Here is a 129072-nt window from a genome sequence, read left to right on the forward strand (position 1 = left end):
TTGATGTGCCCAAGCAGTCAGGTTTTTGTAATCAGCTTCGGAGCGCATCACAGTGGTGTGTAGTTGTAAGGGCCAGGGTTAAGGAATCACGTTGACCCAGCGCCGCCGGGTTGCAGCCTCCCTGAGAGTCACCTAGAAAACTGTCACCAGCCCACTGCTGTGCTGACTGTGAATAAGCAGTGCTGTCGCTGGCTTTTCCCTTTCATGTTTTCCACCGTCATAATGTATGCGGGTATGCTACCTGCTTACGGAATGTGAGAATGAATTATCCATAAACTCTCCACTTTGGAAGTTACTAGGCAGGAGCTCTGGCATGTGTCTTTTTTCAATATTTGAAAGTTGTTTGGAGATTTCAAATATAATGGATTCAAAGTGATAGGGATTTTTTGAGTATAAATCATACCATGTGAGTAATGTGGGGGTTTTTTTTGTTCTGTTTGAGACTGGGTTTCACTCTGTCACCTGGGCTAGAGTGCAATGGCCTCGTCATAGCTCACCACAGCCTCAAACTCCTGAGCTCAAACGATCCTCCTGCTGCAGCCTCCAGAGTGGCTGGGACTACAGACGCTATGCCCAGTTAATTTTTCTATTTTTAGTACAGAGGGGGTCTGGCTCTCGCTCAAGCTGGTCTCGAACTCCTGAGCTCCAGCAATCCTCTCACCTTGGCCTCCCAGAGTGCTAGGATTACAGGCGTGAGCCACCGTGCCTGGCCTTGGTGATTATTTTCTATCAGGTATTTATCCATATTCATTTTAGCCTAATAATAATTTTGTTCAAATACATTCTCTACACTCTTAAGGCTGATTTCATTGATCCCAAGTGAATTTCTTTTCCTACAGGAAGGTAATTCCATGTTTTGCCAAAAGACTCAATGGAAAAATTCTACTTTATTCCACACAATTCTACCAGTCAGAAGTAATTTGGATATTATGTATATTACAATTCTGCTTGTCAGAATTCTGAAATTGAAATATTTCATATGTGCTAAATATTTGCCATTTCCCAGGGGCAGTGAGCTGTTTACGTACGTTCTGCTCTGTGCCCAGCAGTGCCGGGCTTCCTCCCCTGCTGGTGTCCAGGGCACAAGCCAGAGAAGCTCAGCTCCATCTCTCTGTGGGCTCAGGCAGCCAGTCCTCCTGCTTAATAAATAACTGAATTCAGTAGGGTAGAATTAGGAAACTACCTTTTTCTTCGCATTAAAAAGGTAATGTAAAATTTTAAGGAATGTTTCTGCAACTAACTTAAAATGGTATTCTTTTGGACTTTTCTTTCTCAAGTCTTGAAAAAAGCTTCAGCGGGGCCTTTTGGGGATATTATTGAAGAGTGGTGTTTTCAGGTATTAGAAAGCCCAGTTCAGTCTAAAGCCAACTTTCCATCCTGCATACAACTTAAAGGTTTCCTGTAAGCTCTCCACCCTCAGCCCAGCTCAACCCTGCCCCTAAACCTTGAGGTTCAGCGGTGGGAATCATGGGCAATATTTGTTCCTTTACTCTCTTCTTTCTTCCCCTGTTTCACCCGCCAAACTCCTAGACTGTGGCTCTTGGTATATATCCATTTGGAGAATAAGATACTAGCTCCCCCTTCTGCCAAGCACCGGCACTCTCTGAGTGAGTCACTTGAAAGTCTTCCTCAGTTGGCTCTGGGGGGGTGAGACCATCCCTGTCTCATCTCTACCTATAAATTCACCTCTGTAGAACTTTCTTTCTAATGAATCTCTATTTTTCTCTTTCACAGGATGCTGGGGAGATGAGCAATGGATGATTTTGGCTTCCTCTGAATAACTCCTGAGAGGGCATGTGTAGTTCCTCTGTGGGAGGACATTGTCACCTGTGTCAACAGATTTGAGGCTTTAGCTAAACTTGTGGGAGGTAGGGAAATGTCTAATTATACATCCTGTTATGTTTGCATATGTTAAAAGTCATATTGAGAGAAGAAAAACAGGATTATAAGTGGAAGGAAGGGGAAAACAGAAAAGATTATTGAGAAAATGGAGGGATAGAAAAATCGGGGGAATTGGGGAGAGAAGGTAAGACCGCCAACCTGGATATTCTGAAATTGTTGCTAATTTCTTGGCTTGCATTAATTCACTCTCAGCTACGCTTGCCTGTGGATGATAAAGCATGATATTTTATTTGGAAAGAGTCTAATGTAATAAAATAAGAGATAACTTTAAAATGAAGAAAAGGCAATGAGGAACACTGCACTAAATAGCTAAAAGTTATTTTTTTAATTGTAGCAAACATTGAAGTTGTTCTACCATCCATTTTCAGTTCCCTCGAGTGACAGCCATGGTGTTTAGAAGGGGAAACCTCATCTTCAGATCCAGAGGAGGGCTCTGGTTGCTCTAAACCACTTGGAATAATCCCATTTCCCTGTCATAGTGATTGATCCAGATGCAAGTCAATCAGGGAATGGCACTTTCCTAGTTACATAAATTGGATCAGGGTGTCCCAGTCAGAGTGAAGCTTGAGACCATATGGTTTTAGAACCACCGGTTCTAACAACGGGCCTTGGCCTTTGCTCTGCCGTTGGATGTGAAGGAGTAGCCAGCATGCGTGCTGCTGGCAGTCATTTTATGAGGCCAGCCTGACAACAAGCCATCATTTAGAGGCAGGCAACACTGCCTTTTACATCTTTTTGGCCAAAACTAGCCACATGATTATCTCTATCTTATGGAGAGTCTGAGGTAAATCATTTTTCAGCTGGGCAAATTGACCCTCCCAAGAAAATGAAGGTTCTATTCATAAGAAAGGTTCTACCAAATTGGCCTTTAGATGACCCCACAATGTAAGAAAAGCACGCCACCCTCATTTCTCTAGCATCATCTCTTGACACTTTTCCTGACAAATTCTATGCTGCCAAATGAACTTTAATTAATCCCCACTGCAAGCCAAACATCCACTCACATAACCCCGCTCACACGTAATTTCTTGCCCTATGTCTGCCTTTCTTCATAGGTTATAAACTCCATGGAAGTTCCCTAATAGTGTCCCATAACTGACCATTGTCTTGATACACACTGGGTTCATAGTAAGTCTTTCTTTACTTATGGATAGAAGCATGGGTAGATAGATGGGTAGAGAATGGGTGGGTGGGTGGCTAGATGGATATATGGGTAGATGGATGGTTCAGTTCATTTATGGAAGGTTAGATGAATGGATGGATGAACGAATGGGTGGACAAATGAATAGATGGACAAATAGATCAATGTTACCTATACTCTCTCATGCCTGTGTTTACCCAAATGCTGCTCCCTTTGCCTAAAATGCTCTTCTCCCACTCTCCACCCAGCTAACTCCTGTCCAACTTTTAATATTCAGCTGAGACATCGCCTCTTCCAAAAAGCTCTCCCTGATCATCCTCTCTGGACTAGGCGTCTTGCTTTTTGCTCCTCCAGAGCCTGGTGTATCTCTCTACAATTAGCTTTACTACTTTGCTGTGCTGGGCTGCAGGTCTGGCTCCCCTTGCCTTCAGATGCTCAGCTGTCCGAGAGCAGCACCTGACTCTGAGTCTGTGTGCCCTGCACTGACCCCGCTGTATATCATGGAGTAGGAGCACAAGAAATTTTCAATGAAATTAGAATACAAATGAAAGTAATAAAGACCACATGTTCCTTGTTTCTAGGGAAAGATACGGCATGTGGAAGACACTGTGCATGAGGTGAATGAGTTCTTCCAGCTCTCTTCTCCAGCCCTGGAGCTCCAGAAAGAGGAGGATGAGCCAGACCCACTGCCCCCAGGTGAATGCTGCACATTTGTGGTAAGCCCAGCAGACGAGCATCTCAGCTCCTAAGGTGTCCAGGGGGGTCGGACCCATGGAGTCACGGCCCCTTCCACAGAGAGGTGTTGGGACTGCAATAGCCAGCTCTGACCAGAATGTCCGCCAGTCAAAGTCAGGTTCTGTTTTGTTGGTTTCATGAATGGAAAGCTTAGAGCTGGGGCTGGAGACAGGGAAGCCCACACCGTCAGATTAGGTTGGAACTCTCTAAGTTAATTCACAGCCTGAAAATACTGAGGACGGGCATGGAAAAGGAGCACTAACAATGGCTGTTGTAGATGTAGCCTAATTAATAGTGCACACCTCTGGGACCAGGAGCTTTCTGCAAGATGCATCTTTCATCCAGGCTGCTCCCTGTCATAGCTGCAGACGCAGGAGAGGATGGAGAAGAAAGGAGGATGAAAGATAGAAGTGATCATACCATTGTGTCTGCACTGAGCTCAATATAACTTTATTTGCTTAAAAATATAGAAAAAATAAAGCAAAAAAGTCAACTTTATTTGCTGAAGCCGGCAGCCAGTCTCTGGGTGTTAGTTCACCAGTTTGATTGTTTTCATACTGTATAAGATACTATTCAACCAGACTTGAAGTTTCTGGCACCTTTTATGTCATTTATCTCTAACTGTGTGTCCTGTCCCCACTTTGCTATCGGGTCATGTTTAATCCTCTGTTCTGGGTCCCTGGACTTTCACACTGAAGCTCAGGGCCTCACTTTTCCCAGCCTCGTCCCTGCATGCTAAAATTAGCGAAGCACCCTGGGTGGCGGAGGGGCATGGATAGGCACCTTCTCACATCCGCCTTCCCAGTGTGGGCGTCTGGGCTGGGATACCTTGAAATACCACAGAATCCCCTCTTCCCCTGCCAGGGAACACCCTCTGCCACGGTGACCCCAGGAGTCAGGGCCAAGGGGCAGGTTTTCTTCTCATTCTTACTCAGCAGGGAAAGTCAGGTTGGTCCCTCAATATGGAGAGTTTCAGGAGAACATCGTGGGTATCTGGGTCTTGATGTCTGAAGATCTGGAATATCAACTCTTCTTGGTCAAACTGACCTCACAGTACAGAAATGATAAGAAAGGGCACCTGTGTCCACAAACAGCTGAGGGGACATTTCTCTTGTGAGCAGACAAGGCAGAGTGTGGCCCAAGGACTGGCCACGAGAGGCACAGATGCCCTTCCCAGTGAGGCTGCGGGAACTGTGTCTCTCACGGCCTTCCAGAGTCCCTGAGCCCCAGAGGTGGGTCCCCTCGGGAAACCCAAATGCAGATGCTGGCTTCCTGTCATCTCATCGCACCAATCATTCTTGCCCTGAGCTTTATCTGGACTTCCTCCACAGCGTTTGCTCTAAGCTGAGGGGTCAGTTCCTCTGTGAACCCGCCCTCCGTCCACCTCAGACGGGCAGCCGTGAAGGTAGCTCGACAGCAGAGGGACTAGGTAGCTGCAGCAGCCTGTCCTCACCTGCACTGAGGGGCCAGAAGAGCATGACTCGGTGAGGGTAAAGTAACAGGTGATCATCCTTAAAAATACATTCTATGCAAATATCCCTGGTTTTAAGGAAGGGAAAATTAGGATTAGATGAGGGATTATAAAATATGCTGAGATTTAATTATTCAATAATCGTTTTAAATTATTAAACATGACAATTGTATAATGATATAGTTGGCCACTGTTGTGCATTACTGTGGTGACAGAAACTTGTGAACACTGTGTCATCATTAGTTAATCATGAGATCAGTCCCTGGAGGGAGCTCACTGGCATCTTCCCATGTTTGGGGTGGATGTTGGTGCCTAGAGAGTGTCTAAATGACAAAAGTCAGGGCCAAGACCACAGAGAGGGCTCAGGGTAGAGTGAGCTGAGAGCGTTCAGGGGTCACCTGTCCGTGTTGTGCGTCTGTCATTCCCAGGTGGCTCCCAGCATCTCCCCTTGTGAGTGGCAGGAAGATAAACTTCACCCACTGGAGAAAAGTGGCCCAGATGGAGAAAAGCTGGGACCCTGGGCCCTGAAGAGCCACTGGGTCCTGGAGCTGCAGGTGAGGAGAGTCCACCTCGCTCAGAGGATTGAAGACCTGGAGTGGGAGCTGTCCCTGCTCCATGAGGCGGCCAACAGCAGTTCGAGCATGGGAGGGAGCTGGCCCAGCTGACACAGCAGCCTAAGGGGCACTGAGTCACATCAGATGCTGCATGGTGGCCACCTCCGGGAGGTGCCTTCTCACCGAGAACATGAACGGGTTCCCCTGGTAGGAAGGAGTGGGCATCTGGGGCCCGGAGTGTGTGCTGGTTTTATGACGTGCTCCTACAGGGAGACACCTGGATTTCTTTCAGAGCCTGGACCTCAGCTTGTGCTCAATTCTGCCTTGAACTTTCTGGGGTGAGGGAAAATAAACTGACATGGGTTGACAAAATCAGGGTGTGCTCCTATCAGAGTCTGTGCCTCAGTTTTCTCACTCAGCTGTGGGCCGTGGCTTCCCCCAAAAAACTTCAGTTGGGGCCCCTGGCTTGAGGGGTGAGAAGTGCTTGGGCGGGGCCTGAGAACATACGTGCAGCCAGAGCACATCCACGCCCCATCTTCCATCACACCTCACGGCTGAGTCTCCTGGGCCCCCAGTGTGGCTTGTAGGGAGTCCAAGTAGCCATGTCCCCTCCTGGCTCCAGCCAACCTCCTGGACACAGAGGAGGGTTCTGTCTGTGGCCTGGGCCTCGTGACCACATCAGATGTCCCAGTACCAAAGGAGACTCTCTGAGAAGAGCCAGAGCCACATCCAGTCGAACTGGAGTTCTCTGACCCTGGACATACACAACCCTGTTCTCCGAGCCTTGCTCCAGCAGTTCCCTCCTCAGAAGGTCCCTCCCGCTGCGCTGTGCCCAGGTGATATGTGCTTCATCTCTAAGACCCAGCCAAGAGGCCCCTCAGTCCACAGAGCTTTTTCCCACCCCTTCCCAGATTTCTACCCCGTCTCCACCACATGTCTGCTTCCCATGAGTCACCTGTGCCCTGGATGGCCCTATCTTCCAGTCGGAGCTCCTCAAAGCACGGTGTGTGTCTCATTCACTTTTGTGTCCCTCTCTCTCACACACACATGGACACACTCACACACGTTCATGTACGTACACACTACACACATGCACATATAGACACGAACCAACATTCAGACATGCACATAGACACAATCACCAACACGGACATGCACACGCTGACACATGCACATATACCCTGAAAACACTGCTTTGCACCCACAGGGTAGTAAGTGACCCATGAAGGCTTTAAGAATGTAATTGACTGTAAAGACATAGCTTCTAACCCAGAGATCACACAGTCATGTCAGGGTGCCACAAAGGCACATGGGAAATTGTGCAGAAAATGGTACAAAACTGAGTGCCAAACCCTGTCCCTTGGCACCTGACAGGTGCGAAAATGAACCTGTCCTGGTGGTCTCTGTCCCAGGTTAGGGGAAAGTATGAGGACCTGTCAGGGACCCAGAACACATTACAGTAACAAAGAGGCCAGATGGAAACATTTTCCCTGGGGACAGCTGTTTGGATTCCAGCATCAAGTTCCATCTTCTCAGTCCCACAGGCATCAGAAATTATCTTGAAGCATTTAGCCAAATTATGTTATGAAGAGAGCTGGACTTACAAAGATTAGGCAGACAATAAGAATAAACCTTAAAATCATAAGGGAATAATAAGCCCAGTTTGAATAATAGCTTTAAACCATGAAACTAATTTTAAAGGTAATCAACTGAACATATTGAAAAGTCCAGACGTATGTGGTGAGAATTATTATATGGAGTCTTGCTTCAACCACTTAGGAAAAGCTGTTTATAGCATGGGAAATTCAACTTGTTCTGGGTTACATTTCAGTGTCTCTGGCTATGGCATCAGATAGTTTGGTGAACTTTCTGTGTGGCCTGTACATTACCCACAGACTTGTTTCTTGAAATGTATCTAGTTTCAGCTTATAGGCCTTAAGGCACAGAGAAGTTTCCATTTTGTATTTTTTGTAAGAAAGTTGGATGAGAAGAACCCAGAAAAATTAAGAAAATAATATACAGAGCTACAGTCAAATAATGAATGTATTATAGCTGTTCTTTTTAGAAGTGTAACTTTTTTTTCTCTGTATTGATCACATAGAAACCTCAGGTTTAATAACTTCTTAAGGCTAGGAAGCCAAACCAAGGCAGACTTCAGGTTTTATTTACTGTTGTAAGGATGATGGCTCTGACAGAAAGTGAGTTTTTATTTAATTTTTTAAGCCTAGGGACCCTTGAAGTCAGACATTGTATGCATATTTTCAAATATGATATTTTAGTCAAAGCCTTGGTAATAAATAAATCTGGAAAACAAACATTTCAAGTAAAAAAAAATGTTTTAAATAAAGGTCATACAGACATGATTTTATCAGGTATTCAATGTCATGTAGTCAACATTTGTTCTGCTTAATCTCCGTTAGTAGTATCATGAATCCATCCATTTCTTTAGCAGAGTTCCAGAAATTTTTATTTAGTCCATTGTCCTTAAAGTTATCAGAGATGTGTATTTAAGAGTATTTGTTGGAATCTGTTTCATGAATCTGACTGTAAATGATTTTTAGAGATTTTAAAAATCTGATGAAAGTTTAAATAAGGAAACTGCACTATATCTATGACAGATAGTAACCAGAATTATGACTGATAATATATTAAACTTCTATAAACTTCAATGCTTATAGAAATGATATTTTTGAAACATTCATATCAACAACATACCAATAAATGAAACTAAGTAAGATCTAGTGTCACTTATCATTGGACCATGTTTCTTATACAATTTATCCAATGAGTCTAATCATTTAATATCCTTTTAAGATGAGAGATATATATTTTGAATCTTTCCAGGGACCCAACTGGAAATTTTCATAATTAATTCTAGGTTAAAGATGCTTAAGTTAGAATTCAATTTGGGGGAGGTTTGTCAAAGATGTTAAAGGGCTCAAAACATTTGACCAAAACAAAATCAGAGAACACTGTAAAATAGCAGTCATTCATTTAACCAAAGTGATAATCAAAAGACTTTGAAAGCAGTACAGAAAGTTACATGGATGCAAAAACCTTCACCAGTAAGCCGGTAAACCAGGCAAGAAAGTATGTTGACAACTTTAAAGACATTTCTGATTTTATGTTATCATTAATTTTTAAAACAATTTGCCAAACTTTTCTTGTCATATGAACTAAAAATAATTTGATTTAATTACTAAATATTTTATGAGTGTTCATTTATTTAAGCCAATCAAAATACAACTTTTGAAGGGATTTCTTGCTGACTACACAAGATTTTATTATGTAGACATTACATATGATATAATGCATGTGTATATGCACCAATACATCTAAATATATATATATATAGTGTGTATATATATATACATATACACATAAAAAAGGTCTTACAGTTTTCATTTTAGAATTTTAGTCATGGGATAGTAAAACATATAAACTCACCAGTTTATAAAAACCAGTTGGACCTAAATCATTTTTCTAACAAAATGGGATAAGGTTAAGATTTTCCTAAGTAGGCCGTCTTATAAAGGCTGTCAACCAAATTTTGGGTAAAGCAGTTTGACTCAGTTTTCAATATACTGGATTGTACAGAAAACACTTAACTGTGAAAATGTGACTGAAACATGTGAGAAGGCTGAAACCATAAGAGTTCTTCTAAGAACAAAAAGACCAGTGTTATTTTCCGAGGGGGTCAGTTTGGAACCTGTGACTCCCAGTGTGGAGTTTGCTGTACTTGCTCTTTCTCATTGGCACTTCTACATCTCCAGTATCTGTTACAGCCCGAGCAGGTTCACTGCCTGCTGCTCAACAGGAGATGAACACACTGAGCCAGCAGGGGTTACAGCAGAGAAACAGTTTTATTATCACAGGCACCATGCGAGGAGAGGGGAGTAATTTCTCAAATCCATCTTCCGGAAGAATTTGGGAGAAAGGGTTTTTAAGGACAGTTTGGTGAGCAAAGGGCTAGGGAATGGGGTCTGCTGATGGGTGAGGGATGAGCTCATAGGGTTGGAATGCAGAAATTATCTTCTCAGTTGGTAGGTTTCCTGGGTAGGGGCTTTCGAGGCTGTTGGATCCATTCCCACATCTGTCCACGGGTCTGGTTGGTGTCAGCAGGTCTCCAGGATGCAGAGTTTGAAAAACACCTTAAGGACCAGTCTTAAGATTTAAACTGCAATGGAGTCAAAAGTCTTGGGATTAACAATAGAAATTTTATCTACAGAAGTAGTGGGGGGAGTCACAAATCTTGTGCCTGTCAGGGAGGACAGTGAAATTAAGTAGTAACCGGTTGCAGCAGCAAGGAAGTTAGAAAACAATGGTTGGTTGATTTCTGGTTATATTTATACTTATATAAAAACCAAACTTGGATTACTATTTATTCTTTGTGGCTTCACAGTACTTTAATATGGACAGTTTCATCTCCATGTGTCCCTGCCAGTCTGTGAGAACAAAACAGGTTGTGAAATATTTGATACAGATGGCCTTTAGTGCAATTCTGGAAATTACAGGGCTTGGTTTTGTCACCAAACCAAGTCAGTACAGACTTTTGGTCTGTCCGTATGTAATCATTAGTGTCTGTCAACTTAACAATGGGAGCAAGTGAGCTACCCCAAGTTGCAGAGGCCTGGCTTGTGAGCCATCCAGAACATCTTATCATTTAGCAAGCATTGACATCATGAGGGGTAGTGTCAGCATCATCTAAGAGGTGCAAGAATGCCTCCTGTGGAATCAAACCATTGATCACAATATTGCCCTAGAATGTCACCCAGAAGAGATAAAAATTTTCTTTCTAGTGACTTTACCTGAGAAAAAGACACTTTTTCTGTGTTCAGTTACTCACCAACAGCAGCAGTACCATAACATGTTTTCTTTGGCTGTGGATGCCACTGCTTGTCATATCTCCATCTTCCAGACCAGTCCCACCAGGCACTCACTTTGGCAGAAACAAAAATGAGTTCAAGTTCCTTTGTATGATTTACATGGTGGCACAACTAGCAATTGGATTGATTAGTTAGTGTGGCCAGGGTTTGAAAAACTGGTGCAAAGGGATGCTGGGTCTGTGTCTGACCTGCTGGAAACACAGTAAGAGTTAGTAAGAGTGAGTCATAGTTTGAAAAAAAAGTCATAGTGGAAGATTAAAAGGGAAATTGGGATAGGTTGAGGCAATCGCCACTCAGTTCCCATGTGCAATCCTCAAACAGGGAGGCTTAAAAGAAAAAGGATTTATAAAGAACCCTTTTTGTGGGGAGGGGATAAAAAGAGAAAAAATAACACACACAAAAAGGAGTTTTTAGATAGAAAATGTGGTTTCTTGATCTAAGATCTTGGGAAAAACCTGGCTACTTTGTGAAGATGTCTGCTTCAGGGGCCTGGGAACTAGTCCTGGAAATCCTTACTTTCACATCACCTGTAGGGGTGATCTTCCAACTGTCTCAGTGCACTTTGCTGTAGCTCGCATGAATCTCGGAAAATGTTTCTTTTATTTTGATGGCGGTATAGGTGGTTAACAGTACTACAAAGGGGCCTGCCCAGAGAGATGACAGCACATGTCTTTCTCTAAAAATTTTGGTATATACAGACTCTCTTGGTCAAAAAGCATGGCAAAGCCTGTGAGTTGGTGGAAGCCATACTCTGATGGTATGCTTCAAGCCTATTAGTGTCTGCATATAGCTAGTCACGGTATCGACTTGTTCACTTAAATCCCAACAGTGTCCAGACACCCTGGCAATAGAAGACCACCTGCCTCCAGGGGCATCTTTGGAGTCTGTGTAAATAGTGGCAACATTTCCTTTTACCAATCTATAATCTTTAATGAGGGCTATAACAAAATTGACCCCGAAATTTTTGGGTGAGCTTTTGAGTGCCCTGAAATATTTTATGTTAAAAGTAAGTAACAGTTGCATGTACCCTGTGGAGTCTGGACCTAGAGGCTTTATGGCGTCACTCAGTTAGAGACTTTCAAAGAATGAGGATGTCCAAGAGGACACCCGGTTTATGGAGTGAAACATCGTCCATATGCTGAACAAGTAAGGAAAAAGAGTGGATCACTGGGTAAATGTTAAAGTATGAATCAGCTGTGACAAATTGAAAGAATATTGAAGGCCATTCACAGTATCTCTGAGTACTCAGGTCCATGTTGATAGTCTCACTGTGAAGGTGAATGTATCAGAAATTGTGAAGCAGAATGAAACGGAATTAGAAAGAAAAAGTTAAGCAGAGGTCAATTATTGTACCATTAAAGTCACATACACTAAAAAAGAATTTAAATTAGTTTCTACTTTCTTGAAAAATATTTGACATAACAATTATTTCTAAGATAATCAACTAAAATACCTTTGTATATATTGGTAGCAAAATATTATACACATAAAGTATATAGACACAAGGAAATATAGATATACAGACAGAGGCAGATCTAATAGGTCTTAGAAACAATTTTTCTTCAATGGATGAAAAATTATATTTTAATCTGACTACAAATCTTTGCATATTTTATAGCTTTAAGCAACTACTAGCTAGGCAACAATTAGCTGTTAGGAAATTTTTGCAATTTCTATACAGGTTTGCTTAGACAAACACCTAATACGTATACATGCATAGGTAGGTAAAGTAGAGGAGGTAATTAAGGATCCCATTTTAGCTGCAACTTGCCTGTGACTCTCAGATATTCATGAGCAATTAAAAAATTATTTCTGAATAAAAACCACACAAGAAAAAGAAAGGAATACAATAAAGAAATATCTGAATTTTTGAACACATGAGTAGCATGGATTGTAGCATAACAATTTACTGCTATATTCTTAATGACAAAGATAGAAATCTCAGTCCGCTAGTTATATTTAACCAAAATAATTCCCAGATATACTCCTTTTAAAAACTTTTCTTGCCTCAAATTTACACAATGCCCTTACAATTTTTCTTAACACAAAGGAACAAAACTGCAGTCTAGGGGTCAGTGTAGTGGATCAGAGTGTGCTGATTGTGGGTAGGACCACACAGACTTTCACCATTGAGTTGGTTCCCGCCTCTCACCCCTGTCTCAGGTTCTCTCTCCAGGGGTCTACCACCTCCTAGAGGGCTCTAAAACGCCCAGTGATCAGCTCTCATGTGCATTTCCCTGATGAGCCTTCTTTTAATTAATTTTGTTGGGGATTTCCTGCAGGGACACGTCACACCAGGGGCACTCACCCCAAGCACTCCCACTTGCACCCGCAGTCACCCAGGCGTGTCTTTGGCCGGGATGAGGAAAGTGCCCTTTCTCTTCAGAGCTGAGCAACTCAGTCTCTCATTTGTCTACCAACGGGACAGTTCGGTTGCCTCTTTCATTTCAGAGAGGCCCAGAAGAGCCAATTCCGAGAAATTTGGGGAGGAAGAGGCAATGAATGGAGAAGACCCTTTAGAGTGCACCTCCAAGTCAAAATTAGGAGCCCTCAAAACAACTTCCTAGTAAAAGAATCCACAGCTCAGAATCAACCGGGACCATCGACCCAGAGGGTGAGGGCCCCGGGCTCAGGAGGACTAACCAGTTCAGCCCGGGGGAAAGCTCAGAGCACCCAGGGCACCCGAGGGGGCCACGCTGGTACTCAGGAAATCTAGCCATCATCCTGAGACTGACCATATTACATTTCACTAACTTGTCAGAAATGATCTAATACAGACCCCTTTGCTTTTGGCTGGGTTTACAGTCGTATGACACTTGTGTCAAACACTGACACTTTAAGCACGTCAGAATGTCCTGGATCATAGGCACACGTGCATGCTGAGAATTCGAAAGCATTTCCACCTTCCCTTCGCCATTCACACTTTTCTTGTGTAAATAAGCCAACTTATTCACCAAGGTCTCCTAACTTCACCAGAAATAGACAGGACTTTGGCTTCCTTCCTGGATGCAATTGGCCCTGCAGTTAAAAGGTGTGCACAAGAATTGGCCCTAACCAGCTGCAGTCCTAGCATACCTGACATGCCTTTGAATCTTGCCATTTACACACATACTTGCGAGTCCAGCTGGCAGAACCCCACCGGGGTGCCCAGATGGGATCACTCTCCTTGCCTTTCCTAACTTGTAGAGGATTGGTTTCCCAGTTTTCTCACAAGAAGCAACCGAACTGCGGTCTAGGGGTCAGTGTAGTGGATCAGAGTGTGCTGATTGTGGGCAGGATCACACAGGGTTTCACCACTGAGTCGGTTCCCACCTCTCATCTGTGTCTCAGGTTCTCTCTCCAGGGGTCTACCGCCTCCTAGAGGGCTCTAAAAGGCCGAATGATCAGCTCTCGTGTCCGTTTCCCGGATGAGCCTTCTTTTAATTAATTTTGTTGGGGATTCCCTGCAGGGACATGTCACACCAGGGGCAGTCACCTCAAGCACTCCCACTTGCACTCGCAGTCACCTAGGCATGCCTTTGGCTGGGACTAGAAAAATACCATTTCTCCTCGGAGCTGAGCAACTCAGTCTCTCATTTGTCCACAAACGGAACAGTTCAGTTTCCTCCTTCATTTCACAAAGTCCCAGAAGACTCAATTCAGAGAAATTTGGGGAGGAAGAGGCAATGAATGGAGAAGACCCTTTAGAGTGCACCTCCAAGTCAAAATTAGGACCTCTCAAAACAGCTTCCTGGAAAAAGAAACCACAGCTCAGAATAAACCAGGACCATCAACCAAATCGTGAGGTCCAGGGACTCAGAAGGACTTACCAGTTGAGCTCAAGGGAAAGCTCAGAAGTAGGTGGCTGATGGGTGCCGTGCTGCCTGGTGCTGACATTGGGCTCCTCCTTCAGGGAATTCTGAGTCTTCTTTGAACCCCAGATGTGAGCACCATCTTGTTAAAAGAGAAGAACCCAAAATCCTTAGAATAATTAAAGAGTTTTATTGTGATTTGAACATGTGTGAGAGACTCACCTGGAGCACATGGCCCCGGGTGATCCTGAGAATATGTGCCTAGACTGCTGTGGTGCAGTCTGGTTGTATAGGTTCATGCAGGTAGGAACTACAAATAACTCCCTAAGTCAGTATGTGGAGGGCGTGTATTTGTTTTGCCTGAAATAGCAGGACATCTTAAAGTGTGTTCTTATGTGTTATATGTGCACTTAAAGTTTCTTTGACTTGTAACTGGTTAAAGAATGAAGCTTTGTTTTAAGTCTTGGAATTTTTTAACTTAAGAAATCTGTTAATCAGAGATAAACCATTGGATGTTTACGGAAACTCAAGTGATCTCTTATGTAAATTGAAGGCCTATAGATCGTTTTAGGTTTTTCCTTCTATAGCCTGATGTCTGTTCATGATTTGGCATCTCAGGGTTATAAAGTGTAATGTCTCCAAAAAGATAAAGGAGCACCTACCTTTTTATAGCCAGTATCTGAGCCTTAGGTTATTTCTGCAGTCCCCTTTGCCAAGAGGGAGTCCATTCCATCACAGCTGGGGGGATTAAGATTTTATTTTAGTTCATACAAACCTGATTGTAGAATGTTCTTCTTTTGGTCTTGATCCCCGCAATCATTGTGCAGCCTCTTCTGAAGCTGGTGTTCGGCAGAATTGTTTACATTCAGAACAAAAATATTATAACCTTGTTATGAATACCTGGTCTACCCCTAGCAACACCAAACCTTAACAGTGCTAGGTGAGTTTCCAAATATTAGAGGTTGCTTCTCTCTTCTTAGTGTCTCCTTTTGACCAAGCTAAAGTCAGGTTTCTGGATGTAAATCAATGACCTCTACCATTTCTGTGATTTGCTAATCAGCTGCTTGTCTAGGGAGCATGGCCTATAGAAATACTAGGGCTTTTAATGCACCATCTTATAATAGGACATTTTTTGTTTCTAAAACATTTCATAGTCATGAACTAACCTAAAATCATACCTACCATAATAAAAAAATATTTCTTTCTTTATCTTTTGGCAATTGATATATCTGGATGATGGCAATTAATGCAACCATCTGGAATTATTTTATTTCTGTGAGAAGCTTATATTTCAAGGCCTGATTTAAGTTTCTTATAGCATACTCAGCTTCATAATTTTTAGTTTTTTAAAATTATTAACTACATAAAACCACATTAAAATTATGATTGTTTTGTCTATAAGGTTTAAATTATTGTGAATAGTTCCCAAAATGCTGGCAAGTAATTGCTGGGTTCTTTCTTTAGGTGACGAACGAAGAGTGGCTGGGTTCAGAGTGAAGCAGCAATGGACAGAGACCTCTGAAGAGGAAAGCAGTAATATTTCTCAGGATGTCAGGTGACTGCCAATAAAATAGTCTATGTAGGATAGGAACCAGTAAGTGTAGTAGAAACTCTGGAATTAAATCAATGGAAATTTTCATACATTTTTCTATTGCTGTTATAGATCCCAAAAAAGGTGGATATGGCTTGGCCACTAGATCTAACAAAATACTGAAATAAGCAGTAGGTCTCTAATGATTCCCACATACTTGAGTCAGCACTTGGTCAGAGTTTTCATGAACAAAACATGAAAAAGGATTTGTGAGCCTAGAATCCTAGAGAAAAATCTGATAGTTTATATTTCAGTATTTATGTTTAAATAGCAGCATGCTTCTTTTAACTTGAAAAGTACACAGTTATTAAAACATACTTCTATTAATATGTTTTACTAATATATAATTAACCTAATATCAACTCTCTTTTGGATTTGCCAGGTTTGCAGCATTTTATTTTTTGCACAGAGGGAAGTAAAACTTACTTTTTTGTTGTTTTTAAATACCAAGGTTGAAGGACAATGGCTCTCATAACAGTTTTGATTTATTTAAAACTTAAAGAGTTTTAACAAACCTAATTATTCCTATTTGCCTTTGTTTTGTAGAGCAAAATTACTGTTCTGAATTTTGGAACGGTAAAACAAAAAATAGTAGTTACAGAAGACATGATATAAATCATAACTAATATCAGAAATAATTTCAGACATTATGAAAACACTGTAAATAACAATTGTAATTGAAAATAAATTATGAAAAGCAAACAAGACTTTTTTAAAAACTGACTTAAGAGTTTAAAAAACAAACAAAAAACAAGAGTGTAAAAAACAACCAAAATTTAACAGAATTACAAGAACTACCACATAAGCATAAAATAGCCCAGTCATTTTAAATAAAAATGTCACTCATTTTGTTTCCGCTTTATAAGTATTTATATAATAATTTGGAGGAAAAGATTTATAAATTTAGACATACACAGATATATAAATATAAAAATTGGTAATACTTAACATTCCCTATGGTTTTACCAAATAATTAACTAAGCAGTATATTAAATAATACATATATATCATATTAAATTTATTCTGTGGATAAACTATTAATTTCTCAAATAAGGAAATGATATCTAGTTTCTTGTATACATATATTTATTTCTCTAATTATCATACATTATATAATTATTTAAATCAAGTGTCTTCATATTAAATATAAATATATTATGTTATATATCATAAAACATAATGTATATATTATAAATGCAATTATATATTTATATCAAATATGATCTTTAATCAAAATAATTATTTTTCCAGAGAGAACAAAAGAACTAGAGAATAAAAACACAAGAATTGTTTTACTATTTTTTCTCCATCAGCACGTATTAACAATTGAAATAGATGAATAGACACATATTCACATACATATACACACACATACATATTTATTCCTATTGTATAATTTTGAATATATTGTGTGTGTGTATATGTGTGTGTGTATATATATATATATATATATATAAATCCTCTGAGGAAAACTGGAGGATATATATTTTGTCCTTAATCCATTGCCATTCAAAAATAACAATAGATATTATCATTATTTATAAGTGTTTTGTGTCTGTTTTTTACTAAGAAACTTTCCAGGCTTTCAAAACTTATTAACTAACTGAATGACTTATCTAATATCTTAAAGGTAGATAGGGATAGAGAAATTATAACTTAGCTAATACATTAAATCCTTATGATTTGCAGCTTGTAAACATATTATAAAATTAAAACGTTTAAACTGGCATCCATTATCATTTCATTTAGTTCAATATAAGTTCACACATATAATTTTGTGTTTTAAACAGTTATGATATAAGTGGTAATTTACTTATAAATCCAACATAGGAAACTTATAAAATTAAAGTCACGAGAAATTTTACCCTCTTATTAAACAAACAAAAATATTGTTCCTAACATGTTTCCATGGTAATCTGATTTTTTAACATGAAACCATACCATAAACTAAACTTTTTGATGTTGAACCCAAAGCCATTACTTCTTAGCTCCTAACTATAGTACCAGAAGCTTACTATGTAAATAAGCTTTTAAGTGTCTACCAAAAGAAACACCACTTAATAACTTTTTTCTTCTTCCTTTTTACGTTTATAGCTTAATTGATGTATCATTAGCATACCCTAAAATTTGCCCACTGGAAGTGTAAAACTCAAATTGTTTTGATAAATTTGTACTTATGCAAGCATCACCACAATCCAGTTTTAGAACATTTCCATCACCTGCAAAAAGTTCCTTCACAATCATTTGCAGTTAATCCCCTCTCCCACCCCCAACCTTAGACAAATGCTGACTTGCTTTGTCTCTATAAACTTACTTTCCTAGACATTGTATGTAAATGGAATCACACAATATGCAGACGTTTTTGGTCTGGCTCCTTTCACTCAGCATGTTTAAGTTTCATCCAGATTTTAGTACTTAGTAGTGTGCTTTTAATTACTGAATAGTATTCCATAGTATGTATATACCACATTTCTTTAATCATCTGCCAATTGATGCATATTTGGATTGCTTCTAATTTGAGCCATTATGAGCAACACTGCTAGAAACATCCACGTATGTGTCTCTGTGTGAACGCGTTTTCATTTCTCTTAAAGAGATTCCCAGAAGTGGACTTACCAGGCTGTGTGCTAAGTCTAAGAAATTGCCAAACTGATTTCCAAGGTAGCTGTACCTTTTTACACTCCCACCTACAACATGTGGGGATTCCAGTTTCTCTCCATGCTCATCACACTTGCTATTTTCTGTGTTACTGTAGTCATTTTAGTGGGTAATGTATATCATTATGGTATCAATCTGAACTTCTCTAATGGTCAATAATGTTGAGTATTATCACAATGTGCTCATCATTCATAGGCCCATTAGCCATTCTTTTATCTTCTTTGGTGAAATGTCTGTGCAAGTCTTTTGAACATTTTTTAGTTTTATTCTTATTGTTCAGTTTTACATGTTCCTTGTATATTCTGGATTCAAGTCTATCATCAGATATATTATTTGTGATTTCATCGTCCAGTGTGTGGCTTGTGTTTTAGTTTTCTTAATGGTGTCTTCTGAAGTGAAAAACTTTATAATTTTTATAAAATCCATTTTAATGTCTTCTTTTATTGACTATGCTTTTAATGTTGTCTCTAAGAACATTTTCCACAACACAAGGTAATGCATTTTTTCCCTCTTTTTTTCTTTTTTTTTTGAGACAGAGTCTCGCTTTGTTGCCCAGGCTAGAGTGAGTGCTGTGGCATCAGCCTAGCTCACAGCAACCTCAAACTCCTGGGCTTCAGCGATCCTACTGCCTCAGCCTCCCGGGTAGCTGGGACTACAGGCATGTGCCCCCATTCCCAGCTAATTTTTTCTATATATATTTTAGTTGGCCAGATAATTTCTATTTCTTTAGTAGAGATGGGGTCTCACTCTTGCTCAGGCTGGTCTCGAACTCCTGACCTTGAGCGATTCACCTGCCTCGGCATCCCAGCGTGCTAGGATTACAGGCGTGAGCCACCGTGCCCAGGCTTTTTCCCTATTTCTTATTGCAATTTTAAAGTGCTGACTCTTATATCCGGATTTATAATCCACTTTCAGTTAGCTTTTGTGTGCTGTGTGAAGTAATAATGGTTTTTTGACATATGGATATTCAATTGTATCAGCACCATTTGTTAAAACACTATATACCTTTGTCAAAAATCATCTGACCATAAATTTAAACATTTTTTAACCACGCTGAAATAACTTTCATTGATCTATATACCTGACCTTGTGTCAACACCATGATGTCTTGATTACTGGAGCTTTATAGTAATTTTTGAAAACAGGTACATAAGTCCTTCAACTTCATTCTTTTATGTAAAAAAATTGTCTTCATTATTTAAAGTTCTTTGCATTTCCATATAAATTTTCAAATCAACTTGTCTATTCCAATAAAAACGTCTACTGGGATATTTGTAGGACTTGCTTTGAATTTGGAGTTTAATTTGGAGAGAATTGTGATCTTGAAAATACTGAATCTCTAATCAATGAATACAAGATGTGTTTCCCACTTATTCCTATCTTCTAAATTTCTCTCCGTGATGTTTTATAATTTTCAGTATACAGGTTTACAAATTTTTTCCTAAATTTATTCCTATTTTATTCTTTTCCATACTATTTTAAAATAAATTTTTATTTTATTTTATTTATTGCTAGTATATAGAGACAGTTGATTTTTATAGTTTGATCTTGTATCCTACAGAGTTATTAAGCTCATTTATAACTGAAACATCTGACCATAAATTTAAGCAGAAACAGAAAAATAAATGCCGTATGCTCCCGTAAGTGTAAACTATGCCTACACAAGGGCACACAGAATGCTGTAATGGAAACTTAGAAGGAGGGAGGCGGGATGGGGTGAGGGATGAATATTACTTATGGGGTACAACACACAGTATTCAGGTGATGGGTACAAAAGCCCAGACTTCACTATATCATATATACATGTAACAGAATTCAACGTGTACCCAATTCTATCAAAATAAAATAAAAATAAACAAAATTTTAACCTTAAATAAACATATAAATAAACAAATGGGCTACATGGGGGTGGGAATCTTCTAGCAAGTGAGATCATGCTTGGCATTTTCAGGAAAAACTTGATGTCAGAGGCATCAATGTGAAAAACAACACTCCTCCCTCCAAAAGAATTCAGGCTGCTTGGACCTATAGATATGGCCAAAAGAGGGCCCAGCTCTGAGGTCATTAAGTTACTGAGCCCTTTTGATGACTCACTAGGACTAGATGTAGGCCTTACCTCAGATATAAGCCCAACCGCTCCATTTCCAGAAGAGGAAGACCTCACAAGTTGGGACATCATTCAGAGGTAGTAGAAAACTTCCCAATTTCATTGTGAGGAACAAAGAGCACACCCTGCCCACCCCCGCACCCCGCCCTGGTTTGGATGGTCTCTTGGTGAAAGCATTTGAGGAATGCTTCTGGAATTGGCCATCCAAGCTGAGCTCTCTGATGGTTTATTTTCTAAGGACCTCTCTCAGGTGGCCACTTTCATTCCCACCACCTGAATTCTCTTTCTGCAGCCCAGGCTACAGTGGGAACTGCGTGGGCCTTCTCACTAAGAAAACCGACCTTGCTATGAAGCTCTCTCTGTCCGCGCATGTACGACGCATCTCTCACAGGCACAGCGATCCAGAAAACTCAAGTGGCCGTCTCCATTGCGGTCATCTGGACTTCCAGGCAAACAGGACACACAGGGGACAATGAGCAGGTAAGCTGAAGACTCTGGAAAGCAGGGCTGGCTCCGGACGAAATTTCTGGAAACCAAAGTGGCAAAGTGGAGGACTGTGGCAGCCAGAAACTGAGAAGTCATGGAGGATTAGGAAGCAGAGGGCAGGAAGCTGTAGAATAGATGAGACTCATTGGAAGAGGCAGGTGAGAGGGTGTCCTTGAGAGATGACCACAGGAAGGTGGTCACACCCAAAGGGCGCTGGAGCTGGCCCTGGAGCCTGAGTTCAGCCCTTCAAGTCCAGGCCGGCTCTGCTGCACTCAAGCTCGGCAACCAGCTTTTCATCACTACACTTTGCCTGCACGGCCAATCCCCAACTCTGCTCCAGGTGCATCAGAATGTGACCCCTGTGACCTCACACTCCCCCACCCCCTACCCCACCCACCTGTTATTTCAGGGAGGCAAGTCCTCCTCTCGCTGTCCCTGTGCCATAGGCACCCACTAGCTTCACCCCTTGTGTCCTTGGAGCCATTCCCTCTCACCTAGCCGCCTCCACTGGTCCAGGGGAGCCAGATGTCACGTTTTCAGGCAGCTCATGATTGAGGCTCATTCCCAGGATGCTGGGGTTACTGGGCCCCAGGAGCCAAGCGGAAAGGCTTCAGAAAAACACTGGGTGGAGAGGAGTTAGAGACTTGCAGCTGTCTGCTGTCCTGATTCTGCCACCAGCATTTGCCCCCACCCCTTTAAGGGACTTTCCCGGCCATGCCCATGAGTTCCCAGGGTGACAACAAATCAGCCTCAACCATAGCTGTGAGGAGTAGGAACCAAGAGAAACTGAGCCCCCAGGTGCATGCTGCAGCAGGTGCAGCCTGGGGGCTTGGGTGTGGGGAAGAGAGGCTCTGAGGGTTGGGCTCCAAATTTGAGGATCAGGGCAAGAGTTCTTCCCCCAGAGGAATCATGTATTTTTTTAATACTTGATTCTGCTGGGGAGCAGCCTGGATGGAATTAACATGCCACCTGGGGAGAAAAATTGATCAATGTCACACGTGCAAAAAAAAGAGTATACTCATTCTATTTGACAACTTCATTTGATTATCCTAAAAAATAATGCATTGGAGGCACTGATAAAGTGAGTGTTAATAGGCTGTTATTTTCATTATCAACATGGTAAAACATATTTCACAACCTATCAAAGTCTTACTAATTGTCATTTTCTTACATAAAAGTACATCTCTAATTCCTATGTTACTTACAGCATTTTTATTTCAACTACTGCAAAGTTTGCCTGTTGATGGGCAATTGGACAGTACTTTTTAAATAGTTAAATCAAGCAAATATTTGAATTTTTAAAATGACATTCACTGGGCCTGGCACAGTGGCTCACACCTGTAATCCTAGCACTCTGGCAAGCCAAGGTGGGAGGATCGTTTGAGCTCAGGAGTTCGAGACCAGCCTGAGCAAGAGCGAGACCCCATTTCCACTTAAAAAAAAATAGAAAGAAATTAGCTGGACAACTAAAAATATGTAGAAAAAAATTAGCTAGGCATGGTGGCACATGCCTGTAGTCCCAGCTACTTGGGAGGCTGAGGCAGAAAGATTGCTTGAGCCCAGTAGTTTGAGGTTGATGTGAGCTAGGCTGACATCATGGCACTCTAGCCCAAGCAACACAGTGAGACTCTGTCTCAAAAAAAAAAAAAAAAAAAGGCCTTCACTTTTGTCTGTCTTACCATCACTTGAGTGACTGATGACTAAGATGGGGCAAAGTGATCAAGAGTTTTTAAATAGCGACCTTGACTAAACAGAATTAATTACATTTTTCCTACCCAGAATTCCATGTAAAGCCAAATATGGTGCCCATCCCTCCTGAAGATGTAACAGAAACCTCCCAATCCAACTATATGATTTCACTCAAAAATCCATTTCTGGGGATCTCAAAATGAATCCAAAAATGAAAAGCTGTATCAATTGTAGGTTTGTTACAGAAACAAAAAAGTTCAACTCTTCTTGATCCAGTTTAAGAATTTGTTTAATGTTTGACCATCTTTGACTAGGGGGAGAATTTTAAAAGCCAATCAGAGTGGTGCATGCATGAAGTCCCAGCTACTTGGGAGGCTTACACAGGAGGGTGACTTGATCCCAGTAGTTAAAAGCTTGTAGGGCATCTTGATCATGCCTGTGAATAGCCAATGTAATCCAGATTGGGCAACATAGTAAAAGAGTTTGTCTCTTAAACAAAATTTACAAAGGCCATAAAACATTTGTTTGAACAAAAATCTATCAATAAATATCAATTAGTTTTCATTGTGAATCATTGTTATTAAAATGTCCATTTCAACCAATATACATTAACTTATGGTTTTGATGGTGTTTTCTAATCTCCGTAATGCAGAGAAAAGTAGCTTAGGCCCATTTTAAATGAGGCCTTGACTTTGTATCTTTACCTGGCTTCATGTCCTTAGAAATCATAGAAGAGCAAGTCTAAGCTTTCCTAGCATGCAACAAAATAGCTTAAAAGAGAACAAATAACTGAGAGTTTTAATACATAAATTATAAGATCTTAGCTAGCTGATGTTTTTTGGTCATTTTATTAGCTTCCTTTTGTTTTATTTTTCCAAGAAACTCATATAATCAGGGTCTAAGTGCTTCCCAGTCATGAAATTGGACTACCGGGTACAAAAGGAAAATGTTAAATGCTCTGAAAACCATTAGAATGAGACAAATATAAAATATTCTCATTAGTTATTACCAAAAAAAATCAGGTAATGTATCATTTAATAAGATGATAATGAAAGAGTGTGTATATGCAGGGAAAGATTTTTCAGTAAATATTTTCCCTTAATTTTTTGGGGGGGAGCGGTGTTTATTTTAGTATTTCTCAGTAAGTTGAAAAACATTTTATTTTAAACTTAATGTAGTAATTACAAGTTATACATGGTTTCCTTGTGGGGCACTGCTTTGCCGACTCATGTTAGACTTAATGAAAGAGATTGAAAAGCACTATTCTATCAAGCTACAAAGACATGTCTCCATAATCACTGCAGATGCCTTGAAAGAGTTCTTATGCAGTTGTTTTTTACAAATTTCTGAGAGTTATAAAAAGAAGTTGCCTTCTGGCATTGTTAGAAACGTAATAATTTCTACTAAGAAAACATCAGATTCAAGTAATATGAGAGGTAGTAACATAAATTATGTAAAATGATAGGGAAAATGAGGTTTTTGCTAGAATATTATAAAACAATAAGATGCTTAGAAATTTTTTCTAGGATTCTCCAAAATAAAATGTTAAAAATAGCATTGATACTGAATTATTTATCCATCTTCTTTATTTGCAAGAACAAAGAGCATATGGTTCTCTCAATAGATGCAGAAAAGGTATTTGATAAAATACAGTAACTTTTATGATAAAAACCCTTAACAAAATAGGCATAGATGGGACATTCCTTAAAAGTATTAAGGCCATATACGAAAAACCCACAGTCAATATCATACTGAATGGGGAAAAATTGAAAGCATTCCCGCTTAGAACTAGAACCGGAAAAAGTTGCCCACTATCTTCACTTCTATACAACATAGTGCTAGAAGTCTTTGCCAGAGAAATCAAACAAGAGAAGGAAATTAAGTGTGTCCGAATGGGGGCAGAAGATGTCAAACTCTCACTCTCTGCTGATGATATGCTATTACACCTAGAAAATATCAAGGATTCAACCAAGAGACTCCTGTAATTGGTAAACAAATTCAGTAAAGTCTCAGGATACAAAATTAATGCACACAAATCAGTGGCATTCATATACGACAATAACAGTCAAGCCAAAAGTCAAATTAAAGATGTAACACCTTTCACAATAACATCAAAGAAAATTAAATATTTAGGAATATATCTAATGAAGGAGATGAGAGATATTTATAGGGTGAACTATAAAACATTGAGAAAATGTAGAGGATGTGCACAGATGGAAATCCCTACCATGCTCATGGATGGGTAGAATCAATGTTGTTAAAAGGTCCATCCTACCTAAAGTGATGTATAGAATTGATGCAATCCCTATCAAAATTCCACCATCATTCTTTACAGATTAAGAAAAAATAATTCTATGCTTCTTCTGGAACCAGAGAAGACCTTGTATAGCCAAAGCAATCTTAAGCAAAAAGAACACATTGGGAGGCATCAGTCTGCCAGACTTCAAACTTTACTACAAGGCTATAGTACCCAAACAGCATGGTGCTGACACAAGAACAGAGACATAGACCTTTGCAATAGGAGGGAGATTCCAGATATAAAACCATCCTTATACTGTCATCTAATATTCAACAAAGCAGACAAAAGCATACATTGGGGAAAAAAATCTCTATTCAATAAGTGGTGCTAGGAAAACCGGATATCCACATGTACAAGATTAAAATTGGATCCCCACCTCTCACCTCTCACAAAAATCAACTCACGTTAGATAACAGACTTAAACCTAAGGTATAAAACCTTAAGAATTCTGGAAGAAAATGTGGGGAAGACTCTTTTAGACATTGGCGTAGGTAAAGGATTTATGAAGACGACCCCCCAAAGTTCACAGCAGCAACAAAAATAAACAAATTGGATCTGATCAAATTAAAAAGCTTCTGCACAGCCAAGGAAACTGTCTTAGAGTGAATAGACAACCTATGGAATAGGAGAAAATATTTGCTTCTATACATCCGATAAAGGGATGATAACAAGAATCTATATAGAAGTCAAGAAAATCAACAAGCAAAAATGAAACAACCCCATCAATAAATGGGCAAACAACATGAACAGAAACTTTTCAAAACATAGAAAAATGACCAACAAACATATAAAAAAGTGCTCAGTATCTCTAATCATCAGGGAAATGCAAATCAAAACCAAGATGAGATATCACTTATCACCAATGAGAATGGCCTTTGTCAAAAAGTCCCAAAACAATAAATGTTGGTGTGGATGCAGAGATAGGAACACTCATACACTGATGGTGTTACTGCAAACTAGTATAACTTCTGTGGAAAGCAATATGGAGATACCTCAAAGAGAGACAAGTAGAACTACCATTTGATCCAGCAATCTCATTACTGGGCATCTACGTAAAAGAACAAAAGACATTCTATAAAAAAGACTTCTGCCCTTGAATGTTTACTGCAGCACAATTCACAATTGCAAAGATGTGGAAACAACCCAAGTGCACAACAATATATGAGTGGATTAATAAAATGTGACATATATATATATATATATATATATATATATATATATATATGTATATACACATACACACACACACCATGGAGTTCCACTCAGCCACAAAAAACAATGGTGATCTAGCATCTCTTGTATTATGCTGGATAGAGCTGGAGCCCATTCTACTAAGTATTCCAAGAATGGAAAAACAAGCACCGCATGTACTTACCATCAAATTGGTATTAACTGATCAACACTTAAGTGCATACATAGTAACAACATTCATCGGGTGTCGGGAAGATGGGAAGGGGAAGTGAGGATGGGTATGTGCACACATATTGGGTGTGGTGCACCCTGTCTGGGGAATGGACACACTTGAAGCTCTGACTTGGATGGGGCAAGGGCAATATATGTAACCTAAACATTTGTACCCTGGTAATATGGTGAAATAAAATAAATAAATAAAAAAAAAACAAAAAACTCTGACAGGAGAATGATAAATGCCTCTGGGGAACACAAAAGTGCTATAGGACCCCAAACGGAAACGTTCACCCATGGCTGCTTGGGACAGGGAGGGATTTGTAGCAAATGTTCATGTAGATCTGAACTTGAGTAGCAGGCAAGATTTGCGGAAGCAAAGATCCGTGGTGGAGAGGGCAGGGAAAGGTGACCTTTCCAGAGGGACAAACATGTGAACTTTGACAGGAGTGTGTATGCACGTCATTAAGGAGTCCACTTTCTCTAGAGCCTAGGCTTTATGAGGGGCAAAAGCAAGGGAGCAACCAGGGAGGGCAAGATGCCTGTGCTCCCTGTGCAGCGGATGCAGCTCTCTCAACACTTTGGAGCCAGGGAAGCACAATCAGAGGGTGAAGACAGCAGAGCAGTGAGGATGTGAGTGTCCAGATCAGACCTATCTAGGGAGGGGCCAGCAAGGTGGGGGCTGAGGAATAAAACGAGTTTTCTCTTTCATTGATTGCAAGGTTCTTACACTCTTGTATCAAGGTACAAACCCATCACCACCTTCTTTTTGTCTATAAAAGTATAGAATTGGGGTGTTATGTAATCACATAAGGTGAGTGAAGATCATATCACAATGAAAAGTAGCTGCTGACATCTGGCAGTGGCGGTGATGATGGTGGCAGTGGTGATGGACATGATGATTATGGTGGTGTTGATGGTGATGATGTTGGTATGGCAGTGATGATGATGATGGTGATGATGGTGATGGTTGGGACAGTGACGGTGATTGTGGCGATGATAATGTGATGTTAGTGCTAGTGATTGTGTTGCTGATGGTGTTGACGATGTCAGTGATGGTGATATGATGCTTAATGTCAAAAGCTGAAGCTTGTTGGGGCAGAGTATAAGTGCCAAGCCTGAGCAGGTGCTAGTGAAGAGATTCCTCTGTCTGCAGATTCACGAAATTGGGACTCAGGTGAATCTTCTCAGTCACTTCACCTTAAATGGGAAACTGACTGTCACAAATGAATCACGTGTTCTTGTCCACCACTGGAACAAAAGCAGGCATTCCCTGACATTCGTGCCTCTGACCCCCAGAGATGACCATGAACAAGGAGAGAGGTAGCATGAGAAAGGGGAGAGGGGAGCAAGAGAGAGAACGGAGAGGAATGGGTTAGAGGGGGAAGAGAGGAGAGAGAACAGAAATCTGACTTGTCCATAGGGGTTTCCACACATTCACTGTCACTTGCCTTGGAAGGTCTTTGTCATCCCAGATGGTCAGTTCTAGGTGCCCCTCCTTCCTGGGGAGGGCCGGTTTCATGCATTTCTGCTAAAGGGTTGGGGAGGTGGTGGGGAAGCTGCAATAACGGAGGCTGCTGCCCTCTCTTGGTGTCTCCTCTGAGCAGTGAGGCCCTGCATGCCCAGGTGGCCCAGAGCAGCGAGGAGAGAGCCAGGGAGGGGGGCTCTGCAGAAGCCAGTACTGCGCTCGGGGAGTGTGTAGTTGCAAAGCTCCTTCCTTCAAGGCAGACCCTGTGCCAACCCCAGGGGCCACCTTCAGAACCTGCTGCCCACACAGCGAGGCAGGAACAGAAGGTGCCTGGGGAGGGCTGGTCATCTGTGGGTGACGGCTGCCCTCTGCTGGTCACCGTGCTCAAGTGGCAGACACAGGTGGAACCTGACAGAGGCTGCAACCTTGAGCAGGATTTACAGGGCAGGTGGCTGGGGACCCAGGAACTGCCCTTTAGCTTGTGGTCTGTCTGGCACCTTCGAGGATTCTTTTAGTGGCGCTTTCATCCTCACATGTGATATTTCAGCACATCGTCCTCCCCGTTATTGTGGGGCGGGGGCTGCTTCTTCCCTCCTGACTTTAGGAAGTATGCAGTTGCAATGCATTTCAGTTGACAGTATAATTCATCTCTCATCAGAACAAGTATTTTGATCAGCTTGGATTCATTTGTAGAATGCTACTTAATGAAAATATTCATTTTTTGCATTAGTTATATGGGCTATTGGTATGCCTACATTTCTTGTATCCTCTGGGTTAGTCACCTTAAACTTTCTTGATATATTCATGCAAGAAGCCACAACAACACATCTAAGAAAAAATGCATAAGTTTTCAATATTGAAATAACAATTTTAGAATTTAAGGAATGAACTCTATAATTTGCTTTCTTTCTAAAATTAGTTTGGTTACCATGTAGTCTTTAAAAGACTTTTATGAAATAATTACCTAAACAAAAATTCAGCTATGTTAAAAAAGCAGCTGATGCTCCTATATTCAAATTAATCTCATTTGATTAACTAATATTAACACAACATGTATATTTGATGGCTGACAGCTATGGGCAGGAAAAGTAAGTTACTATTGTTCACTCCCTCCTGCTTCCAGTAACTTTTAGAGCAGCAATAATCTAAGCCTCTGTTTGAGTGTGAACATACTGAAGTCATGTTCCTCCCAAGTTTCCTCATCATCTCCAAAATCACCTTCCTAACTTCTTTCTTTCCTCCCCCCTTACCCCCTCACAATCCTTCTTCCTTCACAACAGTCATCTCGAGATCTGTGGTCCTTATTCTACCCCTTCTACATTTTTTGATGTATTGTTCCCACCACATCTTTCCTCTTTATTTAGCAGTAGTATCTTACATCTCTAATTTCTCCTTCCTCATCACGTGGCTCCTTCCCTTCTGGCTACAAACATGCTCAGACATAAAAAATAAATAAATATATAATGTTTTCCCTGATCCTGTAATGTCTTAAACTGTTATCCAATGGCTCCTCTTCCAGATTTCTCCAAAAGGAGGTCTATACCCCAGGACTACCAGCACCAGCATTAGCTCAGAACTTATTAGAAATGCAGAATCCCAGACCTGCTGACTCAGAGTGTGCATTTTTAACAAGGTCCCCAGCTGACTGATGAAAGTTTGAGATGCTCTGGTCTACACTGAGTGTGCTTCCACCTTCCTCTACCTGAACTGACCCTTTTGGAATCTAGCCTCAAGTTCCTCCCTATCATGTCACCCAAACTGAAACTGCATTACAAGTCATAATGTTTCGAATGTGCTGTTTATCAGCCTCTATCTTCCCTGATCTCTCTATAACTGACCCTACTCTCTTCTTCTTTCCAATGCTTTTATTTTGAGCTGTATAATTCTATCCTATGAAGTAACACCATTTCATACCACACTGAATTATACACATGCATCGCTGACTATATGTGCTTCCATTCCTCTGTAGGACAGAAAATGTAGTTCTACAGGTTCGGGTGCCTCAATCCTTCATACCTTCCCAACAGTGAGGGAGATAAGAAGAGTGAGAAATATCTACTATATTTCTCTGACACACACTGTTATTGGAAGCTCACTTTCTATTTGTCCCACCTTTCTAACACTCTGCTCTTCCTTTTTCTGAAGAATTATTTTAGTTGACCACCCTCCATTGCATATGCCTGCTTCTTGTTGCTGGATGATATTTTTTGGATTTTAGAATATTATCAGTGCACATGTTTTTAAATAAACAGTCTGTTAAATGACTTTCTTTTAATAAAATGTGGTTCTTACCATATTTTAGGTACTTCCATTTCCATCCCCATCCTAACTACAAATTACCTCAATATTTTCTAAAAAAACCGTTTCTGTTTTATTTATATGCAGAACTTATAGTGACCTATATGTCTTTGTTGTTTACTTGTCTTTCTGTTCCTACTCCTACAGAATATTCCCTCATCTTGTATTTTCAATGTCTTACTGCTCAGTATGTAGTTGGTACTTAATAACAGACATTTAATCAATGGCGAAACATTTAAAATCCCATCAGGAGGGTCTCAAGCATCAAATCACTATATTCCTATAGGACATCTCTAGTAATAGTCTGCCCAAACTTAACATAACCCAAATTAGGAATTCATATGCCTGTTATAACTTCCATTCTTTTCTTAGCACTACTGCCTTCTGTTTTGCAAAAAGTACTTGCAAGCTTTATTAAGTCAGTGAATATCAGTGTAATCATTTGGTCCTCCACTGGTATAAACACCCTCTAGTTTACAAAATGTTTCACATTTCTTACCATATTGGTTCATTACACATTCTTAAGGAATAGATGTCAGTACCATGTTTTCGAAGAAGGTCCCTGATATCTGAATAGAATAAATCATTACTTTCAAGATTCCATGGCTAGTAAGTGACAGTACCAGGACACTAACATGTCTTCCACTCAGTGCTGCTGCCACTGTGCAGCAGCTCTTCTATCATCAGACCCTTCCCAGCTCTTTCCACAGTTGTCACCTTAATGTACAGTATCATTATTTTATACTTACACTAGTACAAACATGGGTGCCACAAAAATATCCAATGTGTTCTATTATAAAAAAGGAATTCTACTTTCTAAAACAGCACTAAACCAAATTGTTACTACAGTCCTACATATTTACTGTTCCCATACCTTTTCTTCTCCTGAAATGTTGCTTGCAGATCTATACCTGACAACCCAATTACACTAACACCATCAAGTTATGGATATTATCTTTTTATGTTCCAAGTTGGAAAACGCAATAGTCCAGATGGTTTCTCTCTGAATATCATTAGGACTTTTACACATCTAATGATTCATGTGACCACAGGTTGACCTGGAATAATTCTTTAGATTGTAGATAAACATAACATTGGAACCCAAACTGATTCCTGTTCTAAGCCTTACTTTTTTGCACTACACTATAGTAGCTTCTTAAATGAATCCCACAAATGAGCAGTGTTGTACTATGTAATAATAATCACTTTTTTAATTATGAGCTGAAAATATAAGAAAATAATTTCTTATGGGCATATGCAGAGGTGAGAATGTAAAGTCAAAACATCTCCTTTTAGGTTTTAATATCATTTGATACTTATACTTTAAAATAATAACAACAATAGGCAGTACCTCCAAATCCTGAGGTGATTCTGCATCTTCATTTTGTCCAGTTCCCAATGCAGAGATCTTGTCTAAAACATGTTATTCACAGATACGTTCATGAGAACATTTTTAATGTAAATTTTAAATTCATATACAAGTCTATCACCATTCATTTTTATTTCAATAAAAGAAAATTAATAGCAAAAATAATTTCAAGGTTGAACCAGTTTTAGGGAGGGGATGGATGTATGACTACATGGTGAGTGCCAGGCGCACTTTCTGGGGAATGGACATGCTTGAGGCTCTGACTCAGGGAGATGGGTGGGACATGGGCAATACATATAACCTGAGCTTTTGTACCCCCATAATAAGCTGAAGTAAACATAAAACAAAAAACAAAAAACAAAAACAAAAAAAGAAAAAAAAAGACAGCAAAAGAAAAATATTTAAAAGAAATGAATAATATACTTGGGTCTACATACTTTCAATGTTTTTTTCATGATGGCATTTAAGGATCAAATATTGTCAGAGGTATTCACTAACTCACCACTTCTGTTATTTGTGTGCACACATATGAAATTGACAATATTTTTTTGCTCTCTTGCAGTATTTTCAATAATACCAATACCATTTTCCTTTTGTCCAGATACTGGCTTCGTTGCTTCATCCTATTAAAAAAAGAATCCCAACTTCAGAAAACATTGCACTTATTATTCGCTCACTCACTCACTTGCTCAGTCAGTCAGTAAGACAATAAACATTTACTGTGTCTGTCAAATCATAGGCACTATTCTGGGAGACGCTGAGGAGATTGAGGTGCAAGAAATGTATGAGATATATGAAATCAGATAAATGAAAGAAAGAAAAGAATAATTCACTGTTTCTACCATTAAAGTAAATAAAGGACAGTAAGAGTACAAAGAAGAGAGCAGTGAGGTCTACCTGAGAAGCATAGGACATGCTGCAAAGATATATGGCCATATTATGAAAGACAAAGTGTTGGAAAAAGACATGAAGGGTTTTTAGACAGGGCAGTGTGAGAAAAAGGATGAGTACTTGTAAAATGTACTTAAATATAGTAAACTGGGTAGAATTAAATAATGAAAACCTACACAGAACTCTGAAATTTTGAAAATGAAAACAGGAGGAGGAAGAAATATGATTCAATTTTTCAGTTATACCTTTTAATATTTGAATGATATGAGATACAATAGCATTAATATAAGAAAATATTTATTTCTTGATTATCGTAATATGCACTTTTAAATTGAATAAAAAATTTAATTCTAAAATGCCAATTTAAGATGCTGCAAGATTATTTTTAAAATTAATCTTAAAATTTTAAACTGTAGAGGAGAAATGCTTATGTGATGCAGAATTATGAGGTACTTCTAAGTACTACCATCATGTAAGAAAGAAACATAAAATCCTCCACTAAGTTTCACATGGTTTTCTTACTCCCATGTAAGCAACACACTCATAGCTCTAATTTCGTATTTACATTATATAACAACGTAGTTAAAAATTGGGGATATCATCTATTATAAATAAAATTATGATTACCCAAATTGAAGATTTAAGAATCTTCAAACAATCTACAATTGTCAATCAGGCCCCAATATTCACATGAGGAGTGGAGAGAGGACTACAAAATCAAGTCTACAGGATTTCTGAGTTTTACAGATGAACACACATTTATGTGCAAAATATAACAACTATCAATACTGAACTTGATAAAGCTTCCTGAGAATAATATAAAATGTCCCCAATACTGGAGATATTTTTCAAGGTAAAAAATCATCTTCCAGAGATGACTGTGTATACTCTGTTGGCAGGTGCCCCTTCTTTATAATTCTATGATAATAAGTAGGTTATTCTAGAGAACAATGATCAATTACGATTGCATTCATGTGATGTATACATAGGTGTGTCCATTATATGGAGAAATTATTGCCACAAGATAAATCAGAATACCTCCAGAAATAAATAATTGTTACCTTTATTTTTTCAAGAGGGTTAGTTCTTATTTCATGGATACAGATTAAGAACCTCCTTCATATAACCAGGAATTTTAATTTTGATTAATAAAAAGATCAAATACAATGCTTATTCCTTTCTCTCTATTCTCAAACAGATCTAAAATGGCTGTAAAGACTGTATCACACAGCAAGATAAATTAGTTAAGTTATGGATATACAAAAGACATGTTAGAAACCTTAAAGAAGAAATAAAAGAGTAAAAAATTAATAATTCATAAAAATCAGATAAGGCCTAAAATATATTTCATTTTCCATTATCTGGAAACACAGGTTTTACTTGATTAAATATAAGATATTACTTCAGTAATTTTTTTTTAAATGATTTTTCCCTTTAAAATTGTTTTTCATTGATATATAAAAGATGTAAGTATTTGAAGGGACATATGGTTTGATACATTCACACAATCTTAGCATAATTGGGATATGTGTCATGTTAAATATTTATCTTTTCTTTATGGCAGAATCATTTCAATTATTCTCTTGCAGCTATTTTTAAATGTACAATATATTAATTTTCATTATACTCACCTTTAACTTTTCTTTTTTCATAAAACCATCTAGAAGTCATTGAAAAGAAATTGAGCTTCTTTTTCATTGCCTTTCTTTTCTTAATTTGCATGAAAATAATTTCTAACATATAGAAGAGTTCCTGCTCTCATTTAACTCATTTCTGTTGTCTTTTCATAATAATTTCTGTCATTTTGACTCTTATTCAAACTTTGTATTCATCTCACCCTTCCTCAATGAATTCTTCTCCTTCATCCCCCTCCTCATTTCCGTATTTTTTGAGCTATTCTTTTGGGTTGCTTTCTAATTCTTTCCTTCCACAATTTCTAACCTAAGAATGATTTACTCTGCTCAACTTTTTACAAATCTCAATCCTGTACATCCTTCCTTCTGTTATTACATTTGTTTTCTATTATGGCCTTGAGGAGGTCCATTTCTTTACACCATTTTTGTCTGCATTATGAGGATGGGTGAGTGGTATATTAAAAAATATATAGAAAAATTTTTAAATTGTAATTTGCCTTTGTAAGGCCACAGTTTTCCAATGACCGAAAGGAAGGTTTCAGAGGAGCCTCAGGTGATTGAAATGAAGGATGTGAAAAGCCCTGGACTTTGGCTGACATAGGAAAGGATTCAAACACATCTTCATTTGCATGATCACAAACCTTGTCCTCAAACACGATTCCATTATCTGTTCTCACAGTATAATATTTTGCTTCTACTATAGTAAAAAGAAAGTAAACAATATATGAAAATATTTGTAATGAACAATCAGTGAATAACACAAGAATAGGTTATCTTCAAATAGCTTACAGTTTTTCCTGGATCTCTGAGAAGCAGTAATTAAGTTTGTTAAGCTTCATTATGGAACATCCTAGAACAAAAAACAATACCTTTAAGAATAAAAAGTATCAAACTGGTAAAATAATTATAACATTGACCATTACTATATGATCTAACACAAAGAAAAGAGGATTTGGAGTCAATCAGATGCAGATTCAACCCTCAATTCTGTCATTTACTAATCTACATGTTCTCACGGGGTGAACATTATGAAAAGATGATACAAATGTCCTCAAAATTTTACTCCCTTTACCCATACTTGATTATTCTACAAATACTGTAATATCCATTGGATTATATTCTTAACCAAAATAGCCTGGGGCAAAAATGTACCTAGTCAGCTTAGAGGATTGTTAAAGTAACTATCGTTAAGATAGTTAATCAATTTTGAGTTATATTGTGATATGTGTTTGTATCATTCACATTTGGACGAATTATCTCTTGCCGGGGAAAATGTTACAGTTCAGTTTTTAGTAATAATTTATTTTAATGGGTTGGCTTTGCTAATAGTATAAACCACTTCTATTATGTTTGTCAAAATGCTAAAGATAAAGTACTGTATAATTCAGGTTCTCTCAAGAAAGAGAAAAAGACCGGGCGCAGTGGCTCACGCCTGTAATCCTAGCACTCTGGGAGGCTGAGGTGGGTGGATTGTTTGAGCTCAGGAGTTCAAGACCATCTTGAGCAAAATCGAGATCCCATCTCTACTAAAAATAGAAAGAAATTAGCCAAACAACTAAAATATATACAAAAAAATTAGCCAGGCATGGTGGTGCATGCCTGTAGTCCCAGCTACTTGGGAGGCTGAGGCAGAAGGATCACATGAGCCCAGGAGCTTGAGGTTGCTGTGAGCTAGGCTGACACCATGGCACTCTAGCCTGGGCAACAGAGCGAGACTCTGTCTCAAAAAAAAAAAAAAGAAAGAAAGAAAGAAAGAGAAAAAAAATAAAAATAAACCTTATGAAGCAATGATTGTTGAATGAAAGCCACAAAGAGCTACTCAATAGAAAGCTTTAACTAAATACGATAACAATGAAGACAGAGGCACTGAAAGGATAGACAACTGAGGAAAAGTATTCTGCAAGGAAAACGTTAGGCTGGGGTAAATCATATTTAAAAGGTGGAGGAGGAAGAAGAAACAAACAAAAAGAGACAGGACCACTCCATCAAGTATGTACTTAAACCATAACAGAAAACGGAAAATTGTATGATAAGGCACATGAAGAAATAAATGTATGTATATGTATATAACAGAGGTTTTAGTTCAGAGTATATCCATAATAAAATTTCTTAGTATTTACAATTCGTTTTTGTATATATTTCTGTAGTAAAGAATTTAATTTTCACTCTGGCTGGCTGGAGAGGGGGCCGGCAGCGGGGCTGGCTGAGGCGGCGGCAGCGCGACTGGGATGGGACTGGCTCTGGGGCGCAGGAGCCGCGGCGGCGGCGGTGGCGGTGGCGGGGGCCGCGCAACTGGGGCCAAGCGCGGGGCGGCGGGCGAGGGCGCGGGGCGCCGGGCTCTGGCAGCCCCCGGCTCCCCGGCCGCGCACGGCCGAGCCCAGGGGAGCGCGCAGAGGCGCAGCGGAGGAAGCCCCGCCAGAACCGGTGCCGGCGTCCGGGGAGGAGCGGCGCGCTGGGAGCGAGTCGGGCCGGCCGGGCGCGCGAGAGGACCAGCCCCGCGCCACCCGCGCGCCAAGGACTGTGTTGCCCCTGGGCCGGGCGCCGCTGCTCGGGCTCCTGCTGGCGCTGACCGCGCTCCGGTGTCCATGTAACGTGTACCCTGACCCCATCCCTGACCCCGGCCGCCGCGCACAAAGTTGGCTCCCAGCGGGAGGCTGCCTCCTCCTCAAGTCCGTGGCAGCTTGTGTCTCCTGGACTTGGACAGATCCGGGGAGACCCTGGGAACCGAGGAGCCCTCGGCCCCGTTGCCTTTTGCCCAGCGCGGGAGCCTGCCTGCCTTCACGCCCAAACCCCAAGCTTCCCTGCGGACCCTTTCCGGGCGCACGGGGCAGCAGACGGGATGCGCTCAGCCTCTCCAGGAGAATGGGGACGCATCTCCAGGCATCTAGCCCCCTCCCCAACCCGCCTTGGGGCAGCCTCCCCTCAGGGCCTGGTTCCTGTGGGGTTTGGCTGTGGCAGCCCCTTTCCCTCTCCCAGCTGCAGGGAGTTGATTGGCTGCAGTTTCCTGCCTTCCTAAAAAGGCTAATCGGTAAAGCTTTCTTAGAATTATCCTCAAACTAAAATTACTCTCAAAGAATCAGGTCTTGTATCATTGCCCAATAGGTAAAAAGACTGCCAAAATTTCCATTACTGTCCCCTATTTTTAGGCTTTGGGATTGCGCTTTTAAATCTCATTCCACAGTACAATGTGTTTGACTAAGTTTACACAGGGGATAAAATAAACATCCAAAAGTCTTCGTCTTTTTACATCTAGGAAGAAATTTTAAGCTTCTAAACCTTAATCTTGTAACCTTAATTTTCATTATCTCAAATTAAAAATGAAAAAGTAAATATTGGCCCAGAAAGAGCAAGGAAAGGGAGACACCAGGAGGTTTTTGACAACCCAAGAGGTAATGGTGGGGCGGACCAGGTAAGAGGGAAAATGAAAACCACCCACAAAGGTGGAGAGATTGAGTTGTGAGCAAGAGGACAGAATAGAATAGAGACACAGTGGAAGCCGCAGGTTCCTCAGGGAGCCGGATGAGTAAGGACTTCTGGAGCTAGTCCCCTAGGGAGAGAGAAATTGCCGCGATGTGCAAGAAGAGAAAACCCACAGTGGCTGGAGAAAAGAGAAGAAAACAGGAAACCTAAGAAGGGCCAGAGGTGAGGGAACCCAACTACACCTAACCCGGAAGGCAGAGGCGGTGCTGCGGGAGGAGGACAGCTCAAGACAAGGAGTGAGGGGCTCCTGAAAGGCTTTCCATCCCTGCTGCGAGCCAGCACGTCCCCAGCATTCCTCTCTTCCTCTCCTTACCTGGGAATCCAAGGTGAAAAGAGGTCTACCACTGGGGGCCAGGTCCATTTCCAGGCTCACTCTCCGCCACGGAGACTGAAGCGCTATCACAAGCCTTATTTTGGCCTCGGCAGGCCATTTATAGGCTTTCATATTCCAATAAGGCTTTCTGGAATGTACATTCTGGTTGGATGATAAAAACTGTCAAATTCTGATTGGATAGTGCAATCCAATCAGAACGAGTATTCTAGAAGAGGCCCTTTGAAAAGAGAAATTCATAGACCAATTGTGATTGGATAATGACATCCAATCAGAATGGGTATTTTACAATACCTCATTTGAATATACGAGGCTATAAATTGTCTGCCATGGGTTGAAGCTGTTTCTTTTTTCTTTGGCTCTTGAGAGCTTGCTGAGGAGTCTGTTAGTTTTTCATTTTGCTCTGGCCGAGAGATTTCCATTGGTGAGGGCTTTGTGGCCAGAACCGCCTTTGAATCTCCTGGGAAGAGAGCATCCTACAGTGAGCAACACCCAAGGAAGGACCGACCTAGGACTTGAGAGGGACTTGCTGGTGAGCATCCTGTCATGAGAGGCAGGTAAGCAAGGACTCAGTTGGCACGTGGAAGGGATTTGGTTCTCGATACTCAGAGGCCTTGTAGACCGGGAATGGGCACGTGAGTGGGAAGGGGCACCGAGTGTGTGGGGGGGGGGGGGGACACTGTGTCCAGGTTCTGCTTCTCCTCCCCATAGCGGTTTGTGTAGCTGCTGGGTGTAAGTACAGCAGGGAGATAGATCGGGGTGATGTTCCCCAGACCCGCCCATCGGTGGGCCTAAGTTGTCGGTTGGTTTCCGGTGGATTTTGAAGAGTGGGTGTGAGGGCATCAGGTGAAGCTTAGCCTCTGTACTACAGGGGCCAGTGTTAGGTGATGCCCTTTAGCACCACCACGTTCTCCACTGTGGTTTCATGCTGGGTGGGCTTAGGTTTCTGCTCCCAGGGGTGGCTCTGCAATACAATGTGAATGATGGTGAGTGGCGGATATCCTAGGCTTGTGCTGCTGCTGGCATTGAAAGTGCAGAGGAAGAGGGAGACTGTTCTGTGAGGGCCCATGGGGCAAGGACAGGAGAAGGGTGTAAGGGTGCCATGGTCGCCAGCCACGCCCTGCACAGTGCTCCTGGTGTCACCCACCCTTCACAAGCTGCCAGGTTCCAGGCAGTATGGCAGAGAGGCGGTCGCCCCCAAAGTTAGCAGCAGAAGCATCTGGTGATGTGTCCACCTGCGTCTCCCACCCAGCCCCAGCCCTGTCTCCTCCTGCTCTCATCCTTAGATCTGTTGGCCCTTGTGCTCTCACCCAGGTGCCTACAGTTAGCAGCTTCTGCGGGGGTAGGCTGCCCCCTACATCTGCCCTGTTGATACGGGATTCAGATTCTGGAGCTTCAGCAAAGTTTTTAAAGTGGAGGTGATGGTAAGTTGGTAGGTGGAGGTTTGTGGAAATTCACTGATAGTGAAGTCAGGTTCAAGTTATCAGCTGAGAGTATGTATGGAAAAGGAGGTCTTAGTGGTTTGTGGAGGAGGTACAGAGTCACGGAGGACTAGAAGAATGAGTGGAAATGGGAAATGTTATTGAGGCCTAACTGGAAGTTGGGGATCACGAATTTATATCAATACCAGTCAAGATGAGTGTTTTCTCCTACTGATTTCTGTTTCTTTTATCTCTTCCAAATGCGAATTCTGGAACTATAGCCCCATAGGGCGCTGAGAAGATGAGTGTGGGGGCTGGCCTGCTAGCAGCGCAGTGCAGCTTGGCAGCAGTGGCTCCACAGATAGAGAGGCCTCTTCGGGTGACCCAAAGTTGGCATAGCCCAACTCCAGGGCCTCTTCCAGACCCTGTCACTTTCCGTGCTGTTTCCAGGAAGAGACCAGCCAGGGCCGTGTTCAGATGGGGTTAGGAAGCCAATGAGGTGTGATGCAAAAGGAAGATGTGTATGCTATCAGGATGGCAGGGACCCTGTCATTAAACAAGAAGTAAGTCTCCACTGCGTATGTTTCTGTCTATGCCACCATGAAATATTTTTAATAGTACAGCTCCTGGGAGTCAGTGATTTATGCTCTAAGATGATATGCTTATATGAGTTGGACATTATAATTTTCAGTAATGTTATGATTGGCCATTGATAGAAACATCCTGAAAGACTGACTTATGAAAAAGGGAAGGTAAAACCTACATTTGTGGGGGCACAAATAAGCATTTGAATCTATTTTTGATTAACCTAAGATATTAACATGATGAAATAGCCAGAATAGTTATAGTCAATCATGGAAACTCACCTGAAATCCTGTCCCAAACGGGAATAGTGCTTTTGTTTTTGATAAAATAAATTGTAAAATAGAAGAAGATGGTGGTGATCAAATTCTTACACAGTTGGGAAAGAGTGGATGTTAAAAGTAAGGGAAGAGGATGCGAAACAAACTGGTGATGAAACAGAAATCAGAGAAACAAGCTGGAAGGATGACAATTATGGGTCTTAGTTCTGTCAGTACAGTAGTAAACACTGTGTAGCATGGCAGTGAAAGCTGCCACTCAGAGCCACCTTTGCAGCCAAAACATAGTCTTCCATAAGAAACCTCCAGTTTGGCAACTCTGTTTTCAGAATAGTACCAAAGCAATATGTATGTATCATGTGAAAGAATTTATTACAGGTAAAAATGAAAAAGACTTAAGTACAAGCTGTCTCATGAGAAGGTCAGCACACACCACCGTGCTCATTCGAGAAAATGGAAGTGTATCTGCTCTGTCCTTAATTTCTTCTCCTTCACTCCTGTTTCCACTACAGCCTACAGATGGAGGAGACACGAGCACCATAATCTCACCCATCAAACTTGTCCAAAAGGTGGTATCTAAGATCCCATCGTGTCATCAAATAACAGAGGAATCTGTGTTTTCTTCTGAAGAAATCTCCTTTTCCGTGTCCATCTCTTAGAAGCAGAGAAGAGAAGAAGCTCTGGGGGCGTCATCTCCAATATTCCTGACTCTCCAGCATGATGAAACCACGGGAAACATAATAGCAGAAACTTTCCCCTTCCAAAGGCCACAGCTGGGTCCAGAAGATCTCCTGTTTGGTACCACTTCTGCATATGGCCTCCAGATAATTCTGAAGCTCTCTGTGTTCACTGCATGAATGAGTTCAGCAGAGGAAAGGATGGGAAGGATCTGGGCACCAGCTGTCTCATCAGACACACGCAGAGAGCACAGCGCTCCGCTGTGCTGCAGGAGAATGTGGACCCGGGCATCCTGCCTCTGTACTCCATCCACCCAAGCCAGATACCTTCTCTACTGTCTCCAGAGGTGGATCTAAGGTCTATGTAGTCATCTTCAGGAAAACTGGTCAAAGAGTCCCCTTCAGCTTCCTCCTCCCCTGATCGGCTGACTGAGGACCTGCCATTGCATTTGAACCCTGGCGATGTGCTGATGGAAGCTGTGTTGGTGTTGTCATCCTCCAGTGACGTTGGGGAGGCCGTGATGTCCTTTCCTGAGAAGCATCAGTCCCACGGGTTGAGGCCTGGAATGTTTGAGTGTGGTGATGTCTTCCAGAAGAATAAAAAGGTCATGAAAAGAATGAAATCAGAAGGTTGGAATCACTTTTCATTGCCAGTCTCAAGGCAGCGTGCAGATACTGCAGTTGTGTCATCAGTCTGGGAAAGAAGAGTGATGTGGGAAGAAGCTGTGTGATGAGACACCTGTACAGATGGCATCCTGAAGTAGTCAGGAACCAAAAGAGCTTTCTCTGTGAAAGTTTGGCAAATTGTATGCCACCTTTGTTTCTGCAGAAAGTTCCTTCTCCAGATGAATTGACTTGGGAACAATGGTCATAAGATGTAATCAGGTTATGTTTCCTATGAATAGCAAAAAGACCTCAAAGCTGTGGAATCATTTTTCTGTTTGCTCTGCACACTGAAGTTGTGTGATTACGCTGTGTCCAGATCAGCAGAGGAAAGAAGCCAGTTACCCTGGGCACCCGTTGTCTCCTGAGACATTGCAGAGGCTCCACAGCAATGTGCTGAAACCAATGTCTCTGAGACAATGCAGTCCTCTTCTCTGGACATATGTGTGCCACTGAGCACAGAATTATTAGGACCTCCCTCCTTTGGTGGCACCAATGACATGTTTTATGATTCTCACCCAGTTGCAAAAGTAACATCACAAGTCTAATAGCTGCAATGGTCATACTTGACTTTCCGTCTTTGTAGACAATGTTGGCTCTAACAGACTGCTCCAATACTTGAAAACTCAATGTTCCTTGCCCTCCCCATCTTACTTCTCTAGAACAGGTATCCCAGGTACGTGTGGTAATGTGAAGCAGATAATTGTGTCACATCTTAAGAAAGGTGAGATTCGGATCCAATTCACTTTGGGAATAGGTATGAATAACCGGACTTAAGAGGACCTGACCATTTAAAGGCTCACTGGGTCTCCTTCGAGTTGTCAGTGTAACCACACTGTGAGGACCACCATTGGTCAGCACTTTTTAGATGTGTCACAGATTGTGGCAATAGCAGCAACAGCATTCAGAAGAAGCTAGAATGATGGTGGGATGTCTCGGATACCTCAATTGGCTTTCAAATTGGTATAATGGTGACTGACAATCCAAGCACAGAAATGACATAGAATGAAGTACAGGAGCATGCAGTGCTTCAGCCACATGATCAACTTGATTGTATATGTGAAGACAGTAAGAGCCACAGAGTGGTGCAGAACTTCCTTAGCATTGCACAGAAGATGTGTTATTGGGTACATCAATCATTGAAAGCCAAAAAGAAGCTAGCAGAGATGCAGAAGTCATATAAATTGCCACAGCACCATTTTATTCAAGACATTCCATCCAAATGGAGGACATCATTTCATATGTTGGAATGACTCATTGAACAAGAAAGGGCAATTAACGAGATGGCAACAGAGTATAATTTGGGAGAACTGATCGCTTGTGACCAGTGGGAGGTCATCCAGTCTCTGATATGCACCAAACTTTTCCATGCTAACAGTCGGGAGATAGCCACACCAGTTTCTGCTTTAATCCAAGTCATCCCCATGATCCACATTCTCAATATAAAAATTGAGGTCCTCTTTGAGGAGACGGTGGACATGGACACCATGCTAAAGTTCTTGAAGGAGTCTGTGGTGAGCTGATTGTCCACCATCCTCCATGACCCCAGATACACATTTGCTACAGTGTTGGACCCTCATTACAAATCTTCTCTGTTTACACAGGAGGCAGCAGAACAGCAAAAGTGGGCTTCAATCAGGGAAGTATGGAAATTCTGAGTTCTATCCAGATGACATGCCTGCCTCCAATGGGTGTGATTCATAAGAATTTGTTGGAGAGGATAACTTGTGGTCACTCTTGGCCAAGATGAAGAAGAAAAATCTGAGAGCAAAGCTACCTGAGGACATGGTGCTTGCATAGTTGGCGGAGGAAGTGCTTGATAAACAGAGCTCTGAGCTGCTTGCTTACTGGAACCTCAAGAAGTCATCCTCAACAGGGCTGTCAAGTTTGGCCATCAGAGTTTTGGGCTGTCCCCCAGTTACCATCCCTTCAGAGAAGCTGTTCAGCATGCTCACTGAGAACAGTACCTTCAGCTAGTCCAGGCTCATGATGGAATATTTTTAAAAACTTATTTTTTTGAAAGCAAATATTTTCTTAATATATTTTCAGTATTGAATCTCACGATGGAGCCACCAGACTAGAGTTGCTATTGCTGCTTAGGCATTAGCAGTTGGTACAAGGGGCTGTGACTGTGCCCCGGGCCATGTATGTTACCAGACCAGACACTGAGGGTCACTCTCCAGCTTTCACCATAATGTCTGCAGGTGCCCTACTCCTACTCCTTCAGGCCAGGTATAGTGGTGTGTTTTTTAAGAAGTCTGTTAGAAATAGCTCGTCTTGTCAACTATGAAATAGGACCACTAGGTTTTAATTTGTAACTAAAGTTTTTTGAAAGTTGGGGTTTAGTAATTTGTCTTACTAGAATGGCAGAGAAAAGTAAATAATTTTATTCTGTAGGTGTTTTACTTCAAATTGGTATTATGGAGACTGACAATCCAAGCATAGGAAAGATGTTGAATGAAGGGGAGCATATGAGCATTGCCGTGCTTCAGCGGCATGATCAATTGGATTCCAGATGAGGACAGAAAGAGCCACAGAATGGTGCAGAACTTCCTGCACCATTGATTATATAAAAACCATGAATCAGGTACTGGATTTTAGTTTAGCATTGCTTTAATTGCAGCAAGACAGCTTTTGTGCCTGTCAAATAAAATCTGTAAATAGGAGGTGGAGGCCAAGCCATACGACCTTTGGAGTTTTTACTACAGGCTCTAAAGCTGTGGTCCCCAACCTGGGTACTGGTCTGCTGCCTGTTAGGAACTGAGCCATGCAGCAGGAGAGGTAAGCAGCAGGCAATTGAATGAAGCTTCACCTGTTTTTACAGCTGCTCCACATCACTCTCATCACTACCTGGGCTGTACCTCCTGTCAGATCAGCGCCAACATTAGATTCTCACAGCGTGAACCCTACTGTAAACTGCACACGTGAGAGATCTAGGTTGTGAACTCTTTATGAGAATCTAATGCCTGATGATTTGAGGTGTGGATGAGATGGTGATGCTAGTGCTAGCACTGGGGAGTGGCTTTAAGTACAGGTTATCATTCTCAGAGAGGTTTGACAGCACAGAGACCATAATAAATCAATTGCTTGCAGAGTCATATGAAAACATTATCAGTGAGGATATGATACAATGGTGGAACAATAGAAATAAAGTGCACAATAAATGCAATGCATGTGTGAATCATCCTGAAATCATACCCCGCCACCAGTCCCCTGGTCCATGGAAAAATTGTTTTCCATGAAACCAGTCCCTGATGCTAAAAAGGTTGGGGATTGGTGTTCTAAAGTATGTCTCAGGGTACAGAGAATATTCTGGAAAGTAACTGTTTACTGCAACAGAGACATGGCATTTGAAAACAAAACTAAAATTAGATGTATCATGTCAGTTACATGGTTACTTGCTACCGAGCATTTTCCCTTTTCAAGTTTTATGTGGTTTGTTAACTCACAGAGCTCACAAGTTTTTAATGTGAGCTCCTTTGAAATTTGCTCCAAGTTTGTCAATTCATGCTCATTGTGTAGCCAGTGCTTAATATGACAGGTTTCCAGCAGATGATCTGCTGCTTAGTGTCTCTGCGCTAAGGAAGGTGTCTTGTAAAATGTCTGCATTGACCCACTTGTTTGTTCAAATTATGTGTAAAATTCTTTTAAAAGAAGATGGCTTAATAACAGGGAAGAAGCTCATAAAACAGTTTTAAGAATAGCCTTAGGTGTTTGGATTTTTTGTTTAATGGTAGGGAAGATTCAGCCATTGTTGGGATATTTTAGAATCCCAAGGACATCAGAATGAAGTATTGGTTGTCAGATTCTTTGAACAATTATGTCTTCATAGTTTTTGTTTTATGTTTAAAAAGGTGGTTTCTCAATCAAACCAATTAAATGTTCTGAGTTAGAAAAATAACTCATTTACCTATGACCTTTTAGAAAAGTTGCTGTTCTGTTAAAATACTATAGCTATGCTTAATCAAAATTGCATCGCATTGGCTGTCTTGGTGTATTTATAAATGGTGAACTCAATTTCTGGAATTAAATTTATTTACAATTTTAAAAAATATTGTAATATATTATTAATGTAATTACATGAGATTTCTACTGATAAAAAGTTTAGTTCTTAATGGCTTTGTTGCAACATACATACTCATTCTGCAATCTTATTTTTAGAACTTAGAATGTTTATATAACTTCAAACATACAGTGAAGTAAGACAATACTACAAAGGATGCTTCTTAAACCCTTAACCAAGACTCACCAATTTTTAACATTTTGCTCCACTTTTTTTTATCATTTGCTTTGTAACTCTTTACAAACATACTTTATTTTTTACCATTTGAGAGTAAATTGTATACATAATCACCCCTAAGTGTGTATTTCCTAAGAATGATTCTTTTACATAATTCGAGAATAATTACCAAAATCAGAAAACTTAACATATATACAAAATAATTACGAAATTCACAGTCCATATTGAAATTCTACTGTTTATCTCAATAGTCTCCTTTGTAGTGTCCCCTACACTGTGGTTCAGGACCCAATCCAGGATCACACATAACACTTACAGTTTCATATTAGAGAAAAAACTAATTCAGCCTTTTTGCAGGGGCAAGGAGAAGAGGATCTTTCATGATCTTTAAAATTGTGAGGAGTAAATTGCTAATTATTTATAAAATATTCCTTTAGTTTGTCTTTGTCTGACATTTTCTCACAGTTAACATAATTCTTGGTGAGTTTGTGATTAGCCTCCTAATGTATGGTTGTATCATAATTTTTTTTTTTTTTTTTGAGACAGAGTCTTGCTTTGCTGCCCAGGCTAGAGTGAGTGCTGTGGTGTCAGCCCAGCTCACAGCAACCTCAAACTCCTGGGCTTAACCGATCCTACTGCCTCAGCCTCCCGAGTAGCTGGGACTACAGGCATGCAGCACCATGCCCGGCTAATTTTTTCTATATATATTTTAGTTGGCCAGATAATTTTTCTATTTTTAGTAGAGACGGGGTCTCGCTTTTGCTCAGGCTGGTCTCGAACTCCTGAGCTCAAGCGATCCACCCACCTCGGCCTCCCAGAGTGCTAGGATTACAGGCATCAGCCACCGCGCCCGGCTGGTTGTATCATAATTTAACCATTTATATTGAATCGTTATATGGTTTGGAGGGCTTTTTTTTTTGCTGCTAAAAATAGCAGTGTGATGGTCATGTTAACTCAAAACTTTGCCTACATGCTTAATTTCTTTCCTTAGAATAAACTTCTACAAATGGAATTGCTGATTTACAGGATGATATTCCTTTATATGGTGTGTTTTGATACTGACAGATAACCTCATTTGAGAGTTCAGCAGTGAGATAGTTTGCATGAACCTTTGTTAATTTGGGGCTCACTTGCCAAATCAATGCTAGTAGGTAACAGAGTGAGTGTTTAAAACCATAAATTTAGTTACACTCTTCTTTCTAATCACAAGGGGTATTTGATAAATTTGTGGAAAAATCCCAAGGTACCAGATACAATCTATAGAAATTAATGTGATTTAAACCAGATAGGTATGGCTAAAACATAACAATGGTAGAACAGTTTTATGACTATTTCTCAGCTGTCCTTATTTTCTTATGTTAAAATGTGGCATTAATATAACTTTGTTGCCTTTATATTTACTGAAAAGTATATATGAGTCCTCTAATTCTGTTTTTGTAAGAAAGCTACAGTCATACCACCAGTGTCAACACTTGGACATGTAAGTTGTTTGTAGTTTCTCTGTTTTCAAATAGAGCCTTCCAGAAATTTACATAGGAACTTGCTGATTTAAACATTTACCAAAAAAATTCAGCTACTTCCTGTGTTTGGTACTTTATTTCACTTCCTAAATCGTCTTGAAATCAGATATATTAGTGACATTTTTTCTGTTAATAGAGAGTATTTTCTTAATATATGTTACATTATATATTTATATTATGAAATTTAGTTAAGGAATGGTAAGAAACCATAATTCTTAAATGTCTAATTGCTCTGCCTCCCCCCAAAGAGACAAATTACATGTCATAGTAACTGATTTAATAGTTATGCTAAGATTTTTCTCATTTGTTGTAAGTTTCACCATCATATCATTCCAAATATAGACATTTAAAAATTACTCTGTGACTGGGGTGGGGAACAGTTCTATTTGAGCATTATCCACCTATTGGCTAAGAAAATACACTTTTGCCTCATAAAGAATTTTCCTTCTTTCCTAAATTGCCAGTTTTATCTTCAGTCACCTCATGGTCATCTCTATTAAATGTTTCAGCTTTCAACATCATGGTGTCAAATATACCTCAGTGAGAGCTGAAGTGATACTGATAATGGTTTTTAATGCAACTATTTCAGAATTGTATCTGAAGTTGTTTCTTTAGTTATAATTTTTCAATTTACTAGGTGTCCCTGTTGTCTGAGAATGACAGGTGGAATGGAACTGGAGCCCGGGTGCTTGTACAAATCAGTGTTAATATGGGAGGAAGAGTGGAGTTATTTTGACCTGACCATATTATAATAGGTTTGCTTGAAACAATGGCTTTAGTTCAAATTGTGTTTGTAGGATTAAACATATTCTCAAAATCTGAGATACGTGTGTGTGTGTGTGTGTGTGTGTGTGTGTGTGTGTGTGTGTGTGTGTGTGTATTTAGTCAGGAGGAGAAACAGTCAGGAGGGGCCTCAGAGTCAAAAACAGTCACAGTAAGGGGAAACCACAGAGCCAAGAAAGGCCGCAGAGCCAGGAGTGTCTGCAGAGCCAGGAGGGGCCTCAGATGAGGGAGAAAACAGAGAGCCAGGAGGGGCCACAGAGGGAAGAGGAGTTTCAGGACCAGGAGGTGCCTCAGAGATAGGAGGATCAAAGGGACAGGAGGGGACCAAGAGTGAGGAGGGGCCTAGACCAAGGAAAGGAGACAGAGAAAGATGGGACACTTGGACAGGAGGGGCCTCAGGTTCATGAGGGACTATAGGGTCACAAGAGGGCTTAGAGCTTGCATCACATAACCAGGAGGGGACATAAGGCATGAGATGGTTACAGAGCCAGGAGGTCACAGAATCAGGAGGAGACACAGAGCAGGATGAGTAATAGACCCATGAAGGGTCTCAGGGCTAGATGTGACCTCAGAGACAGGAGAGGACACAAAGGCACAAGGGGGCACAGAATCAGAAGGGGCCTCAGGGCCATCAGAGGACACAGAGCTCTCAGGTGCCTCAGAGTAATGACAGGCTACATAGCCATTAAGGGACTCAGAGCCAGGAGGGGCCTCAGGAGGGTTTATAGAGCCAGGAATAACCTCAAGGCTAGGAGGGAAGTCAGGATTCAAAGTGACTTGGGGTACTGTCACAGAACAAGGACAAATTCAGCCATGAGAGGCCTAATGCCAGGATTGGATACAGGGCCAGGAGGGGAGACAGGATAGGAGTGGCCTCGGGCAGGAAGGGACAGAGCTGGGAGGAGTCTCAGAGCAGGAATAACCTCAGGGCCAGCAGGGGATACGAGCCAGGAGGGGTCTAAGAGTGGGGAGAGGCCTCAGAAATAGCAGGAGGGTCACAGGCAGGAAGGGACACATCCAAGAGGGGCCTGAGAGTTAAGAGGGGACACAAATCAGAAGGGGCCTCAGAGCCTGAAGGGGACACAAAGCCAAGAGTGGCCACATGACCATGAGGTGACACAGAGCCAGGGAAGGTGACTGAGAGCCTAGAGGGCCCTCAGAGGGAGGAGGGCCCACAGAGCCAGGTGGGAATATAGTTCCATTGGGGCACAGGTCCTTTAGGGCAGCAGTCCCCAACCTTTTGTGCACCAGGGGCCAGTTTCACGGAAGACAATTTTTCCATGGACCAGGTGTGTGTTGGGGGGCATCTAACAGGCATAACGGATGCGGTGATGGGAGCAATGGGGAGCAGCTGTAAATACAGGGGAACTTGACCTGCTGCTCACCCCCTGCTGTGTGGCCTGGTCCCTAACGTTTAAGTAATAAATCTATATAACAAAACATATGTACATTAAAAAAACTGTATGTAAAGATTCGCTTTACTTCTGAAGGGATAAAAGTAGGCAGAATACTCCAATCCACAAAATAATTTTAAAATAAATTCATGGAAATTAAGAAATTACTTCTATCTGTGCAAGATTCATATTACTGCTCTTCCCAGGATTATATCCTTAATAAACTTTTACTAGAACTTTCAAATCGTACATGCTAATTGCCCAGAAATAACAAATTTTATCACATTGTGTACATATTTTAAGCTAACACAAGACGACAGTGTGTTTGTGTATATGTATAATAATCAAAATGACTTTTATTCTTACTTGATATACCTAAATACTCTTCACATGTCAGCACACATACGTATCTATGCCACCTTTTATGATCACATATTATTCCATCTATGGACACAATCAAATTGATTTACAAAATCCATCATATGCATTCCTCTTAAGACCTTATTATTTTAACTTCTGAGAAAAACAAATTGTATGATCTCTATTTCTTGAGGATATTTTAGTATAATGGAACTGATGGGTAAAGGGCATATACAATTTTTAAATGTGTAGTTACAGTTGCCTCGTTAGTCCAGTAGGCAGGCAGCGTGTCAGTCTCATTTGTATGTAGTTACCACCAAGTTGTCTATTTGAAAAGAAATCAGCAACATAAACTGTAAGTACCAGTATAAGTATTTTCCATGTTTAATATTAGTATTTAATATCTTCATTCTTACAAACTTTCTGGATACATTAATGGTATCTCATTTCTCTTTTAACTCAAAATCCTTCTCTTAGCAGAGACACTTAATACTTTTTCCTATGTGTGGGGGGCACTTGTAGATCTGCAAAAAAAGTACTTTGTCAATTTGAAATTAGAGGTCAGCTTTTTCTTGTCTGATTTGTCACCATCAAGTTCTAAATTCTTTCATATATTTGGGTGTTCCCAGATTTTCTATTCTGTTCCATTCATTTATCTGTCTCTTCAACTGTTAATAAATGATTTAATTTGTGAAAATTAATAGCACATTTCGATATCTACAAGTGCAAGTCTTATTCACTCCATCACAAAATTTTTCTTCATGTCATCACAATAGTAAAAGACAGACACCATGTGTAACTCAAAAATTTGGAAACCTTATTACTTTTATTTAGCTCCTGTAAAATTTATTAAGAGCTCATATTTTCAGAAAAATGAGTCTTCCTATTGAAGTCTATGGTAGCATCTAACCACTTCAAAGTTTCCTTCTAAGTTCCTTGAGTAAAGGACACATTTACATAGTTTTATATTGACGTAAAATGGATATTGAACTTCTTGCTAAGATGTTTTAGCACAGAATTTGATACAGTGTGTGAACTGTTCCTCTCGTTATGTACCTTTCTATAAGGCGTATAACATAATGATTTAAAATGTGTACATTAACAATAAAACACCGTATATACTTGTGTTAGTTAAGTAGCTAAAATTGGCAAGAAAGTGTCCTAGAAGGGGAATCATGAGTGAACGGGGAAGCAGCTGAAGTTTTGTTTTTGTGCTGCTGCCCATGAAGATGGCCTTGGTGCTGGACCCCTCCCAGGTTTCCACATCCCAGGTGCTGCGGGGCCCACAGGGAGGACAGCCGGGCGCCCTCACTGACAGGACTCTGGGCTCCCGCCAGTCTGGGAAGGGCGTTTCCCCCACACCCGCCAACTGCACCCAGGCCCGGAATGGCCGCTCCCATTACCTCTTCTTTCTATCTCTGGCATCCAAGACCTTTTTCTTCAGCGAAAGGATCCTCTTCACTTTTGCTATGTCACCAGCGCTGGCAGCTTGGTGAATTTTGCCGAGATCTTTTTTCCAGATGTGGTACCATGGCTGTAGGAAGGCGCTGTCACCTGCCTCACCTTCCAGGCCCACTCTGGTCTTGTCAGGGCTGCTGAAGGGGTCCAGTGCAATGAAGACAACTCGATCTGACCACGACCTCCAACAAGGGAAATCCCAGTTTCCAACTTCTGACAGGAGCAAATCACCAGGCAGCACCAAACACAGCCAAGCAAGGACAAGCACCGCCAGAACCGTTAAAGCAAGTGTGCATGCACGCATCAGAGAGCCGTCACTGCACATGAGCACAACCGCCAGCAGGAAACCGTTCCCCCAGTGACACACTCTAGAGCACACGGACTCCGGGCTGTTCTGGCTCTGTTGCCCACATGTCCTGCATGTGTGGCTGCAACTCAGGCCCCTACGTGGGCTGGCGGAGCTCACCCTGGGCTGCATCAGGGTTGCCGAGCATGGCACCCGCTGGGCCTATGGGTTACCAGCCAACTGAACTCTCTGCTGACCATGGCTATAAAATTATAGACTCTAAATAAAGCTATTTTTCCAAATCTATTAGAAAATGTGTTTTTCTTTTGAATACCTAAAGTTGGTGCAATTACTTTTCAAATATGAGTGGTTTGAAAAGAGGCTGTCCATGGAGAGCTAGAATAAAATACGATCCTCCAAGATTTGGAAAAATAGAGAGATTTCCCATTCTTGGGTGATAGCATTTGGGCTGGGGCTGGTTAAAGTCCCTGACCTGGTGTTTGCTATATAGGAAGGATCACAGGGAACTGGCATGGGTAGACTCCTGTAGCCTTTTGGTCTCTCTCTGCTGACTGTGGCTATAAAATTATAGACTCTAAATAAGATACACACATCTCATTGATACATTGAAGCTGAAAAAAAAAAAATCAGTCAAGACCCAAAGATTACCTGGCCACAAAATATTATCTGAAAGCCAGCTTAGGCTCTTATTTCTGGAACTTTTTTCTTCCCCTTTTACAATTTCTCCTCTTAATCATTCCCTTAGCTAAACTCTTTTTATAAAATCCTTAGCTATTCTGGCAGACTGCTTATTAAAAAAGGAAACCCTCTTGAAAACCAGCAGATTTTTTAAAGAAATATTTTGCCATTCAGACCTTTTTTAAAAGTAAAACATAAAATTCCTATAAAGACACCTTCCCTATAGTAAAAGAAATGGTGACATTATTATCTTCAAGGATGAAGAATTGAGTCCAAGAAACTGTCAGAACTTGTCAGAAGAACTCTTGTTTTCAGCCTTCTCACATATTTCAGTCATATTTTCACAGTTAAGTGTTCTTTGTACAATCCAGTATATTGATAACTGAGTCAAACTGCTTTACCCAAAATTTGGTTGACAGCCTTTATAAGATGGCCTACTTAAAAAAATCTTAACCTTATCTCATTTTGTCAGAAAAATGATTTAGATCCAACTGGTTTTTATAAACTGGCGAGTTTATATGTTTTACTATCTCATGACTGAAATTCTAAAATGAAAACTTTAAGACCTTTATGTGTGTATATATATATATATATATATATATATATATATACACATTATATATATATATATTTAGGTATATTGATGCATATACACATGCACTATGTCCTATGTAATGCCTACATAATAAAATCTGGTATAGTCAGCAAAATTGGTTTAAATAAATGAGCACTCAAAATATTTAGTAATTAAATCAAATTTTCAGTTCACATGACAAGAAAAGTTTTATAAAATTAGAAATGTCTTCAAAGTTGTCAACATACTTTCTTTTTTTAGCAAAAATTATTTTTTATTATAATAGTGAAATTATTTTACTGTATTTCACCACTACATAGTAATGGAAAATTGGAAACATTTTAAATGTTCAACAATTGAGAAGATTATTGTAGTTGTATAAACTAGAATATTACACATCAGTTAAAATAACCAACTTGAGCTATATAGATCAACATGGATAAATCCCAAAACCATAGAATAGCAAGTTTCAGAAGAGCATACATGTTACCATTGATATAAAAACAAACAAACCAAAAATACACATTTACAGATACAAACATACGAAGTAACAATGTAAATAAGTAGAGAATATCAGCAAACACAGATGAGAGTGGCTGTCCACAGTGGGAGAACTGTTGTCTAGGGGATGATTTTACATAGATACATGAGGACATTGAGTTTTGTAATCTTTTACTTGTTAACAGGGGAGTAGGTGGTCATGTTATTCTCTGTTCTTTTCTGTTCATGTGAAATCCTGTAAAAAATTACCAAGCTTCCTATACTCTAAGAGGGTTGGCTGTATCTCATGTCCCCTGCATGTCCCCTGCCCCCACAGTGGCATCACCCCTTCAACATACTTTCTTGCCTGGGTTTACCGGCTTACTGGTGAAGGTTTTTGCATCCATGTAACTTTCTGTACTGCTTTCAAAGTCTTTTGATTATCACTTTGGTTAAATCAATGGCTACTATTTTACAGTGTTCTCTGATTTTGATTTGGTCAAATGTTTTGAGCCCTTTAACATCTTTGACAAACCTCCCCTAAATTGAATTCTAACTTAAGCATCTTTAACCTTGAATTAATTATGAAAATTTCCAGTTGGGTCCCTGGAAAGATTCAAAATATATATCTCCCATCTTAATAGGATATTAAATGATTAGAAAAGATGCCTGCTATTATAATTTCTTCTCAAGATTATACTGATGATCCTGGCAGGATCTGTGAAGTAAGATAAATATTTGAAAGAATAAAAAATATTGTCATTATTCACAGATGTTATGATTGCTTATGTTAAATATCTAAAGGAGATTTTAGTTAAGTATTAGAAACAATAAAATTAATAAAGTGGCTGGATACATATCAAAATGTAAAATTAATTGAACATTCATAAACAAGTAGGGATCAATTGTATGAAATAATTTTTAATAGGTACTATTTAGAAAATACTTCATGAAAATATGAAGTATTTAGGGATTAATATAATAAAGGATGTATAAATCCTTTATGAAAAAATTATAAAATATATTGAAAAACATTTTTAAACAAATATGCAGAGATATAAAATATTCTTAAATGAAACATTCAGTAGAGCACATATTCTTTAATGAAACATTCAGTAGAGCAAAGATACAAATTCTTACCAAAGTGATCATATATTTAATGTAATTGCAGGCAAAATCTCAATGGGGTTTTTCTGGCACAGAACTTGAGAAGATGATCCTAAAAATATATAAAAGAATAAAAAATAAAAATAGTCAAAACACTCCTGAAGATAGACGAAGGTACAGGGATTTTCCCTACTGAGATGGGTGTATACATACATAATGAGTGCGATGCGCACTGTCTGGGGGATGGACACGCTTGAAGCTCTGACTTGGGGGAGGGAGGCAAAGGGCAATATACATAACCTAAACTTTTGTATCCCCATAATATGCTGAAATAAAAAAACACTTTATACTCACTGAGATAACATACTGTTCATTGTGCGATAGATAAATGGTCCTGTGGAACATAACACAGAGCTCAAAACCAACTTTTACCTGCCTGGAAATTTGATTCATAAATGAGCAGTTAAGTCAAGGTCAGACTAGCATATACAGTAGTAACAGATTCTCCTTCACATTTCTCACAACACAAATCCAGTGTGAGTTGGCTGGGGTGGGTGGGGGTGGGATGCGTAATCTGCTCCCCAGAATCACTCAGGGATCCAGGCAAAAAGCAGCTTAATGATCTTGTAGCTGTACGTTTGGGAGCCTTGTGGTCGTTTTGGTCATTATGGCCAGAGTAGCAAGAACGAGAGGATCATGTGCCAGCTCATAAGTCCTTTGACTTAAAAGTGACCGCTCAGAGACCTTGTCCCATAAATTAAAAGCATGGTTCCACCTATCCAAAAAGGAACTAGGAAATGTGGATAACTGTGTGGAGATTCCATGAGTAACAAATATTACTGTTAGTGAGGATTGAAGATCATGGGGAAATCGATAGACTCTTTAATAGATTTAAAAAATAACAGTCTTATGGAGAAATGGTCAGGTGACATAAAGCTTTTCACAGAAGAGAAAATACACTGTCTCAAAGTATATGACATGATGCTAAAATTCATTTGTAGTAATAGAAATTAAAATTGAAACCAAAATAAGGCACCCTTGTACACCATCTTTTTGATAAGGTTTAAAATGTGTGAAAATGATCAGGATGTGGAGGAACTTGAACATTCATCTAATGTTGGTTGGGGTGTAATAGTAAAGTAACTTTGGAAATCAGGTTACCATCGAGTAAGGTATTGAACCTATGCATTTCTGTAACACTAGAATTTATTTCAACAGACCATGAGTACAGTACTCATTCAACAGAATATGTGTATAAGAATGTTCATACAACATGACTCATAATAGCCCCAAACTGAAAACAACCTAATTTTGGTAAAAGAAGACTGAATCAATAAATGGTAATATAGTCATACAATAAAATAAAGTTCAGCAGTGAAAATGAATAAATGCCAGCTAAATGTCTCAACATAGATGAAGCTCAAGAACATCAAGTTTTTGTTTTTTTGAGACAGAGTTTCACTCTGTTGCCTGGGCTAGAGTGCCCTGGCATCTGCCTAGCTCACAGCAACCTCAAACTCCAGGGCTCAAGCAATCCTTCTGCCTCAGCCTCCCAAGTAGCTGGGACTACAAGCATGTGCCACCATTCCCAGCTAATTTTTTTCTATATATTTTTAGTTTTCCAGCAAATTTCTTTCTATTTTTTTTTTTTTTATTTAAGTAGAGATGCGGTCTCGCTCTTGCTCAGGCTGGTCTCGAACTCCTGAGCTCAAACGATCCTCCTGCCTTGGCCTTACAGAGTGCTAGGATTACAAGTGTAAGCCACTGCGCCTGGCCCAGTGAATGTCATTTTAAAAATTCAAATATTAGCTTGATTTAACTATTTAAAAAGTACTATCCAATTGCCCATCAACAGGCAAACTTTGCAGTAGTTGAGATAAAAATGCTGTAGGTAACATAGGAATTAGAGATGTACTTTTATGTAAGAAAATGACAATTAGTAAGACTTTAATAGGTTGTGAAATATATGTTTTACAATGTTGATAATGAAAAATAACACCCTATTAACACCCACTTTATCAGTGCCTCCAATGCATTATTTTTTAGAATAATCAAATGAAGTTGTCAAATAGAATGAGTATACTCTTTTTTTTGCACGTGTGACATTGATCAATTTTTCTCCCCAGGTGGCATGTTAATTCCATCCAGGCTGCTCCCCAACAGATTAAAGTATTAAAAAAAATACTTGATTCCTGTGGGGGAAGAACTGTTGAATTGATCCTCAAATTTGGAGCCCAGCCCTCAGAGACTCTCTTCCCCACACCGAAGCCCTCAGGCTGTGCCTCCCCAAAGCTGAGCGCACACCTGGGGGCTCAGTTTCTCCTGGTTCCTATTCCTCACAGCTATGGTCGAGCTGATTTACTGTCACCCTCCGAACTCATGGACGTGGCCGGGAAAGTGCCTCAAAGGGAGGGGGGGGCAAATGCTGGTGGCAGAATCAGGACAGTAGACAGCTGCAAGTCTCCAACCCCTCCCTACCCTGTGTTTTTGTGAAGCCTGTCCGCTTGGCTCCTGGGGCCCAGTCATCCCAGCATCCTGGGAATGAGCCTCAATTATGAGCCACCTGAAAACTTGGGACATCTTGCTCCGCTGGACCAGTGGAGGCGGCTAGGTGAGAGGGAACGGCTCGAAGGACATAAGGGGTGAAGCTAGTGGGTGCCCCTGGCACAGGGACAGAGAGAGGAGGACTTGCCTCCATGAAATAACAGGTGGGTGGGGTCAGGAGTGGGGGAGTGTGAGGTCACAGGGGTGACATTGTGACGCACCTGGAGCGGAGTTGGGGATTGGTCGGGCAGGCAAAGGGTAGTGATGAAAAGCTGGTTGCCGAGCTTGAGTGCAGCAGAGCCCGCATGGACTTGAAGGGCTGAACTTGGGCTCCAGCACCCGCCCTTTGGCTGTGACCACCTTCCTGTGGTCATGTCTCAAGGTCACCCTCTTGCCTGCCACTTCCAGTGAGTCTCATCTATTCTACAGCTTCCTCCCCTCTGCTTCCTAATCCTCCATGACTTCTCAGTTTCTGGCTGCCACAGTCCTCCACTTTGCCACTTTGGTTTCCAGAAATTTCGTCCGGAGCCAGCCCTGCTTTCCAGAGTCTTCAGCTTACCTGCTCATTGTCCCCTGTGTGTCCTGTTTGCCTGGAAGTCCAGATGACCGCAATGGAGACGGCCACTTGAGTTTTCTGGATCGCAGTGCCTGTGAGAGATGCGTCGTACATGCGCGGACAGAGAGAGCTTCATAGCAAGGTCGGTTTTCTTAGTGAGAAGGCCCACGCAGTTCCCACTGTAGCCTGGGCTGCAGAAAGAGAATTCAGGTGGTGGGAATGAAAGTGGCCACCTGAGAGAGGTCCTTAGAAAATAAACCATCAGAGAGCTCAGCTTTGTTCCTCACAATGAAATTGGAAAGTTTTCTGCTATCTCTCAATGATGTCCCGACTTGTGAGGTCTTCCTCTTCTGGAAATGGAGGGGTTGGGCTTATATCTGAGGTAAGGCCTACATCTAGTCCTAGTGAGTCATCAAAAGGGCTCAGTAACTTAATGACCTCAGAGCTGGGCCCTCTTTTGGCCACATCTATAAGTCCAAGCAGCCTGAATTCTTCTGGATGGAGGAGTGATGTTTTTCACATTGATGCTTCTGACATCAAGTTTTTCCTGAAAATGCCAAGAATGATCTCACTCGCTAGGAGATTCCCACCCCTCATGTAGCCCATTTATTTATTTATATGTTTATTTAATGGTAAAATTTTGTTCATTTTTGTTTTATTTTGATAGAATAGGGTACAAGTTGAATTCTGTTACATGTATATGTGATATAGTGAAGTCTGGGCTTTTGTACCCATCACGTGAATAGTGTGTATTGTACCCCATAAATAATTTTCATCCCTCACCCCCTCCCGCCTCCCTCCTTTTAAGTCTCCATTATACCATTCTGTGTGCCCTGGTGTAGCCATAGTTTACACTTATAAGAACATACGGCATTTATTTTTCTGTTTCTGCTTAAATTTATGGTCAGATGATTTTTAAGGTTATAAATGAGCTTAATAACTCTGTAGGATACAAGATCAAACTACAAAAATCAATTGTTTCTATATACTAGCAATAAACAAAATGAAATAAAAATTTCTTTCAAAATAGTATGAAGAAGAATAAAATAGGAATAAATTTAGCAAAAAATTTGTAAACCTGTACACTGAAAATTATAAAACATCACGGAGAGAAATTTAGAAGATAGGAATAAGTGGAAAGACATTTTGTATTCATTGATTAGAGATTCAGTATTGTCAAGATCACAATTCTACCCAAATTAAACTCTAAATTCAAAGCAAGTCCTATAAATATCCCAGTAGACATTTTTATTGGAATAGACAAGTTGATTTGAAAATTTATATGGAAATGAAAAGGACTTAAAATAATGAAGACACATTTTTTACATAAAAGAATGAAGTTGAAGGACTTATGTACCTGTTTTCAAAACTTACTATAAATCTCCAGTAATCAAGACATCATGGTGTTGACACAAGATCAGGTATATAGATCAATGAAAATTATTTGAGAGTCCTTAAAAAATGTTTAAATTTATGGTCAGATGATTTTTGACAAAGTTATACAGTCTTTTAACAAATAGTGCTGAAACAATTGAATACCCATAAGCCAAAAAAAGCATTATTACTTCACACAGCACATAAAAACTAACTAAAAGTGGATCATAAATCCAAATGTAAGAGCCAGCACTTTAAAATTGCAATAAGAAATAGGGAAAAAATGCATTACCTTGTGTTGTGGAAAATGTTCATACAGACAACATTAAAAGCATAGTCCATAAAAGAAAACATTAAAATGGATTTTTATAGAAATTACAAAGTTTTTCACTTCTAAAGACACCATTAAGAAAACTAAAACACAAGCCACACACTGGACGATGAAATCACAAATAATATATCTGATGATAGACTTGAATCCAGAATATATAAAGAACATGTAAACCTCAACAATAAGAATAAAACTAAAAAATGTTCAAAAGACTTGCACAGACATTTCACCAAAGAAGATATAAGAATGGCTAATGGGCCTATGAATGATGAGCACATTGTGATAATACTCAACATTATTGACCATTAGAGAAGTTCAGATTAAAACCATAATGATATACTATTACATACCCACTAAAATGACTGCAGTAACCCAGAAAATAACAAGTGTTGATGAGAATGCAGAGAAACTGGAATCCCCACATGTTGTAGGTGGGAGTGTAAAAAGGTACAGCTACCTTGGAAATCAGTTTGGCAATTTCTTAGACTTACCACACAACCTGGTAAGTCTACTTCTGGGAATCTCTTTAAAAGAAATGAAAACACGTTCATACAGAGACACATACGTGGATGTTTCTAGCAGTGTTGTTCATAATGGCTCAAACTGGAAGCAATCCAAATATGCATCAATTGGCAGATGATTAAAGAAATGTGGTATATACATACTATGGAATACTATTCAGTAATTAAAAGCACACTACTAAGTACTAAAATCTGGATGAAACTTAAACATGCTGAGTGAAAGGAGCCAGACCAAAAACGTCTGCATATTGTGTGATTCCATTTACATACAATGTCTAGGAAGGTAAGTTTATAGAGACAAAGTAGGTCAGCATTTTTCTAAGGTGGGGAGTGGGAGACGGGATTAACTGCAAATGATTGTGAAGGAACTTTTTGCAGGTGATGGAAATGTTCTAAAACTGGATTGTGGTGATGTTTGCATAAGTACAAATTTATCAAAACAATTTGAGTTTACATTTCCAGTGGGCAAATTTTAGGGTATGCTAATCATACATCAATTAAGCTATAAACGTAAAAAGGAAGAAGAAAAAAGTTATTAAGTGGTGTTTATTTTGGTAGACGCTTAAAAGCTTATTTACGTAGTAAGCTTCTGTTACGATAGTTAGGAGCTAAGAAGTAATGGCTTTGGTTTCAACATCAAAAAAGTTTAGTGTATGGTATGATTTCATGTTAAAAAATCAGCTTACAATGGAAACATATGTTAGGAACAATATTTTTGTTTGTTTAATAAGAGGGTAAAATTTCTTGTGACTTAAATTTTATAAATTTCCTATATTGGATTTATAAGTAAATTACCACTGATCTCATCACTGCTTAAAACACAAAATTATATGTACCAACTTATATTGAACTAAATGAAATGATAATGGATGCCATTCTAAACGTTTTAATTTCATAATATTTTTACAAGCTACAAATCATAAGGATTTAATGTATTAGATAAATTACAATTTCCCTATCCTTATCTACCTTTAAGATCTTAGATAAATCATTCAGTTAATTAATAAGTTTTGAAAGCCTGGAAAGTTTCTTAGTAAAAAACAGACACAAAACACTTATAAATAATGATAATATCTATTCTTGTTATTTTTGAATGGCAATGGCTTAAGGACAAAATATATATCCTCCAGTTGCCCTCAGAGTATGAGTATGTTCAAAATTATACAACACAAATAAATATGTATGTGTGTGTATATGTATGTGAATATGTGTATATTCATCTATTTCAATTGTTAATCAATTGTTAATATGTGTTGATGGAGAAAAAACAGTAAAACAATTCATGTTTTTTTTATTCTCTAGTTCTTTTTTTCTGTCTGGAAAAGGTTATTTTAATTAAAGATGATATTTAATATAAATATTATATAATTTCATTTATAATATATAAATTATATTTTATGATATATAACATTTATATTTAATATGAAGACACTTAATTTAAATAATTATATAAGATACGATAATTAGAGACATGAAAATATGTATACAAGAAACTAGATATGATTTCCTTCTTATTTAAGAAATTAATAGTTTATCCACAGGACAAATTTAATATGATATATATGTATTATTTAATATACTGATTAGTTAATTATTTGTTAAAACCATAGGGAATTTTTATTATTACCAATTTTTATATTTATATATCTGTGTATGTCTAAACCTATAAGTCCTTTCCTTTAAATTATTATATAAATACTTATAAAGCAGAAACAAAATGAGTGACATTTTTATTTAAAATGACTGGGCTATTTTATGCTTATGTGGAAGTTTCTTCTTGTAATTCTGTTAAATTTTGGTTATTGTTTTTTACACTCCTAAATCAGTTTTTAAAAAGAAGTCTTGTTTGCTTTTCATAATTTATTTTCAATTACAATTGTTACAGTGTTTTTAAAATGTATGAAATTATTTCTGACATTAGTTATGATTTATATCATGTCTTCTGTAACTACTATTTTTTGTTTTAGCTTTCCAAAATTCAAAACAGTAATTTTGTTCTACAAAACAAAGGAAAATAGGAATAATTAGGTTTGTTAAAACTCTTTAGGTTTTAAATAATTCAAAACTGTTATGAGAGCCATTGTCCTTCAACCTTGGTATTTAAAAACAACAAAAAAGTAAGTTTTACTTCCCTCTGTGCAAAAATTAAAGTGCTCCAAACCTGGCAAATCCAAAAGAGAGTTGATATTAGGTTAATTATATATTAGTAAAACATATTAATAGAAGTATGTTTTAATAACTGTGTACTTTTCAAGTTAAAAGAAGCATGCTGCTATTTAAACATAAATACTGAAATATAAACTATCAGATTTTTCTCTAGGATTCTAGGCTCACAAATCCTTTTTCATGTTTTGTTCATGAAAACTCTGACCAAGTGCTGACTCAAGTATGTGGGAATCATTAGAGACCTACTGCTTATTTCAGTATTTTGTTAGATCTAGTGGCCAAGCCATATCCACCTTGTTTGGGATCTATAACAGCAATAGAAAAATGTATGAAAACTTCCATTGATTTAGTTCCAGAGTTTCTACTACACTTACTGGTTCCTATCCTCCACAGACTCTTTTACTGGCAGTCACCTGGCATCCTGTGAAATATTACTGCTTTCGTCTTCAAAGGTCTCTATTCATTGCTGCTTCACTTTGAATCCAGCCACCCTTCATTCATCACCTAAAGAAAGAACCCAACAATTACTTGCCAGCATTTTGGGAACTATTCACAATAATTTAAACCTTATAGACAAAACAACCTTGGTTTTAATGTGGTTTTATGTGGTTAATAATTTAAAAAAACTAAAAATTATGAAGCTGAGTATGCTATAAGAAACTTAAATCAGGCCTTGAAATATAAGCTTCTCACAGAAATAAAATAATTCCAGATGGTTGCATTAATTGCCATCATTCAGATATATCAATTGCCAAAAGATAAAGAAAGAAATATTTATTGTTGTGGTAGGTATGATTTTAGGTTAGTTCACGACTATGAAATGCTTTAGAAACAAAAAGATGTCCTATTATAAGATGGTGAATTAAAAGCCCTAGTATTTCTATAGGCCATGCTCCCTAGACAAGCAGCTGATTAGCAAATCACAGAAATGGTAGAGGTCATTGATTTACATCCAGAAACCTGACTTTAGCTTGGTCAAAAGGAGACACTAAGAAGAGAGAAGCAACCTCTAATATTTGGAAACTCACCTAGCACTGTTAAGGTTTGGTGTTGCTAGGAGTAGACCAGGTATTCATAGCAAGGTGATAATATTTTTCTGCTTAATGTAAATAATTCCGCAGAGCACTAGCTTCAGAAGAGGCCGCACAGTGATTGTGGTGGATCAAGAGAAAAAGAACAACTCTCTACAGTCAGGTTTGTATGAACTAAAATAAAATCTTAATTCCCCCAGCTGTGATGGAATGGACTTCCTCTTGGCAAAGGGCACTGCAGAAATAACCTAAGGCTCAGATACTGGCTATGAAACGGTAGGTGCACCTTTATCCTTTTGGAGACATCATACTTTATGACAGTGAGACACCAAATCATGAACAGACCTAAGGCTATAGAAGGAAAATAGCCTAAAACAAACCTATACGCCTTCAATTTACATAAGAGACCTCTTGAGTTTCAGTAAACATCCAATGGCTTATCTCTCATTAACAGATTTCTTTTTATTTTTATTTTTTTATATTTTTTATACTTTAAGACAGAGTCCCACTCTGTTGCCCAGGCTAGAGTGCCATGGCGTCAGCCTAGCTCACAGCAACCTCAAACTCCTGGGTTCAAGCAATCCTCCTGCCTTAGCTTCCCGAGTAGCTGGGACTACAGGCATGCGCCACCATGCCCGGCTAATTTTTCTATATATATTTTTAGCTGTCCAGATAATTTCTTTCTATTTTTAGTAGAGATGGGGTCTCGCTCTTGCTCAGGCTGGTCTTGAACTCCTGAGCTCAAACAATCCACCCACCTTTGGCCTCCCAGAGTGCTAGGATTACAGGCGTGAGCCACCGCATCTGGGCAACAGATTTCTTAAGTTAAGAAATTCCAAGACTTAAGACAAAGCTTCATACTTTAACCAGTTACAAGTCAAAGAAACTGTAAGTGCACATATAACATATAAGAACACACTTTAAGATGTCCTGCCATTTCAGGGAAAACAATACACGCCCTCCACATACTGACTTAGGGAGTTATTTGTAGTTCCTACCTGCATGAACCTATACAACCAAACTGCACCTCAGCAGTGTGGGCACATATTCTCAGGACCTCCTGAGGCCATGTGCTCCAGGTGAGCCAGTCATGCATGTTCAGATCAGAATAAACCTCTTTAATTATTTTAAAGAGTTTGGGTTCTTTTCTTTTCACAAGATGGTGCTCACACCTGAGGTTCAAAGAAGACTCAGGATTCCTTGAAGGAGGAGCCCAAAATCAGCAACAGGTAGCAGCACAGCATCCAAAGCCACCCACCTCCAAGCTTTCCCTTGGGCTGAACTGGTAAGTCCTCCTGTGTCCCCAGACCTCACAATCTTGGTTGATGGTCCTGGTATATTCTGAGCCGTGGATACTTTTTCTAGGAAGCTGTTTTGATGGATCCTAATTTTGACTTGGAGGTGCACTCTAAAGGGTCTTCTCCATTCATTGCCTCTTCCTCACCAAATTTCTCTGAATTGGCCTTTCTGGGCCTTTGTGAAATGAAAGAGGAAACTGAACTGTCCCATTTGTAGACAAATAAGAGTCTCAGTTGCTCAGCTCCGAAGAGAAAGGGCATTTTCCTCCTCCCAGCCAAAGGGAAACCTGGGTGACTGCAGATGCAAGTGGGAGTGCTTGGGGTGACTGCCCCCGGTCGGACATGTCCCTGCAGGGAATCCCCAACAAAATTAATTAAAAGAAGGATCAGCCAGGAAATGCACATAAGAGCTGATCACTTGGCATTTTGAGCCTTCTCAGAGGTGTTAGAGCCCTGGAGAGAGAACCTGAGACACGGGTGAGAGGCAGCAACCAACTCAGTGGTGAAACCCTGTGCGGTCCTGCCCACAATCAGCACATTCTGATCCACTACACTGACCCCTAGACCGCTGTTCGGTTGCTTCCTGTAAAGAAAAATGGGAAGCCAATCCTCTACAAGTGAGAAAAGGCAAGGAGAATGATCCTATCTGGGCACCCCGGTCGCATTCCGGCAACTCTACTCACAAGTGTGTGTGTAAATGGCAAGATTCAAAGGCGTGCCAGGTACGCTAGGACTGCAGCTGGTTAGGGCCAATTCTTGTGCACATGTTTTAACTGAAGGGCAAATTGCATCCATGAAAATTCAGAGCTCAAGTGCTCGACCTGCCTCTATGAATTTAAAATGTCCAGTCTTTCAAGCTCTCTGTCTCTGTTGTCTGTTCTGTCAACTCTCAACCTGCTAAGTTTTCCTGTTGCTCTTGAGGTGGACTCAAAGTTTATGCTATTTGTCATTCAAAGCTACTTGGAGATCTTACAGCCAGTTCAAGCTAAAACACAAAGATTGAGCACTCTTTTTCCTCTAAGGAAAAGAAAGAAAAAAAGGATAAAAGGGTCTTTTTAAAATCAGACTGCCACTAAACTCTTTTATCCAACACTTTGGTCCATAGGCTTAATTAGCTTAACTCTCAGGGCCATGAAAATTCAAACATATGAAAGAGACCAGTTTTGTCAGAGGTAATTCTGGTCCAGTGATGTTTTGTAAACCGGGGAGTTTCTATCAGAACCTCATGGCTAGAATTGTGAGGTTAAAGGTAATGGAACATTGTGTGTGTGTGTACGTGTGTGTATGTTTATATGTGTGCATGTGTTTAGATTTATTTGTGGATATCCTTGTAGTATGTGTTGTGTTTACATGATGCCAGACTGTTTTATACATAAGGTAGCACTTCTAACTTACTTAAAAAGAAGCAAGATTACTCTGTATTTCCTATAAATTTAGTAAACTTTGGTAAATGAATTGGCTTATTTAAACAGGGTAAGTATGAATGGTGAAGTAAAAGTGAAAATTTTTTCAAATTGTGAGCATACATTTTTATGTATGCTCCTGGACAGTTTGATGTGTTTAAAGTGTCAGTTTTTAGCACAAAAATCTTACAACTCTAAACCCATCCTAAAGCAAAATGGTCTGTGTTTGTATCATTTCTGATAAGTTAGGGATATTTAATGTTAGTCTCACAATAACAGCAAAATCTCCTGCCTTATGAACAAAACTGCCCATGTGTTTAATGTTCTTAAGTATCTAAAAAGGGAGACAGGCTGAACTAAAATAAATGGTCAGAAAATTAACATAATGGAAACATGAAGCACATAGGAGCACAGAAAGACATACTTATGGTCAAAAGCTTATGAAGTTATTATGGTTTTGGCCATTGAATCCTAGATACGATGTATTTTCTTCCCCTGATTTCAATGTCTGTGCAAAGGTACACATAAAATGTGTTTCTAACTCCCTCTTTCTATCATTTGATATGAACGTTACCATTAGGGATTTGAACCTGTGGTTACAAGGGCTTAAACTGGCAGCTTCAGTTTTCCCTTTGGTCTTATCCACTGTTCATTTGTCCAACTCTTACTAGCTAGGACGTTATGTGTCCACTGCACAGACACAGCACAGTTTCTGCTTAGGAGAACAAATCCCTAAGCTGTTAAATTTTATATAATACTTTATTTTAGGGTAAACACAATGGTTATTACAATACAAAGAGAATCTCCAAACAGTATCCTTAAACCCACCGGTAACCTGTAATACCCCCCTTTGACATGTCATGCCTTTTGGGGCAAAACCAATGTATACCTTCTGTGTACTGAATTATGGGCAAACCCTGCCCTTCTGAAAGGTATAAAGCCAAGATGTAACCCAATCAGAGTGAGAGCACTCGCTGAAAACCTCTTGCCTGTGATTTTCTGGTCCATGGTCACACATACTCAGCTCAGGATAAACCTCTTTCATTTACTTTTCAGAGTTTGGGTTCCTGTCTGTTCACAAGATGATGTCAACCTGTGTGGCACCCAGAAGACTCACCAACCCCTGAGAGAGTAGCCAACCATGAGTGCCAGGTAAAGGCATGGCCCCCTCGGGTGCTCACACTGCTTCAAGATTTCACTTGGTCTGAACAGGTTAGTTCTCTTGAGACTGCACGGCCCTCACGATCTTGGTTGATGGTCATGGATTTTTCTGATCTGTCAATACTTTTACTGGGAAGTAGTTTTGAGGGGTCCTAATTTTGACATGGTGATGAACTCAAAAAGGTCTTCTCCATTCATGGCCTCTTCCTCCCAAAATTTCTCTGAATTGGCTTTTCTGGGCCGTTATAAAAGGAAAGAGGAACCTGAACTGTCCCGTTTGTAGACAAATGAGAGACTGAGTTGCTGAGCTCCAAAGAGAAAGGGCATTTTCCTCCTCTCGGCCAAAGGCACGCCTGGGTGACTGTGGGTACAAGTGGGAGTGCTTGGGGGGACTGCCCCTGGCGTGACGTGTCCCTGCAGGGAATCCCCAACAAAATTATTTAAAAGAAGGCTCATCCAGGAAACGCACATGAGAGCTGATCACTCGGCATTTTGAGCCCTCTCGGTGGTGTTAGACCCCTGGAGACAGAACCTCAGACACAGGTGAGAGGCGGGAGCCGACTCAGTGGTGAAACCCTGTGTGGACCACCCACAATATCCATCTGTGTCATAAAGAAACTCCCAGTAAATTGTTAGGGTACAATCCATGTTAGTCATGTGTTCAAGAATTCACAGATATTTCTGTATTGCATTCCTTTCTTTCTTATTCTTGTCTGGTTTTTATGGAGAAATAGTGTTTTAATTGCTAATGGAGACCTATGAGTCACAGCCAAGATGCAGCCAAATATGGGATCCTTAAATTAACTACTTTACTTCACCTACCTATGCATGTATACATACTAGGTGCGTGTCTAAGCAAACAGTTATAGAAATTGCAAAAATTTCCTAACAGCGAAGTGTTACCTAGCTAGCAATTGCTTAAAACAACAAAATATGCAAAGATTTGTAGTTAGATTAAAATATAATTTTAAGATCCATGGAAAAAAATTGTTTGTAAGACTGATTATATCTTCTTCCATCTGTATAGCTATATTTCCTTGTGTCTATATATGTTATGTATATAATATTTTGCTACCAATATATACAAAGGTACTTTAATTGATTATCTTAGAAATAATTGCTACATCAAATATTTTTCTAGAAAATAGAAACTAATTGAAATGCTTTTTTAGAGTATGTGACTTTAATAGTACAATAATTGACCTCTGCTCAACTTTTTTTTTTAATTCCATTTCACTCTACTTCACAATTTCTGTTACATTCACCTACACAGTGAGACTATTAACATGGACCTGAGTACTCAGAGAAACTGTGAATGTCCTTCAGTATTCTCTCAAATTGTCACAGCTGATTCATACTTTGACGTTTAGCCGGGGATCCATTCTTTTTCCTTACTTGTTCAGCATATGGACAATGTTTTACTCCAAAAACCGGGTGTCCTCTTAGACATCCTCATTCTTTGAAAGTCTCTGACTGAGTGACGCCATAAAGCCTCTAGGTCCAAACTCCAGAGGGTACATGCAACTGTTACTTAGTTTTAACATAAAATATTTCTGGGCACTCAAAAGCTCACCCAAAAATTCCTTGAGTCAATTTTGTTATAGCCCTCATTAGAGATTATATATTGGTAAAAGGAAATGTTGCCACTATTTACACAGACTCCAAAGATGCCTCTGGAGGCAGGTGATCTTCTGTTGCCAGGGTGTCTGGACACTGTTGGGATTTAAGTGAACAATTTGATACCGGGACTAGCTATATGCAGACACTGACTAATATGCTTGAAACATATCATCAGCAGGTGAAAGGACCATGGCTTCCACCAACTGATATGCTCTGCCATCCTTTTTGACCAAGAGAGTCTGTATACATCAAAATTTTTAGAGAAACACATGTACTATCATCTCTCTGGGCAGGCCCCTTTGAAGTACTGTTGACTACCTACATGGCCATCAAAATAAAAGAAAAATTTTCCCGGATTCATGCGAGCTACACCAAAGTGCACTGAGACAGTAGGAAGATCACCCCTACAGTGACCCGAAAGCAAGGATTTCCAGGGCTAGTTCCCAGGCCCCTGAAGCAGACATCACCAAAAAGTAGACAGGTTTTTCCCAAGATCTTAGATCAAGAAACCACATCTTCTATCTAACAACTCCTTTTTTGTGTGTTTTTTTTTCTCTCTTTTTATCCCCTCCCCTCAAGAAGGGTTCTTCATAAACCCTTTTTCTTTTGAGCCTCCCTGTTCGAGGATTGCACATGGGAAGCTGAGTGGGGATTGCCTCAACCTATCCCAATTTCCCTTTTAATCTTCCACTATGACTTTTCTTTCAAACTATGACTCACTCTTACTAACTCTTACTGTTTTTCCAGCAGGTCAGACACAGACCCAGCATCCCTTTGCACCAGTTTTTCAAACCCTGGCCACACTAACTAATCAATCCAATTGCTAGTTGTGCCACCATGTAAATCATACAAAGGAACTTGAACTCATTTTTGTTTCTGCCAAAGTGAGTGCCTGGTGGGACTGGTCTGGAAGATGGAGATATGACAAGCAGTGGCATCCACAGCCAAAGAAAACATGTTATGGTACTGCTGCTGTTGGTGAGTAACTGAACACAGAAAAAGTGTCTTTTTCTCAGGTAAAGTCACTAGAAAGAAAATTTTTATCTCTTCTGGTGACATTCTAGGGCAATATTGTGATCAATGGTTTGATTCCACAGGAGGCATTCTTGCACCTCTTAGATGATGCTGACACTACCCCTCATGATGTCAATGCTTGCTAAATGATAAGATGTTCTGGATGGCTCACAAGCCAGGCCTCTGCAGCTTGCTCCCTTTGCTAAGTTGACGGACACTAATGATTACATATGGACAGACCAAAAGTCTGGACTGACTTGGTTTCGTGACAAAACCAAGCCCTGTATCTGCCAGAACTGGACCAAAGGCCTTTTGTATCAAATATTTCACAACCTGTTTTGTTCTCACAGACTGGCAGGGACACATGGAGATGAAACTGTCCATATTAAAGTACTGTGAAGCCACAAAGTATAAATAGTAATCCAGGTCTCATTTTCATAGAAGTACAGATACAGACAGAAATCAAAGAGCCATTGTTCCCTAACTTCCTTGCTGCTGCAAAGGGTTACTACTTAATTGCACTCCTTGTGCCTCCCTGACAGGCACCCGATATGTGACTCCCCCCACTATTTCTATAGATCAAATTGCTATTGTAAATCCCAAGACTTTGACTCCATTGCTGTTTAAGTCTTAAGACTGGTCTTTGAGGTGTTTTTCAAACTCTGCATCCTGGAGACCTGCTGACACCAACCAGACCCGTGCACAGATGTGGGAATGGATCCAACAGCCTCGAAAGCCCCTACCCAGGAAACCTACCAACTGACAAGATAATTTCTGCATTCCAACCCTATGAGCTCATCCCTCACCCATCAGCAGACCCTATTCCCTAGCCCTTTGCTCACCAAAGTCCCTTTAAAAACCTTTTCTCCCAAATGATTGAGGAAGATGGATTTGAGAAATTACTCCCCTCTCCTCGCATGGTGCCTGTGATAATAAAACTGTTTCTCTGCTGTAACCCCTGCTGGCTCAGTGTGTTCATCTCCTGTTGAGCAGCAGGCAGTGAACCTGCTCGGGCTGTAACAGATACTGGAGATGTAGAAGTGCCAACGAGAAAGAGCAAGTACAGCAAACTCCACACTGGGAGTCACAGGTTCCAAACTGACCCTCTCGGAAAATAACACTGGTCTTTTTGTTCTTAGGAGAACTCTTATGTTTTCAGCCTTCTCACATGTTTCAGTCACATTTTCACAGTAAAGTGTTTTCTGTACAATCCAGTATATTGAAAACTGAGTCAAACTGCTTTACCCAAAATTTGGTTGACAGCCTTTATAAGACGGCCTACTTAGGAAAATCTTAACCTTATCCCATTTTGTTAGAAAAATGATTTAGGTCCAACTGGTTTTTATAAACTGGTGAGTTTATATGTTTTACTATCCCATGACTAAAATTCTAAAATGAAAACTGTAAGACCTTTTTTATGTGTATATGTATATATATATATACACACTATATATATATATATATATATTTAGACGTATTGGTGCATTATGTCATATGTAATATCTACATAATAAAATCTTGTGTAGTCAGCAAGAAATCTCTTCAAAAGTTGTATTTTGATTGGTTTAAATAAATGAACACTCATAAAATATTTAGTAATTAAATTAAATTATTTTTAGTTCATATGACAAGAAAAGTTTGGCAAATTAATTGGTTTAAAAATTAATGATAACACAAAATTAGAAATGTCTTTAAAGCTGTCAACATACTTTCTTGCCTGGTTTACCTGCTTACTGGTGAAGGTTTTTGCATCCATGTAACTTTCTGTACTGCTTTCAAAGCCTTTTGATTATCACTTTGGTTAAATGAATGACTGCTATTTTACAGTGTTCTCTGATTTTGTTTTGGTCAAATGTTTTGAGCCCTTTAACATCTTTGACAAACCTCCCCCAAATTGAATTCTAACTTAAGCATCTTTAACCTAGAATTAATTATGAAAATTTCCAGTTGGGTCCCTGGAAAGATTTCAAATATATATCTCTCATCTTAAAAGGATATTAAATGATTAGCCTCATTGGATAAATTGTATAAGAAACATGGTCCAATGATAAGTGACACTAGATCTTACTTAGTTTCATTTATTGGTATGCTGTTGATATGAATGTTTCAAAAACATCATTTCTACAAGCATGTAAGTTTATAGAAGTTTAATATATTATCAGTCATAATTCTGGTTACTATCTGTCATAGATATAGTGACGTTTCCTTGTTGACTGTAAACTTTCATCAGATTTTTAAAATCTCTAAAAATCATTTATACTCAGATTCATGAAACAGACTCCAACAAACACTCTTACATACAGGTTTCTGATAACTTTAAGGACAATTGACTAAACAAAAATTTCCAGAACTCTGCTAAAGAAATGGATGGATTCATGATACTACTAATGGAGATTAAGCAGAACAAATGTTGACTATATGACATTGAATACCTGATAAAATCATGTCCGTATGACTTTTATTTAAAACATTTTTGTCTACTTGAAATGTTTGTTTTCCAGATTACCAAATCTTTGACTAAAATATCATATTTGAAAATATGCATACAATGCCTGACTTCAAAGGTCCCTAGACTTAAAAAAAGTAAATAAAAACTCACTTTCTGTCAGAGCCAGCATCCTTACAACAGTAAATAAAACCTGAAGTCTGCCTTGGTTTGGCTTCCTAGCCTTAAGAAGTTATTAAACCTGAGGTTTCTATGTGATCAATATAGAGAAAAAAAAGTTATACTTCTAAAAAAAAAACAGGTATAATACATTCATTATATGACTGTAGCTCTGTATACTATTTTCTTAATTTTTTCGGGTTCTTCTCATCCAAATTTCTTACAAAGAATTACAAAAAGGCAAACTTCTTTGTGCCTTAACCCCTATACATTGAAACTAGATAAATTTCAAGAAACAAGTCTGTGGGTAATGTATGGGCCACACAGAAATTCACCAAACTATCTGATGCTATAGCCAGAGACATGGAAATGTAAACCAGGACAAGTTGAACTTCCCATGCTATAAACGGCTTTTCCTAAGTGGTTGAAGCAAGACTCCATATAATAATTCTCACCACGTATGTCTGGACTTTTTAATATGTTCAGCTGATTACCTTTAAAATTAGTTTCATGGTTTAAAGCTATTATTCAAACTGGGCTTATTATTCCATTCTGATTTTAACTTTGTTCTTTTTGTCTGCCTAATCTCTGTAAATCCAGCTCTCTTCACAACATAATTTGCCTAAATGCTTCAAGATAATTTCTGATGCCTGTGGAACTGATAAGATGGAACTTGATGCTGGAATCCAAACAGCTGTGCTCAGAGAACATGTTTCCTTCTGGCCTCTTTGTTACTGTAATGTGTCCTGGGTCCCTGACAGGGCCTCATACTTTCCCCTGACTTGGGACAGAGAACACCAGGACAGGTTCATTTTCGCACCTGTCAGGTGCCAAGGGACAGGGTTTGGCACTCAGTTTTGTACCATTTTCTGCACAATTTCCCACGTGCCTTTGTGGCACCCCGACATGACTGTGTGATCTCTGGGTTAGAAGCTATGTCTTTACAGTCAATTACATTCTTAAAGCCTTCATGGGTCCCTTATTACCCTGTGGGTGCAAAGCAGTGTTTTCAGGGTATATGTGCGTGTGTCTGTTAGAGTATGCATGTCTGTGTTTGTGACTGTGTCTGTGTGTGTGTCTGAATGTTGGTTTGCGTCTATATGTGCACGTGTGTGAGCGTGTCTGTGTGTGTGAGAGAGGGACGCCAAGGTGAATGAGACACACCCTGCTTTGAGGAGCTCCGACTGGAAGATAGGGCCATCCAGGGCACAGGTGACTGTGGTGGGAATCAGACATGTGGTGGAGATGGGGTAGAAATCTGGGAAGGGGTGGGAAAAAGCTCCGTGGAGTGACGGGCCTCTGGGCTGGGGCTTAGAGGTGAAGCACATCTCACCTGGGCACAGTGCAGGGGACAGGTCTTCTGAGGATGGAACTGCTGGAGCCAGGCTCAGACGGCAGGGCCAGGTGTGTCCAGGGTCAGAGAACTCCAGTTTGACTGGGTGTTCTCAGAGTCTCCTTTGGTACTGGGACATCTGATGTGGTCACGAGGCCCAGGCCACAGACCGAACCCTCCTCTGGCTCCAGGAGGTCAGCAGGAGCCAGGAGGGGACATGGCTGCTTGGACTCCCCACAAGCCACACTGGGGGCCCAGAAGACTCAGCTGTGAGGTGTGACGGAAGATGGGGCATGGATGTGCTCTGGCTGCACCTATGTTCTCAGGGCCCCCCGCCAAGCACTTCTCACCCCTCAAGCCAGGGGCCCCAACTGAAGTTTTGGGGGGAAGCCACAGCCCACAGCTGAGTGAAAAAACTGGGCACAGACTCTGATAGGAGCACACCCTGATTTTGTCAACCCATGTCAGTTTATTTTCCCTCACCCCAGAAAGTTCAAGGCAAAATTGAGCACAAGCTGAGGTCCAGGCTCTGAAAGAAATCCAGGTGTTTCCCTGTAGGAGCACGTCGTAAAACCAGCACACACTCCGGGCCCCAGATGCCCACTCCTTTCTACCAGGGGAGCCCGTTCATGTTCTCGGTGAGAAGGCACCTCCCGGAGGTGGCCACCATGCAGCATCTGATGTGACTCAGTGCCCCTTAGGCCGCTGTGTCAGCTGGGCCAGCTCCCTCCCATGCTCGAACTGCTGTTGGCCGCCTCATGGAGCAGGGACAGCTCCCACTCCAGGTCTTCAATCCTCTGAGCGAGGTGGACTCTCCTCACCTCCAGCTCCAGGGCCTGGTGGCTCTTCAGGGCCCAGGGTCCCAGCTTCTCTCCATATGGGCCACTTGTCTCCAGTGGGTGAAGTTTATCTTCCTGCCACTCACAAGGGGAGATGCTGGGAGCCACCTGGGAATGACAGATGCACAACATGGACAGGTGACCCCTGAACGCTCTCAGCTCACTCTACCCTGAGCCCTCTCTGTGGTCTTGGCCCTGACTTTTGTCATTTAGACACTCTCTAGGCACCAACATCCACCCCAAACATGGGAATATGCCAGTGAGCTCCCTCCAGGGACTGACCTCATGATTAACAAATGAAGACACAGTGTTCACAAGTTTCTGTCACCACAGTAATGCGCAACAGTGGCCAACTATATCATTATACAATTGTCATGTTTAATAATTTAGAATGATTATTGAATAATTAAATCTCAGCATATTTTATAATCCCTCATCTAATCCTAATTTTCCCTTCCTTAAAACCAGGGATATTTGTATAGAATGTATTTTTAAGGATGATCACCTGTTACTTTATCCTCACCGAGTCATGCTCTTCTGGCCCCTCAGTGCAGCTGAGGACAGGCTGCTGCAGCTACCTAGTCCCTCTGCTGTCGAGCTACCTTCACGGCTGCCCGTCTGAGGTGGACGGAGGGCGGGTTCACAGAGGAACTGACCCCTCAGCTTAGAGCAAACGCTGTGGAGGAAGTCCAGATAAAGCTCAGGGCAAGAATGATTGGTGCGATGAGATGACAGGAAGCCAGCATCTGCATTTGGGTTTCCCGAGGGGACTCACCTCTGGGGCTCAGGGACCCTGGAAGGCCATGAGAGACACAGTTCCCGCAGCCTCACTGGGAAGGGCATCTGTGCCTCTCGTGGCCAGTCCTTGGGCCACACCCTGCCTTGTGTGCTCACAAGAGAAATGTCCCCTCAGCTGTTTGTGAACACAGGTGCCCTTCCTTATCGTTTCTGTACTGAGAGGTCAGTTTGACCAAGAAGAGTTGATATTCCAGATCTTCAGACATCAAGACCCAGATACCCACGATGTTCTCCTGAAACTCTCCATATTGAGGGACCAACCTGACTTTCCCTGCTGAGTAAGAATGAGAAGAAAACCTGCCCCTTGGCCCGGACTCCTGGGGTCACTGTGGCAGAGGGTGTTCCCTGGCAGGGGAAGAGGGGATTCTGTGGTATTTCAAGGTATCCCAGCCCAGACACCCACACTGGGAAGGCGGATGTGAAAAGGTGCCTACCCATGCCCCTCCGCCACCCAGGGTGCTTCGCTAATTTTAGCAACGCACGGACGAGGCTGGGACAAGTGAGGCCCTGGGCTTCAGTGTGAAAGTCCAGGGGCCCAGAACAGAGGATTAAACATGACCCGATAGCAAAGTGGGGACAGGACACACAGTTAGAGATAAATGACATAAAAGGTGCCAGAAACTTCAAGTCTGGTTGAATAGTATCTTATACAGTATGAAAACAATCAAACTGGTGAACTAACACCCAAAGACTGGCTGTCAGCTTTAGCAAACAAAGTTGGCTTTTTTGCTTTACTTTTTCTTTTTTTTTTTTTTTTTTGAGACAGAGTCTCGCTTTGTTGCCCGGGCTAGAGTGAGTGCTGTGGCATCAGCCTAGCTCACAGCAACCTCAGACTTCTGGGCTTAAGCGATCCTCCTGCCTCAGCCTCCCGAGTAGCTGGGACTACAGGCATGCGCCACCATGCCCGGCTAATTTTTTCTATAGAGATTTTTAGTTGGCCATATAATTTCTTTCTATTTTTTTAGTAGTCATGGGGTCTCGCTCTTGCTGAGGCTGGTCTCGAACACCTGACCTCGAGCAATCCACCCGCCTCAGCCTCCCAGAGTGCTAGGACTACAGACGTGAGCCACCGCGCCAGGCCTTGCTTTACTTTTTCTATATTTTTAAGGAAATAAAGTTATCTTGAGCTCAGTGCAGACACAATGGCATGATCACTTCTATCTTTCATCCTCCTTTCTTCTCCATCCTTTCATGTGTCTGCAGCTAGGACAGGGAACAGCCTGGATGGAAGATGCATCTTGCAGAAAGCTCCTGGTCCCAGAGGTGTGCACTATTAATTAGGCTACATCTACAACAGCCATTGTTAGTGCTCCTTTTCCATGCCCGTCCTCAGTATTTTCAGGCTGTGAATTAACTTAGAGAGTTCCAACCTAATCTGACGGTGTGGGCTTCCCTGTCTCCAGCCCCAGCTCTAAGCTTTCCATTCATGAAACCAACAAAACAGAACCTGACTTTGACTGGCGGACATTCTGGTCAGAGCTGGCTATTGCAGTCCCAACACCTCTCTGTGGAAGGGGCCGTGACTCCATGGGTCCGACCCCCCTGGACACCTTAGGAGCTGAGATGCTCGTCTGCTGGGCTTACCACAAATGTGCAGCATTCACCTGGGGGCAGTGGGTCTGGCTCATCCTCCTCTTTCTGGAGCTCCAGGGCTGGAGAAGAGAGCTGGAAGAACTCCTCATTCACCTCATGCACAGTGTCTTCCACATGCCATATCTTTCTCTAGAAACAAGGAACATGTGGTCTTTATTACTTTCATTTGTATTCTAAGATCATTGAAAATTTCTTGTGCTCCTACTCCATGATTGACAGCGGGGTCAGTGCAGGGCACACAGACTCAGAGTCAGGTGCTGCTCTCGGACAGCTGAGCATCTGAAGGCAAGGGGAGCCAGACCTGCAGCCCAGCACAGCAAAGCAGTAAAGCTAATTGTAGAGAGATACACCAGGCACTGCAGGAGCAAAAAGCAAGACACCTAGTCCAGGAAGGATGGTCAGGGAGAGCTTTCTGGAGGAGGGAATGTCTCAGCTGAATATTAAAAGTTGGACAGGAGTTAGCAGGGTGGAGAGAGGGAGAAGAGCATTTTAGGCATTTGAGTAAACACAGGCATGAGAGAGTATAGGTAACATTGATCTATTTGTCCATCTATTCATTTGTCCACCCATTCGTTCATCCATCCATTCATCTAACCTTTCATAAATGAACTGAACCATCCATCTACCCATATATCCATCTAGCCACCAACCCACTCGGTTATTTGTCCATCCATATATCCACCCATCTATCCACCCACCCACCCATTCTCTACCCAGCTATCTATCTATGCTTCCATCCATAAGTATAGAAAGACTTACTATGAACCCAGTGTGTATCAAGACAATGGTCAGTTATGGGACACTATTAGGGAACTTCCATGGAGTTTATAAGCTGTGAAGAAAGGCAGACATATGGCAAGAAATTACATGTGAAGGGGGTTATGTGAGTGGATGTTTGGGTTGCAGTGGGGATTAATTAAAGTTCATTTGGCAGTAGCATAGAATTTGTCAGGAAAAGTGTCAAGAGATGATGCTAGCGAAATGAGGGTGGCGTGCTTTTCTTACATTGTGGGGTCATCTAAAGGCCAATTTGGTAGAACCTTTCTTATGAATAGAACCTTCATTTTCTAGGGAGGGTCAATTTGCCCAGCTGAAATATGATTTATCTCAGACTCTCCATAAGATAGAGATGATCATGTGGCCAGTTTTGGCCAAAAAGATGTAAAAGGCAGTGTTGCCGGCCTCTAAATGATGGCTTTGTTGTCAGGCTGGCCTCATAAAATGACTGCCAGCAGCACGCATGCTGGCTACTCCTTCACATCCAATGGCAGAGCAAAGGCCAAGGACAGTTGTTAGAACCGGTGGTTCTAAAACCATATGGTCTCAAGTTTCACTCTGACTGGGCCACCCCGATCCAATTTATGTAACTAGGAAAGTGCCATTCCCTGATTGACTTACATCTGCGTCAATCACTATGACAGGGAAATGGGATTATTCCAAGTGGTTTAGAGCAACCAGAGCCCTCCTCTGGATCTGAAGATGAGGTTTCCCCTTCTAAACACCATGGCTGTCACTCGAGGGAACTGAAAATGGATGGTAGAACAACTTCAATGTTTGGTACAATTAAAAAAATAATTTTTAGCTATTTAGTGCAGTGTTCCTCGTTGCCTTTTTTTCATTTTAAAGTTATCATTTATTTTACTACATTAGACACTTTCCAAATAAAATATCATGCTTTAGCATCCACAGGCAGGCATAGCTTAGAGTGAATTAATGGAAGCCAAGACATTAGCAACAATTTCAGAATATCCAGGTTGGCGGTCTTGTCTTCTCTCTCCAATTCCCCTGATTTTTCTCTCCCTCCATTTTCTCAATGATCTTTTGTTTTCCCTTTCCTTCCACTTATAATCCTGTTTTTCTCCTCTCAATATGACTTTTAACATATGCAAACATAACTGGATGTATAGTTAGACATTTGCCTACCTCCCACAAGTTTAGCTAAAGCCTCAAAGCTGTTGACACAGGTGACAATGTCCTCCCACAGAGGAACTACACATGCCCTCTCAGGAGTTATTCAGAGGAAGCCAAAATCATCCATTGCTCATGTCCCCGGCATCCTGTGAAAGAGAAAAATAGAGATTCATTAGAAACACAGTTCTACAGAGGTGAATTTATAGGTAGAGATGAGACAGGGATGGTCTCATCACCCCCCAGAGCCAACTGAGGAAGACTTTCAAGTGACTCACTCAGAGAGTGCCGGTGCTTGGCAGAAGGGGGAGCTAGTATCTTATTCTCCAAATGGATATATACCAAGAGCCACAGTCTAGGAGTTTGGAGGGTGAAACAGGAGAAGAAAGAAGAGAGTAAAAGAACAAATATTGCCCATCCTTCCCACCGCTGAACCTCAAGCTTTAGGGGCAGGGTTGAGCTGGGCTGAGGGTGGAGAGCTTACAGGAAACCTTTAAGTTGTATGCAGGATGGAAAGTTGGACTGAACTGGGCTTTCTAATACCTGAAAACACCACTCTTCAATAATATCCCCAAAAGGCCCCGCCGAAGCTTTTTTCAAGAATTGAGAAAGAAAAGTCCAAAAGAATACCATTTTAAGTTAGTTGCAGAAACATTCCTTAAAATTTTACATTACCTTTTTAATGCGAAGAAAAAGGTAGTTTCCTAATTCTACTCTACTGAATTCAGTTATTTATTAAGCAGGAGGAGTGGCTGCCTGAGCCCACAGAGAGATGGAGCTGAGCTTCTCTGGCTTGTGCCCTGGACACCAGCAGGGGAGGAAGCCCAGCACTGCTGGGCACAGAGCAGAACGTACGTAAACAGCTCACTACCCCTGGGAAATGGCAAATATTTAGCACATATGAAATATTTCCATTTCAGAATTCTGACAAGCAGAATTGTAATATACATAATATCCAAATTACTTCTGACTGGTAGAATTGTGTGGAATAAAGTAGAATTTTTCCATTGAGTCTTTTGGCAAAACATGGAATTACCTTCCTGTAGGAAAAGAAATTCACTTGGGATCAATGAAATCAGCCTTAAGAGTGTAGAGAATGTATTTGAACAAAATTATTATTAGGCTAAAATGAATATGGATAAATACCTGATAGAAAATAATCACCAAGGCCAGGCACGGTGGCTCACACCTGTAATCCTAGCACTCTGGGAGGCCGAGGTGAGAGGATTGCTGGAGCTCAGGAGTTCGAGACCAGCTTGAGCGAGAGCCAGACCCCCTCTGTACTAAAAATAGAAAAATTAACTGGGCATAGCGTCTGTAGTCCCAGCCACTCTGGAGGCTGCAGCAGGAGGATCGTTTGAGCTCAGGAGTTTGAGGCTGTGGTGAGCTATGACGAGGCCATTGCACTCTAGCCCAGGTGACAGAGAGAAACCCTGTCTCAAACAAAACAAAAAAAAAACCCACATTACTCACTTGGTATGATTTATACTCAAAACATCCCTATCACTTTGAATCCATTATATTTGAAATCTCCAAACAACTTTCAAATATTGAAAAAAGACACATGCCAGAGCTCCTGCCTAGTAACTTCCAAGTGGAGAGTTTATGGATAATTCATTCTAACATTTCGTAAGCAGGTAGCATACCCGCGTACATTATGACGGTGGAAAACATGAAAGGGAAAAGCCAGCGACAGCACTGCTCATTCACAGTCAGCACAGCAGTGGGCTGGTGACAGTTTTCTAGGTGACTCTCAGGGAGGCTCCAACCCGGCGGCGCTGGGTCAACGTGATTCCTTAACCCTGGCCCTTACAACTACACACCACTGTGATGCGCTCCGAAGCTGATTACAAAAACCTGACTGCTTGGGCACATCAAGTACTTGGGCGTCCTTTTATATTTCTCTCCCACGGAACACGAAGCCTGACACCTGAAACTCGTCTAACCTTGTTCGGGGGCTTTGGAGTTTTTATTACTTTTAAAGCCCACTGGGCATAGATTCAGTTTCGTGTGCGCTGTGTATGCAAGACCAACCCATCTCCCGCATGCACGGGGAAGAACGCCTGACAATCAAGCGGCTCCGTCTCCCGAGTAACTTTTTTATCGGTTAGTCCTGAAATTTCCACAGGCAGCAAACGTCAAGCACCGGCCTGGCCACGCGCACAGACCGGGCCCTGGCGCCTCCCGGGCGGATCTGTCCACCCTGGTCCCGCCCGGCCCAGCCCCGGCCCAGCCCCGGCCCGCTCCGCCCGGGGCCCTGACCCGCGCCCCCCTCGCTGGCCCCGGCGCAGCAGGGCGCCTCGTCGCGAGCGCGTGGCTCCCCCGACCGCCCGCCGCGCGTGTCCCGAAGCCGTCCCGGCCCGCGCCCGCCCGCCGTCCCCACCCGGGTCGCACCCACGCCTGGCCTGGCGGCCGCACCCCGGTCGCCCATCCGAGGCCCCCGCAACTCCCCCAGAGGCCGCGCCCGGAGCCCGTCGGCGCTCCCGGAAGGGGGTCCCGCGGGGGACTGAGCTCGCAGCGTCCTCTCCTCTCCAGACACCTTCTCCTCCAGCCGCGCTCACCTGGCCAGCTCCCGCCGAGGGGCTGCCCGCCCGCACCCCGGGCCGCGGCGGGAGCGGGGCTCGGTGGGTCCGCAGTCGTCACGGCGCGGGGCGGGGGCTCCCTCCCGCCGGTCAGGCCCGCCCTTGAGTTTGACCTTTCCCCCCAGCCTGGCTGTGGGGAGGGGCCGAGCGGGCTCGTGCATGTCTCTGTGTGCGTGCGCGCTACCGGGCAAGGGGCCAGGGTCGCTCCCCGATGCCGGCGTCATTGCCATGGCAACGGCAGCCCATTACCCCCCCCCCCAGTTTTCCAATTCCTGTCCCCGCCCACCGTGTGCGTCCCTGTGCCTCTTGTGCTCTCTCACAGGAACGCACGCACTCTCAGAGCACTGGGGCGTTGGGAGGTCATCTGGGCCTCCTCGCTCCCGGTCCCTCTATCTCCGCCTCTCGAAGTTCGACCAATCCGGTGAGGAGGAGGTGTGGGCGGGGCGGGCTCGGTTCCCAGAGAGGTGTGAAAAATTTCCCGATGCCGAGTGAAAACTGTTCCAGAGCGACAGAGCATGTCCAGTAGCAAAAGGGCGCGCTGGAGGCCAGTTTAGGGAAGAAGAGGAGGTGGCGGCATTGGGGTAGGTGGGAGAAATGTTAGGGCAGGTACTCTGCTGTCAGATTCGGACCCTGTGGATTGGAATGTAGCTCCGCCGCATCTGGCTGTGTGACCTGGGGCGTGCTCCTTAAACACTGAACTGCACGTCCCGGGTAAAATGGGGTTGGTGAGTAAAATCGACCGCTGTTCTTCCAAGGATCGAAAGAGAGAATGTGGGAAACGCCTCACCTGGCAAAGGGTAGAACCTAAACGCCTGGGTATTATTATGGAGCCCACATCCTCCGTATTTCACAGATGGAGGGGACAGGGGACTTAGTCAAAACTTAAGGGACTCGTTCCAGGTCAGGTAGTGGCAGAGAGCCAGGCTTCAAGTTCAGTAATCCTCGTCCTACGTAGCCTGTCTTGTGCGGGGGCATCACAAATCCCGTGTGATCTGTGCGTCACTTCGTAGTCTTGCCTCCTTCCCAGCCCCGCGAAGGTTTAAAATTCCGCACATAGGGTTGAACAGCTTTGGGGCAACTTTTAGAAATTCAGCTTCTGAATTTGCCCCTGAACGACCAGCAGAACGGTGCTTTCCTCAATTCCCTTGGGGCCGCTGCATTTCTTCTAAAGTTTTGGTTAAAGCGTAAACACAGTAGCAGGGACCTCCAGGACCTCCACAATCCCTAGCTAGTGGAGGGAAGGTAACTCGGTTAACCAACATTTACCTAACATCCACCAAGCAGCAAATGTATTGAGCACCCTAATGCTTACCCACACCCTAATCCCTAACCCTAACCCTAGTTCTAACCCTAACCCATTCACCATTGTTTCTTAGGCCTGAGTACTACTCCATGGTATACATATACCACATTTTATTAACCCACTCATGTATTCACGTGCACTTGGGTTGTTAACACCTCTTCGCAATTGTGAATTTTGCTGCAATAAACATTTGAATGCAGATGTCTTTTTTATAGAATATCTTTTGTTCTTTTGGGTACATGCCCAGTAATGGGATTGCTGGATCAAATGGTAGGTCTATGGATCTCTTTGAGATATCTCCATATTGCTTACAACAGCGATTGCACTAATTTGCAGTCCCACCAGCACTGTATGAGTGTTCCTATCTCTCTGCATCCACACCAACATGTATTGTTTTGGGACTTTTTGATAAAGGCCATTCTCACTGGAGTTAAGTGATATCTGATTGTGGTTTTGATTTGCATTTCCCTGATGGTTAGAGATGTTGAGCACTTTTTATATGTTTGCTGGTCATTATTCTGTCTTTTGAAAAGTTTCTGTTCATGTCCTTTGCCCATTTATTGATGGGGTTGTTTGATTTTTCCATGTTGATTTTCTTAAGTTCTATATAGATTCTTGTTACCAGCCCTTTATTGGATGTATAGAAAGCAAATATTTTCTCCCATTTTGTAGGCTGTCTATTCACTCTAATGACAGTTTCCTTGGCTGTGCAAAAGCTTTTTAATTTGATCAGATCCAATTTATTTATTTTGGTTGCTGTTGTGATTGCTTTGGGGATCTTCTTCATAAATCCTTTACCTAGGCCAATGTCTAAGAGACTTCCCAACATTTCTTCCAGAATTCTTAAGATTTCATGCCTTAGGTTTAAGTCTTTTATCCAATGTGAGTTGATTTTTGTGAGAGGTGGGGATCTAATTTTAATCTTCTATGTGTGGATATCCAGTTTTCCCAGCACCACTTATTGAATAGAAATTCTTTTCTGCAATGTATGCTTTTGTGTGCTTTGTCGAAGATTAGATGACAATATGAGGATGGTATTATATCTGGGATCTCCGTCCTATTCCAAAAGTCTGTATCTCTGTTCTTGCGCCAGTACTATACTGTTTTGGCTGCTATAGCCTTGTAGTAAAGATTGAAGTCTGGCAGACTGATGCCTCCCAATTTGTTCTTTTTGCTTAAGATTGCTTTGGCTATACAAGGTCTTCTCTGGTTCCAGAAGCAGTGTAGAATTATTTTTCCTAAATCTGTAAAGGATGATGGTGGAATTTTGATATGGATTGCATTAATTGTACAGATCACTTTAAGTAGAATGGACATTTTAACAATATTGATTCTACCAATCCATGAACACGGTAGGGATTTCCATCTGTGCACATCCTCTACACTTTCTCAGTGTTTCATAGGTTCACCCTATACATATCTCTCACCTCGTTATATATATTGTTAAATATTTAATTTTCTTTGATGCTATTGTGAAAGGTGTTACATTTTTTATTTCATTTTTGGCTTGACTGTTATTGGCATATATGAATACCATTGATTTTTGTGCATTAAGTTTGTATCCTGAGACTTCACTAAATTTATATATCAATTCCAGGGGTCTCTTGTTTGAATCCTTGAGATTTTCTAGGTATAATAGCATATCATCAGCAAAGAGTGAGAGTTTGACTTCTTCTGCCCCTGATCAGACACCCTTAATTCCCTTCTCTTGTCTGATTGCTATGACAAGCACTTCCAGCACTATGTTGAATAGAAATGGAGGTAGTGGGCAAACTTGTCTGGTTCCAGTGCTAAGTGGGAATGCTTTCAATTTTTCCCCTTTCAGTATGATATTGGCTGTGGGTTTATCATATATGGCCTTAATAATTTTAAGGAATGTTCCATCTATGCCTATTTTGTTAAGAGTTTTTAACATAAAAGTGCACTGTATTTTATCAAATGATTTTTCTGCATCTATTGAGAGAATCATATGGTCTTTATTCTTTCTTTATTTATGTGGTAAATTACATTTATAGATTTGCATATGTTGAACCATCCCTGCATCCCTGGGATAAAGTGGACCCCACCCCCTGGTCATGGTGAATTACTTTTATAAATGCTCTTGGATTTGGTTTGCTAAAATTTTGTGGAGGATTTTTGCATCTATATTCACCAGTGATTTTCATCTGTAGTTTTCTTTCTTTTGCTACATCTTTTCCTGGCTTTGGCATCAAGGTGATATTGGCTTCACAGAATGAGGTGGGGAGGATATCATCCTTCTCAATGTTGTTGAATAATTTCTGCAGTATAGGTGTGAGTTCTTCTTTGTAAGTTTGGTAAAATTCAGATGTGAATCCATCTGGTCTGGAACATTTTTTTCTTGTTGGAAGACTTTTAATTGCTGCTTCAATTTCTGTGCTTGATATTGGTCTGGTCAGCAATTCTATTTTTTTCTGATTGAGCCTAGGTATGTTCTGTGTAAGCATTTGGAACTTGAAACTTTTCTCTAACTTTAAGACTGTTTCCAAAAGTTAATCAGAAATAAACAAATGAAGGAATGAATGATCAGAAAAATGAAAAGCCTTAGGCAAATTTTATTTCTCCAAGAAGAAAGAGTCATATAAATCAGTGCTTAAAATTAAAATTATAAACAGCTAACATTTTGGCAGTCTGAGGATGTAAAACTGGCTTTCATTTGCAAGACCTACTTAAAAGTCTTTCACATTGTATATTTTTTTTAAAAAAAAATTGGCACATATTTCCATGATGCTTTCTAAAGAATGTCTTCATTTAGATTTGACTCATCAGTGAATCTAGAGAAGAAGCTCTTCCACAGGAGAATATCCAGCAGCATCTGGAAAGGAAAGACAGAGTATTCTTTACCTAACAGATTTCATTGGAACTAAGTGAAAGTGAGTAAAAAAGAGTCAAGAAGTTTATCAGCATGTTAATAATAAAAAATATGTATGTACAAATGTAATATAAAATTATTATTAAATATAATTTGCCTGTAGTTGCACATTGAATTAATTGTCATTGTGGTTAGGTATCAGAGCTTCTGCTTTTCTGAGTCTTCATTCACTTACTCAACAACCATGTGCTAAGGTACTATGACAAGCACTGGTATACAAGGTAAGGATGATAGAGCCACATCATTGACCTCGATAATCATATAGTATACTATGAAAAACAAAACAGACAAATAGGCAATTTCCATGCAGAGTCATAGAGACTATAACAAGTTTAAAAGAAGGCACAATTGGAACACACAGAAGGGCCATATGTCTAAGTCTTCTCTCCAACACTATAAACTTTTTGATGCAGTGATATGGAAGTTGATAGCTGAGAGACAAGGAAAATGTGTGCCAGATAGAGGGCAGCAGCAAATGCAAAGTGCTGGATGTGAGGAGGAATGCTGTAGAATTCTAAGTAGTGGAGTTTAGTGAGATGCTACGGCAAAGGGGCAGAGTAGGTACGTGGTAAGAGATAAGGCTGAATAAACTAACAAGAACCACATTAATATGGGTGCTTTCTCCCATGCTAAGAAATATGGAACTTTTTCTGAGGGCAAAAGTACACCAATGATATAGTGAATGACTCATTTACAATGTCACCTGTCAGGTGACTGCATGTGAACTGCAAGTGCTTGGCTAAATGTTGCTAGTGAATCTGGGGTCTTTTGGCCTGAAGTTGCTAACCTAAAGGTAGAAAGTTGATGATGCCTTGGTTTTCTAAGAATAGTTCCAGTGTGCTGGGTGACACACTGACAGATTCATGAGGATGGCAGGAGTAAATAAAGTGTAGAGCCAGAAAAAAAAAAAGTTACATACACTTCATGAGATTTGTAAAAAGCTATGAAACATGATGATGCAATCACGAGGCACAAGTATACTCTTCAGTATGAATGCTAGTGTTTTCACGTCTTTAATTACATGTGTGGATGAGGAAATATTTAATGCAGTATCTATTAACCAAACAATAGAGAGGAAAGCCACTTGTTTTTTACAGTTGATCTCAGAAATCATTTTGTTAATCTCAATTTCATTCATAAAATTTGACAGGATACCTTCTTCCAGTTCTATAGTTATTTCTTCATAATATTCCTGCCGCATCTCAAATAAGTCAAATACTATTTATAATATTTAGGTAAATCAGATATATTTTCATGAGACGATTGCAAAGACTAAACTTCACTTGAGAAGTGCTTAAATAGAAAAATAATCACAGAAATAAAATAAAATTCCTATTTATTTACATGCAGACAATAGAGAATATATATGTGTGATGCTACTTACATTCATCTAATAAAAAGCACAATTAATATTGGTCTATTGAATATACATCATTTCAAAAGGGTAGCATTTTCTCTTATTAGTACAAAGGGTGCAGAATTCAAGTAAGATTTTCACATGAATGTGTTACTTTGTAATTCTTAGAAAAATCCTGCCTTTTATATAAAAGTATGATGAGTTCTTCTCACTTTGATGGATTTTTCCTTAAAATTAAGTTGCTATAGTCCACTTCTAGAAAATTAAAATTTTAAAATATGCTTTATGCTGCTAACTTTTTAGCTCAAAATCTTAAATATACACATGAGGAAAGTGGCACTATCATAATGTCATGTGAATATTGTGGCAGAGATTAAATAAAAATATTTTGCTGTCTGTATTATGACTAACGTTTTTTCATATGAACACAAAGAGTTCATAAAATTTGCTTGAAAAAAGGAAAAATATGCATTACAGCCAGTTTTCAAACCTAGTTTCTTAGATTCATGATCTTCTAAAATTAGAATAAGGCAAAAAATATATGGTTCTTTAATTGTTACTTTGATTTATTTTCAGAAATTAGTACCAAGTTTCTGAAACATCTGACTACTTATAGATGCAATTATCTACTTGTTTATGAAATGTGTGAAAACATTTCAAACTATATTGTAAATGTTCTCATCTAGAAGTTTCTTATTTAAATCTTTTATATAAAAGATATTGTCCCTCTATCCTCCTGCCTAAGCCTCCCAAGTAGCTGGCACTGCCGTATGCACTGCCGTATGCACTACCGTGCTGAGCCTTTAAAATTCTCCCCCTAGTCAAAAATGGTGAAACATTGAACAAATATCTTAAACTGGGTCAAGTATACTTGAACTATTTTTTTTTCCTAAACAGCTCTACAATTACCGTAGCTTTTCATTGTTGAATACATTTTGAGATTTTCCAGAAATAGATTCTTTGGTGAAATCAAATTTTGGATTGGGATGCTCTTCTTACATCTTCAGGGGACATGGGCACCATGTTTGGCATTCCATGGAGTTCTGGGTAGGAAGAATATAATTGATTCTGTTTGGTCATCATTGCTGTTTAAAGACTCTTGATGGTCTTTGCAATCATAGTCACAATCATTCAAATGATACCAACACAGAGAGACAAAAGTGAATGCCATTTTAAAAATTCAAATGTTTGCTTGATTTAACTATTTAAAAAGTGCTGTGCAATTGCCCATCAACAGGCACATTTTACAGAATTGAGATAAAAATTGTATAATTACCATGGGAATTAAAGATGTATTACTACTTATGTGTAAGAAAAAGACAAATCTTTTAATTTAAAAAGAGAAGTTAATCTTTGTAGTTCTACAGGTTTATTTAATTCATAAAGCTTATTTATCTTGGATTGTTATAAATAATAAACATCCAGATGTGGTTAAGTGTTTGCATGCCAATCATTCCCTTATGATTAAGGGTGGAAAATTTGATATGGTAGAGGAAAACCTTAAAAGTGTTATGAATCACAACCACAGTCAAACTAAAATCAATTAGAAGGAAGCCAAAGCACCTCTCAATATACTTTCTGTTATTAGCCAATAAGATTCAATCTCTAAAATTTAACTTAAATGCAGCTTTTAAAGAAATTTAAAAAGCGTCATTTTCATTACATATATTGAATAGCATTAATATTACTACATGGGTATCTCTTAAAAATGAGAGCTGCAGGGACTTTAAGAAAATGGAAAAATTTCTCTTTCCTCTCTTTATTAACACAGAAAATTATAACCTTTACTTAGCATGCATAGGTCCTTTAAAAAACTCAGTATTTCACCAAATAAAAACAAGTATTATATCAGAATTCGGAAACCCAAAGGAAAGAAGATAATATAACTAACCTCACTCAAGTTGTTCTTCATGCCGGTATGTGAAGTCCATGGGCAGGAAAAAGAGAACGTTGAGTATTCTTTTGAAGTAAATTCTCTGTGAAGACCTAAACCATTATTAAGATTGCCACCAGGAGGTGACTATAGGACTGTCCATGAGTGGTAAAGAAAGTTCTGGTCTCCTGTCTCCACAAAAAGATTGCTACTGAATGCTGCTAGTCTCTCAGTAGTTCTGTGAAGACTGCAAAAGACAAAGTTTAGTAGTTTATTTTTTTCCTAAATGATTCCTCAGTGATTATATTTTTAAAAAGTGACCTTGAGAGAAAATGGAATTTCCCACTAAATAGTGTTTTAACTCGGAAAATGTGTCACAGCATGCCGACTCTGTGCAGTTATAGTTTTGCAATTGTTCTAAAGAAGTATAAGCATTCCTAGGGGAATGTCTGAAAATAGTAATTCAAATGAAGTAAGGAGCAGAGAGAAATGTCTAACAATAATGTGAGGCTTAACAGGTAACACTTGCTGCCTTCTGGAATGGATCTATTTATAACATTCTTGAGGGTGTCATTAGAAATACTTGTATTTAAAGGGTTAGTAAGTGAAACATTACTAACCTATTGGAAATATGTTATTAGCTTGACTATAATGGCCATTCACTATGTGTAAGTAGATCAAAACACAACATTGTACTCCTTAGATACATACAGTAAAATGCTTATCACTAAGAAAAGGTAGAAATTATTGTATTTAGTAAGGCAGTATAAAGAAGTTAATATACTGAGTGCCAGAAACCACCAAGAGTAGCTGCAGTAATTGACTCTTTTGGTTTACTTTGTAATCTTTCAAAAAGTAGATAAACTATTTAGGGACTGGTAACAAGCAATTTTATGACAGCATCATTGTCTAAATTATAAGACTTCAAAAATACTTAGCTGAAAGCCTATTAGGTCAGGTTAATGACATGAGAATATTAAGGGGAAAGAAAGTCATAATAAAACAAAAAAGATGGAGAGATATAAACTGTTCTGGACTACCATTAAAATTATAGTATGTACTTAGCTTTCATGTCCCACTAATGTCATAAACCTGTCTCACTAAAAAGCATGTTTTCAAGGCAAATTAATGAACTAAATTTATTTTCTATTCCATACTTTGACTTACTTTTTAATTTTGTTTGACAAGTATTTTCTAGCTTCCAAGTCTAATTGATAGAGGTGCTTGTATTTTCCCAATTCAATATAATGAAAGACTTCTCAAGAAGTTTTCCTGTTGGAGACTTCAGATTCAAGATCTTTCATTCTGAGTTCCATCTGACTTCTAAGTGAAGTTCTCTGTATTCTTCAGATGCTGCTTGTGCCTGAATCAAATTAAAAGGATACATTTTTAGCAGTGACAACCTGAACAATTCTTGCATATTTGTTTCCTTCACTTTTAAATCAGACAGCCATTTTATTTTACTTTATTTTATTTTATCTTAAATTTTCAAGACAATGTCTCCTTCTGTCACCCAGGTTGGAGTGCAGTGGCCCAATCATAGTTCACTGCAGCCTCAAATTCCTGAGCTCCGCCAATCCTCCTGCCTCTACCTCCTGAGTAGCTGGGACTGCAGGTGTGCACCACCATGCCTGGCACATTTTATTACTTTTTGTAGAGATCGGGTCTCATTATGATGCCCAGGCTGGTATCAAACTCCTGGCCTCAAGTGATCCTCCCACCTCAACCACCCTGGGAGGCATGAGCCACTACACCCAACCTCAGAGAGCAATTTTAAATATGTGACAAAAGAAGCTGAGGTTTAAAACATTTAACATCAATTGTCAACTAAATTGATAATTTCATCTGGCTTATAAAGAATTGAATCATTCCTCAATTACTACTTATGTGATCTGATAATCCAAAGAAAAATAGGAGTAATTTAAAATTTTAAAATTTGAACAATTTAACAGAAATACAATTCAAGAATATGGTACAATTTCTAAATTACAATTTTTTTCTTTTCCTAATAGTCTTCTTTTATGCTAACTGGCCCAAATAATCAAATGATTCTCTAAGGAGTATCAGCCTTCTCAAAGATCCATTTAGTTACAATGATGACAGAAACTAAAAAAGCTAAAGGGAGCAACAGAGGCAACCTTCCTTCTAGAAATCTACAAATCCAATTGCTGTAATGGAAACAGAGGAAACACACACAATGTACACATCAAAAATATAATGTGCAGTGAAATAAAGTAAGTGCATTTCACACTTAACTAACCTGTAAAAATAGATTGACTTGTTTGAATTTTTCTACAATACCTTTCTTGTGCTTTCTTCAATCTCTCACTTATAGTGTTCAACTTCACCACATTGAAAGCGCAAAAATCCTGTGGTGCTGGATGAAGGTTGGAGATATCAGTATATAAAGAGATGAATATACAGATTATATAGAGATATAAGTATAACTATGGGTTCATACACACACAAATTTTCTAGTTCTGACTGCCAAGAAGCAATGAAAATAAATCTTGGTTTCTATTTTTTTATCCTTCATTTTATTAGTTTTTTTTTATTTCTTGGTTTCTAAATAACATTTTCAACTATAAGGAATCAGGTCTTTGGAGAAATGATTGATTCTAGGACCAGGCCAATGAAAATACCAGATGATCCTGGAGCATCCTGTGGTGCCAAAAACAAATTTAAAAAGTGTCCAAGAACAAAAGGAGAGGGCAGGTCAAAGAGGCATAGAGCTTACCTGAACAAGCTACCAATTGCCAAAGCTAGCACTATCTGAGCAACAACAAGAAATAGTGTGATATTGGGGGGTTATAATCCAAAGTGAAATATAAATATACATGAGTCATACTCATAAAAATAATATGATGGATAAATAAATGGGAGAGAGGAATCACCTTTCCTATGGAAGAGTTTCCAATAATTTATGTAGAAAACATGGGGAAATAGGAAATCACTATTAGAACACCACAGCAGTAGTCGCTGCAGGCAAGATCCAAAGTCGGATCGATATTATTGGGTGAAACCTGAAAACGAGATTTGTAAAAGCTCAATATATATTTAACCACATATTTACTACGTGCTGTGGTTAGTCTGATGCCATTATAACATACACAGTGTGGAAAGGGAAAGATAGTAAGTTCACATTGGAGAAACCTGGCAGACTCCACCTTAACCAGGTGATATGGTTAATGTCAGCAGTGATATCTTGCCCCCGTATGATGTGAGGAAAAGGTCGCTTCGCCTTTGTGTTAGTCTCTCCACAAATCCATAGCCCCAAACCAGACAGAGAAGCATAAACTAGGGGAATTCTATAAATATATAATCTGTATTCATAAAAAGTTCCAAGGTCATGAAAAACAAGGAAAAAGTGAGAAACTGTCAAGATTTGGGAAGACTACAGAATCATAATGACTAAACACAACACTGTATCTAGTACTGGATCCTGGAACAGACAAAAATAGGAATGGAAAAATGGTAAAATTCTAATGAATTACACAATACAGTTAATAGTATCATAGCAATGTTATTTATTTTTTTTAGTTTTGTTAAATGTATTATAGTTAAATAACATGTAAACCTTAGGGGAAGTTAAGAAAAGGACATGTGGAAATTCTGTGAAGTCTCTGGAATTCTTCCTTAAATCTAAAATTATTTCAAAATATATTTTTAAATAAAGCATGGAGGAGAATAAACTCTGCAAAGTATGGAGGAGAGCAGTAGGGTTCTTTGTTTTCATAGGGAGGTCAGAGAAGTTCTGACACCATTGTCATATTGTATCTCCAGCAAAGAGGAAGCCAAGCCTGGGCCATGTCTACAAAACCCTGATGACAGAGTGAACAGCAGATAGAGGGGAACTGAGGCAAGACGCTGGCATGTTCAGGGAAAAGCATAACAGCAAAACCAACAAGGCAAAGAAGACAGGGATGAGGTCAGAGAGGAGCACTGGGAGTGGCAGGAGGGATCTGTTAGCCCTGGGGAAGAATCTGGGCTTTGCTGTGTCACCTGAAACCATCTTAGGTGTTTGAACTGTGGGGTGGCTTGCACTGTCTTGAAGGCAAGACCCTCTTCTGGTTTCTGAGAATAAAATGTGGATGGGCAAGGACTAAGGCAGCAGAGGCCATCTGAGATAGAAAAGGACAATAAAAACTACAGCAAAAGATGATGCTATCTGGGTGAGAGCAGTGGTGGAGAGGCAGTGAGGCCTCACAGATACCAGATAAAAGTATAATTTAGGGCCCCGGCACTGGTGGATATATGACATATGGGTTTAAGTGAAAGAGAGACAGCAAGGATGACAGCAAGAACACTTTCCTAAGCTACTGGTATGATGTGGTTGCCATTAACTGAAAAACAGAAAGATTGGAGAGGGAGAAGATTGCAAAGCAAAAGAATGGGAGAATAGTGATTCCAAATGACTCCCAGGTACAAAGGCTAAGTGACCCCACAGGCAACTGGACATCCCAGACTGTAGATCAGGAGTGTGGGACCAGGCTGGATATATACAATCATCAGCCATCAGCACAGTGATGCTATTTAAAGTCATCAGACTATATAAACTTCCCTCTGAAATAAGTTTAGAAAATAAAAACAAAGAAGAATGAAAACAAACTATCAAAGGAGTCTGCAAAGGAATGGTTCCTGATGTAGGAGGGTAAATGAGACAATGTGGTGTTCTAGAAGCCAAATGAAGAGAGCTTTAGAACTAGACAAGAGTGGGGATGAACAAGGCCAATGATTACTCCAATATTAAATTAAGATGAAGGCTAAGAATTAAACTTTGGATCTAGGAAGAGGCCAATGGTGACTGACCATGGCAAAGTTGGGAGAAGGGGAAGATGGCTTGTATGAGTTCTACATAGAATTGGAGGAGAAGAATTGAAAACTATAAATATTGATATAAATTGGAAAAGAGAAATAGAGTGGCTTGAGGAGAATATATGGTAAAAAAAAAGGTATTATTTATTTTCGAGAAGCAAAAATTACAAAATAATAGTGAGGAGAAATTCTCAGTGCATGAGGGGGCATTGGTCAATGTCTAGAGGTATATCCGTGTGTAGAAGATGGTAGATAGATTCTAGTGCAAGGGGGAGGGTTTGGTGTGAAAGGGGAATGGGCAGTGAGCATGCCTATGGCATCAGGAGAGAAGGCCAGGGCATAGACACACACAGCATGCAGGTGGACAGGTGTGGAGAAAATATGGAAGATCCCTTCTGATTGTTTTTGTTTTCTCAGTCTCAGTAGGAAGAAGGACCTCGACCAAAGAGTGAGCACTGGAGGTTTTGGAGGTTTGCAGGAAGAAAAGCTGTGAAATATTAAAAAAAAATACCGTGGGAGCATCACCAGACTAGAGAACATGTTAGAATTTGGGGGCAACACTGAATACCTTCATGAAGTTACTGGTCATGAGTCAAAGTGAGACCAAAGCTTAGATACCCTAGCAGAAATCTTGTCTGGATGAGATGCTGGCGGTTGATCATTAGATTCATCACCTAGCCCAGGGCTGTTGGTTGAGGCCTGAGACCCATGGAGGAAGGGACAAAGAATCATATGTAAAAAAGCAAAAGAAAACACTGCACCACTAAAAGCTTTGAAATGTTAACACTACTTTTAAAGCATGTAAACAAAAGATGAGAAGATGACCGTCTCTCCCCATCCCACTGCTCGTCATGGAGCACCTCAAAGAATCTCCTGCTTTGGCACTGGTGGAATTTTCAGCCTTACCAGGTGAAAGTGGTGGTGACCTGAGGAGGATTATGGAACCTGTGAGTGTGCACAAGCAGGAGGACACTGCTGGACCCACGAAGAGGAAAAGGATCAAGATGTGAACACCATGTGGTGACTGACTAGAACGTCTCACCACGAAGGTCCCTCTGAGAGTTCCCAGAAGGACCTGAATGTAGACTCTGCCGATAAAAGATTCATGAAGATTTGCTGTGGGAGGAGGAATTCTAAACACAAACCTTGCTCTGGCTGGTACAGAAGGGAAAGTCAAAAACATTTAAAGCACAAGTGGACCTGACACATCACTGCTTGCTTGAAGACAGAAGAAAACCCATGAGATGGAGTGCAGATAGTTATAAGATGCCAAGATTGGACCTTGGCTAACACCCAGCAAAGAAATAGACCCCATCCCTAAAACTGTGAGGAACTGAATTCTAGCAACCTGAATGAGCTTGGATGCAGACTTCTCCATAGAGCCTGCAGACAAAAAACCCACCTGGATAACAGTTTGATTTCAGTCTTCTGATACCCTGAGAAGAGAATCCACCCAAACTGGGAGCTCTTTGTTAATAAATGAGTGTTGTTTTAAGCCCCTAAATTTGTGGTAGTTTGTTATGCAACAACAGAAAACTAGTACACTAGTCTTCATACATCTCTAGTGCAGGGCCTCATGAGCTTTAGAACCAGGACATTCATGTCTGGTCGGTGGCACTCAGGGAACTCAGTGAACTGGGGCCGTGGGGCATCAGGTTCTCTCAGAGGCATCAACGTACCTGGAAAATTGTGCTCATCTCCACAGTGATGGAGTTAGTTCCTGAGATCTTTTCCCCAAACTTGTTGGGTTAACCTTTGACCATGATTCAGTTTCAAAGCCATTATATTATATAGCATAATTCTATCCACAGACTCCCATTTACTTATAGAAGAATAGTAGGACCTTAATAGGCTGTGAAAAAGTTTTACAATGTTGATAATCACAAATGAGACCCTATTAACACTCATTATATCTGTGCCTCCAGTTCATTATTTCTTAGGATAATCAAATGAAGTTGTCACACAGAAGGACTATTGTTTTTATTGTGGAAATTACAGTTTTTTTTCCCCAGCTGGCATGTTAATTATCTCCAACCTAATCACCAGAAGATTCAAGGATTTAAAAAGGAATCAAATACACAAACACACACACACACACACACACAAATTTTAACTTTAAGACAATACAAATCTGGATCTAGCCAAGTTGGAGAAGCCTCAGCATCTGAAAGGTGAAAAGAAGGTGCACTTACTGGGGAATAACACAATGATGAGTTCCTTGGGTCTTCAATTTCTTCCCATATGCTCTGGAGAGAGTGCTGCGGAAGCCTCCAATCAGGACCACTAAGTGGCACAGACAAAACAAAACAAGAAGCCTGCTCTCCCAACCAAAGGATTGGAAAAGAATGGTCTAACAGCAGAAAACCTTGCTGGCAATACCCACCCAACTGCAATGAAATACCAGGATGGTTCCAGTGGAGTCCATCGGGGAGCAGATTATCTACTTCATATCCACTGAACAGAAGCAGCCATGCTTTGATGTTCTTGCCTGCTGGTATTACTGGCACCAACAAAGGAGCTCATCTTCTATTTCCCATCTGGCAAAAGTAGGCATTATGATTTTCACTTTGGAGTGGTAGCAACAGACAAAGTAGGAAGCTGTTCTCCATCCCCTGCCTGACAAAAGGAAATAATTTTACAGTTCCCTTGGCAATGTAGTATCAATGGGGTCCAGAGGGAACCTGAGCCCCCACACCCACCCAGCATGCAAAAGATTTACCAAGACAGTGTGAAGCAGAGCTAGTGTCATCTTTGCAGCCCTGATGGCACTGGAGTTCAGTAGGAAGCTGAGCCTCCACCTCAACTCAATAAGAAAGAGTCCCACACACTGAGAGGCAAGGTGAGTGTCACCTTCCCTACCCTGGAGTCACTGGAGACAAGTAGGAAGCTGAGCCACCACTGCAAGCCAGAATCAACACACTGACAAGATAGTAGAGTCCAGGCTAATCAGCACTTCCATTTCACATACTTCTGTTGTCAGCAGGGCCCAGCAGGCAACTGAACCTCTACGCTGCCCCACCTACAATGAGACTGAGTGAGGTCATGCCAATAAGCAATTAGGAATTGTCTGGAAACAAATGAAAACCTTAAAAATTTCAGGAAAGGAAAAGAAGTTATGAGAAACAACCAAATGGTTATGGGGGGTAAGATGGTGGACCGAAGGCACCACCAGCCAGAGCATCTCTATAGAAGGAGAAGTTTTAGATGAAAGAGAAAAAACAGACAGACAAATGTAGATAAGAAAGGGGGCTTAAGGAAGGGTTCCTGAACCCACAGGAGACTCCAGGGGAAGAGGAGGAAGAGCAAGACTGGAAGGAGAAAGGCATCGATGGGAATTAAGCCCAGTGAGGCTAGGAGTCCAGGCAGAAGGGTACCTGGATCCAGTACCATACCCCTCCCTTGTATCTCAGACTCTTCCTGGGCTCTTGAGGTGCTGGAGAGACATTCTGTTGACGCAAGCCCAGACAACGCTGCTCCCAGTGAGTGGAGAGCTGCTTTCAAAAAGGGCACCAGACTCCCAGCACCGCTTAGTGCATCTCATGCTGCACAGACCCAAGCAAGATGGGAGATTCCACATTGCTTTTTGACACACCTGCTGCCTTTGTCTTCACCAGGGTGCCCCAAACATTCTGGTTCCATCTTCCTCATCCCAACACAGACATTTCTCAACTCTGGCCCAGACTGCAGGAGCCACATGAGTGCAGTGGGTCCTGGATGATGAGAGTGATTCCACATACCCGTCATTCTGGGTGGACTGCCTCCCAGAGAGAGGTTTGAAGAAGACGAGAGAGTGGACTTTCCTCCACCTAGACTCTTTTTCTTCCCTTCCCCTCCCCCTCCCATGGCTACTGAGAGAAAAAATTGAGCCACCACACAGAGGCTCCCACAGGGAATGGAGCTCATACCTTTTCTCTGGAGGTCCTGTAGCAGAAAAAAGAGGTGCTTGGACTGTGAGTGCACTGCCTGCTGGCCATTCCTGGTACTGTTGCTGGTGACTTCAGCAGAGTGGGACACAGCCCGAAGTGGAGGGACATTGATCCAGCTTGAGCATCCCAGGAGGGACTTGGGAACAGTATGCTTCTCCCTGCTATGTTCAGGGATTGATCTCCAGGGCCCAGAGGATGGGCCCACATGTCAGATCCAGTACACTCAGGTCCCAATCACAAAACCCAGGGGCAAGAGGGGATATTTGTGAATAATTCTCATGAGCTGTGGATGCCTGCAGGGGCAGATTGGGAGAGAGTGCAGTTTGGGTTCACACCTATGGTGTACATGTGGGGGCACCCCTCCTCCCCCAGAAGGGCCCCATTCCCAGCTCTGGCTGGGATCCTGGACAGGGAAACTCCCAGTCCCCATCACAGTCATAGTACAACAAGGCTGGCTTGAGGTCCTGCCTGCCAGCAGAGGCTTGGAAGAAACCACAGAATAGGGGAGGGTGGAAAGAAGTGAAGTTTGTTCCAGACTACCTGATTCAGGGTCTCAGACAGCCCTGCCTCCACACACAGACTTTCTGGCTGAGTAGGCCCTACTTCAGCCCATCCCTGGCAGCTTTGCCCAAAGGCAGGTAGCAGAAATTTGACCCCTGCTAAAACTTCTGTGGAATTTTAGTGCAGGTTCACGAAACCAAGTCACACCCAGCCTCACTCCCCTACCTGGACCTGCTGAAGTGTAAAATAAGGACACATCTGCCAGTTCCAGAGCCCCACCCACCATCTGGGACACTAGAGTTCTTCTGAGTAACTAGAGGAGGTCCCAGGAACCAAAAACAACACTGAAGCTTGTTCTTCCCAGCAAGCAACACCTACGGATAGGGAGGTCAGTTTACATGCCCTTTTACTACATTTACTGACTCACCATACAGCGTGTGGTCAGTTCTCACACAGAAGCATGACCTCAGGGCTCAGATATTAAACTCGGTATATGTCATTATCGAAACAAAAGAAAATCGAAAGGTTTTACCTCCAAAGAGGTAAAAATTGCTCCATACGAGAAAGAATCAGCAAAAGAACTCTAGAAGTATGGAAAATAAAAGCTAAAGAACACCCAGGAAAGGCTTCACCAGCACTCTAGCAATGGATACCAACCAAAATCATAACACTGAAATGACTGGTGAATAATTTTGAACATGGATTGTAAGAAACCTCAATGCAATTCAATAAAATATGGAAATACAACACAAAAAAAAAGCCAAAGTGCAGGAAATGAATGAAAAATTCACTAAAGCAGTTCAAGTATTAAAGAAAAATCAAACAGAACTTCTGGAGATGAAAAATTCATTCAAGGAATTACAAAACACAGTAAGAAGCCTTAAGAACAGATTAGGTCAGGCAGAAGAAAGAATCCCAGAGCTTGATGATACCACCTTTCAATTAAATCAGTCAGTCACAGAGAGAGAACAGAGAAATAAGGGAAATAAACAAAGCATACAAAAATATGGAACTATGATAAGAGGCCTAACATAGGAATCATAGGCATTCCTGAGGGGGCAGAAGAAAATACACAATGGTTAGATAATTTAATTGAGTGAATGATTGAGGAAAATTTCCTTGACCTTGCTAGAATTCTAGATATCCAGGTACAAGAACCTCCTAGGACCCCTGGCGGAGCCATGATGAAGAGGAAAACACAACACATAGTCATCAGAGTGGAGAAATTAAACATGACAGAGGTGCTCTTATGAGCTGTAAGGGGAAAGCAGTAAGTAGCTTACCCAGGGAAACACATCACACTAACTGCAGACTGCTCAAGTGACACCTTACAACTGGGGCTCTACTCTCACTCTTCTCAAAGGAAATAAGGCCCAACTAGAATTTTGTATCCTGGAGAACTAAGTTTCATATATGACGGAGAAATAAAATTGTTCTCAGATAAGCAATCTCTGAGGGAGTTGTTCAAGACAAGACCTGCCATGCAGGAAGTACTCAGAACTGCATTAGTCATGGATCAGCACAATAGAACTCATCAGTGTAAAATTACCCAAAAGCTAAAGGTTAAAGGCCAGATACCACAATGGCACAGAGATAAAACAAAGCAACAGAAATCTAATCAACAGGATGCACAGATCCGACCCACTTATCAAATATTTCAATAAATATGAATGACTTGAACTGCCCACTGAAGAGACATAAATTAGGTGAATGAATACATATACATATGCCAAGTAACATCTATCCTCAGGAAATACATCTAACTCACAAAGTCTCATTCAGACTCAAACTGAAGACATGGAAAACAATATTCCATGGAAAGGAAAACCAAAAGAAAGCTGGTGTAGCAGCTCTCATATCGAATAACTTAGTCTTCAAATCAACAAAAGTAATGAAAGACAAAGATGGTCATAATATAATGGTAAAAAGAACAATTCAACAAGAAGACATAACAATTCTAAATATTTACATGGTCAACAGAGCTGCACTCATATTCATGAAGCAAATACTACTTCATCTAAGCAAAATGATAAATGGCAGCACCATAATAACTGGGGTCTTCAAAACCCCTTTCACAGAACAGAACAAATCCTCCAAATAAAATGTAAACAAAGAAACAATGGACTTAAAGTGAACTCTATGAGAAATGATCCTAACAGACATTTACAGAACATTTTACCCAAAAACTGCTGAGTATACATTCTTCTCATCAGCTACTGGGACATTCTCTAAGCTTCACTATATCCTAAGCAATAAAACATGTCTCAACAATTTTTTTTAAAAAATGCAAATTATACCATGTATCCACTCAGACCACAATGGAATAAAATTAGAAATCAGCTCCAACAGAAACAATCATCTCTACACAAATTCATGGAAACAAAACAACATACTTCTGAATGATACTCAGGTCAAGGAGGAAATTAAGATGGAAATCAAAAGATTCTTTGACCTAAATGATAACAAGGACACAAGTTATCAAAAATCTGTGGGACACAGCTACTGCAATCCTGAGAGGAAAATTATAGTCATACATTCTTTTTTCTAAAATACAGAAAGATCACAAATCAACAATCTAATGAATCATCTCAAAGAACTGGAAAAGGATGAGCAAACCAATTCCAAACCCGACAGATGAAAAGAAATAAGAAGGATCACAGCAGAACTAAATGAAATCAATAATAAAAGACCTATACAAAAGATTTATGAAACAGAAAGTTCATTCTTTGAAAAGAAAAGAAAATTGGCATGATCCTGACTAGATTGGCAAGATCCTCACTAGAACCAGAAGCACAAAAGTCAGGGTGCTAATAAGCTCAGTCAGGAATGAAAAAGGAGAAATTACAACTCATACCATGGAAATACATAATATCATGTATGAATACTATGAAAATGTCTATGCAGGTAAACTTGTAAGTGTGGAAGAAATGGACAAATTCTTAGAATGACAATGCTTCCCTAGGCTCAATCAGGAAGAAATAGAATTCCTGAACAGACCAATATCAAGTACTAAAATTGAAGCAGCAATAAAAACTTTCCTAAAAATAAAAGTCTCAGACCAGACGGCCTCACAGCTTAATTTTATCAGACCTACGAAGAAGAACTGGTGCCTATACAGCAGAAATTATTCCACAATATTGAGAAGGTAGGATTCCTCCCCAACACAGTTTACAAAGCCAACATCACTCTGATCCCAAAGCCATGAAAGGACTCGCCAAAAATAGAAAATTGCAGACCAATATCCATTATGAATATACATTCAAAAAATGTCAAGAAAATCCTAGCAAATCTAATTCAGCTACTCATCAAATAAATAATCTATCATGATTAAGAGGGCTTCATCCCAAAAATGCAGGGATGTTTCAACATACACAAAGCTATAAATGTAATTCACCACATAAACAGAAGTGTAAGCTAAGACCATATGATCCTCGCAGTAGATGCACAGAAAGCATTTGATAAAATTTGGAACACTTTTATGATAAGAACGCTTAACAAAATAAGCATAGATGGGACTTACCTCAAAATGATAAAAGCCGTATAGGACAAACTCTCTGCCAACATTATACAGCATGAGGAAAATTTGAAAGATTTCCTGCTCAGAACTGGAACCAAACAATATTGCCTTCTATCACCAGTTCTGTTCAACATAGTGCTTGGGTTCCTAGCCAGGGCAATTAGATAAGAGAAAGAAAGCAAGCCAATACAAATGGGGGCAGAAGATGTCAAACTACTGTGCTTTGCTGGCAATATGATATTTTATCTAGACCCCAAAGATTCAGCCAAGAGATTATTGCAATTGATAAGTTCAGCAAAGTCTCAGGTTACAAGATTAATGTACATAAATTGGTAGCATTCATATACGCAAACAACAGGCAAACAGAGATCCAAATCAAAGACTCCATACTTTTCACAATGGCAACAAGGTAAATAAAATACCCAGGAATATATTCACCCAAGCTGGTGAAAGACCTCTACAGGGAGAACTACAAAACACTGAGCGAGGAAATAGCAGAGGACATAAACAGATGGAAAGCCACACCATGCTCATGGTCATACTGCTCAAACTGATCTACAGATTCAATGCAATCTCTATTACAATACCAATAACGTTTTTTGCATATCTCAAAAAAATAAATGAACACTTTATATCAAACAAGAGAAGACCCCCGTATAGAAAAAGCAACCTTAAGCATAAAGAAAAAAATGGAAGGCACCAATTTAGCAGTCTTCAAGCTATCCTACAAGGCTAGAGTATCCAAAACAGCATGGTACTTGCACAAGAACAGAGACATAGACCAGTGGAACAGGACTAAAAACCCAGATACAAAACCATCCAGATAGAGCTATCTGCTCTTTGATAAACAAGAAACATACACACAGTGGGAAAAAGAATACCTATTCAATAAGTGGTACTAGGAAATTTGGATAGCCACATGCAGAAGACTCAAACAGGAACTGCCCTTTTTGCCTCTCACAAAAATCAATTCACAATGGATTACAGACTTACACCTAAGGCATGAAACCTTAAGAATTCTAGAAGAAAATGTTGGAAAAACTCTCACAGACATCAGCCTAGGCAAAGAATTAATAAAGAAGACCCCAAAAGCAATCATGGCATCAGTGAAAACAAACAAATGGGACCTTATCAAATTAACAAGGTTCTGCACAGCCAAGGAAACTCCCATGAGAGCAAACAGACAATCTAGAGAATGGGAGAAAATATTCACATGCTACACATCCAATAAAGGGCTGATAACCAGAATCTATATGGAACTCATCAAACAAATCCATACAAAGTGGTCAATGACATGAACAGAAACTTTTCAAAAGAAAAGACTAATGGCAGACTAGTGGCCAACACACATCTTTAAAAAGTGGTGAACATCTCTTATCCTCAGGGACATGCAAATAAAAACCACTATGAGATATCACTTAACTCCAGTGAGAACGGCTTTTATCAAAAAGTCCCAAAACAACAAATGTTGGTGTGGATACCAAGAGATAGGAACACTCATATACTGCTGCTGGGACTGGAAACTGATACTACCCTCTATGGAAAGTACCATAGTGATAACTCAGAGAACTAAAAGTAGAACAATCATTTGATCCAGCAGTCCCACTATTGGGCATCTACCCAAAGGAAAAGATATTCTATGAAAAAGACATCTGCACTCGAATGTTTATAGCAGCATGGTTCACAACTGCAAAAATATGAAAACAATACAAGTGCCCATCAATACATAAGCAGATTTAAAAAATGTGGCAGATGTGTACCGTGGAGTACTAGTCAGCCGTATAAAAAAATTAAAAATGATTAACTACCTATTCTATTATATTGGATGGAGCTAGAGTCCATTTTTTTAAGTGAAATATCATAAGAATGGAAAAACACCACAGGCACTCACCATTAAATTCGTACCAAATGATCAACACTAATGTGCACATATGGGAAGAAACATTGATAGGGTGTTGAGCAGGTAGGAATGGGGAAGAGGGATTAGGTAAATCCACAAATAGCGGCTATGGTGCATACTCCCTAGTGAATGGGCACTGTTTTGGGACAGTGCAAAAGCAATTATGTAATCAAAGCCTTTGTAACCCTATAATACTCCGACATACAAAATAAAAACAAGGAACCAAATGGAAATTGTAGATTTTAAAACTATAATAACTAAGTTAAAATTTGGGGGATAAACTCAATAGTAAAAGGGAGAAGATAGAATAAATGAACTTCAAAGCAAATCAATAGAATCTCCCTATTTTGAACAATAAAGAAAAAAACAGATATAAAACAGAACAAACAAGACAGCTGCGGGGACCCATCAGACAGCATCTGTATCATCAGAGACCCAGGGAAAAAAAGAAAGTCGAAAGAGACAGTAGGACTGAAAAAAATATTCAATGAAGTAATATCTGAAAATATCACAAATTTGGCAGACAAAACCCTACAGATTCAAGTATCTAAGTGAATTCTACATAAGATAAACCCAAAGAAGTCCAGATCAAGACATGTCCTTTAAAACCTTCTGAAAACTGAAAAATGAAGACAGATAAAAACTCTTCAAAGCATGCCCAAGAGAAATGATGTAGACTGATGGAGAGATATGGATTCAAATGACATATTTCTCATTCAAAACCATGGAGGATGGGAGGAAGAGGCCTAACATTTTTAAATTGCTGAAAGAAAAGAACTATCAGCCACTAAATCTGCATCCAGCAAAATTGACACTCAGAAAGGAAGGGCAAATAAAGGCATCCTCAGATGGAGGAAACTAAGACAAGTTGTGCTTAGCAAACCTCCTCTTACCAATGTATAGAGTGAGTTCTCTAAACAGAAAGGAGCTGGTATCAGAAGAATGCTTGGAACCTCAAAAAGAAGAACATCAGAATGGGAAAATAGGGGAGGATAAAATATGCTTCTTCCCATACGTTTTTGAATGATATTTGATGTGGCATCCAGTGCAACAGGGGCGTCACTTAGCACCATTCCATTTTAAAAAGTAAAAAGCTGAAGGAAGCTAAATGGAAATAAGGTTTCTACATTTCACTTCAAATGGTAAAACATCCACACCAGTGGACTCTGATAAGTTGTGCATGTATAATAATAATTAAAGTCACCACTAAGAAAATTATAAAAGATATATTATCAAAAACACTGTAAAAAAAATCAATATCTAATCCTAAAACTCCTGAAGTATCCAACAGGAGGGTAAGGAAAGAGATGCAGAGGAAAGAGCAAGATAATTAACAAACAGAAAACAAATCAAAAAGTAGCACACACTCTGACCCTTAAGCATATAACAATTCCCTTGAATGCAAATAGTGGGCATGTGTCAATTAAAAGATAATACCAAAGTGGAGTGGGAAACAGCATGATTCAACAAAATTTATGCTGCCTGTTAATGAACGCACTTCAAATTTAACAGCATAGTTACAGCGAATGTAAAAGGATGGAAGTGATAAACTACGCAACCTCAGTTCTCTTTAAAAACTAATATGGCTATGTTAATATGAGATAAAGTAGACTTCAGAGCAAAAACAATTACTAGACATAAAGAGGTACATCACACAATAATGGAAAGGCCAACAAACAAGCAAGACATAAGAGCTGTTTAAATGTGTACACAATATGGCCTCTGTACACATGAAGTACAAACTGACAGAACTCAAAAGAGAAACAGATAAATGCACAATTTTACCTGAGGACTTCACCACCCCACTCTAGTAATCTACAGACAGAAGATCAGCACAGGCGTAGAACAAGTGCATAACACTCTCAGCCCCCACAAGTGGGTAGTCATAGAACAGTCCACCCAATAATAGCAGATGAAACTTTTTTTCCAATAATCCATGATGAATTCACAAAAATAGTCCATATTCTAAGTCATAAAATAAACTTCAAGAAATTTAAAACCATTGAAATCATACAAGTACGTTCAATTAAAATAATTGAATACACCTGGAAATTATGAGAAAGATAACAGAAATTATCCAAACAGTTGAGAATTAAATAGTACCCATCAAAGAAAGGCATGGGTCTAAGAAGAAAGCTGAAAGGAATATAGAATACATGAAACTGGATGAAAATAAAAATATAACTAATGAAATTATGTGAACGCCACTTAAACAGTGCTGAAGATGACATTTATTGCACTAAGTACCTACATTATTATAAAAGGAAAAGTTCAAATCAATAGTCCTAGTTTAAGAAACTAAAAAAGAGCAAGAGAAACTGAAAATAAGAATGAGGAGGAAATAGTGAATATAAGAAGAAAAATAATTATATGAAAAAACAGGAAAATAATAAGAAATCAAGAAAACAAGTAGCTAGTTCTTTAAAAAAATAAATAAAATCAACAAAAATCTGACAAGACCGAGAAAGATAAAAACAGAGAAGATACAGATCACTAATATCAGACATGAGCAGCAAAAAAGGCAGATGTTACAGCCATTAAAATGATAACTAATGAATGCTACAAAAAATGTCATGCTCATCAACTTAACTATGTATAACAAATGGAGCAATTTCTCAAGAACCACAAATTATCCAAACTGAGCCAATATTAAATAGATAACCTGAATAGCTCCGTAACTATTTAAGAAACAAATGGCATTTGGAATAAAACAGCTCCCTCTCCCCAAAGTCTCTAGGCCTAGAGGGTTTCACTGGAGAATTTTAACCAACATTCAAGGAATTAACACCAGGGTTATACAAACTCTCCTAAAAAATTGAAGAAGACAATTACTTACCAAATAGTTTTATAAAGCCAGTATCACCTTCACATCAAAACCAGACAAAGACAGCAAAAGAAAAAAAGAGAACAACAGACCAAAGGATGTCACTAATTTAGAAATAAAATCTGCACCAAAATATGAGGAAATTGAAGCAAGTAAGGTTAGTGTGAAAAGAATTACACACCTGACTGAGTTAGATTTATTTCAGGTACTATGCTTGGCTCATTCAGCAAGTCAAATCTCAAACACAGCAGATACCACCATTAGCGGTCAATGCTAACATCATCAGGAATAAGACAAATCAGATGTAGATCCCATGTTAGGATGCAAAGAGAAGATCCACAGGATCACTTCTGTGATACACTTGTCAAAACACACATGATCTAAATCTGAATGAACAGAAAAAATCAAAAGAGTTAGGCAAACTTTTTGTCTCCAGGAAGAAAGAGCCATATAAATCTGTGCTGAAAATTAAAATTACATAAGTCTGATGGCACTGTAAGAATTGTAACACCTCCAAACATTGACAATGACCACAGTACCTGAACCAAAATGATGTCTGTCTAAATGTAAATTTATCATTATGTATAGTGATGAAAATGGTAAAAGACGAATGAGAAATCAAGTAACTTCACTAAAGTATTCATGAAAACTTGAGTGTTTGGTTATTGAAAGAGCTCACACTTTGACAGTTTGAGGATATAAAATTGGCTTTCATTGGCAAGATCCAATTAAAAGTCTTTCACATCATATAATTTAAAAAAAATTGGCATATATTGTTGAGATGCCTTCCAAAGAATATATTCATTTAGACTTGACTCATTAATGTATCCTAGAGGAGAACTCTTCTAGAGGACTGTATCCAGCAGCACCTGGAAATAAAAGTAAAGAATTATATTCTTTACCTAAAAGATTTTGTAGGAAATAAGTGTAAGCTAGTAAGAAAGAGGCAAGAACTTTATTGGTGTTAATAAGAATGATAAATATATATGTAAACAGGCAATACAAAACTCGTATTGTAATATTAATATTATATTATCATATTATTATTATTATATTAAATATTATTGTCCATAGTTGCACATTAAATTAATTATCATTGTGGTTCAGCATCTGGTTTTCTCAGCTCCCTTCACTCATTCAACAACCACATGCAAAGGAACTATGACAAGCACTGGAAGGACAAGGTGAAGATGACACAGTCCACATGACCGACCTCAACAATCGTATACTGTAATATGCAAAGAAGAGAAGCAGGGAACACCCTGCAGAGTCAGAGAGACCATAACAAGTATAAAATGGGCACTCTTTTAACACAGACAAGGGCCATCTGTCCAAGTTTTCTATCAGTAGAGTACACTTTTTGGTAGGGGTGATACATAACTTGATAGCTGAGGGACAATTATCAGATAGAGGGAAGAAGTAAAGGAAAACAGGTGGCAGTGAGGAGGGACATTGTGGAATTCTAAGTAGTCTAGTTTTTGAGATGCTAGAACAGAGGGGCAGTGTAGGGTATGTGGCAAGATATGAAGTTGAAAAAATTGACAAGAACCACATTGATGTGGGTGATGTTTCCATGCTAAGAAATATGGAACCTTTTCTGAGGGCAAAAGTATGCCAGTGAAAAAGTAGATGATGGATTTAAAAGGTCACAGGTCAAGTGACTGCTTATGAACTATAATTGCTTGGCTTAGTGTCACTAGATGAGTTTGGGGGTTTTGGCCTTAAATCATTATCATAAACGTAGAAAGCTGATGATGCCTTCGTTTTCTGAGAATAGTTCCAGTGTGCTGCCTGACACATGAATAGGTTCATAGGGATGGTAGAGTGAATAAAGTGCAGATCCAGAAAATAACAAAACAAAACATAAATTTCATGAGATTTCTCTGAAGCTATGGAATATGATAATGAAATCATGAAGCATAAGTATACTGTTCAGTATGAATGTTAGTGTTTTCACATCTTTCACTAGATTCATGTAAGAGGAAATATTTAATGTAGTATCTATTAACCAAATAATAGAGAGGGATGCCACTTCTTACTTACAGTTGATTTCAGAAATCAAATCATTACTCTCAATTTAATTCATAAAATTTGGCAGCATACCTACTTCTAGTCCTGAAGTTATTTCTTCCAACTCCTGCTGCATCTGAAATAAGTCAAATATTATTTATAATCTTCAGGTAAACCAGAGACATTTTCATGGCATTGCTAGAGAGACTAGACTTAACTTGAGGATTGCTTAAATAGAGAAATAATCACATAATAAAATAAAATTCCTATTTATTTCACATTTAGATAACAGAATGTGTATGTGTGATGCTGTCTACAATCATCTAATAAAAAAGTACAATTAATATTGGTCTACTGAATATACATGACTTCAAAAAGGGTGACATTTTCTCTTATCAGTACAAAGGTTGGACAATTCAAATCACATTTTCACATGAATGTGTTACTTTGAAATTCTTAGGAAAACTCTACCCTTTATAAAACATGATGAGGTTTTTTTCACTGTAATTGATTTTTCCTTAAAATAAAATTTTTATTTTCCACTTCTAATAAAACTAAAATATTAAAGTATGTTCTATGCTACTAACATTTTAGCACAGAATCATGAATACACATATGAAGAAAATGGCACTGTCATAAAGTCATGTGAATATTCTACTGGCTAAGATTAGGTAAAAATATTGTGCTGCCTGTCTTATGACTGACATTTTGTCATATGAACACTAAGATCTCCCAAAATTTGCTTGAAATAAGGATAAATATAGGTTAGAGCCAGTTTTCAAACTTAGTTTCTTTGATTCACGATGTTCTAGAATTAGAAAAGAGGTCAAAAATATATAGCTCATGAATTGTAATTTTTATTTCTTTTCAGAAATTAGTACCAGGTTTTGGAAACATCTGGCTGCTTATAGTTGCAATTTTTAGTTATTTCTAAAAATGTGTGAAAACATTTCTAACTATTAATGTATTGTAAATGTTCTCATATAGAGGATTCTTGTTTAACTCCTTTGTATAAAAGGTATTCTCCCTCTAAATGCCCAAAACGGGGCCTGAAAGAGTATATTCAAGCTAATAAATATATTGTGGTGATAATCATAATATGACATCTGATGCCTTCACAAATGTCTGACTAACACTTTTCCCAGTATTTTGAGAGACTGTTTTCAAGAACACTTTTGTGAGAACACCACCATAGAAAGGCATGAACAAATGAATAATCTGATAACAGTATTACCAGCCAGGTGTTGTAAAAGTACAACTCAATACCAGATAAAGGGAGAAGGCTTTATCAACAGAATCTTACGTTACCATTAATAAACACTATGTAAAATGTACATCGTAACGTGACTTGAACTAAGGGCCTATTAATGTAATTATCTTTTCCCAGGTTACATATGAAAGCTCAGAAGGGAAAGGGACGGACCCAGATCCCAGGAAGGGAGCTGCTCTGGGAGGGGCACCCAGAGGCTTAGGAAAAGGGTCTGGAGTATTGATGCTTCTAGTTTTGTCCTGGCTGGTGGGAGGCTTGAGTGATTTTATCTATATTGACAAGTGAGACTGTCAAATATTAAATGATGTTTTAAAAGACTCTTTCATTTTATTCTTACTTTCCCCTTAAATCACACATTTTCCTCATATTTCCCTTACTAGAAATTCAGAATTGTTGTCGCCAGTTGAAGGGCAATTCAGTGCCTGGCACAGATTATAGAAGGAAAAAAGACAGCAAAATGTCTTGATAGATTTTCCATCTTAGTCATCAATCATTCAAGTGATGGCAAGATAGAGAGACAAAAGTGAATGCCATTTTAAAAGTTCAAGTACATGCCTCATTTAACTAAAAAGTGCTGTGCAATTGCCCACCAATAGGCAAATTTTACAAAACTTGAGATTAAAAGGCTGTAATTACCTTAGCAATTAAACATGTACTTTTATGTAAGGAAATGACAAATCTTTTAATTTAAAAAGAGAAGTTAATCTTTGTAGTACTACAGGTTTATTTAATTCATAAAACTTACCTCTCTTGGACTGCTATAAATAATAAATATCCAGATGTGGTTAAGTGTTTGGATGCCAATCATTCCCTTGTGACTAAGGGTGGAAACTTTGAGATGGTAGAGGAAAACTTCAAAAGTGTTATGAACCACAACCACAGCCAAACTAAAATCAATTGGAAGGAAGCCAAAGGACCTCTCAATATACTTCCTGTTATTACAGAAAATTCAATCTCTAACATCTAACTTAAATGCAGCCTTTAAACAAATCTAAAATGTGTCATTTTACTTACATGTATTGAATAACATTACTATCTGGGTATTTCTTGAAAATGAGAGCTGCAGGGAATTTAAGAAAATAGAAAACTTTCTCTTTCCTCTCTTTATTAACTCAGATAATTATAACCATTACTAATCATGCATAGGTCATTTAAACAACTCAGTATTTCACCAAACTAAAAACAGTAATTATATCAGAAATCTGAAACCCAAAGGAAAGAAGATCATATAACTAACCTCACTCAAGTTATTCTTCAAGCTGGTATCTAAAGTCCATGGGCAGGAAGAAGAAAACAGTGAGTATTCTCTTCCAGGAAATTCTCTGTGAAGACCTAACCCATCAACAACAGTTCCAGCAGAAGCCGACTCTGTGCTCATTGTACAAGGGCCAGAGAAACTTCTGGTCTCCTGTGTCTCTGCAACAAGACTGCTACTGAACGCTGCTGGCCTCTCAGTAGCTCTGTGAAGATTGCAAAAAGACAAATGTTTAGTATTTCATTTTTTCTTAAATGATTCCTAAATGATTAAATTTTCAAAAAGTGACCATAAGAGTAAATGGAACTTCCCAGTAAATAGTGTTTTAACTTTGAAGATGTGTCAAAGCATGCCTACTCTGTGCAGTTACGCTTTCACAATTGTTCCAAAGAAGTGAGTGTGTGTGTGTGTGTGTGTGTGTGTGTGTATATACATATATATATATATATATGTATATATTCCTAGGGGAATTGCTAAAAAAGAAGTAATTTAAATAAAGTAAGGAGGGTAGAGGAATGTCTATCAATGATGCAGCAATGTATGGCTTAACAAGTAATAATTGCTGCCTTCTGCAATGGCTCTATTTATAAGATTCTTGTGGATGCCATAAGAAACACTTGTATTGAAAGGAATAGTAAGTGAAAATGAACAATGTGAATTTATCAGTTTGGTGCAATATAATGGCTATTTCACTATGTACAAACATATCAAAACATCATTTTATACTCCTTAAATACACACAACAAAATGATTATCCCTATAAAAAGGTAGATTAGTAGTATTCCATAGTTACATATCTGAAATTTTACTAATCCACTCATGTATTGATGTGCATTTGGGTTATTTCCACATCTTTGCAATTGTGAATTGTGCTGCTATAAACATTGGAGTGCAGATGTCTTTATGAAAGAATGTCTTTTTGTTTGTTTGTTTGTTTTCTGAGACAAAGTCTCACTCTGTTGCCCAGGCTAGAGTGCCATGGCATCAGCCTAGCTCGCAGCAACCTCAAACTCTTGGGCTGAAGCAATCCTTCTGCCTCAGCCTCCTGAATAGCTGGGACAACAGGCATGTGCCACCATGTCTGGCTAATTTTTTCTGTCTATGTTTAGTTGTCCAGATAATTTCTTTGTGTTTTTAGTAGAGACAGGGTCTTGCTCTCGCTCAGGCTATTGCTCAGTCTCGAACTTCTGAGCTCAAATGATCCACCTGCCCTGGTCTCCCAGAGTCCTAGCATTACAGGTGGAAGCCACCATGCCTGGCCCTAGAACATCTTTTTTTCCTTTGTTTAGATGCCCAGTAGTGGGATTACTGGCTCAAATGGTATTTCTACTTTTAGCTCTTTGAGGTATCTCCAAATTACTTTCCACAGGGGTTGTGCTAATTGGCAGTCCCACCAGCAGTGTAAAAAGTGTTCCTATCTCTCCGTATCCAGGCCAGCATTTGTTGTTTTGGAACTTTTTGATAAGGGCCATTCTCACTGGAGTTAGGTGATATCTCGTTGTAGTTTTGAGTTGCATTTGCCTAATGAGTAGAAATATTGAGCACTTTTTTATATTTGCTGGCCATTATTCTGTCTTCTTTTGAAAAGTTTCTGTTCCTGTCCTTTGCCCATGTATTGATGGGGTTGATTGTTTCTTGTTGTTTTCTTAAGTTCTATATAGATTCTTATTATCAGCCCTTTATCAGATGTGTAGAAAGCAAATATTTTCTCCCATTCTGCAGGTTGTCTATTCACGCTAATGATAGTTTCCTTGGCTGTGCAAAAGTTTTTTTAATTTGATCAGGTCCCATTTGTTTATTTTTGTTGATGCTGTGATTGCTTTGGGGTTCCTCTTCATAAATTTTTTGCCTAGGCTGATGTCTGAAAGAGCCTTGCACCTCTTATATTATCCTGGACAGAGATTGAGCCCGTCCTTTGATGTGAGGTATCACAAGGGTTGAAAACATGCACCACATGTACTCGCCATCAAATTGGTACTAACTGACCAACACTATGGTGTTCACATGGTAGTAATACTGAGTGGGTGCTGGTCGGGGGAAGGGTAGAGGGTAAACCCACAACTAATGGAAGCAGAGCACACTGTATGGGAAAGGGACATGCTTGTAGCCCAAGCTTGGGCAGGGCAAACAGCATTGTATGCAACCGTTAGGTTTATTACAGGTAGAAACCCAAAAAGGATGTATAGGACAGAATGTGGTTAATGCAAAGCTTAGGCTCATAAAACAATAGCCACAGCAGTCTGGGGAGACCCCGGACTTTGTAGATCAGACAGCTGCAGCCAGCATTCCTTCCCGCTCCCTCCCTGATGGAGACCAAGGCTATCCCTCCCTAGGTCTCCTGATGAGGACTATGCCAGAACAGAAGGATGGATGCGACTGGGGAAAGGGGCCATAGGACTTGGTCATTTTAAGAAAAATGTACTACAAACAACTGTTGTGCCCACTGTCCTCTGCTGCCCATAGCAGGAAGCAATTCTCCACCTGCCAGTGTGGCCCAGAAACAAAGAACTGAACACAGCTGGTGGGAGGGGGTCGGCTATCCCGGTTTATAAAAAACCTGATTGAACTCCCTTCTGTGTTGACACTTCTGACTCAGCCCACCCACACCCGGGTGAATAAACCAGCCACATTGCTCTCACATAACCTGTGTGTGAAATGTGTCCTTTAGGTCATTCATTCACCCTTTCAGTAACCAAAATGTTTGTACCCCCATAACATCCTGAATAAATAAAAAAAAAAGAAAATGTAGAAATTATTATTTTTGGTAAACCAATATAAACAAGATAATTTGCTGAGTGCCAGAATGCACCAAAAGTAGTTGCAGTACTTGGCTATTTGGTTCGGGCTGTAGTCTTCCAAAAAGGAGTCAAACTCATTAATATTTTCATTTAGGGGGATGGTGACAAGCAGTTTTATGACAGTATCCCTCTCTAAATCATAAAGCTTCCAAAATACTTAGCTCAAGGACTATCAGGTCAGGTTAACTACGTGAGACTATTAAGGAGAAACAAAGCCAGATAAAACAAGAAAAGAGGGAGAGATGTAAACTGTTCTGCACTCCCATTTTAAAGGCAAGTTTATTTATTAATATAATTTTCCAAAATTATATTATCTAGCTAGCTTTCACTTCCCACTAATCTCATGAACCTGTCTTAGTAAAAGGCGTGCTTTCAAGGCAAATTAATGATCTTAACTTATTTTCCATTCCATATTTTGACTTACATTTTTAGTTTCTTTGGCAAGTATTTTCTGTCTTCTAACTCTAATTGATAGAAGTGTTTATATTTTTCCAGTTCAATACAATGAAAATCTTCTGGAGCAGTTGTCATATTGGAGATTTGGGATTCAAGATTATTCATTCTGAATTCCCTCTGACTGCTTACTGCAGCCAGATGATTCTCTCTCAACTGTCGTCTGTATTCTTCCGATGCTGCTTGTGCCTGAAACAAATTAAAAGGATACATTTTTAGCAGTGACAACCTAAACAATTCTTGCATATTTGTTTCCTTCACTTTTGAATCAGACGGTGATTTTATTTGATTTTGCTTTATCTTAGTTTTTAGAGAAAGTATCTCCCTGTCACACAGGCTGGAGTGCAGTGGCCCAGTCGCAGTTCACGGCAGCCTCCAATTCTTGGGCCCAAGCGATCCTCCTGCCTCTACATCCCGACTAGCTGGGACTGCAGGTGTGCACCACCATGCCTGGCACATTTTATTATTTTTGGAGAGACGGGGTCTCATTATGATGCCAAGGTTGGTGTCGAACTCCTGTTCTCAAGTGATACTCCCATCTCCACCACCCAAAGTGCTGGCAGGCATAAGCCACCACACCCATCCTCAGAGAGCAATTTTAAATACATGACAAAAGAAGATGAGGTTCAAAATATTTATCAGCAATTATCAACTAAATCGATCATTCAATTTGGGTTTTAAAAAATTGAATCATTCATAAATTAGTACTCAAGGAATCTAATAATCTAAAGAATAGAAATAATTTACAATTTTAAAAACTGAACATTGTAACACAAGTACAATTCAAGAGTATGGTAGAATTTCTAAATCCCATTTTTTTTTTCTTTTCCTAGGACTATTGTTTTATGCTAACTGCATGCTAACTGGCCTAAATATACGAATGATTCTCTAAGGTGCATCACTACTCTCAAAGATCGATTTAGTTGTAATGATGATAGAAACTGAAAAAGTTAAAGGGAGAAACAAACGCCACCCTCATTCTAGAAATCTACAAAACCAATTGCTAAAAGTGTAGTAGAAAAAACACACACAATGTACATATGACAATATAATCTGCAGGGAAATGAATGCAAGTGCAGTTCACACTTAACTAACCTGTAAAAATAGGTTGACTTCTCTTAATTTTTCTGCAATAAACTGTGTGGCTGTTTCTTGAATTTCCTGCTTCTACTGTTGAACCTGACCACGGTCTACCATGTTCTGTTCCAACCTAAGTGCCCGTCAATTCATGACTGGATTACTAAAATTTGGTATATGTATACAAAGAATATTACACAATTGTGTATGACAATAAGAAATGACAGTGGTCTAGCACCACTTATACTTTTCCTGGATTGAGCTTGAGCCCATTATCCACAATAAGGTATCACAGGATCAGAGGAATAGCCTCCACATGTACTCACCATCAAATTGGCACTGACTGATCAACACTATGGCGCTCACACGGTAGTAATATTCTCCAGGAATTAGGGGTTTGGGGAGGGCATAAACTCACAACTAATGGACATGGTGAGCATGGTAGAGGGGAAGAGCGTGCTTCTAAACCCTGCCTGGGTGAGGCAAAGACATAAAATGTAACCAAAACGTGTGTACCCTCATAATATCCTGAAATAAAATATAAATTTAAAAAAGTATTTTTTATGTATAACTTTTATTAGCTGGAAACAAGGTATGTTTCTAGCCTGATATTGCAAATACATTTATCATCTAGATATGTTTATATTCAACTAGATTCAACATATGGTCACAAACAAAGATTACTTTAAATTTTCTTTCAGGAACTTTGAAAAAGATTTATGTTTCTTGATACTTACTTCTTCTGGTTTCCCTTTTTCATTTTGATACAGCCTTTCTTTCAACTGATTGCATTCACCGATTAACTGCTTACTTCTATCTTCTAGCAGACGGGTTTGCTTTCCGTTCTCAGCTAGAAGGTTTTTCACAGTATCTTGAAATTGCTCTCGCATATTCATCAGTGTCTCCTCTTTATGCTCTGCTCTGCTGTGAGCGTACACCAGTTGCTCTCGAAGCAACATATTTCCTCTTTCTAGTTCAGATATTCTCTTCTCTAGATATTCCTGTTGTCCAATGTATTTCTTCACGTGATATTGTTCATTTTCATACATTTGATTGATCTTTTCCATTTGACATTCTGTTTGGTAGAGGTGTCTTTGGACACATTCCAAAGACAGAGTCTTATTTCTCAGAACATTTCTTGTGCTATGGAGCTCATCTTCCAGGCTACCGATTTGACTTTGAGCCTTAGAACAGTTTTGACCAAAAATCTCATGGTTTTCTTTGAGATCAGACACAGGTACATTTATTTCATTCCGTAAGCAAAACCACTCATGTCCTGCTCTCTGGAAAGACATTTCGACGTCTCTTCCTGACATCAGAATTTGATCAACGTATTGATCATGTATTGCAGCAGTCAGTCTAGAACTGCAGGATTCAAGTTCTGCTTGCAGTTGTTCCTTGCTCTCTTTTTCATTTTGTAGTTGAGCATTTAGCAAGGCATTCTCACATGCCAGAGCATTAAGCTGGTCACTATACTGAGATACTGTGTCTGTTAACTTTTCCACATTCTTTTTCATGGTCATTTCAAGGTTCTCATTCACTTCGTCCACAATTTTAATGTGGTTGATATACTTATTTTCTTTTTCCTCATTCTGATATTTTATTGTGGCTATTTCCATTTGTAGCATGGCTATTTCTTCATGCAACATGTCATTTGTACACATAAGAAATCGTTCTTTTTCATAACTCTGACAAATCTAAGTACAACAAAGGGAACTTTTAGTTAGCACTCAATGAAATGACATATGATTTCTTCTTAAAATAAAGGAGAACCTATCCATTTATACATTGAAAATGATGCAATAAGAGGATATCCAACTGGAAATAGAAGATGGATCAAAACCTCACACTGTATAATAGAGCATAAATTCTCAAAACATCAAACATTCATTTCTGGAAAATGAATCCATGAAAGGAAAAAGGAAACCATTAGAGAATTTTTAAGAATCTCAGAATTGGAAAAGCCTTTCCCTGAATTACAACAAAATCAAAGGCATAAGAAGAAAGATTTATAGATTTGACTACATTAAAAAATTGGGTTTACACTGTAACAGCTAATCTCTGCGTTACCCATAGGAAGAGACTTAGCTTTGCATATATTTGGACAGATAAAATTTCCTTATAGATATTCTACCTTCCTAGCTATTTGTAGTCAGTGTGTATGGTACATTGGTGGACAAATGATGTATCTAGGCTTTGTCCTACACCATTTCTACATACATCAACAAACTCATTTAGTTATCACAGTTCTGAAAAGGAGAGGTTAACAATGTAGGCAAGCTGTGGAATTTCCCCCAGGTCTTCTGATTCTACCTCTACCAAATCACAGTTACTTCTCTTGTGTAAGCATATAAACACAAAGGAAGCCTTTCATTTCAAAACACCAGCCATAACTAAGATAACATTGATTGAGCTCTTCTTAAGAAAATCATGAATTGCCATCACAATGGCTCTTATTTTCTCCTGGTTACAATGTTTGAAACCGTAATCAGTGTGAACAGGGGAAAATGCACTCAATCATTTTACTAGGAACAAAACACTTATCAAAAAATTCTCACTAAGTCTATGTTATGGCATACTATTGTTTGCAAAACCTCTTTGTACTGAAATAAGACACTACTTGGAGCAAATTGTAACTCCTCTCCACAGTGAGGAGCATGGCATTCCAAATATGGTCTCTGAACTGGCTGTCCTTTTCCTCCTTAACCATCAGTGCAAGTAATAAACTAACCTCTCCATTAATATATCAAGGGAATGGAATCACTTCCCAAAACTAGAACATCTATTCTTAGTAGCAAGGGATTTGAGATTATGAAAATACCATCAATTCCTACAGAAAACATTAAAAGCCTCTGATTTGGATGAGGCCATTGTGACTATAACTACTGGACTATGGCAGAGAAATGTAACTGAATTGAGAACAATATTTTATCCAATGGGCCAAAAATGCCACCACCATCACTGCCATACATGTATAAATACACAGACACGCAGCTTAAAATACTTTATACTTTCCAAGATGCATATAGTTTGTGTTTTACATATTAATATATACACATACAAGCACACACAAACACGTATGTGAAAATGACTAAAGAAAATACCTGACATTCCATTTCCCTCAGAGTCATTTCTGTTTCAGTTTGTGTGTAAAGTTGATTGGCCAGAATCCAACCTTGTAATTGTCTGGCATTCCGCTCTCCATATAGCTGCCTCTGACTCTCGTTGTACTTTTCTGCAAGCTAGAGATATAGTAAAGTTTTTGGTCTAATAGCATCAGGGAAAAAAGTCCAAAAAGTTAATTAAGAGTATAACCTTTAACAAAGCTGTGAAAAGCAAGAGCTTATGGAAGACAAGGACTTTTTTGTCTCAAGAATTACTCCAATTTTAATTGAATAAATGACAGCTAAATTCATCAAAGAACAATTTTAAATACACACATATATAGTACTGTGAAAAAAAATTTACAGAACATTAAACTAGTTTCATTAGAGTTTCAAAGCTATAGACCTTACTGTAATATAAAAATGCCTAAATTAACATTTTTATTAGTGATTAAACTCAACTTTCCCTTCATTGCTCCATGCAGAATGCATATACTGAACACTTATCAGATGCCAATATTTATAATAAGGAATTTTAGCTAAAAATGCCATAATTCATTTTTAAGATAACATTTTTCTTGTGTTTTAATCCTACATAACATATATTTTACCAAATTGATGTAAGCAATATTGTTGACATAAAGTTAATCTGGGGAAAGGACATGGTTGAAGTTCTGACTCGAGGGCGGGGGGGGGGGTTGATGGGCGGGACATGGCAATATATATAACCTGGACTTTTATACTCACATAATAAGCTGAAATATAAAAAAAATAGAAAGTTTTACCGAAGATCAATTTACCTCAGACAAATAGTTTCTTAATATATTCATTTCTGCATTCAGTGTTTTGACAGACTCTTCAGCTTGTTGTTTCATTTCAACTTCTTTCCTGCATTCCTCTTCCTTTTTTCTTATCTCTTCTCGAGTGTTTTCATATAACAGATCAGCATTTCTTCTCTTCTCTCCTTCTTCTTTTAAGGTACATCTGCAATTAAATACACTTATCTTTTAAAATTAGTTTTTTGTAGAAAATACAAAGTCCACTTTATGATCTGTCTCTTCATATGTTGGTCTATTATCCTAATAAAATTTCCATGCTCTTGAATATTTTTCCTACTTCTCAGGTTTTTAATTTCTCATTTCAGTCTCTTCCAAAGGATATAAAGAGTACTGATGAAAGAACTATCTGCTAACTGATAAGTTTGTGTTACTAGTACCTCTGGTAAATATTATGGAAAAGAATACTGGCAATGATCCACTAAAGATACAAGTTGAAAGTTTCCTTGTTTTCACACAGTCATAATTACCCCTCAATTAGGGCAGATCATTTCAAGTTAACTAAGTTTTAAAAAGTCGCTGTTTATAAACAAGCTTAGACATTCAGTAGAAATAAATTGTCAACTTCATGACATATTGCAGGTATCCCTAACAATAATTTACCGTGTAGGAGAGCACCTTCCCATGTCTTTCACAGAACATGTATCTACAGATTACCATGATCCAGGAACAGCCTAAGGAGTCCAGTATCTATTACCCCACACCTTTTGCATTTCTTTGTTTGGTAACATGTTCAGTGTATCTTGCTCATTATTTTATATTTCATAAAAAATTTTAAAATCTGCTTTGGAACAAGAGAAGATCTAATATTTAATTAAATAACATAGGATAATATGTATTTTAACATAGAACTCTGAATTAACTTTATCTCTGTATGAGAGAGTGATGTTGAAGAAACAAATCCGTAATTATGTTCCATGTTACTTTTTGTTCCATGCATATTCAGAATAAAAGCATATAAAATTTTTAAAATTCATTCTGGGTTGAGAAAAATGGCCATTTCACATTCTGTTCAATTGTAAATTAATATGAAGTTTCTTGAGAAAAAAATATCAATATTGATCAAAGATCTTTCTTTAAAAGTTCCTATACTTTCACCAAAAATTCTACATTGAAGAAATTATTCAAAGTAAATAGTTAGAAATGTAGGAAAATATTTATATCAAAGCTGTTCCTTGTAGCATTGATTATAATACAGAAAATTTTAAAATTCAAAACATAATTTCTGGAATAATGAGATTTCCAAATTTTAGACTTCTATGTAGCCATTAGCATTAAGAAGTAAAAGAATATGCATTTGTTTATTAGTAGACATATTCACAGTTTATAACTTACTGTCTTACTTTGAAGAATTTCACACTCTACAACATCACAGATTTTACCCCTGTTAAACCCCAGAATGGAAGTAGCAATTACTCAAATTCTCCTGTAGATCTTTAGTGTGAAGTAAACAGTACATGCAAACATTTCTTTAAAACTAGGATGTCATACCTCAAAGTAGAGAGTTCACATTCCCATACGGCTTTTTCATAATTTAACTGTGACATTATTTTTTTGGCTTCATAGAGCTCATCTTGCAGAATGCTAACCTCGTTTTCCATTTTTCCAATTTTTATTGTGAGTCTTTCACACTCATTGCCTTTAAGTTCTACTAATCTTTGCTGGGAAAGAATGGCATCTTGCATTTTCAATAGGATAACAAAATCTGTATTAGGGAGAAAACAATAAAGATATAAAATACATGAGTACTTTTGGGATATAAAGGACTGCACATTTAACAGTCACTCATTCATACAATGAACAAATATATAGCGAGGGCCTGCAATGTGGAGGACCTTACACCCAGCTCTGAAGATAAAACAGATAAGACCTCTGTTCTTATTTAAATACTTTAAGTGTGGTCAGGAACAAAGACAATTATAAATTCAGATAGACGCTATAAGTAAAGAGAGTTCTATGAGCACTTAAGAAAAACTGATCTACACTGAGCCCAGCGAACTGTCTCTGAGGAAGGGATGGCAACACTGAAAAACAGAAGATGAAAGGAAGCAGTTGAGCAAAGGGAGAAGGAAAACATTCCAGCCACTCTACAGCCTGGGCTGAAGCTCCACTGCAATCTGCTTCCAGCCAAGTTGGAGGAACAGGTGCTGATTGACCTTCTTACCTGAAACAACCAGAACAAAATAGACAAGGCACATTAAACAACGATTTTCAGGACAGTGGACTTCAAGCAATGGAGACCATGATCCCCGAAAGAAAGGAAACAAGTGAGCTAAGCCTTATGAATGCCTCAGCTCTCTGCCTTGACAGACGTTCCAGGCCATGACTGAGGGAGGAAAAACCTCAGGTAGAGTCTCCCAGACTCCCCGAGTTGAGGTGATGAAGCTGAGAGTCTGGTAAAACCAAGGCAGAGAGAGATCACAGGACAGAACACTGGATAGGAGAGAATAGCACAGGGAAAGAAACCTGGAGACCTGCAGAGATCCCCTGTCGGGTATTTAGTAGAGTAACGAACAGTGCATGTGTGCTAGGAAACTACCTAAACCAAGGGTGGGGGGTGGGGAAAAGCTAAAAGAAATAGAGGAAACCATGCCTGGTGTTCACACAGAGCCAGGAAGAGTGGCCATTCCCATGAGCCAGGCTGGGAAAAAAATCATACTAGCAAAAAACAAGCAAATTAAAATTTTAAAAATATTTACAACTTCATCAAACAATGAAATACAGATAAAACTGGTAAAATCAAGAAAACCTATACACTGAAAACTATACAATATCACTGAAATAATTAAATTCCATTATATAATTGGAAAGATACCGTCTGGTGCCAGAACAATTGAATATCAATAACCAAAAATGAACTCAAAATGGAACCATAGATCCAAATATTAATATAAGCCCTAAAACTAGAAAACTTCCAGAAGAAAGCACAGTAGAAAGTCTTTGTGATCTTATGCTGGGCAAAGACATTTTAGACATGCTATGAAAATCAAAATCCATAATTGAACAAATAGATAAATTGGACTTCATTAAAACTATAAACTTTTTCTCTTTATAAGATACTACCAACAGAAAGAAAAGTTAAACCACAAACTGGGACAAAGTCCTTGCAGAAAAAAAAAAACAAAAACATTGTTAATAAAGTAAAAGTATCCAAAATATATTTTAAAAAACCTCCAAAAAGATAGTTCACAAAGAAGTCATACAGATGGCAAGTAAGCATATGGGAAGATGCTCAAGGTTATTAGTTATTAGGATAATGTATATTGAAACCATTATGATATGCACAATACACACCCACCAGAATGCCTAAAATTTAAAAATTCTAAAAAATGGCACAACATGGTGTTTGTGGCAATACAGCGCAACCGGAACTGTCAGATACTGCTGATGGCAATGAAAAACTGTACAAATACTTTGGAAAACAATTGAGTAGTTTCTTAATAAAGGAATATAAAGGGGCATGAGGAGACTTTTGTGAGTGATGGATGTTAACTATCTTGACAGTGGTGATGGTTTAATGTCTCCATATGTGTCCAAAATTATCAAAATGTATATTTTATCTATGTCTTTATCATATATTAATTATGCTTCATGAAAGCCATTGATTAGAGCGACAAGCATCTAAGATGGTGGCTGGAACACAGAGAGAAAGAAGGGTAGAAAATTATGCAGTATAATGCTGGAGAATTGAGATCTTTAACCTTATAGCAATGAAAGGTGATAGCTGCGTTTTAAGCAAGGGAGGACCATGATGAGATCTGGAGTTTTCAAAATATATAATTATGGTTGAAGAGTAGACCACAGTTTGGGCAGCTAGGGTAGAAGGGAAAACAGTTTTAAGTGTATTCCAATATTCTAGGTGGGAGTTAATGGCAACCTGCCCTTGGCTATAGGTAGGAGGAGAAGCAGAGTCAACAAAAAGACCGGGCATGCCATTCACACAGAGAAAAACACAGTGGAATTATCATAACTCTTCAGCTGACAGTGCACAATATACATTAGTTCTAATTGTACATTAACATAAAGTATATTTCTGGGATGAACTCGTGACTATAGCACATCAGTGCTGTATGGTGCCGTGCTAAGCAATGGGTACATATATGTTACTTAGGATACGTAAGAAGGTCTTACATTTATACAATGGTTCTACCTTTACAATACATTCCAAGCTGTTCAACAAGCAAGATAAAATGCTGATAGTAAGAGGAAGGCAACTCACAATCCTCTGGGGCTGTTGCAGATGACCAAGTTAAGTCATCATGGTCACTCATAGACTGTATTTGTTCTTTCACCTACAAAATAAATAACACTGCTTCAATATGTCTCCAAATACTCATAGCATAAAAAAATGTACAGAAGTGCTAGTTATCCAACTTTTATATGAATAAAATCATAGGTTCTTCTAAAAGAAAGGGATTTTTGTTCGAAGGATACCTTTATCGATGATTACTGCTTCTTACCACTTTTTCAAAGCAAATGACTTTACAACAAAATGTCCACTATTTTCTTATTTTATGTTGTATAATACATATTCTAACAATATTTTTGATAATTTATTTTTAAATACCTTGTTCTTTTCATTAGGTGTTTTCTTTGCAGGCCTGGAAAAACACAAACAATTTCTTTCAGAGAAACAATAAATATATGAAATACAAAGAATAGCTAAAACTTTTGTATATATAAATGTCTAATTTTTATATGATAAAATTCATATGTAAATTTATTTCTCCTCTTCAAAATGTTACAGGTAATTATATTTACAGGCAATATAAAATATAATAATTTTTACAAGGAAGTTTAAATGATAGAAAGTAATATGAAGAGATACAGAAAATATATTAATAATATCATAACAAAGAATTAAATTTAGATCAAGCTTTCTGACATTCAAAACAAAAGGAAACACATCTTAGCTACATTATTTGATAGAAAGAAATCTATCAGGGTATTTTTATTGTGATTATTCTCCTTTTCACTAAAAACAAGCTTTTACTGGCACTGAAACCTATTTGGGAAATCATACTTATGTCCTTATATGAGGGAAACGTTTTTCTCATGATGGTATTAGCTAGCTCATTCCGAACTTATTATGCAGATACTATGCATTATTTTAAGCACTGTGCATGTGGTAAACTCATTTTTGTCCTCACCATAATCCTGTGAGGTAGGTGACACATTAGGTATTTTATAAAGGAAGAAGCTAAGCACAGAAAGGCCACAGAACTTGCTCAAGCCCATAAAGCTTGTCCGTAGCAGACCCAGCATTCAAACCCAGGTTTCTGACTCCAAAGCATGGGTTTCCCCATGTGATGTGAAAGTAACATTTATTTTTAAGTGTTTTAAGTGAGATGATAGCAGAGGAAACAATATTATCATTCCATTTCTTTCCAAAATCATACATAATAATTTCTAAACCTTACAAATGTTTTCTTAAAAGGTTTTATACTCAACCAATTTTGGAAACCTATTTTAATAAACTAAACATTTATTTTTTCTACAGAACGTCATCAGCAAGCATTCATTTATCTATTCAACTGTTCATTCATGCATTCAACAAATACTTATTCAGCATGTAATACATGTGAATGACATTGTTGGTACAATGAAACTTTATTTTATACTTTAGAACTTTATAATCCAGAAGTAATAATCTGTGGTAGATCATAATAGTTTGCTTTTTTATTGTACATGAAGAAAGCCCTCCCCACAATCTAAATAATTATAAAGTTGACACATATACCTGATACTTTAGAGCACCTTACCAAATCGTAGGTATTTATTATGCTACTGGCAAAGGTACTGTAATATATACATGGTCAAAAAGGAATGTTTAAACTGTAATAAATATGCCTTAAGTGTCTGTGTGTTTTTACTACACTTTTTAAAAATCCTATCTATTACAGTTTAATTTTTAAGTCATCATTGGCATCTCTAATTCAATTAGAAAATTTCATTTCTGAACCAGTTCTGAAGAAATAACATCCTACTATAAAATCATACATGAATAGAACTTCTAAGGACAATTAGTTTACTACAAATGCTTAAAACGTAATGTATGAAGGTTTCTAGTGCTCAGACATGTAAACAAAATTAAATTTCCTTCTCTACTTGGTCATTCCCAACAGCATACAAATATATTCTCTAAAAGCTTCTAATTTAAAATAAAGAAATAAAACTCCCTTGAATCCCACATTCTTCTTCAGTTATTACCCATTTCTCCATTGCCTTTCCCAGGAAAATGTCACTCAAGAGCTGTCCATGCTGTCCACTACAGTCAGGGTTCCATGGTAACCATTTATTGAAACTGCTCCTTTCTTGAGCTACTTCACTTAGGACAATGGTCTCTAGTTCCATCCACTCTATAATAAATTACAACTAACTAAGGGGCACACACAGACACACAGGGAACTAAAAGTCATTGGAAATCAAGCAGGGGGAAATAGGGAAAGGGGCACAGACCGCCCTGAAGGGTATACTGAACACTGCTCAGAGGATACAGGCACACTCACAGCCCTGACTCAAGTTTTACAAAACCCACCCATGTAACGAAAACATTTGTACTCTCTTAATATTTTGAAATGAAAAATAATAATACTTAGCTTAAAATACAAAAAAAAAAAAAAAGAAACTACTGCTCTACTCCTTGTCCAAGTTCACTTGTCCTCATCTTAATCAATCATTTCACAGCATGGATACAGTTGAGCATTCTCTAGTTTTGGCAGACAACACTATTCTATTTCCAGTAAAAGTAATCACTGCTGACATTCTTTTACAAGGACATAAAGGACTTATAGATTTTATGTTCCTTCATTCTATTTCACTTCAGGCGCTGTCATCATTCACACCTCCAGGTACTAAACTGGCCTGCGCATACACTGCTCATCACAGATTTGTTTGAGGTCTGTTTTTCATTTTCATTTTTCTTTACTTCCCTTATATGCAATGCAGGACCAGTACTTTAAAACAAACACATAAAAGAGATAATGTTTTCTAATAATTCTATTGACAATATATAAAAGGGAATTTTTTATAAACTTCTACATCTTCTCCATTTCAATTCACTTATTAATTTAAAAAAATATTATGAAGCACCAACAATATGCAAAGAAATACATATTCCTTGCTTCAAAAAAAAAGGTCAAATGCAGTTATGATACAATGTGATACACAAGACTGAATCTTTTTGAAAAGTTCTACATGAGCCCAGGGAAGGCTTCACAGAACAGACAAAATACATAAAAGAAGCTCACCAGGCAAAAAGTAGGAGAAAGCCAACCAACTTAAGGAAAGAATGTGAGTACCAAGATGAGGCACAGGGTGTCTAGGTGTTTCTTAGGAACTTGAAAGGAAAAGTGTAAAATACATAGAAGCAAATGCTGAGAGGTGAACGCTACGCTGACCTTGAATCCTACACTGAAAGCTGGGAGCTCACTGCCTACAAGAAATGATTCTTAGGCATAGGAGCAATAATTAGATTTGTGCTATATTTTTGGTTTTCTGTTTAAATATGACAATGTTTCACTTCAAAAGTTATAAAATAGCATGAAGCACACATAACATGAATGTAAGAAATCGGCAAATATCTTAGGGGAAATCCTTACTTTTAGAATACCTATATATCATTCTATATAGGATTTATAAATGGTAATATTGTGATAAATTATAATTTTGTTTGAAAATAAAATAATTTTTTGACTTTTATATACTTTTAGCCTAGCTAATTCTAATGTAAATAGTAAGATATACCAACAGAAAAGTGTATTTACTTTTTTGTGGAATAAACACATGTGTAAGAAAATCACTATCATATACGTATATGAATTTACAAAGAAACCAAAATTTCCCACAGGAGATTATGTTAGAAGTTGAGCATGAGCCTTTAAATATATCAAAAACAAAAACAAAAGTAACAGCTATAAAATGAATCATGTAGATAACTGTTCTGTTTAAGACTAAGCAGGCCAGAAAGAAAAGGGGGTTGGGGAGAAATCTTCCTGAGAGCAATTATCAAACAACTGCTCTTGACTCAAACTGCAAAATAAGTTTACGATTCTAGAATAACAAATAGTTTTCATTTTGAACATAGTTGATAGAAGGCTGATTTCAACACAAAATGTCTGGTCCTCACACTTAGAAAATGACTGATCTGTAGCCATGGTAACAAATAGCCACCCCCAAGTAGTTTTAAATCTAGTCAATCCATCAGTGACCACTGGCCTCATTCACCAATCAGTATCAGCCACTTGCTTCTGAGAGACAGCCAGTCAGACACAAACTCATTCCAATAAACATGCCTGGGAGTGCCCAGCACTCAACCACTGTGTCACTCAAATAACCATGCTAGTACAGATGATGTCAACCCACGTATTCCTCTGAAAGGCTGCCAGTCCTTCAATGCCACTCTTCCCAAAACCCTGTGTAAGATCAGCAACTGCTCTGTCGGAAGAAACTGCCTCACCAGCATAGCTCTCTTACTAGAGAAAGCAATAAATTCCAACTTCATCTTCTTATTTCAGATATTGAAGGCTCACCATTCTTTGGAAAGAATTGTTAAGTCCATTAAAATTACCTCACTTATATTTTACTTTTCTTAATAAACACAAATGAAGTTTGCAATTCCTTTGATCTGTCTTACCATATGTAAAACAATCATCATTACAGTAAAAGAGTAAATACTGAGTAAACACATTATTGGGCTTTTCTCCCTAAATGAAAACAAATAAATATACAGAATATAGCTTATTAAAGTGTACGTAAGAATTCAAAAATGCATAACCGCTAGGTAAAGTTGTCACAATGAACCCATGTCACACTTTTAAATGAGATTTAGTCTAATGATTAAAACAATACCCACAGGGTAAACTCCATACACTCAGTTAATACAAGTGTATGGAGTAGATCCTTATGACATTACATGCTAGGCTGTTTTCCAGACACAGGGGTATGGCAGTGAACATGCAAAAGTCCTATCATGAGAGTGAAGGAAACACACAATGACAGTAAACAGAAAAGCTGGGCAAACTGCATCATATGTTAGAGGAGAAAAGGTAAAGCAGGATAATGAAATGTTTATGTGTCGGAGAAGAGGCATGGTGGAAATGTTAGCATGTCTAGAAAAAGCCTTGCTGAGAAAACAGTTGTTAAGGAAAGAACTGAAGAAATAGACAAAAGGAGGCCAGAAAGATTTCTGAGGAAAACCATTTAAAATAGACAGAACTGCCAAGTACAGAGGTGTGCCTGTAGAGTTTAAGGAATAGTGAGAAGTTCAATGACGCAGTAGCAGAGCTAAAGGGATTTAAAAAAATGGAAAATTAAGGCAGAGGGACTAAAGATCAGATCATGTGCTTCCTTTTAGGTATTAAGAAGAATGGTGACATATACTCTGACTGAAATGGGAGGCAATTGGGATGTTCTGAGCAGAGGAATGACATCCTCTGACTTGTTTTAATATGAGCACTGGGTTAAGCATTGATGGAAAGAGGACTAGAAAAAAAAGACTATTTAGGAGTGCGTTACACTCATCTAGACAGCAGATGGTGGTGGCTTAGACATTGGTGGTGGCTTCACCAATCTGTGAATGGTTTCTGCATCTATTTTGAAGGAAGACCTGACAAGATTTGCTGACAGATTTGGTATGAGATGTCAGAGACAGAGAGGGAGAAAAAAAGAGAGAATGAGAGAGAGAGAGATGTCAAGGATTACACCAAGGTTTTTGCCAGAGTAACTGAAAGAGTTCCCATTAACTCCAGTAGGAAAGACTCCATGATGAGGGTGAGGTATAAGAAAGAACATCAATAGCTCAATTTTGGACCTCGTAAGCTGTGATACCTAATAGCTAACCAAAGAGGGAGGTCAAGTAGGCAGTTTTGTCTATAGGTCTGGAATTAAGAAAATCATTAGCACACACAAGGTAGTAAAAGTCATGAGAAAGAAGCCTGAGGACTGAGCCCTGGGACACTTCAATGTGCGAAAGGTGGGG

General features: G+C 39.3%; 1 protein-coding gene and 3 long non-coding RNA genes across 29 annotated transcripts; 2 read left to right on the forward strand and 2 right to left on the reverse strand.

The window, feature by feature from the left end:
* Nucleotides 1-54696: 54696 nt before the first annotated feature.
* LOC123629898 lies at nucleotides 54697-62669 on the reverse strand. Its single transcript, XR_006732366.1, has 3 exons — nucleotides 62574-62669; nucleotides 57811-57998; nucleotides 54697-54819 (listed from the first exon to the last, which is right to left on the reverse strand). It is a non-coding gene; the product is annotated as an uncharacterized LOC123629898 (long non-coding RNA).
* Nucleotides 62474-70293, forward strand: LOC123629899. Its single transcript, XR_006732367.1, has 6 exons — nucleotides 62474-62651; nucleotides 63321-63393; nucleotides 64390-64515; nucleotides 66988-67143; nucleotides 69598-69690; nucleotides 69810-70293. It is a non-coding gene; the product is annotated as an uncharacterized LOC123629899 (long non-coding RNA).
* Nucleotides 70294-81703: 11410 nt separating this feature from the next.
* Nucleotides 81704-93928, forward strand: LOC123629893. 2 transcript variants are annotated; one of them, XR_006732364.1, is made up of 3 exons: nucleotides 81704-81805; nucleotides 85461-85578; nucleotides 92591-93928. It is a non-coding gene; the product is annotated as an uncharacterized LOC123629893 (long non-coding RNA). The 2 variants fall into 2 exon arrangements; XR_006732363.1 differs by lacking the exon at nucleotides 81704-81805 and adding an exon at nucleotides 81839-81965.
* Nucleotides 85246-116871, reverse strand: LOC123629891 (ankyrin repeat domain-containing protein 26-like). 25 transcript variants are annotated; one of them, XM_045539255.1, is made up of 14 exons: nucleotides 115891-116871; nucleotides 114048-114265; nucleotides 110808-111030; nucleotides 108394-108436; nucleotides 106472-106676; nucleotides 106303-106329; nucleotides 97528-97709; nucleotides 97215-97332; nucleotides 96482-96641; nucleotides 96006-96159; nucleotides 95815-95905; nucleotides 89975-90170; nucleotides 88826-89054; nucleotides 85246-85520 (listed from the first exon to the last, which is right to left on the reverse strand). In XM_045539255.1, the coding sequence occupies exons 1-5, from the start codon at nucleotides 116815-116817 to the stop codon at nucleotides 106573-106575; spliced, it is 1515 nt and encodes a 504-aa protein (XP_045395211.1). In that variant the 5' UTR covers nucleotides 116818-116871; the 3' UTR covers nucleotides 85246-85520; nucleotides 88826-89054; nucleotides 89975-90170; nucleotides 95815-95905; nucleotides 96006-96159; nucleotides 96482-96641; nucleotides 97215-97332; nucleotides 97528-97709; nucleotides 106303-106329; nucleotides 106472-106572. The 25 variants fall into 25 exon arrangements, with proteins under 25 accessions (XP_045395211.1, XP_045395213.1, XP_045395207.1 ...); XM_045539257.1 differs by lacking the exon at nucleotides 106303-106329; XM_045539251.1 differs by lacking the exons at nucleotides 106303-106329; nucleotides 106472-106676 and having other exon boundaries at nucleotides 96024-96159; nucleotides 97528-97841; nucleotides 108398-108436.
* Nucleotides 116872-129072: the final 12201 nt, after the last annotated feature.

Source organism: Lemur catta, unplaced genomic scaffold, assembly GCF_020740605.2.
Source record: "Lemur catta isolate mLemCat1 unplaced genomic scaffold, mLemCat1.pri scaffold_62_ctg1, whole genome shotgun sequence".
Classification (NCBI taxonomy): Eukaryota; Metazoa; Chordata; class Mammalia; order Primates; family Lemuridae; genus Lemur; species Lemur catta.

What these genes read in the sequence shown, in the direction of transcription:
- LOC123629891 (XM_045539243.1), bottom strand. Translation starts at nt 116,817, where the DNA reads ATGTGTACAAATGACATGTTGCATGAAGAAATAGCCATGCTACAAATG. An exon ending in TTGCCAAAGAAACTAAAAAT is followed by an intron (nt 111,031 to 114,047) that starts GTAAGTCAAAAT and finishes CAATCTTCACAG; the next exon opens with AGCTACTGAGAGGCCAGCAG. An exon ending in AACTTCAGGACTAGAAGTAG is followed by an intron (nt 91,185 to 108,393) that starts GTATGCTGCCAA and finishes ACCTTCATCCAG; the next exon opens with CACCACAGGATTTTTGCGCT.